General features: G+C 40.8%; 1 protein-coding gene across 5 annotated transcripts; it reads left to right on the top strand.

Annotated features, from left to right (window-relative positions):
• The first annotated feature begins 33,052 nt into the window (after positions 1-33,052).
• On the top strand, positions 33,053-99,295 carry Phf3 (PHD finger protein 3). Of its 5 annotated transcripts, none has more exons than XM_051204518.1 (16): positions 33,054-33,395; positions 43,861-44,129; positions 60,261-60,422; positions 66,360-68,082; positions 73,590-73,899; positions 76,508-76,691; positions 79,623-79,764; positions 79,844-80,000; positions 83,198-83,314; positions 86,758-86,889; positions 88,180-88,315; positions 89,311-89,506; positions 90,387-90,534; positions 92,622-92,711; positions 95,308-95,503; positions 95,710-99,295. In XM_051204518.1, the coding sequence occupies exons 2-16, from the start codon at positions 43,886-43,888 to the stop codon at positions 97,800-97,802; spliced, it is 6,030 nt and encodes a 2,009-aa protein (XP_051060475.1). In that variant the 5' UTR covers positions 33,054-33,395; positions 43,861-43,885; the 3' UTR covers positions 97,803-99,295. The 5 variants fall into 5 exon arrangements, with proteins under 5 accessions (XP_051060476.1, XP_051060475.1, XP_051060477.1 ...); XM_051204521.1 differs by lacking the exon at positions 33,054-33,395 and adding an exon at positions 59,241-59,435 and having other exon boundaries at positions 43,982-44,129; XM_051204519.1 differs by lacking the exon at positions 60,261-60,422 and having other exon boundaries at positions 33,053-33,395.
• Positions 99,296-125,390: the final 26,095 nt, after the last annotated feature.

Below are 125,390 nucleotides of genomic sequence, written 5' to 3'. Positions count from 1 at the left end.
TTCCAACGACAGGAAGAGAGTGGATAGTGGGGGGGGGGGGTAGGGAGGAGCTGGAGAAATGGAGGGAGGGGCCTACAATCAGGATATATTGTTTTCCAGAAAAGGAAGAAAGTGGAAAAAAAAATCTGCCAATCACAACCTACCTCATAATGTAGACTCTGTCTGGATATTTGTTATTGTCCTTCCTATTAATTAAACCATGTTTCATCCTCATTTTTGTAAACATTAGTGTATGAGTAAATAAGCAAACGAAGAACACATATTTGCCTTTTGTGCCTCACCCAAGCATTAATAGCTCCCACCCATCCTCTCTATTGTGGTCTGGAAACAACAGAATTCCTCGGCAGTAATAAGCTTTATTTGGGGAAAGAACCCTGCAAAACACAGCAGTCATCCTACAGTTTACATAGCTAATGTTTTTCAGATCATGGTATGCATTATAATCGAGCAAAGTGCAACGTGACTGCAACATCTTACAGTTAGCAAATGAATAGCAGACTATGGATGAATAGGCTAAATCTTCATCAGAAATGTTATTTTCCAGTGGCTTCTGGACATCCTTATTTCAAGAATATAAGCATTTCTGGGGAACTGTGTGACAGAGTGACTTCATTTGTATGCATGGTCTCGTGTTCTTTACATTTCCTATTATAAAGTGTTTATTACTTCTAAGCCATAGGGAGGAAAAGACATTATGATTTTATACAGAGAACAAAAGACATCCCCCCGTTTATTTGATTGCTGTCTAATGTAACAAAACATGCATTTAATCAAAATATGTTTATTATAAAGTTGATATTTGACATGGCTGATCTTATCTCTTCTTTAAAATTGTCCTGACTCTTTTTGACTCTATCCATTTGGATATTGAACAAGTCTACTAAGTTCCATGAAAACCCTTTTGGGATATAACAAGATGTGCAATAAAATCGTAAATAATTTTGGAAGGAGCCTCATCTCTTTGCTGAGATCTTGGAATTGGTTTGGACAGCTTCCTGTTCATTCTAGGGTATCTTTTATTGTGATATGTAATTAACACTTTAAGTTATGCTTTTGTCAGTAGCCATAAACTGTGCAAACCAAGAGTGAAACTACAAACTTCATTTCATAATAATAAGTTGATAGTGTTTCATTGAAGATTGCAAAGCACCACACCAATACAAGCCATTGCCGTGGCCCTGTGAATACAGAGACAAATGTTTCTGCTCTCAAATAATTAATAGTTTAGTGGGGGGAGGGGCAGAGTGCCAAACAAGTATGGCTATTGCGCTATGAAAAGGCAATGCCTGACCTTTAGTACATGTTTAGCTTCCTGGATTTCTTCTAGTCTCTAAATCAAAGATGTCTTCCTCCATGGTTTGCCCTACACAGCCACACTGGCCAAAGTTCAGTTCTTGTGGGACAGTGAGTGCCAGAATATTGGACCTATCACCATTAGCAATTGATATCTCAGGTTAATTGTCCGATTCCCTACCAAGAAAAAAAATGTACTAGCAGCAGAATTATGTCTCTCTTGAGAAAGCCACACCCTTGGCCACAACTCCCAGATGCTAAAGCTGTCCTGTGCCACTGTGTCTGCTTCCCTGACCAGACCATTTTTATAACACCTAAATGGTGCCACCAACACCAGCAGGATTGCCTACATCAACAATGGCTCCACCTTCCAGAGTCCTTGGGGTTTTCGTGAAGATTTACTTAACTATTTCTATTATGTGTATGCATATATGTGTGAATCAAATGCATGAAGCTGCCCATAGAGGCCAGAGGACATCGAAGCCTCTGGAGCTAGAATTACAAGTAGGTACGAGCTTCCTGATGTGAGCATTAGAACTGATTCTGGGTCTTACGCAAGACTAGCAAGTGCTCTTTGCTCCTGCGTCATCGCTTCAGCCCCAAGTCCACTTCCAAGGGACTTTTCACAGTGTCTATAATTCAGTTCTTTTTTTTTGTTTGTTTGTTTGTTTTTTAAGGTCTTTATCTATTTATACAGGGTTCTGCCTGCATGTATGCCTGCAGGCCAGAAGAGGGCGCCAGACTCACTACATTTGGTTGTGAGCCACCATGTGGTTGCTGGGAACTGAACTCAGGACCTCTGGAAGAGCAGCTAGTGCTATAACTCAGTTCTTGTTGTGTCCTGAACACTTTATTGATCTAGGGTTCAAAGAACTTCTGCTAATGACAGTGACTTCTGGGTCAGGCAAAGTATGGCCCAATACCAACAGATAAAACAATGTCTGCTTCAGGATTCCTGGTTCTCATTAACCCTCTTTCCTTTCTTCATGGATTTCATAGCTTTTGACTATTGGGACATGTAACAACTATTCGATAATGAAGGACTGATAGTTCCTACTCTAACCATACCCAAGAAGAAATTTAATTTTTGACTGAAGCCTTAAATCACACATTTCAACAAACTAAATGAAGCTTTTAGAGTTTAAACCTTAGCTTGAGAAGATTCTATCAGAGGCCTCTTCTGCCCTATACTAAAATGGTTAATGCTTTCTTTCAGCAGTTACTGGATTAATTTTTCTGTGCTGGATCAAACCCAGTGCTTTCTGGACAGTAGACATATACTCTACCAATACGCTACATTCCATGTCCTGGATATATTTTAAATTAGTGGGAAATGGTTATTTCCTAAAAGAGGCATTTTTGTTTTATTCATCTCACATTTGTAGTGACACTCAGAGCCTCTTACGCTGCAGACTATGTAAGTGTATCTTAAATTGATTTGACTTTTTGTCAAGAAATCACCCAGAATTACCGGAAACCTCCCTAGGAGGGTTCTGTGTTTTCTGGAACCAGCTAGATGTTGTTTTCTCTGATAGTGCTAACCTTAAAGGAGATCTTTATTTCACTGCATCAAACATACCATTTTCACTCATTTCTCCTGAAATGTGTGGACCATATATTATTTTCTATCAGTTTTTGAGACTATCAACTAACTTCTTAGCTTTGGGAAATTACTACTTTAGAGGCTTTGCTAGAGAGAGCACAAAACACAGCAGGAACTTTGAATATAAGATGCTTTCCACTTCAACCTCCTCTGCTTCTTGAACTCCTCACGTTGGACCGAGTTTGAAGCTGGTAGCACAGCATCAAGGGGCGGCCATCACTGTTCCCCTGCGCCCTCATATGGAGGCCACAAAGAGTTAGAATCCATACCAACTAAAATGCAACACCACACCCCTTCTTCTGCCACCTGGCAATCTGTGACAGCCTGATGACGAGGCTTCATCCGCCAGTGGGCATGGGACCACCCTCATTCCTCTGAAACCTATGAAAGGGGACACCCACTCTGTCACATGGCCTGAACACCCCTCAAAGCTCCCGCTGTGCTGTAGTTTGTCAGTTCACTGCATTATTGTCTTCTAATAAATGTCATACAGCTGGGGACGTAGCTCAGTATTAAGTGCTAACATGTGTAAAGCCCCAGCACTGTGAAAAAAAATTAACTTAATGAATTTCTTACCCAAAAGAATAATCTCATTGTCCCCCTTGATCTTCAAACATTTCAGAAAAATCTCTGTCTTTGGCAATGTGAAGAACTCTCTTTGGTATAAACAAAGTGTTGCTATAAATAAAGCAATTGGCTTTATTTATGTATTTATTAAATACGTGTGTGTATACAATATATACGTATATAGTACATTCAGATAATTATATATATAATATATATATTAGAAATGATATTGCTACCTTTTAGAAGGAATATCAGAAAATATTCTAGAAGTCATGAGTTAAGTCCCCAAGTATCTCCCCCTTTGCTGAGTTTCTGCTTTTGAGATGGTTAATGTGATTCCAAGAATTAGCAAACATTAAAAGTGTTTATTTATGCTGGTGTTGGTGGCACATGCCTTTAATGCCAGCCCCCAGGAGGCAGAGGCAGGCAGATCTCTGTGAGTTCCAGACCAACCTGGTCTACAGAGCTAGTTCCAGGACAGGCTCCAAAGCAATACAGAGAAACAAAAAAAAAAGCTTATTTATTTGGTATGTTTGGTATGTACAGTCTTGGTAGTAAAAAGACCATGGTCTGTTTGCTGTTGTGTCAACAAAACTTGAAATTCGGGTATGGCCATTTGAACTAACAATGCCACCCATAGGGTTGGATATATGAACACTTGGTAGCTAATAGTCTGGGTGCCCTTTGTGTTATTTGCATGGCTAGGCATTTCCCCAAGCTCCCACGGTCAGGACTGGGGTTGGCTAATAGCCCAAATGACATCTGTGCTATCTGTATGTCCAGAACACAGCAGATCCACCCCTAGGCCCTTAAGTTAATGCATGCAGCCTATCTCTAGAACCCATCTTCCCGGAAGAAGTGACATGTACCTCGAGTTGAGTTTCTATGTAATTATGCCTCCTGTGCACAGAGGATTGTATCACACACACCAGGAAGCTTTTTTCCAAATCGTACTGTGCTTAAATATGCCTGCAATGAACAGCTATGCCCGGCTAAGTTGTGTTGAAGCAGGCTTCCTTATGGCTCTCATGGATCGTCTCTCTGCTTGCCACATGCCACCGTGCCTGCCTGCTGGTATGTCTCCCCGACACGATGGACTCATCCTTCTTGGATCATAAGCAAAAATAAAGTCTGTCGTCCTTAAGCTTCCTTGGGTTATAATTTTCTTATCACAGCAACAGAAACACAGGTAATACAGAGAGGCAGGCCTGATGGCTCAGGAATGTAATCCTAACACATAGGAGTTAGAGGCAAACAGATTGGTATTTAGGTTATGCTTGGCTGCATAGAAAGTTTGAGGCTATCCTGAGCTATATGAGACACCGTCTCAAAACAAAAGGAATAAAACCCCAATAGCTGTGTACACAAATGCTGTTCTCACATTGCATTCGACAGGATTATTGAGATACTTGTTTGTTTAAGTGACAAACAAAATTGGGTGTGGTGGCATACAGCAGAAATTGCAGCACCTGGATGGAGAGGTCAAAGCCATTCTAGGCCACATAATGAGACTCTATCTCAAAAAGAAAGAAAGCAAAATCATCAATTAAATGTAAGTTTGCTGACAGAATGCTTTTTGTGAGTGTTAGGCTGTTTCCAGCCCCCCAGTACACTATATTTTCACATATGAATATCCAAAGCTAAGAATGCTAATTTATTTTGAAATAATAAAAGTTATCTGTCTAAAGTATATGAAGCATAAAATGACTTTATCTTGGAATATGCTTTATCTTATCACTTTGCAATTCATTATTTTCTTAAATTGCTCAATTTTCTCTATGCTATCATTAAATTGAAATTCTAGACTGATAAATGTAAGACTAAGATAAGAGACTTGCACCTCATTGGATTCTATGGGTTTTTTTTGAAACATTTATTAGTCATCCTACATTAACTTATATATTCTTTATCTTCCGAGCTCCTGGATAAAATGCAATTGGCACAAGTGAATGAAAGTCACAAAATGAAGGTCTGCATTTGATGAAGGGATTCTTCCCATTGTATTTCTTGGCATGTGGAGAACATTCATTGTTTTACATTCTCTAAAAGGAGAAGAAAGACAAGGAGTGACAACAGAAAGAAAAAGAAATTTGCCTGACAAAAAGTAAAACTGTTAGAAAATCGAGCCAGAGTCTAATCCTGCAGGAACTGGGCTTCTAATGAGAGAGCCCCTCAAGGTGTCACCATCAAGGGACAAATAAATGTGTGTTCCTAGTGAATGGGAACCATAGGCTTGAAAGGCAAACTTCAGGAAACATGCAAGAGAACACTTTTAATTTCTTATATTCCTATTTTGTAACCTGTGTTTTGGGTGAGAAAAGGAAGGGCATTAGGCTATGTTCTTGTTTTCTGAGATAAAACACCAACATTTTTATGTTCAGTTCAGCATTTAAAAGCATTTTTAAATTATGTGTATGTATATGTGAATATGATTGAGAGCAGCCCATGGAAGCTGGAGCAATTCCAGGCAGTTGTCAGCCACCTGACATAAGTTCTGGGAATCAAACTCGGGTCCTCTGCAAGAGCAGAACACTTTCCTAAACGATGAGCCATCTCTTCAGTGCAAGCATTTCTCAGTTAAATGCTCATGGACTAAAATCTTCTCAGGTCCTTTGTTCTGGTTGGGTTTTGTCAACTTGAAACAAACCTAGACATATTCAGGAAAAGAAGCCTCAATTGAAAAAAACAAACAAAACAAAAACCCTTTCAGAGTGTTGGCAAGCCTGCATGGCATTTTCTTAATTACTGACTAATGAGAGAGAGCTCAGTTCATTGTGCCATTTGGTGGCTCATTGGTTATATTAGAAAGCAGGCCGAGGGGAGCAATCACCTGTCCATGGCTTCTGCTTCTGTTCCTGCCTCCAGGCTCCTGCCCTGACTGCCCTCGGTGACAGACTATCACATGCGAGTCTAAGCCAAATAAACCCTTTCCTCCCCTAGCTGCCTTTGGTCATGGTGTTTCATCACAGCAATAGAAACGCTAAGATATCCTCCAAAATTATTACATCTGGATGTATTTTGTGTTTCTATTTGAAGAAAATTAATAAAGGCAAGTCTTCTCTTAAATATTTCCATTAATGGTCCACTCTTTTGATGTAACATCCCCAGTTGCAAAATAACCCCCAAATTTACAAATAACGAAACCTCAGGTAGAGTCTTTACCAAGCTAATGTGAATATGGTCACCAAATTTTTGGGAAAAAAAATATCCTTTGAGTTTATAATGTAATTGCATCATTTCTCCCTTCTCTCCAGACCATCTATCCTCCTTCTTGCTGTCTTTCAAACTTATGACTGTTACCTGCATATATGTATTCCAAATATGACCTGCTCATCCTATATAACGTTACTTGTATGTGTATTTTCAGTGCTGACCATTTGGTATTGGATAGCTAATTGTCGTGCACTCCCCTGGGAAAGAATATCTCGGTCTCAATGTTCCTTAGTTGCCTTTAGCTCTTCAAGGTGGGTTGAAGTTTCATAAGACTTCCTCCGTCCACTTGGGCATGTCTGCTCTTGTCCTTGTTCAGCTCATGTTTGTGCAGTCGTGTTGGTGAGGCTTTATGGGTATGGCTCCTGATACTCCTAGGAGATGCAGTCCTATAGTAAAATCCCTGGTCTTCTGGGCCTTGGGGGCTGCAGTTTTTTTGTATATATGTCCACTGGGACTGGGCTCCCCAACTCTGCAATTTGATTGGTTGTGATGTTCGGTAGTGGTCTCTGCAGTGGGTTAGGTTCCCAGGACTAGGTATAATTTCCCTCTCATTGCATGGGTCTTAAGTACAACTAGAAGGTGTACTGTCAAGGAATGTCTGCCCCTACTGAATCTTTGGTATCATTGTGTCATGCTGATTGTTTCGGTAGCCATGTTTTTTATTCTAGTTGCATGATATGTACATGCTAAAAGCATGGGATAGAGCCAGGAAGACTTGTGGTTGGAGTCTTACTGTACCAGAGCAGATCAGGGAAGGTGTTAGGCTCTGGGATACTCATTTTCTTGTCTGTAAGATAATAATGATGGTAACCACTGCCACTTCTTCCAGGACCTGGGACAGGGAGGAGCTCGGTAAATCACTATCCTTGAAGAAGACCACACGGTGTCTCAGCAATAGGGACTAACCTTCCATCTCTGAGAGCAATCAAGGGCCCAGGAATAGGCTGTATCTGGGGGAGTTTCTAACAGTCTTCGGGCCAACAACTCAAAAGACGGCTTCTCTTGTCTGGTATAGGGATTTCTGTTGGGTGTTCTTTGGCTCTTGAAGGGAGTACCGTCAGCACAGTTTTTTAAAAAGCTTATGAAGATTACATGTATGTAGTTATATATGGAATTACCTGTATTGTAGATTTTTAAGGTAAATAACTAATAGTATGATTTCTTGTGGCCTTTTCAGGTATCCTCATTGTTATTTGAGCCTCTCCCTCCTTCTCTTGTATTTCTCTTCCTCCTCCTCATCCTCCCTAAGAAGCCCCCCTCCCTCCATTTCCCTAGTAAGATCTCTTCTATTGCCCTCTCTATTATTTGTTGCAGCACAGTTGCTCACACTGTGTGAAGATGCGCCGCTATCCTTCCTTGCCTGCCTAAGGCAACTTCTCATTAGTTGAATAAAGAGCTGAACAGCATAGCTAGGTAGGAGAGGATAGGCAGGACTTGCAGGCAGAGATAGGAACTCTGGGAAGGATATGAGAGGCTGAAGAAGAGGGTTATGTGATACGGAGGAGGGGTAAGGCCATACGGCAGAACAGAGATTAACGTCAATGGGTTCATTTTAGCTATGAGATCTAACTGGGAACAGGCCTAAGCTAAGGCCAAGCTTTCATAATCAACAGTAAGTCTCCATGTCCTTATCCGGGTGCTGATGGTCCAAAGCAAGTCTGAGTACAATTACCCCTCAGGGCCCTGCCCTGGCAATAATCTCATTTTACCTTCCAGGGTTCTGTAGGTACCACAGGATGTGTACTCACATCTGAGGGTTTGGAGCTAGGAGCCTCTGATGGGAGAGAAGATATAACATTTGTCTTTCTGGGTCTGGGTGACCTCACTCACCACGGGCTTTCCTTGTTCCACCTGGGAGTTCATGATTTCATTTTCCTTCACAGCTGTATAGTATTCCTGGTGTATATGTTCCACGTGTTCATTATGACCACATCAACTGTAAGACATTTAGGGTTATTGTGAATAGAGCAGTGATGAGCAAGTGTCTAAGAAGTAGGGTGCTGAGGTCTTCGGGTATATGCCGTGTTATGGCTGTGTCACGTGACAGACTTGTATTTAGCTTCTTGTGAATCCTCCATACTGATATCCATAGTGGCCGGATCAGTTTGCCACCCCACTAACAATGAACTAGGGTTCTCTGCTCTCTGCATACTCCCGGCTCTTGTCAGTTGTTCTAGTTTTAAAACTGTGTGGTCTGAGTACCTGCCGGGACAGGCAGAGTCCTGTTTGTAATAGACAGTAACAACAATGAAAAGGACCTGGTTGTTTAAACAGATCAATGCTGAAAAGCAAACATATCCATAGTTATTGAGTTTGTCTTATTATTCTTAACACTCTTCAACAGTTCAAGCTGTGTGATTTAGAGCAGCGAATACAAAGAGTAATTGACTGAGTGCTATGTTTAACCTCAGAATCAATAGGGCTACTCTACTAATCAATTTCAGCTCTGTAAAGCTAATGAATCTTAACTCTGGAGTTTGGGGCTCACGCTATCCAACTTCATTCAATTCTCCCAAAGTCAATTTCGGTACCACCGGGCTAACGTCACCTGAACAAATTCTTTTGGCAACGGTCTCTTAACATGTTCTGATCAATTTCCATTCTGCCTTCTTTTCTTTCACAAAGTGCAAAGTGTTCAGGAAGCAGGACACGCTGCTTTATAATTGCTCATCCTGAATTTGTAGCAGATCTGCCCAAAAGCTCCCTTCCCTTGATGTCTGTCCCTCTTCCCTCTCTCACACCTAGGCTGCCAATAAACTCCTTTTGTGGCTCTCCTGCCGTCCCTACCATCTATCTACATTAGTTACTTTTCGCGTCCCTGTCAGCAGGTACCTGACAAGAGGGAGTTTAAAAGGAAAGGTTTAGTCTGGCTTACAGTTTGAGGATGCAGTTCATCATGGGTAAGAATGCACCATGACAAGAGTATGAGACCTCACGTCCGCAGTCAGGAAGCCGAGAGAGATGAAAGGTGGCACTCACGTCACGTTTCCCATTGTGTCCATTCTATAGTTCCAGTCTACGGAACGGTCCCTCCTATATTTAGTGTGCATTGTCCCACTTCAATTGATGCAATCCAGAAAGTTCCCCACATACATTGCCAGAGAGCTGTGTCCTAGGTGAGTCTAAATGCTTTCGAGTTGACAATGGCAATCAGTATTAACCATCACAAGTCAACAGCTGTCAGTCTGGCAGCCCAGTGTCACCTTCAAGTCACACTATCCATCCCTTATTCCCATAAGCTCATGGCTATCTCACTGTGTTAGGTGCATTCGGTCCAGTTTCAAAAGTTCCCATAGTTTGAGATTCCCAAAGTCAAAGTATCTTCTGATATTCCAGGCAAATGCCTTACCTGTGGGTACCTATAAAATTAAAAAAAAAAATTATAAACATCCAAGAGGCAATAACAGAGAATAAGCATTCCCATTCCAATAGGGAATAATAGAGGCATAGCTTGGGCCAAAACCCAGCAAGGCAAACACCAAATGCTGGATCTCTGTGCCCTGCTAGAATCCAGAACTCGGGGTGGACTCCTCTGGGTTGCAAACGGGTCAGGTAGAGCCATCCCTCTGAAGTTATGCTGCCTGCAGCATTATCAGCCCTTTTCTTGGGCTGGTTTCATCTTACATGTGGGTGTCCTCAGAGGACAGCCCATGGCTCTAGCATCCCCAGTATCATGATGTCTCCATTGTGATTTAGGCTTCAGCATCCCTGATAAAACACAGTGGCTTCATTGCAGGGTTCCAACTCTTTGTTACAGATAAGATCGGGGTCTCAAACTACCGCTTAAACTTAGGTGTCTGAGCAAGACAAACTTGACTCCCATACAGAAGGGTGCTTGGCTGCAAAGAGCTAGGAAGCAATTGCACAAGGTCATAATGGCCTCTACTTTTTAATCCCCAATGCAAGAGGGGACTTGGCAGCTCCTCAAAATCTGTACAATCTTGAGGACTGGCACAAAAGGATGATGAAGAAAGGACCCAGGGGGTCGTGACAAATATTCCAGGAATTGTGGCAATGAGTTTAGACATGCGGATCTTGTAAGGAATGAGTTAAATTTGTCTGAACACACACAAATTTTATAAGAAAGAAACCGGCTCAGTGTGAAGGCAAACATATGTATAGAAGTTAGATTTATTTGACAGAGATGACTAGGTTTATCCCAGCCCTGCCCTGCCCCCCCCCCCCCGTCTTCTTTATTTATACATTCCTCCCTTCCAGTCCCATTCAGGGGTGGTAGACCTCTTTTTCCATGCGTGTCTTAAAGAAAAAGGATGTGTGGGTATGTGCTGGAGGTTGTTCAACAGTAGCTGTTTGTTTAAGCCTATAATTCAGGGTATTAAACAACAGCCTATGAGAACCAAAGCTACCGTTATTGTAATTAAGAATGTTAAAGAGGAAGCAACTGTCCCTTTCTACTTCCCAAACCGCTGTTCCATTAAGTTAGTAGAAGGGTTGTCTCTTCCAGTGTTTTCTGCTAGTTCTCTAGAATAAGCACTAAAACCCCGGAGAGACCTGGTGATGGTCCCATCTGGAGCTCTGTTGATATGGGATGGAGCGCAACACTGTCCTCCAAGAATTACATAGACTCTACCTTTCTCAGCCAAAACCATGTCTAACATAAGTTTCTTTACCCAAATCATCTTGCTAGTGGGGCTCAATTGCTCAGATATCACCTTGATAACATTTGAGGTATGGTTAACAAGTCTTTGTTGGCTTGTAATAAATATAATCGAGCAATGATTTGATTGGTAACAAACCACCAGAACAAAGCTGACTTGAAACTGATTTTTGAGCTAGGAATTTGTTTAGGACTCCACAGGGCATTCTTACAGCCATCTCTTTGAGAAACTGGCTTTCACAGCCCCAGATACATTGCCCATTGGAACCACTAGCTCTCCCCACATAGAGAGAGGCATGAGTCTAATTACCTTTGGCAGAAGGGGCTTAATGGCTCCCAGAGGCAGATGATGCTTCCTGTCTTTAGCTGGAGGAAACAATGTCTGGCAGGAATCATTGCTCCAGGCCTCTTGGTTTAAGAGAGAGATGACGCAATGCACACCTTTTGGGTCAGAGGACCATGTGAATGGAAAGGTACCTATTTCAGCCTGTGGTCAGGTTGCTAACGGCAATGACCTATTTTGCTTTAGCTATTTTTTCCATGTCATTCTGTTATTCCAGGTGACAAAGTGAAGTCAGGCTTGTCAATAAGCAGTACAAGCAGTGGTTTAAGGAAATCACTAAATAAATCGGTATGTAGGACTGGTCTTCTCTACCATATCCTAGTTCTGCTGACAATACAGAAAAGCGAGCCACTTGAAGTACATGCTGTTAATAGTCGATCACTTAACTCCCTGAGTCTATGGGGTACCCTTCTTGGGACAATTGCTAATAACGACTTAAAATACTTACAGAATACAGAATCTTAGACCTGTGGATCTTTTAGAAATGTGGTTATACTCAGGTGAAAATGCATATTTTTGCCTGGCGGTGGTGGTGTATACGTTTAATCTCAGTAGTTGGGAGGCAGAGGCAGGCAGACATTTGTGAGCTCCTACAACCCTCTCAGTCTTGCGTGGTTCATGTACACGAAACCAGTACCACAGAGGCAGTGCTGCCAAGTTCTGCTGCTGACTTTAGATGGTTCTGTCTCCCTTGAACACAGTTGCATCCACCTCTGTGTGACTGACTAGTTTTACTTCAACTTGACACAAGCTAGAGTCACTGGAGAGGAGAGAGCCTCAGTTGAGAAAATGCATCAAGAATATTGGGCTATAGTGTAAGGATCAGGCATGACGCTGGCCTACCCCTGTCACCTGGCAGAATGCACTCAGGCAGTGCTCTGGTCAGCCCAGGGTTCCATGAGTCCTAGTCTGCAAGCAGGGGTAAAGGACCCCTTTAAAAGTCAGACCCCGCCCACTTACGGTATTTTTTTCTCTTGCTCCTCTCATCACCTCTCTCCTCTCCCTCCCTCCCTCCCTCTCTCTCTCTCCCCCCTCTTCTGTTCCGGTGTGCCTCTTTTCCCTTCCCCCTCATTTCCCCTTCTAAATAAACTTCTCACTTGAGCTCTGTCTGCCTGGATACCACGACAGCAGGAGGTAGACATGTGGCTGCAAGCTGAGTTCGGAGGGCTCACATCTCAAGCTACAAGCAAGAAGCAGAGAGACCATATTGGAAATGGATCATGGCTTTCGAAATCTTGAAGTCCATCTTCAATGATATACTTCTCCCAGCAAGACCACACCTCTCAAACATACCCAAACGGTGTCACTGACTGGGACCAAGTATTAAAATACCTGAGAATATGAGGGACATCTCATTCAAAACAGTCACAGTTTATCATCAAGGGAAGTCGGAACAGAAAGTCAAAGCAGGAACTTGAAGCGTAGGACATGGAGCAATACTGCCTCCTAGTGGATCACTCAACTTACATTTTACACAACCCAATACCACCTTAAGGGTAGTAGCCCCATCCACAATAGGCTGGACTCTCCCACATCAACCATTCATCAAACAAATGCCTTCATAGACTTGTCTACAGGCCAATATGATGGAGGTGTTTCCTCAATGGAGGCACCCTCTTCTCAGAGGACTCTAGCTTACACCAAGTTGATAAACGATAACCCGGGGAGCACTTTTGCCGAAAGTCAGGCGGCTGAGAGCTAGAGAGATAGCTCAGTGGTAAAGAGCACTTCTTAATCTTTAAGTAGGCTGGAGTTCAGTTCCCAGGACTCACGGTGGGTATCCCAGAACTTGTGACTTCAGTTACACACACACACACACACAATGTAGTTTTCTGAAAAAAAAAAAAAAGATAAAACAGATAGCTGTATCAACTTGACTCCTGGTCCTCTGTTCTATTTGATTGATGTACATGTCTGTTTTTGTGTGTCTGACATGCTCCTTTATTACTATGGCTTTACAGTATAGATTGAAATCAGGTATGGTAATGCATCTATTATACTTCTTTTTGCTAAATGTTGCTTTGATTATCTGGGATTTTTTGTTCTATGCTTACATGTTAATCTTAAGATTTTTTTTTCTATTTCTGTGAAGAATGGTACTGGAATTTTTGTTGGAATTGCATTGAATCTGTGGGATACTTTTGGTAGGGTGGCAGTTTTCACAATATTGATTCTTCTAATTCATGAGCATGCAAGGTCTTCTAGACTCTTCAATTTCTTTATCGTTTTTGAGATCTTTCTTTTCTTGGTTTGGTTTATTCCAATGTACTTGAGTTTTTTGTGAGTTTTTTTTTTTTTTCTGTGTAGCTTTGGAGGCTGTTCTGGAACTCGCTCTGTAGACCAGGCTGGCCTTGAACTCACAGAGATTCACCTGCCTCTGCCTCCCGAGTGCTGGAACTAAAGGTGTGCACCACCACCAACCAGCTTGAGTGAGATATTTTACCCTATTATCTTTTTTCAGTTTGTTTGTCCTTGATATATAAGAAGGCTACCAATTTTAATCTGTTAATTTAGTATTCTTTCACTTTGCTGAAAATATTTATGGTTAGGTGTGGAGGAAGCCCCCAGTGAATAAGTCCTGAGTGGATGCAGGTTGTCCTCATAAGCCAGCCATGTCAAGAAACCCAGATCCTCAGACCCACGGAGGAATGGAGACGCCTCCCTGCCTTATGGCGAGGGTCAGAGACATCGCAAAACCATCCTCTAGTCCAATGGGTGTTGACAATCTGTGAGAAAATTATTCATCAGAGTTTCCTCCCTGTGGATATTCATAGTGTGAAGACTGCTCCCCTCCAGACACTTGCTAACCCTCTTTGATCAAGGTGTACAACATACACCCTGCTCCTTGTTTGTCTGGGTGAAATAACCCTACCTCCTTATTCAGCTGTATGCAATAATCCCACCTTTCTGCTCAACTCTACATAATTGTGGTAGTTTGAATGTAATCAGCCCCCATAAGCACATAGGGAGAGGTCTTGTCTAAGGAAATGTGTCACTGTGGGGGCAGGCTTTGAGCTTTCTTTTGCTTAAGCCTCTCTCAGTGTCACAGTCCATTTCCTGTTTCCTTCTGATCTACCAGCACGCCACCATGCTCCCCACCATGATGATAATGTAAGCAAGACACCCCAACTGGATATTTTCCTTATAAGAGTCGCCATGGTCATGGTGTCACTTCACAGCAATAGAAACCCTGACTAACTAAGATAATAATAAATATGTTGAGCTTTGGAGATGCTGCCAGCCAGCCTTGATGGAAAGGATGTAATGTAATAACAACAACCATCGCAGCTTTCAAATGCTCAAAAGACTCATTCTCTGCACAATGTCCAGCTGTGGGTCTGGGTTTTAGTTATCTTCAAGAAGAAGCTTCTCTGATGAGGGGTGAACAATGAATGCACTGATTTGTGGATATAGCAATGTGTCATTGGAAGTTGTCTTATTGCTACATTTATTTAGCAGAATAATACTAGTAAGTTTTCCCCTGGGGCTTATGGCCTATCTAGACAAGCTTTTCCTGTGATTGAGACAGTGGATCCTCAGGGTTAGGGAGTACAACCCATTAAATTTCAAGGACATAAAACAACTTAAGGAGGCTGTCACTGGCTGCTTATGGGCCCTGTGCTCCTTTTACTCAGGCAATTTTTTTAGTCTCTCACAGTGTTTTGCACCCCTAGTGATTGGATGCAGCTCTGTAGAGCCACACTGAGTGGGAGCCAGGTGTTAGCCATTACCTTTTCTCGGAAGGTTCTCAGATGCTCACAGGTGTGGCCCTTTTTCCTGACCACTAATTATAGTTTGGGTAAAGCAGCTACAAAATTACACTTTGGTCCAAAGGATAAGAATTTCACCTTCATTTCAGGCACTTGTGTTCTGGCTCCCTTCTTTTTCGTGGTAACTAATGCTACTAATTTTGGAAGAAGTCTCAGTTGTTCTCAGCAGATCTGCCGAGGTTAGCTGCTGGATGTATGAAACATCAGCTGTCGTGGTTCATGTACCCGGGGTGGTGCCTAGGCCCGAGACCTCCTCTACAAATGACCAACTTGTGCGGCATAGAGGACAAAGAGATTTAGGGATCACGGCTGAGATTGTTACTGCCATTGCTGCCCCCCCCCACTACAGCAACAGTTTCAAGGATAGCCCTCTCCCAATCTGTAAATACTGCAAGCATGGTGGCTCAACTATCAGGTGAAGCCTTAGCCCCCCAAAACACACTGGATAATTTAGTACAAATTGGCATTTTAAAACTAAATCTACAAACTTGCCTCCTACAGGGAGAATTGGTGCATATGGCTTCTTGGTCTCTCTCTTTCACAGATATCTGTGTTACACGTGCTCAAGTTAAGAATGCATCAGTTGTAGTTAGGTTTCTTCAGGGATCCTGGAGTGATCAGTTTTTAAATTATACATGTGCTTTAGCCATGCAGATTATCAACATCCATGAACCCCGGGTACCACCTGCCAGTGCAGAAGGCCTTTTACAAGGACTTCAACTTGCAGGCAGATTTAGTTAGAGAATGGGCAAGCTCTCTCTCACCTTGCCCTTGATGGTATCTGCCTGATCTGCCAACGCCGCCACAGCATTAGACAGGCCCAGGCCAACTTTCAAAGAAGACAGATTCTACTGTCTTTAGCTCAAGAAAAGGCCTCTGCCCAAGTATGGCTGAACTTACAAACTAATCACCAGAGACAGGTAAAGCAGACAGGGGCAAATATCCAACCTAAGACGGGAAGGTTACAGGCCTGGGTGACCTCTCCAATGACAGGTAAGGAATTAAGCTGACATTCTCTGCCACCTAAGACAGGTGTTAATTTATATTTTAAAAGGGGGGGATATGTAGTGCCCTGCATAGACCCCTGAAGCACCTTGAGCAAGCCTGAAGCTGTTGGCTAGAACATTCTGCAGTTTTAGCTAGAACATCTTGCACCAGAATAGTTCTTGGTGCTCTTCTTGATTTGTTAACACACATCTGCTGGGGAGGAACTGAACCTGAGGACTTGCATTCTTGACGCTTGATTGTTTTCCATTATGCTGTGAGTCAGTATATAAGCCCACTCCTTCCTGTCAATAAAAGGCATTTGACATTCCAGCATTCCTGTTGCATGGATGACCCGCTGTATTGTCTTTTATTTAAATCTCTAAGCCTTCGTCTGATTAGTGGAACAGTGCGAGTGCTACACACACACACACACATATGTATGTATATACATATGTGTGTATGTATGTATATATGTATATATTTATTATATGTCCCTTGTATTCCTAATCTCTATATAAATTTTATCATGGAGGGGTGTTGTATTTTTGTCAAAGGCTTTTTATGTACCTAATGAAATGATCATGCCTTTTAATCTGTTTATGTGATGGGTTATGTTTATTAATGTATGCATACTGAACCATTCCTACACTTCTGGGATGAAGCCAACTTGATCATAGTGGATTTTTTTTTTTAGGTGTTCTTAAATTAGGTTTGAAAACATTTTGTTAAGATTTTTGCACGCATATTGATAAGATATATTGGTCTATAATTTTGTTGTTGTTGTGGAGTCTTTATATGGTTTTGGTATCAACAAAGTAGTGCTTTCATAGAAAAAATTTGGAGCTGGGCATTGGTGGTGCACACCTTTAATCCCAGCACTCAGGAGGCAAAGGCAGGCAGATCTCTGTGAGTTCAAGTCCAGCCTGATCTACAGAGCTAGTTCCACGACAGGCTCCAAAGAGAAACTATGTCTCGAAAACCAAACAAAAACCAACAACAACAAAAACGAAATTTGGAAACGTTCCTTCAGTTTCCCTTTTGTGGAATAATTTGTAGAATACTGACATTGGTTTTTCTTTGCAGGTCTGGGGGGGATTTGGGGCTTTCTCCTTCTTGGCTTTTTAACCTCAGTGTGAGGGTCAACCTTTTGGCTCACCAGCAGCAGAACCACTGCCGACCTTCTTGGCTGCAGATTTCTTCTTTCGCACCAGGCTTCCTAGCTTTTTTACCTGACACCTTGCAAGACGGGAAAGAGAACTAAGCTCCAAACTTCTAGTCTATAAGCAATCTCTGAGAGCTATTATTGAAGAGTTCATTAATTCCTGTTATTTTGTTGTTGCTTGAACCTTTTTGGGTAACTGTTCTGGGATTGTTTCCTTTACCTTCCTAGGTGTAGTTAATCTGTTTAGACTGGTTTCCCTTATAATGTCTTTTGTAAATTTGTGGAAGAAGTTGTTTAAATTTGTTCTTATATGTTTTTTTTTCTTTTTTTGTTGTTGTGATATAAAGTTTTGCTGGTACAGTAGTTGGGGATGGCATCTGTGGCCTTTCAGAGCTTGTTGAACATCTGTCCTGGTACTTCTGGCTCTCAAAGTCTCCATTGGCAGGTGCTATTCTAAGGGGGGGGTCTGCCTTTATATGTGACTTGGTCTTATTTCCTTTGTGATGGCTATTATTGGTTGTGAACTGGACTCCATCTGGAATGAACTTAAGGGCATACCTGTGAGGGATTTTGTTGCTTGGTTCAGAGCAACATTTGACATTTGAGGTAAGAAGACACATTTCTTCGTTCCAGATCTTAAGGTGGGAAGACACACTCCTTTAATTCAGACCTTGAGGCAGGAATGGAGAGACCTATGCTGCAGGATGCTCCCTCTGGACCTCCGACTAGGCACAAGCCACCACCAATTTCCAAGCATAAGCCAAACACATAGAGATCCTTTATTAAGCAAAGCGAGGAGACAAGGTGGCTGAATCTAGCTTTGTGTTAATATCAAAGGGAGGTCTGTGTTACAATGAGCTAGGAAATGTATCTGATTGGGCATTTAATTAGGTTAGTCAAATAATGAATTCCGATTGTTGGACTTTGATGCGTTGATAGTTGGACCTTAGTGATCTGTCTCCAGAATGAGTCAGGCATAACAGCCTCAAATATTTAGCTTACCTTTTTTTTTTAAGTTTTTCTCTTATGATCAATTTAATCTGGTATCTTCTTGGCATCGAATATGCCAAATAATCTACTGCTCATGTTGAGAGAAAGAGGGGTAACACCTGGAAAGAAAATATAAGATGATTGTAAACCACATATTCTCAGAATGTGGCCCTACCTTTAGCCTATACATAATGCCTCTGCCTCCTGTGTTTCATTTTCCTAGTGACTACTGCAGTATCTATATGGAGCTAAGTAACTCATAATTTATAGATTTATCAATTGGAGATATTAAATACTACACACTGATGCCCAATCGGAACTTGTTTTCCTATTTCCTACATTTCATTCCTGTATATTCTAAAAAAATAGCTGATTGAATTCTAAGCATTGGCCACCATTTCTAGGTACGGAAACAAAGTACTCACAAGTCCAATTAGTGCTGCCTGTGTGCCTGTGGGTAGGGGACCATTCACTGGCATGTGTGCAACCCACCATGGGCCCCACTAATTGATTTTCTCTAAGCATTGTTTGTGCAAGTGTGTGTGTGTGTGTGTTCGTTCAGATGTCTGTTGCATTTCAGATGGTTTATTTTGCAGTTACTAGTAGAATATCTAATGGTTTTATAGATAGAACATTGATTGTGTTGAACTCTTCAGAAAATAACATTTTATCCTTGTTGTAGGTTCTTTTCTATTTCTCAAGTTGGTCTTATTTCCACTTATTTTTGTTTTGCTCACCTTGGTCTTTTCCACTCTGATTATTCATTTTCTTCAAAATCATTGGTATGTGTGGTATCAGCTTATACCTACAAAACAGAAGATAGGATATTCAGAGTAGATGTGGGATCTCTTGGTAATTTTTTCCAAGTAATCTTTCCCCTCCAAAGAACCAGCAGTACTGTACATACAAACAAGTAAGGAGCATTGACTGCTAACCTTATTCAAGCTTTTCTGGCAAAGAGCAAGAAGACAATTTGGAAACCACAGAAACCTTTGCACTGGGCAGAATTCTTACAGTAGGAACCTTTGGCCCATTAGAATGTCTTTAAAAAACATTTCTTCTAACTCTCTGGAAATAGCCTCCATTCTAAGAATGGAGATATAGCAAGGCTACTTTTTTCTTCTTATTTCACATATGTAGGACTCATGACCTTGGGACCCAGCCTCTCATCACACCTATACTGGAGGGAAATTATACGGAGCAAAATGCCAGCCAGAAGCCAAACTCCTCTAAGGCTCTCTTCCTTCTCTTAATCTCCCTCTTTTTCCAGTTTGGTTTGCTACATACTTGTAAGAGCTGAGACTAGATGATAAAACATTAAGGAACTACTAGACCACACTTATAAGAATAGAAAGGGTCTAGAGAACCACTCTAATATGAGTATTGCTTTTGGCTAATGCCATGTTTCCATTGGTCAAGAATATTGTTGATTTTGGCTGGGTGTGGTGGTGCATGTCCTTAATCCCAGCACTTAGGAGGCAGATAGGCAGATCTCAGTGAGTTCAATGTCAACCTGGTCTACAAAGTGAGTTCCAGGACAGCCAGAGCTACACACAGAGAAACCCTGTCTTGAAAAACCAATAAATAAATAAATACATAAATAAATAAATAAGTCTGACTTTGATGAATTTATGAACTACAGAGGAGAAACATTAGCTCATCTCTTAAACAAGGGTTGTCAATACTTCCCACAATAAACTAAGGATGACTTGGAAATGAAATGACCTATGTAAAACTATAACCCTGCTGAGTCTTGAACTGCCCAGAGAAACCTAAAACTTGAACTTGGTCTTCCATGATCTAAGACTTCAGCAGCCCCAGACACTGGTGAGGATCCTTTCTGGGTATAAATATACAAGTGGCCCATGATTCACAACTTTTCCGTTTTTATGATGGTGTTAATGTGACACATATTCAGGGGAGACTCATCAAATTCTTATCTTTTCCTGTGCTAATGATCCATACTATGATACTCTTCCAAGGTGCTGGGCAGTGTCACGAGCTGCAGCCAGGCATGAGCTCATGAGGGTAAACAACAGATGTTCTACGGTGCCCCGGGGTAGCCAGATAATGTATGTGGAAGTCACTATTACTTGCTGTGATAAATGAGCACAAGAGAGAAACTTAAAATGACAAAAGTGTTGGTCACGCTGGCCGTACATGATTATGATGCTAGTACTTGAGAGGTTGAGCCAGGAGGATCACACACTTAGGGCCAGCCTGGGCTATGCAGTAGAACTCTGTCTCAGATAAATAACTAAATAGAAAGGATGCTTATTGGGCTGTATGGCTTTGGGAGGGTTCTAGGCCACAGTTGGCTGGCTCCAGTGTTCCTGGGCCTATTGTGAGGTAGAGCATCATCATGGGGGAAGGATGTGGTGCAACACAAATGCTTGCCTTTGAGCAGTAAGAAAGCAGAGATGGCCAAAGAGGGGCCCCAGAGAGTAGATAGCTCCCACCAACACATCCCCAGGGTTACAGTTCTTTCAACCTCAGATGCATTAACCTAGTGAAGATGTCAAAGTTCTCATGATCCAATCAGCTCTTCATGGTTCAATCCACCAGCCAGAAACCAAGCCTCCAATTCAACAAAGAGGTGGGGTGGGGATAACTTTATAGCCTAACTCTAACGGTATTTGATAAGTTACATGTATTTTGACTTGTGATGTTTTCCATTTGTGGTAGACTTTTGGGGGGGAGCATAATTCCATTATAAATTCTGGAGCTGCTCTATCTTCAAAGCATTTCATTTTAAAACACAATGGCTAGTAAACAGGTTATCAGTTCCTCCCTCAAATTGGTTTCCATGAGCAAAACCCAGACTCCTGGAGACATCAGAGAGTGAATTACCAAACGAAGGTCTAAAAACACTAGGCTGACCGCTTAAAATGAAAAGGACAAGCCTGAACATAGCTTCAGAAAACAGGGAACTATGAAAAGCAATGGCCGATGGAGTGCTAGGTGTAAAGGATGTAGCAGCTTTTTAATCTGGAGTGTCTAACGGGAGAGGTAACAGTCCCTTAGGGCTTGGAATATGATAGCGAATAAAGGCCCAATGGACTCTTGGCTTTTACTATATTCCAACTGTGTTATTCTTCCAAGGCTTCCCTTAAAAAGCACCACAGATTGGGTAGTATAATGTAAGAGATAAGAAGAAAGAACACATTATTTTCTTATTCTCACCTACCTGACAGAATACAGAAAATTCTGAGGTAGCATTTTCTTCACACACCAGATGCCAACTAGTTGCCCTACAACTCAGCTTAGCCACTACCTACCCAGAATAGAGCTGACTTCCACAGATTAAAAGCTCAGTTCTGTGAGACTGCCCGCACTCTAGGGATCAATCACAAGGCCCACACTACCCCCTGTGCTTCTGGACAAGTAGCTATAAATGTAGGTCCCCGTGACTTTCTCTTCAAGTTTGACTATTGGTTTGTGACTTTGTCCCTTGGAAGGTACAGACAAATGACTACTTTCACCAGATAGAGAAGCTGGGGGACTATTGGCAGTCAATGGTTGCTGAGTGTAATGGCTGGTGTTAATTGTCTACTTGACATAATCTAGAACCATGCCCTTTGGACATGCTTGTGAGGGATTATCTTAAATTCATTGATGAGGGAAGACCCATCTCAGCTTCTGGGGTGGGGGGCATTTCCTGAGCAGGAGTCCTAGACTATATAAGTTGGGAGAGAGAGAGAGAGAGAGAGAGAGAGAGAGAGAGAGAGAGGTACTTACCACTCTCTACTTTCCAGCTATGCATGCCGTGTGACCAGCTGCTCCAGCCCCTGCCATCTTGACTTCTTGCTGTAGTGGACTACACCTTGGAACTATGAGGCAGAAGAATCCCTTCCTCCCTCAATCTGATTTTGTCAGAGTATTTTATCACAGCAACAGGAACAGGAAACACTGGAACGGGAGGGGGGGGGAGTGGGGCTGGCGGCGGTCACTGAAAGGGGCCTATGCTCCAGTAAATAACCTCCCACCTGTGCTCACACAAGCATCTCTCTCTCTTCCCCCCCCCCCCCCCCGCCACACACACACAAAGAGGGAGGGGATTAGAGTAACGGGGGGTGAAAACTACTTAAATTCATTATATACTTGTATGAAACGGTAAAAGAATACAAAAATATCCTCAAAAACATAAAAAAAATTAAAAATGCTTGTGCAATGCTGGGTGTGGCTTGCACACCTAGAAATTCAGCAGTTGAGATGCTGAGGCAGGAGGATAGAGGTTGGGGCCCTGTAATTCCTAGTACGATCCAGTTTAAAAAAAATCCTATGTGTGTCACTAACTCTACATATATTGAAAAGAGATGTTTATGTAGAAAACAACAATCCTTTTAATGACTTTTTATCTTGGGAGCTTTTCAAATACACATAAGAGCAGAGATAGAATAGTATAATAAATTCTGTCTGTATCCATCCTCTGACAACTGTAATTACCATTTTAGTGTTATGGAGTTCGAGACCACTGGGAAAAGACCCTCAGATTCAGTTCAAATTATAATGAAGCAAATATATTAAAGCTGCTATCAGGGCCACGAGTTTAACACAAATCAGAGATCGTGCTGTGCAGAAGTGAGTGAAGGAAGGGCTTTTAAAGATGAAAGCCACAAGAGCTGTTCTGCTCTGCCAAGATTAGATGGTCCAGGTGACCTCAAATTGTCCTTGAATACCTTCACAAACTTGTTACAGAAGCCAAATCAGCTGTTAGTCATACTATAACAAGCAGGTGGTCATGGCTACACATTCCTGGGGACGGGAGGGGAGGGTCAAGGAGCTGGGATTATGGAGAAGTTTTCTTTCAGGAGCTTGAGTCAGAGACAAACAGCTATTGTGTACCAAAATGGATGCCTAGCACAAGATGACTCTGTGTGTGTGTGTGTGTGTGTGTGTGTGTGTGTGTGTGTGTAAGTAGGGAGGGGATTCTGGTGATGGGCAGACTGAATTATCATGTCTCTTAAAGCTAGCCAAACTGGCAACTCTTGAAGTTTTGGGCTTGTTTGTTTCATGTCAAAGGACTAGAGTCCTTTGGGGAAAGGCGCTCTCATTTGAGAAGATATCCCCATAAAGCTGGACTATAGGTAAGTCTGTAGTTCATTTTCTTAACTAGTGATTGATGTAGAGGGTTTATTGTATTGTGGTGGCGCTGTTCCTGGGCTGTTGGTCCTGGATGCTTCAAGAAAGGTTGGGCAAGCCATGAGTGAGCAAACCAGTAAGTAGCACTCCTCTGTGACCTCAACTTCAGTTCCTGACTTGAGGCTCCTGCTCTCAGTTCCTTCTCTGGCTTCTTTCAGCTCTGGATTGTGACCTGAGAGTTGTAAGCTGAAATAAATCTTTTTCTGTCCAAGTTGTTTCTGGCTATGGTGTTACATCAAAGCAATAGAAACCCTAAGACAGGTGCCAACAGAATACCACATTTTCTGAGACCTGGTAATTGCTACCACTGTCTATGTTCTACTGTAGAAACAGGAAATGCATCCTTTCTGTCTTAGGGTTTCTATTTCTGCCACAAAACACCATGACCAAAAGGCAAGTTGGGGAGGAAGCGTTTATTTGGCTTATACTTCAGCATTGCCAAGGAAGTCAGGGTTGCCAAGGAAGTCAGGGTAGGAACTCAAGCAGGGCAGAATCCCAGAGGCAGGGGCTGATGCAGAGGCCATGAGTGGGGTTGCCTATTGGTTTGCTCCCCATGGTTTGCTCAACCCACCTTCTTATAGAACCCAGGACCTGCAGTCCAGGGATGATACCAGCCACCATGGGCTGGGCCCACCCCCACTGAAGACTAATTGAGAAAATGACTTACAGCTGGATCTCATTGAGGCATCTCCTCTACCCAGGCTCCTTCCTCCCTGATGACTCTAGCTTGTGCCACGTTGACACACAAAATCATCCAGTACACTTCCCTTTCTATACTATTCTCAGGCCTCTGGGTACCAAAGGAACCATGTTTGCACACTCATGCTCAATGAGTCTTCAGTAAACATAAATCTAGGCTTGTGCCTATCAAATATGTTGGAACAAAATTACTTTAAACCAACATCTATGCTGTTCAGCTTCCATTCTTTGAAAACACAGTTAAAAAAAAAAATTCCTGGAGGCTTAATCCTTCTTGCAAATCCATCATTGGCAAATGTAGGTCATCAAGATGAGAAATGTTTATTGAATCTCTGTAGGACCATATATCATAATGGGACCATGGGATAAAAGCTTGAACAAAGTCTGTGGTCTGTGCTGTTTTAAAGCATATGAGCTTTATTGAATGATTGTGTTTGTGTGTGTTGGGGGGAGGTATGCTACAGCTTGTGTCTGTTCTTCTACCAGGCTTCCCCCCCCCTTTGGGACCACCAATCAGCTCCCAAATCATGACACAGAGACTTATTATTAGTTTTGAATGCTGGGTAGGCCTAGCTTAGGCATGTTTCTGGCTGGCTCTTTTAACTTAAACTGACCTGTTTCTCCTCATCTACCTTTTGCCTAGGGACTTATTCCCTTTATTCTGTATATCTTGCTGTCACTGCTTCTCTGTGTCTGGCTGGCTTCTTGTTCTGGGCATGTCTCTTGTACCCTCCTCCTTCTCTAGTTGTCCCTTCCTTGCCCTCAAGCAGAGACTTCTCCTTCTATTTATTTTCTCTGCCCACCAGTCCCATCTAACCCTCTCCTGCCTAGCTATGGATGGCTCCGTTTCTTTATTTATTTGATTTTTGATCTGGTACCCCAGGCAGGCAAACTGAATCAGATGCAACACATCTTTACATAATTAAGCACACATCCTTACATCGTTAAACAGATGCAGCATAAACAGATGTAACACACCTTTACACAGTTAAAGCAATACTCTGTGGCATAAACAAGCGTAACACATCTTTGTCCAGTTAAATAATATTCCACAACATATTCTCTCCTTCTACCATGTGAGTCCCAGGGATCAAACTCAGGTCATTAGGCCTGGCGAGAAATATCTTACCTGCTAAGCCAACTCACTGGCCATGAAGTTTACAAGCTTTAAGAGAATAAAATTATCAAATAATTAATTTATACCCAATTAGTTAAGTAATCACAAGTAGACAGAGCTAGAAAAAGGCTGAAGGTGCCCAAGAAAATCCAACCTGGATGTTGGTGATTTTTCTCAACACATGACAAAAGTTTACCTCGGCATAAGTTTTCAGGGGACTTTAGTCAGTAGGGCCCTGCATGGACCCCCTAAGCACCATGAGCAAGCCTGAAGCTGTTGCCTGGGACATCTTGCCCCAGAGTTGTTACTGGTACTCGGGCCTGATTTGCTAACACACATCTGCTGGGGAGGAACTAAGCCTGAGAACTTACATGCTTGAGGCTTGATTGTTTCCCATTGTGCTGTGAGTCAGTATATAAGCCTGCTCCTTCCAGTCAATAAAGGGCATTTGGTGTTCAGCATTCCTGTTGCATGAATGACCCCCTGTCTTGTCTTTTATTTAAATCCCTGAAACTTTGAAGCTCAGCCGCTACAATGGGGGAGAAAGCAGGACAGTGTGATCAACTCTGTGGTGCTGGCAGCATGGCGCCGCAGTTGGTTACAACCCATGTGTTGTGTGACAGGCTTCCTGAGGAGAAAACAAGAGGCCTACCCACCCTCAAAAAGGGAGCCTAGACATACCAAAGTAACCTTGTCCAAGTTGGTGGACCAGTGATTTTTATTCTCGGTGATACTAACAGGAGTATGGGTGAGAGTTTATATGCAAGTAGCAGGGAGTGGGGGTGGGGTCAGGGGGGCATAGGAGGGAGGGAGGGAATCGGGATTGATATGTAAAATAAGAAAAACTGTATGTATGTATGTATCAAGTAGCAGGAAGAAGTCAAAAGCAGCTGTATCACTGACTGTGCACCCTCCCACCCCACAACACAGCTCTCTATCTACTGGTTTATCCTCTGTTTATGCAGTTTGCCTAGTCAGAGATCTCTATCACCAGCAACTATTTATGAAGGGAGCCTTACACAGAGGGGCCTTCCTCCTGGACCCCTGATTAGGTACAAACCACACCTGTTTTCAGAGAGAGCGACCGGATTTTCAACCTTGCAGGTGTTCTTTTTGAGAAGAGAAAAGGAGGTCTGTTAGAATGGACTAGGGTGTGGAGGGATGCTTTGATTGGGCTTGTTAATTAGGTGAGCCAAAGGGGGCTTCTGACTGGGGGACTTCAATACTTTGATAGCTGGACGTTGGTAGGCAGCCTCGGGAGGAGGAAGTGGCCAAATAAGGGAATGGATTCCAGGAACATAATCTGGTTTTAGCAAGGTAGACAGAATGGGGGTGAAGGGCAAGGCCTGCCAGAACCATGTTGGCCATGCTCTAGCTTGCTAGGGTCCCTTCAGTTTATTCTGTTTTATGCTATAGGAAAAGGGACCTCCACCATATTTGTGGGGGGGTGGGGAATGCCTTTGATCCCAGAACTCGGGACACAGAGGCAGGAAGATCTCTGTGAGTTGAAGAGCCATTTGGTCTACATAGCGAGTTACAGGATGGCCAGAGACAGGGTAAGACCCTGTCTCAAAAGAACAAATTAAAAAAAAAAAAAGTGTTAAGTGTTTGTTCTCCTCACGTGTAACCTTTTGTTCACCTCCAGCAGCCCAGCCAGCCTCCTCTTTCCTCCGAAGTTGTTTCAATTTGGAGACAATGTTGCAATCAGGAGGAAAATGCCTTGCAACAATGTGGCAGACCAAAACAGTTCTATCCAGCCTGAGGGCAAGGCCTACCTGCAGTGGGTCACGTGTGCCAGCCCCCTTTATAGCAGAAAATTCCACAACCTCTCTAAACAGCACCACCCACTGCAACCCCTGACCTCATGGGGAATATTTCAGATGCTAGCTGTAACTCTCGGTACCGTGATGCATGCTTATAGTCTTGGGAAGCTGAGGCAGGAGGATCACAAGTTCAAGAGCAGCTCCCTCCGGGCTACACAGTGGGAATCTGTCTCAAAACGAACAACTCGACAAATCAGTTAGTATATAAAGGCAGCTGTTGATCTTTCTCTGAAATGCTATTCCAGGGACTGACTGGTGAGTAGACACTGACCTTATTTTTCAAGGTCCTGGTTTTTTTTTTTGTTTTTTTTTTTTGTACCATGTCCTAGAAGTAGTATCCTTTTAGATTCTCCTTTTCAAGATATATTCAGGAAGGGCTATCTTTCCTGGCATCACAGGCTTAATTATGTCCTGGACTCAATAGGGTAAGAAGCAAGCACTTGGGTCATCTTATGACACATCTTTTTTTCCTTTTTTGTACTTGTATAGACTTGTATAGTTTGAATCTCAGATACTCCCCAAAGCTCAAGTGGTGGGTCTTGGTTACTGGCTAATGGGTTTTGGGTAAATGATTGGGTTCTCACATATCTGACCTACATTGGTTAGATTTAATAGCTAATTGATAGATTTAAATATGATGACATTATTAGGTGATGGCCTAACTATCAGCTTCAGAGGTAGCCTTTGAAAGAACTATACATGGGCAACTTAGGTAATGTTTATCCCCTGAGAAGTTAATCTTCTAAGACTTACATTGGATCTGCCTTGCCTGGAAGGTGCATGTTCTCCTGCTGTACATTGACAAACTTCCTGTTAAATTACCTCTTTACTTCTGCAGTATCTTAGGAAATGGAAAGTTGAAGAATTGGGCACACTAAGTTTGGAGTCAGCTGTGATGGTGAATGCTTAGTTACAACCCCCTTGCCCTGGAGGCTTAGATAGTAGGACCTGGAGCTACACTGAGCTAGCTATCTCACAGTAGGATTCTGTCTCAAAAGCAAAACAAAGAGAAACAACATGAAGACATTTATTTTATTAGACTTTATGTTCTGTAAAACTATGGCAAGTTGAAGTAGGAGGACATATCATTGAGCTTGTCTTATTATAAAAACACTTTCTTTAAAAATTTAGTCATCTTTATGGTTGCTGTGATGGCTACTCTTGGTTGTCAACTTGACTACATCTGGAATTAACTGAAATCCAAGTTGCTGTTTTCACCTGTAAGGGATTTTTGAATTGAATTATTTGAAGTGAGAAGGCCTGCCCTAAATCTGGATCTTTTGAGGTAGTAATATTCCACCTTAAATCTGACCAGACCTTCCAGTGGAAGCCTCTATAAAACATGAGGAAGAAGGAAATGTTAGCCTGCTTGACCTCACTCTTTCTGGTCAGTCCATCCTTTCACTGGTATGAGAGTTTACTTCCTCACGATTCCAGCAGATACTCAAGACTAGCAGAGACATCCAGCCTGGTAGACCGAACAACTATAGGATTCTGGGACTTTTATGTGGTTACAGCCATTATTGGATGAGCTGGACCACAGCCTGTGAGCCATTCTGATAAATCCCTTAGCATATTTTTCTCTATGTTCATTCTATCAGTTCTGCTCCTCTAGAAAACCCTGACTAACGCAGTAGCAATGTGCACAATTTAGATAGCAAATCACTCACAATTACTGAAATACAGCAGCTTTTCTGCTAGTTTTCCATCTTTGAGGGTAGCCTCGAGATTGGCCCATGGGAATGTCCCAGAGATTATGCAGAATGCAGAAAAACGCTTGTCTTTTGTGCCCGCTGATGTCACACCATGCTGCATGTATCTTTCCCACTCTTGAGTTCCTTCAGGGCAGGAATAACTGTTCATTCCTGGTGTATATAATAGATAAACAAATGAGCAAATGAAACAAGCTGTGGGTAGGGTAGGAGACTAATTCGGAGGAGATGACCTTATGCCTGAAGTCTTTAAAAGGTTCCTATGTCTTACAAAGGCCTGGGGTAGATGGAGGCTTATTTTATTATTTGATCTAGCCTTCCCAGCTACTCTCTCCTGCCCTCTGGTATGTGATAGCAATTATTCATTCTTGACTAGGGAGGACACTTCCCTGTACCCACTAATTATGCTGAAGGCTCACATAGCTAGCCATGTTTAGGAGAAAAGTGAATGTGTGGATGGGAGTCTGTCAGTATAGGAGATACAGTGTTCTGGGGTAGGCTTAGATGCTCAGTGGTTATCTCACTAAAAAGAGTTCTGGATATTTTGACTCTGCTGTTTTCATCTCAAAGTGAAACATTAAAAAATACTTCAACCTTTTCTAAACCAACATGATGGTATGTATCTAGAACATAGTTCGTAGAGAAAATTCTACTACACAAAAGTCATATCTTATTTTTTAAAAAACACTATTACATTTACTTGTTTTGCAAGAAGAAGGCATGCATGCCATTGCATGTGTTTGGAGGTCAGGGGCCAACTTGCAGGAATTGGTCTTCTTTTATTAGTGATTCTCAACCTTTCTAATGCTGTGACGGTTTAATATTTTTCCTCATCTTGTGGTGACCCTCAGCCATAAAATTATTTTTGTTATTTCATAATGGTAATTTTGCTACTGTTATGAATTATAATTAAGTATTTTCAGAGGTAGAGGTTTCCCAAAGGGGTTGTGACCCACACGTTGAGAACTGCTGTTCTACTGTGTGGACCCCCAGGGTTTGAACTCTGCTGCTCAGACTTGGTGACAAGTGCCTATTGTGCTTTGCCATCTGTTGCCAGCCCCAAATGCCTAATTTTCTGTCTGCTCATAATGGGCTTTTACCACTTGCCTCAGCTGACACTCTAGAGGCCAATGTTTCATCGAAGACATTTTTCATATCAAACCTGCTTTACAGATTTTTTTATATGTGTGTGTCTGTGTATATGTGTGTGTACATGAGTACAGGTGCCCACAAAGCCAGAAGAGGGTGTTGGATACCTGGAACTGGAATTATGGATAGTCGTGGCTGCTTGCTATGGATGGTGCTAGGAACTGAATTCTAGTCCTCTTCTGGAAGACCCACAAATATGTTTCTCCAGCTCACAATGGAATTCTTAAGAGAGTTGGATCCTAATATTGGAGAAACTTGTGAGGGTATAAAGCCTGAACCTTCTCTGATCTGACCTTTTGGGTAGTCCTGAGGGATGGATGCCCCTGGGTGCAGGTAGACCTTGGAAAGTGACAGCTGCTGGCCCAGACTGAGTGTCCGAGTGGCATGAAGCCAGCAGAGACCACCCGGTCTGGCTCTTGGGACCTGATGCTTCTGTGTTTGGCACCAAGATACTGGAAAACTGACACCAGTTTCTTTCATCCTCTGCCTTGCCTGGATCCTTTGTGCACCATGAGCCCCCTGTCTCAAGTGTGCCTTGGGTGGAGGTCAACAACAGGAGGCTCACCCTAGAGTGAAGGCCTTAGTGGCAGGAGGACCAGCAAGGGTCACATCTACAACTGTGATGCAAGACTCCGGCCCCCAGAGGCCTCAGAGATCTCCAGGATTCAGGACAGGACACTAAACAGGACAGCCAACTGGGGCTTGCAGGAGCTTGTTCTATCTATGGCAACAATAGTGTTTCAGACAAACATAATCTCCTTTTGCCCAAGGCTGGGCAGGCCCATCCCCTGCCTGTAGCTTAACTGTTCAAAGGGTAGGTGATGAGCCCCAGAAGGCTGCTTAACTTGGCAATCAAACCCAGTTTTGACATACAATATATACCATCTTCTGAGGCTTTATTTTAGATGGGCTTTGGTTTTTCTTGGGTCCACTTTTTTTTTTTTTTTTTTTTTTTTTGCAAAATCCAAACTGTGTCATTTTTTTCCACCATAATTTTCAGTCAAATGGAAACACCCATTATTAGTTTTGTGTTGTTCTTCTAAATTTCCCCGTTAATTTGTACCCTTAAATGCTATCCAGTATTATTTAATTTTCTCATAAGTGTTTAAGCATTTTAGTTAAAAAGGACCTGTGGGCAATTATAACCATTCCCAGGGCTCTTTCTTTGTAACCAGTAACTTGGGTGAAAGACAAATACTCCTGTTTACCTTTAGAAGCAGCAAGCAAAGCTCAGGAATGGACAAATATGGATTTGGATGCTTGACTGAAATAACAGACTCAAGCTACCATGCTTTATGGCAAGGTTGCTGACTCTTTTCGGGTCAGAAACCTTTGTTGTATGAATGTGACAGTGCTATGATTCATATTTTCACCTTCATTTTGTGCTTTGTCCTAAATTTACTAAGATTTCTCTGAAGAGATAAGTTTTCCTCAACTCTTAATATTCCCACCCCACCCCCCACTTTTTTTTTTTTTTTTTTACATTGAGGTCAAGAAGAGTTAGGATAGTATTTATTTTTTGCAATTCCTTCCCAAACCACGGAAGTGAACGTTTCTAGTCATCCCTTTCTTTATTAAAAAAAAAAATTTTTTTAAGACTGTGAAACAAAGATTTGAGGGATTGACGTGTTACAGCAGGGGATGGCATCCTAGAACGCCACTGAGTTCGGACAATGGCAGCCTCCTTTGTAGAAGTGTTTGCTTTCAGCGGTGAAATTACCAGAAGACAGAGAAAGCAGGTCGCCACATGCCTGTGGCTTGTTCTACCTCCTGCTGACCTTACTAAGTCAAGTGTGTTTGGTGTGAGGTTTAACTAACAAAGGCTTTCAAAGGAAGCCTGCAGGCCTCATGGTTAGGTGCTCCGCAGGTCCGGACAACACTGCAATTGTCTTCTGCAGACTGAAAACACAATCGTGGTTAAGGGGCTCATTTTGATCACAGTGACTGACGGGTGACAGTTGGGTCATAGGACACTGGGATGAGGTAAACAAACTGTTGTGAAGACTCAGTGTTGGCTCTTTGGACTTCTACACACTGTCAAAAATTGAGGGACTCCTGGGGTTTTACTTTATAATGTATCTATTGACACCTTGGAAAGGGAACGCAAATACATAAATAAACGCCAAGTTTCTTTGCCTGTTCCAAACCTTATACGAGTCTGCAATAAAATGAAGAGCAAAAAAATTTTAAGTGTATTTAAACAGTCCTCTGAGAGGTGACAAGAACCTTAAGAGACATGGTATTGTCAGAGGAATGAAGTATCTCTGAAAGGTTGCAATGGAGTGTGGCATGCAAGAACTGAGGATCATATTTTGAAGACTGCTTACCGAGAATATAAACATTCCTGGAATATATATAAATATGTATATATAAGTATGTATATACATATTTATATATATTCCAGGAATGTTTCTTTTTCAGAGACAGGGTGTCTTCACTGGCTGGCCAGCAACTCGCTATGCACACCAGGCTGGCCTAAGTAATCATAAAAAACCCGACGGCCCGGGCTGCGAGCCCTGTGATAAGCCACGCCTAGCCCAGCCCCCAGGAACGTCTCTTGAAAGCGGCCACGGAGCTCGGGCGATGGTCCTAGCTTATGGCTAACCGGCCGCAGAGCGGGGGCAGCAGCGCCATCGGGCATATGCAGGCCTCATGGTTCCCTTTCCGAGTCTCTCCCGGGAGGTAAGCAGTAGGCTCTGCACTAACTGCCTTATAACTGCGTGGGCTCCCGCTTTTCCCGGTTGGCGGCCGGCCTTCGAGCCGCCCCCTCCGCCGCCGCCTGCTGGGCAGAGCCACCCGGGCGGCTGCGCGCAGGCCGTAGCGCGCAGGCGCGGCGCCCGCAGCCCCGGCCCCCCGGAACGGTAAACAGTAGCGTCACGTGACGCGGCCCCGCTCCTGCTCCCGCGCCGCACGCCGCACGCCGCACGCCGATGGCCGCGGGCTCTCGCGGCGCCGCACAGGCTCCACAAGGCGAGCGACCCCCGGGCCCAGGGAGGCAGCGGCTGCAGCGCGGCCGGCGAGGGCGCCACGCAGGCCAGCCGTAGTGTCGTCACCGCGGCGGCGCGGGCTCCGGAGCAGCCCCGAGCCCAGGCAGCGACGCCGACGCCCTGCGCGCACCCCCTCCCTCCCTCCGCGGCCCCCTCCGCCGCCGCCCCGCGGCCTCCATCTTCCTCTGGCTGCCGGCGGCAGCGCTCGTCTGCGGAGCGGGTGAGTGGCGGCGCCGGCCGCGGCGGGCACTCGCTCTCGGTGGCCTCCTTCCCCGTCCCCAGCCCCACGCGGGCGGCCCGCGTCCGCCGGCCCCTCGCGCGGCTCCCCCACCCCACCCCGGGCCGTGTGGTCGCCGGGGCCCGCCCCGCCCCGGCCTGCCCCACCGTTTGGCCCGCGGGCCCCGGGGCAGCGGTGGCGGCGCGGCCTGTGCGCGCCTGCCGAGCCTCGGGCTCTCGCCGGCGAGCGTGCCCGGCCTCCGCCGCCGCCGCCGCGCGGGCAAGCTGCGCGGGCCACGCCGGGTTCGAAGGCCCCGGGCCTGGCGCTGCGGACGCCGCCGACTCGCGGAGCCGGGGCTGCAGGCCGCGCCGAGGCCGAGGCCGGTCCCTGCCCCCGCAGCGGGCGAGTGCAGCGCTGGGGGCGGGGGGGGGGGCGACGCGCGCTTTTGTGCTGGGGGACCCAGGCAGCGGGGCTGCTGTTTGCCTAGTTTGAAACGGGAAGCCCAGAGCCCTGCCTGCAGACGGGACGTGTAATTTAATGAGCCGCTGGTCGATAAGTACGTGTTAATGGTGCTAAAGTAACTGATCATCTGACGCGGGGCGGGGGAAGGGGGCCCAGGGAGAGGGAGAGAGGGTTGTGGCACCATCCAGCCCGAGGACCTTTCCGTTCCCTCGGATGCCCCTTTCTTGTCTTTGGGTAGCTAAATGCCATTTCCTAGCCGTTATAATTCGAATGTGTGTTTTATTATTGCTAGTCGGCAACCATTAGTAGAGCGTGATTGTGGTTTGAGGGATTTGGCAACAATGCTAATTTAATGCCTACCTGATGTTAATCTTCATTCTCCGTACAGATAGATCTTTTAAAAAAGGACCGAACAATCGATGCTTTTCCCACATCGTGAATTTAGCTACCTTATTTAACGCTGAAATTTTAAGTTGATCACCGCAAATTTTATATTGCTCTGCTTAGTATTTGGGTCCAAACTTTGTCCTGTGTTTTCGGTTTGCAAACCTCAGTTCCTACCTTTTTTAAAATCCTTGAATGAAGTATTTGGTATTTTGAAAATGTGTGGATGATGTGAGTTACAGAAAAGAGACAGATGAAAGGAGCAAACGTTCTGTTGTAGCATCTTTATGTTTTAAGTTTATAGAGCTCTTCTAGAGCACAGAAGATGTTGAGAAAAATCAGTACTCTTTAGCATATACTTAGCCTCCCCCACCCCCACACACACACTGTTCTCTTTGCGGGTCATTTATGTTCTCAATAATTCTTCACTCCATCATCATCATCATTATCATCATTTATTTTAAAATGAATAGTCTGTTTTCCAGTGATAGTAACAATGTAAGCAGGAGGTTGAGGAGTCATCATAGCTCTGATGAAGCCACTCGTTCAGATAATTCTTTAGCAGCACAAAGACTTGTTGCATAGGTGAAATGGGCTATTTAACAAAAGAGTTAAGACCAGAAATGTTGAGCTTTGTCTTATAAGTTGTACTAGTGATATGCCAATGTGATAAATGAGTTAGTGGTGGGACCGAGGTTTTCTCCTGCCCCTTTTAGAGTTTATAGGTGTTCTTGACGAGCATGAGTGGTGTAATTTGTTTAGTGCTCTTGCTTCCTAGTGGAAGAATAGTGAGTTTATCCGTAGCACCCGATTAGTTATGTACGTTTAAGCTTATGTACACTTGTATGCTGGATAGTCTCATGTCATAAGAGAAAAATTGTCTATAAATATAGGTGGCAACTAGGTTAGATTAAACTAATAATTTTAGGATAGAGAAATCGAAACTTTTAATCACTTAAAGCCACATTAAAATTTAGCAGAGTCTGTTTTGGAATCAGCTAAGAAAAGTTTGATAGCTTTTGATGCATATTATTAGTGGTAAAACTTGGAAGGCTGTGAGTGACAGTTTGCTGTAAAATTATATTAAGAGTGAGATTTTGAAGAATTACACATACACATAGGAGGCATATACACAGAAAGAGACGCAGACACTCAACACTCAGACATGCACATACCACAAACAACACGGCCGATTGTGTCAGAAAGTTGGAAAGTACTACTTTGGAGGGCTCTGCTGTGTGTGATTCTTTATGGTCCCCAGGGGAGCAGCTCCCTTAGTCCCTGGGTGAAAGCAAACAAGCAAATAAGGAAAGGTAAGGCAGAAGCAGAGGGCTGCATTTTCCAGCAGGAAAATAACAGCGCACACCCTGGTAGATGTGTCCCCTCAGGCTGCATATGGCTGAGGACAGCTGCAGATGTGGTCCAACACAGAAACAAAAATAAAGAGTCGAGGTATTTGTTTAGTATGGGACGATCTTAGAAAAACTGCCGTGTGAACATGAGGCCTACAGTTTTTACATTTCAGGTGTCAAAATAGGTAATAACTTGATTCCTTGGCAAAGTAATATTTATTCAGTAATATGTATTCAGTGTTTGCATTTGGTTTTTTGAGAGAGTGTCTCTCAATATACTCCTGGCTGTTCTGGATGGAACTCACTATGTAGGCCAGGCTGGCCTTGAAAGCACAGAAATCTACCTGTCTCTGGGACTATAGGTGTGCACTACCACCGCCTGGCACATTTTGATTTCTTAAAAGTATGCTTTTTGCCAGGCAGTTGTGGTACATGCCTTTGATCCCAGCACTCGGGAGGCAGAGGCAGGTGGATCTTTGTGAGTTGAGGCTGGCCGGGTCTACAAAGTGAATTCCAGGACAGCCAGGACTGTTAAACAGAAACCCTGTCTTGAAAAAGTGGGGGCGGGGGGGGGGGGAGAGGAGAAAAAGAAAAAATATCCTTTTGAAGAAAATCCAGATTAAGTTCTATTCTTTTAAAGTACTTTGTTTATTTTAGTTTTTTTCTAGAGTGTCCTTTTTTTTTTAAAGGCACATGAATACTTCAGTTTCAAGGTGTTGGGATTTCTTAGAATGCTAAATATGTTCATTCACCTGCATTTGAAGAAATTCTTATTGACAAATGGCTGCTAGCTTTAAAAATATAAAATTGGAACAGAATATCTTGGGCTAAATCCCCTGACCCCTCCATGTATATGTGTTCATCCTCTGAGAAATCCTGAGATGCCTTAGAAGAAATGTAAGAGATCTTAATTTTTTAAACTATAAAAGTGATTTGTAAACTACTAAAGATTTAGGGTACTGTTGCAAGTTTTGAGAACAGGAAAGAAAAATACTCTTAATTGTTGCTGCTTGATTACATAGGAGATACCAGAACATTGATTGATTAAAGGTATATGAGCCCTGGGGACTCCAAGGGAAAGAGTTTTGACTAAAAAACAAAAGATAAAGGCGTTAGATAAGAAACCAGTGTATTAGAATCTAGAAAGGGATTCAATGTTAGGAAAGCATTGTTGGGATTGCCAAGTGTCATTTATTATGCTTAATTTTAGACATTTTTTGTCAGATAATTATTTGAAACAGGGTCTCACTACCTAGCTGAAGGGTGATTCTCCCTCCCCCCCCCCCCAACTCACAGAGCTCTCTCTGCCTGTGCTGGGGTTAAAGGAGGGTACCTCCACACCTGGCTCAGGAACTGAGTTTTTGACCATTTACACAGTGAAGGAGGGCTCTAAGAAAGTTGTTGAGACTTGAATATTATCCAGAAGTTGTTATTTGTTGGTATAAGTCTCAAGTATAGCAGACAGTTTTGAATAGCATGGTAGATACAGAAAGGCTAAGCATAATACTCCAATTCTCAGTTTGTGTGAGGTGAACATGTGAAACAAAACTAGGGTGTGGAATACATTTCAAGTTTTTAGCTGCTAAGTTTACTATTCCTCCAAATGATACCTCCATATACCTTGAGGATAGCCACTTTATTTTTTTATGCATGTAATGTGGCTAAGTACATATTCTCTGCTTTATTTTGAAAGAAAAGTGAGATACTTGTTCAGCATTTTTACAGGTTTTATTATTGTGACTTAAAGTTATAAAAATAATGCGCTAGTAAGTAGAGTGCATAAAATAAACTTTAGAAAGGCTGGCTCAGAAATCATACTGCCTGTATTGTGATTTGAGGACATTGGGTCTGTGACCTTTGGAAAATTAGATAACTATTTGAATTTTCATTTGTTCTTTTGTAGAAGAGAAATAATTGTACCTAGTTTACAAGGTCTGATAGTTAAGTGCTAAGTGTATGTTTGACTGTTAGTACCCATGCTATGATAATACTTCAGTTCAAAGTTCTACTGCAGTTTAATGCTATTTACAATACAAAATGACTACATTTTGAATTGAATTTTTTTCTTTTACCATCTTTGGCTAGAATAATTCTGCATTTGCATGTTTAGCTTCTACCCACTAGTTCTTTTTCTAAGTTCATAGATTTGCTTGAGTCTGGAGTCATTGTAGCTAGGCTGCCATTTATTCCTTTCATTGAATAAACTCAAGTCTTCATGATCCTTGTTTTCCTTTATGAGGTTTTGCTGGTAAATTCTAACTCATGAAACTAGAATAGAATTTGATAAGTGTGGACAGTCACTTGTAGGTTTGTACCTAAGGGTTTCATCATTTTCCTTCCTAGAAAGATAACCTAGGATTCTCCTGCAGTTTTTTAAATTTTAAAATAACTTAAAGTTGTATGGATATTTGTCTGTCTGTATGTTTATGCATGAATGCCTGGTTTCCACAGAGGCCAGAAAAGGGCCTTAGATCTCCTGGGACTTGAGTTACAGTTCTAAGTAAAGATGTGGGTGCTGGGAATTGAACCTAGGTCCCCTGGAAGAGCAGCCAATGTTCATAACCATCGAGCTATCTCTCTAGTCCTTATCTATAATGTTTTTATACCAGTCTTTTAAGAAATCACTTTGTTGCCACCCAAGTGAATTTAAGTGTTCTACTTCATATGCTGAACAAGAGGTGTAATTTGTAAGCTGTAGCACCTTTCTTATAAATTGTTAGTAACAGTAATACCATCCTAAAGGGTTGTGAGAATAAATGGCATAATACCAATGAGCTACTTACTTACTACAGTGTCCTGACTATTAAACATTCAGTGAATTTAATTTTATAAAACCAATATAGGGTAGTGTTAAGTGTATTGAATCTTTTTTTTTTTTTTTAAGTGTATTGAATCTTGAATGAGCTTTTTCTTTGGGTTCAGCTTTTTGCTCCATTGCTTACTTTAGTAAGCAGTTAGATCTTTGCTAATCAATTTTTAAAAATTGGGGTTATAATATAGAGTTGTTTTATTAAGTGAATATAGAGGAGCATTTCTTGGTCCACACTGTTGCCTCCCTCCCCCTGTGCAATGTGGACTTGTTTATTCAAACATTACTACATGCTTCTGGTAGCACTTCCAAATGTCATGACAGTGAAGGCATGGAAGCATAGCCAAATGTCCTTTGGATGGGTATAATTGCCTCCAACTAAGAGTAATTTGGTCCTGCTGACCCGTACCTGGAACCCCCGTATTGGGAGGCAGAGGCAGCATGATTAAAATGAGGTCAGCCTAGGCTACAGGAGACCTTATCTGATCCCCAGGGTATGGGGAAGTGGTGTGATTTCTGTGCAGCTTGACATTTACAATACAGCTGCCTGTTAGAAATTTGTTTTTGCTAAGTATGCTTGATCAAATTGCTCGATTTAAACTTTACATCAAGTTCAAATAGTTTATTATGTCAGGGCTGGAAGTCATCAAGTATGATCCAAGGTCTTTCTTTGCCAGGATTTCTCTTACACATAGTTGACCACTACGCCGCTGTAGGTTTTCATTAGCATGTAGTGAAACCTTCATAGCGTACATAAAATCTCCCTCCTAGGTAATACACTTTGTTTAAAATGTCATAGGTTTTATAATTTCCCTGTGTTTAGTTACTTTTCTATTGCTGTGACAAAACACCTTGACCAAGACAACTTCTAAAAGAAAGCATTTGATTGGCCTTATTCTGATGGCAGAAAAAAGACATGGCTGTAGGAACAGCTGAAGTCTTGATGTGAGAGCAGGAGGCAGGAAGGGGCCAGTGAGGGAGAGGGATAGGTAGCTGGGGATGGTATGAGCCTTTGAAACCTCAGAGCCCACCCCCAGTGATATCCCCTTCAGCCTCTCAAACAGCTGCACTAACAGAGGACCAAGTATTCAGGGGCGTGCACCTTGGATGTTGTTTTTGTTTCATGCCTGTTACAGGTGTGTCTGCACGTGTGTAGACTACATGAGACAGCTGAAGCTCATTATATAATCTCCCAGTCTTTTCAGCCTTGGTGTTTCCTTTCATTAGTGGGGGTCCTGTGTCCCAACTGTCCCAGGCTGGCTTGGGGCTTTATATTTAGCCAAAATTAGCATTGAACTCTCAGAATTGTCCCTTAGCGCTTGAATTACAAGCCTGTACCCACACCAGTGCTTGGTCTCTGACATAACTTTGATTCTGGTAGCAGTTTAGGTTTTGACAAAAGTAATATTTGACAAAATATATTTTGTGTATATTTGCTTTTGAGATTTTTGTTTGAGGCTTTTTTTTTTATGTGTATATATTGGGATAGAGCCCCATCATTCACCTATATCTCGATTTTTGGTGACAGAATCTCACTGAGTTTCCTGGGTTGGCCTTGAATGCAAATGTACTCTGTAGCCCAGGCAGGCTTTGAATTTGTAATTATTCTACCCCTGCCTGCCTCCCTGCCAGCCAGAGTAGTGAGATTATAGGCCTGTGTCACCAGGCCCAGCAAAAAGTCAGACATTTAAAATCTAAGCTTAAAAGTCAATTTTTAAAGTAATTTTTATGGCACTTTGTAATCCCCCCATTATGTTTATATGAGAAACAGAATGACCTATTTTGGGTTTATTTACTGTAATCTAAATTTAACTACAGTTTATTTCTCAAAGTTAAGTGTTTTAAAACTGAAAATATCTTTGGATATTTAATTTTGCTTATAGCATAAATTACGAGTAAATTTTACTTAAAACATTAATACTGATATTTTAAATGATGTTTTGAGTCTTTATAAATGGTTCAATAGAATGGAACATTACTGTTCATAGTTAGCACTGTTCCTTTCCTTGGTCTATCCTCTGACCCTTTAGGGTTCAGGTAACATATCTGCTTGACCTGAGTTTTCATTCCTGATCCCATTGGCAGCCCTCAAATATTGATAGTCTGTTGGAATTGATATTGTATTGTATTTATATGTGTGCTGTCTTGGATTGTGAATTTCTTAAATTTGAGACTGTAGTTGGTTTCCCTTTGTGGTAGATGTTTAGTAAATCTGTGAATGAACGAATGGTTTGAATTAAGAATATCCTATTCTGTGACAACTATGTATATTTTATTGTTTATAAATAATAGGTGTGACTCTGATCTCAGAAAATTTCAGATTTTAATATGTATAATGATAGTATGCATTTCATGAGCCATTGTAAATAGACAGTAGATAGTGTGGTTTGCTTACGATAACCAAATGTAAGGAAGTACTCAAGTAAAATTTAGTGGAAGAGACAGAAATTTGTTTTTTGTTTATATCAAGTAGCTATATAATTAACAAAGAGACTAAAAATGTCTTTTCATTTACATTATTGGTATCCCCAATGTTCCATTCTTTTTAAAGCTGTCTTATTTTGTAATACTTTAGATTAATTGAAGACTGCAGAGCGGGTTAAGAGTTCCTATGTACCCTGCATATATCCTCAACCCATTTCCCCTTATTATTGGCTCCTGATGTAATATTGGCACCTCTGTCAGGGTAAACAGAAGACTATAGCTGAATGAAGTACATACTTTATGCAGATTTTACCAGCTTTTCCAGTAATGTAGTATTCTTTCTGTTCTGCTGTCAAGCCACATTGCACTTAGAGACTCCTTTAAGTTAGTTATTTCTGTATTTAACTAACATTTGTTTTACTGTTTAGCATGGGTTCCTTTGTAAGCTGTAGTTTAAATTTTATGGCAGTCTTTGGCTGCTCATGGAGATTCCTGTCTTCCTGGTGCTTGTGGGACCTGGGTGCTGGAAAGCGAATTTTCGTCTCCTGTAAGAGCAGCCTAGGCTTTTAGCCAAGAGCCATCTTTTCAGCCCCAGCATGAAACCAGTTACTTAGATTTATTTTTTTTTTAATACTCGAGATTAATGTTACTTTCAACATAGTGCAAATGTTGGGTGGGTGGCTGTCCACTATTTTTGGTATTTTTTTCTTTATTGTGTACAAATCTAAATAGGACCCACCTTTAAAAAAAAAGTGACCTCATTAATTTATATTGGTTTCCTTTAAAATATGTTCCACAGAGTTCTGGTGTTGTGATATGTCCCATGGAAATGGTCTCTCTTCTTTTTTTTTTTTGAACCATAAATAGGGGACCTTTTTGTTCTCTGTCTTCAAAGATTTTCATCCTGTGGCCTGCCAAGGTGCCTTGTGTAGTGGTAGCTGCATAGTAAACATTTAAAGACTAAAGGGAAAAATACTGTTAAAGAAATACAACCTTACTATACCTAGTCTTCTCAACTTTTGATCATAGAATCTTCCTTCCTTGATAATGCTTCCTAAATCCATCGAAACATGAAGTCATACAGTTGCTCTACCTACCTTAAAGAGTTGGTATGCTTGATTGCTTGCTTTCTTCTTACATTGCTCATTTTTGGCTTTGGGGAAAATATGTTGAGTTTTATTGACTTAGGCTGGCTTCAAGCTTTTCTTTTGTAAGCCAGCCGGATCTGGCTTTGGATTCATGGGCTTCTTCCATTTGAAGAGTGATGGGATATTTCAGAAACTACTACAATAGTTAAGATTTAGGACATTTCTGAGGTCCCTTAAAGTTTCCATTTATTCTTCAGTCATGCTTTCTTATCTTCAGCCTCCAGTGAGTCAAGTCTTTTCCAGCCCTTAAGCTCAGTACTAAGGGTAAATAGCTATTAGGCATGGACTAAGAAGCCGCATGACTTTGAGGAAGACCTTTAAATTATTTAAATGCATTTTTCTTGTAAAAACAAGCATATTATCTGATCCTTCATTATTAATTTTCTTATTCCAATCTCAGTTCCCTCTCCTCCCTCCACCTTCCCCACACCCTGTCTACCATCTCCTCAGTGAGCTTAAGGCCTCTCCTAGGATGTCAATAATCTGTCTCATAACCTTGTTGCGGCAGGACCCTTCCCCCAAGGCTGAGCAAGGCATCATTCATAGAGAGCGGGCTCCATAAAGTCAGTTTATGCATTATAGTCCGATCTTGGTCTCATTGCCAGTGGCCTCAAACACTGCTCAAGTCACACTGTTGTCACCTGTATTCAGGGGGCCCAGTTGCCAGTGCGGAGTCAGTGATCTCTTACTGGCTTGCTTGGATCAGCTGATTCTGTGGATTCCCCTTCATTATCTGGTCCTTTTCTATCATTGAGAGTTAAGTTACACACATTCGGACAAAATGCTCACCAAAGTATTGCATATAATATATATCCAGTAGCTATATATGGGAAATCCACACTGTCTCCTTTTTAGATAGTATCTTAGCTTGTGGCCAGGTTGGCCTCAAACTCCTGATCCCCTTGAATTCTGGGGTTATAGGTGTGCAGCACCACACCCAGCTTTCCCTCTCATTTTTAAGGGGGAAGAGTTTAAGCCAGGTTAAGAATATTGTGGTAGATTTGGAGTTCATGTAAAATTTTGAAAATACAGAGCACAGGATAGTCTAGATGATCAGAGTGGTTTTTTGACTGGTTGATTCACTTTTATCTGAAACCATTCATAAAAATAGTTAAGTTTTTGATAACTATTGCACCTTGAAAACTTGAAATAATGTTTGGTTAACGGTAGCATATAGGTATAGTTTGGGTAGATGAATTCAGCATCTGTGTAAACCACACATAACTTGCTAAAGTAAATCTAAACGTGTGATGTGATTGTTTTCTTGTTATATATCTTGTTTTTTCCTGAAAGAAAACCCTAGGAAAATATGTGTATATGTACACAACTTTGTGTGCATGTGTAAACTTGTGATTTGTTGGGTTTAGTTAAGAGTTGGATTCCGCAGGGGGGGGAACATGTCTCTGTTATATAAATAATTAAAATGCTTTGTAAATAAAACAAGGCCATCTTTGGTTTCTAGTAGTTATGGGACCATAATTTAAATATTGGATTTTAGCTCTTTTGTATGGACTTACTGTAACACCATTGTTTGATTCTTTATGAAAATGTTATGGTTAAAAACATACAGCTTTATGGTTTAAACTATGTAATTCTTTCATATATGTCAAATTAATGGGCTATGTAATTATAATCTAACATAATGAATTGAGTAAACTAAACATTTTGGTAGGATTTCTGGTAAAATATTTTACATGCATGATAAAGAAAGGTCATTCAGTAAAGATTTGTTCCACATTTCCTAATGTATATTCTAAAAAACAGTGAAGGTTTTTTAAAACAAATTCAGAAGTGTGTTCTTAGATTCAAAACTATTAAAATAATTTGGTTTTAGGTGATTTTCAATTGATAGCTTTATTTCTTATGGTATTTTTTTTGTCTTTCTATAGGGTTGAAAGACACACAGAAGTCTTCATGGATATAGTTGATACATTTAATCATTTAATTCCTACTGAACACTTAGATGATGCCCTATTTCTAGGATCCAACCTGGAGAATGAAGTCTGTGAGGATTTTAGTACAAGTCAAAATGTCTTAGAGGACTCGCTGAAGAACATGCTCAGCGATAAGGATCCTATGCTAGGATCTGCAAGTAACCAGTTCTGTTTGCCTGTTTTGGATAGCAATGATCCCAATTTCCAGATGCCTTGTTCAACAGGTAATTCTTACTTTTTTTTTTTTTTTTAAGTCTGCAATTTAAAAATAAAGACTTTTCAGCAGCATCCTTTTTTCTTTTCTTTTTAAAAAAAAAAAACGAGTGTAGTGAATTTAGGGTTCTTTCTTTTAAATTTAGAGTCTCTTCCAGGCATCAGAATTAGAGAATTTCAACTGAGTTTTCTTCTAAGCAGTGTATAGAGTTATTTTCAAGGATGTTAAGGAACTAGGTAGAATGACCATGTAACTTGTCACATCAGATGAGATGTTTGTGAGGATTTAAAGGGTTGTTGTTAATATTTATGTCATTATAACATGTGAAAATTGGGACTCATTCTAAAAATAGAGTTTGCCTGGCAAATGAGACACCCTTATCACCCTTGGCCTGCTATAGTCAGGAACAAAGGCTGAATTGACATATGTCTTCAGCGCTCATAGTTTTCTTGGCTGGAATTACAGATATATTTTGTAAGTCTATTTCAAAACCAGACAAAGAGTTCTAGGTCTGTGTTATCTTATGCAGTAACCACTAGTCATACATAATTATTACCCCAAATTAACTTAGTTCCAGTTGAGATGTGCTGTAAAATGCACATTAAATTTTGGGTATTTGATAGGAAAGAAGATTGCAAAGTATTTCATTAACTTCTTGATTATGTGTCAAAGCAATATTTTGAGATATTTGGTTCAATAAATTATGAAAGTTAATTTTGACTGTTTTTTACAGCTATTTTTGTGAGTCTGGGTCTCAAGTGTTGCCTCCGGCTGGCCTCCGCCTCCTAGGCTCATGAAACCCTGAGTAGAGGGTTTTTGTGCCTGGCTTACTGTTTATGCTGGCATGTGTTTATTTATTTATTCATTCATTCATTCATTTACTTATTATTTACTTGTTTATTTCCTGAGATTGATCTCAGGGCCTTGCATATGCCATTAGTCAGATATAAGCTTATCCTGTTTATAAACAGGTGACTGGCTACTTGGACATTTGAAATCACGCATGTGCCTTGAACTGTTGGAAAGCACTGCTCTAGCTAGTGCTCATGGTTGAAGTAGCTGAAAGTAAGGAGAGTAACTTTCTGTCAGGCTACCGTATTCTGAATGAGAAGTATCTTTGAAATTGGGATAATGATGCATGCCTACAATCCCAGCATGTGGGAAGCTGACAGAGGAGGGTTTTATGGCCATGGCCAGTCTGGGCTGCATACCAAGACCCCGTCTCAAAGTCAAGGGGAAACAAAGATTGTTCCCCAGAGTAATTCATAGGTTTATGTGATGCTGGTTTGTTTGCTAGTGACTTTAGACCTCTCGTAAATACTGTTTTTAGTGTGTTATTTATTTTAATGTTTTTGTACAATATTAAATTTATATAGTAACTGAAGGTTTGGAATGTCTGCATTGCTGTTGACACAGATCATGCTGTCTGAAAAGCTCAACACTGATTGCTAAGATTGATTTCAATCACTCCTTAACCCTGAAGTATTGAATTGCTGTCAATGGTGTATCTCTGAACTAATTCCTATTGTGTTGTGTTGTCACATAGGTCCCTTCCTTACTCGTATTACCAAATGTTTCAAAACTTTACAATTGTCTTCTGTATGTGTTGTGCAGGTTTGTTGTTGTTGTTGTCTTTTGTTTTTGTATTTTCAGCTTTGGTGCCTGTGTTTGTGGGTAGTTGTACATAACTATTGTTAAGTACTTTTGTCCTCACTGGGTTAGTCCACATTCAGGAAAAATGTTTCATACCTGTGCACTTGTTGGAATTACAGTCTCCACTGATAATTGAAGGTTCTGGAATCAGCATCATTAGCATCCATCTTGACATTTCTTACTTAGAAAATTCTGGCTTGGGTTGGAGAGATGGCTCAGAAGTGAAGAGCACTGGCTGCTCTTCCAGAGGTTCTGAGTTCAATTCCAAGCACCACATGGTGGCTCACAAACATCCATAATGAGATCTGGTGCCCCTTTCTGGCATGCAGGCAGAACACTGTATAGATAACAAATAAATCCTTTAGGGGGAAAAAAATTCTGGCTCATTAGTAATCCTAATATTTCTACTGGCAATTAAAAAAAACTTTTTAAAAGATAATTTTTACTGATGTAAAAAGGCTTCAATCTTGGTGAACATTTCTAGTTAAATACTCACGATTCCTTTGTTGAAATACTTTAATATTTGTAATCATTCTGTTTTAAGTAGAAATGTTCTCATTAATTGTTGGCTGTAATTATCATAGGCCTTTAGTCAAACCTTTTTGTATCCATATTTGTATGGCATGTACACTTTTAAGATATGCAAAAGAATCTGTGAGGGACACTTAGAGTAATGTTAAAGCTCCTGTTTAGGATTGTGTAAATTTCATTATTTGCCAATCAGTCAGGGTTTGATTCACAGTTCTTTTTGTCTTTTGAGATAGTTAGATTGGTCAAAAGGTCACTGATGACTCCAAAATGGAAAATATTTTTTAAATTTTTATTTTGGAATAATACTAGATTAAGAGAGTTTCAAAGAAGTCTTATTGTAACTTAATGAAATTACTTTGTGGAGAGTAACTTTTCCACTATTCATAAATTAGGTTTACATCCAGATGTTTATACCTGGCTCTATAGGTTTTTACTGATGGTTTTGACTGGAGTTAAACAGAGAAATATTCCTGTGTATCTCTCAAGACAGTGAAGGCCATAGGCTGTGGTTATTTTATAACTCTGCTTTTTTTTTTTTTTTTTTAATCTGTAAACTTAGCAGATGAAGTGAGTCTTTTTCTCTGTTCTGCAGAACCGGGTTGTTCCTGTTCTGATTACAGGTATCTTTTGTTGGTGACACAGTTGGGTGGTTTGTATTATATTTTTGTTGACTGTAATCTCAGTGCTGGAGAGGGTGCGGCAGGAGGATGGTGAGTGCCAGGCCAGTTAGGGAAAGGGCAAGCCCCTGTCTCAGAGTCTCTGCTTGTGCTGCTGCTCCCTTCTGAGCACAGCGCTGTGTCCATGGTGACTGCTAGGTTCCGGTTTCGGCAGTAGTATACCTTAGTATCATTGTTGGCAGTTTGTTTTTGAAAATTAACATAATATGCATATTCACAGATTAGTGTGGTCATTCAATACTTGTACACAGTGTGTGATGATCTCACTTGTGTTGAGAGACCTCGCATCACTTTATTCCATATCACCATATTCTCTCTCTGTATTCCTCATCATCATTTTTGTTTACATTTTACATTTTTTCTGTTTTGTTTTTTTTAGAAACTTGTTTTAGAGTTTTGCTTTTGTGACATGGACTGCCATATTTTCTTTGTCTGAAAATTTAATTGTAGAAGTTGAGAACTCTTAGTGCATTCTGTATACACCATTTTGCGGTGACATTCTGTATCATAGGGACAAAGTAGTTTTTCTTTGCATTTATTTTTCCTGTCCAGTAGTGTTGTGAACATTCCCCCAAATGTTGGATTTTGTTGTTAATCTTTTGATGGTAGGTACGAATTTTAGTGGTGTTTTTATTGTGGAATAGATTGTTAGTCAGATAGTTTGCAGTTATTTGGGGAAATCTGTTTTATTCAAAGTTAATCTTCTCTTTAAAAAATACCTATACTCAGAATTGTTTAGCTGAATGTCTAGGTATCATATCCTAGATGGAAAATTAATCGTGAAGACATCAAACTTGGCCAACATAGTAACTTGCTCCTGAGTTACTGCTTTGTATTTGCTGTCCTGCAAGTTATTTCAGTGTCAGAAGTTTGGGACAGTGTTTTCAAAGTGAGCTCGCAGGCAGGCAGATGCAGCTTATGAAGAGAGCCCCTGGCTCTTTTTTTTCACAGAGGGTGCTGTGAAGGGACTTGATAAATGGTTATGCACCAGGTACAAGTGATGAACTGGCCTTACTGCATCCTCAGGACACTCAAGAGTTGTAGCTATGCACAGCCACTGTGTCAGTTACATTTCTATTGCTGTGGCAAGGTTCCAGGACCAGGAGCAATTTAAGGAAGAAAAGGGGTTTTTTTTTTTTTAAGTTTGATTTAGAGTTCCAGAGTGTCTGTGATGGAAGGGAAAACATGGCAGGCAGTTGAGGCCAGTGTAGGAAGGTGGCTTACCACATTTGACCCTCTACACAGGAAGCAGGACTGGGACTTTAAGCCCTCATAGCTCACCCAAGTGATGTACTTTCTCCAGCAAGGCTACAGTCTTAAAAGTTCTGCGTCTCCTGGGCCTAAACAGTGCTGCCAACTGCTGACTGAAGGTTTAAATACACGAGCCTCTAGTGGGCATTTCATGCAGACCACAGCAGTTATTAACAGGTATCTAGGTGGTTAATTTCCTAAGTTTATTAGTAAAAAAAAAAAGCCACAGTACTAAGATTAGAATAGTGTCTTGCATTTTCTGTTGCTTATGTAGTTGAATGCTCTTGCAATCAGGGCTCTAAAGCTTTTTCTCAGATTTCATTTAGTTTTATTTTTCAGTTAGGATAAAGTTTTAAAATCTGTTTTTAGAAGAATAAAGAGTCTGGATTTTTTTTTTTTTAAAGACTGGATTTAGGGGAGATTTATTAGGACCTAAACTGAGGGGTTTAGAAAGGGAGGGGGAGGAGTGCCATAAAACACTTGACTAAGTGATTCAGTTGATTGTGCAAATAGATTCTCTTAAATATATGCAGTCATAAATAAGTGCCAGTGGATAGAAGTATACTGCAAGCTGCCTTAAACATTTTGTGTCAGGCAAACTATTATTTCAGGGTAGAATTCAATTAGCTATAAGAAGGAAAAAACCCACCTCACCTTTGCCCACATATGTGTGTGTGTGTGTGTGTGTGTGTGTGTGTGTGTGTGTGTGTGTGTGTGTAAATATAACATTTTTGTAGTATACACACACACAGAGGGCATGGATATGTAGTTTTAAGGTGTGTGCGTGCATGCGTGTAGTTTTTATTTTGCTGTGTAGAGTTTGCCTAACCCTGTAATTACTATGTGACCCAGGTTGTCTCTGCAACTGTTACAGTCCTGCTTCAGCCTCCTAAACACAGAGTTTTTGTTTAAAATGAAGTATTTTGAGCTGTGTTTCTTACTGAATGCTTTGTGCTAGCCATGTGCCAGGCTACAAATATACAGAGGTGAATAAAACAAAATTTGCCTCAGTTACCATGGAGCTTAGCATTTACTATAGAAATAACAGGTTTTGACGAGTTGTCTGAGTATGTTTTGTGAGGCTAATTATGTGTTTATCATTCGTTGGAAGAGATAGTATAGCAGTGGCCTTGAATGTTCCTGAGCTGCATTGTTAGGGCCCAAGAATTCTTGGGCTATTTCTCAGAATTGTGATTTCAGCAAACAACCTTGAATTATGAAATAAAAGTACACTATCCCATCTTTTATGCCAAAGAGCAGACTTATTTGATGTTCACTACAAAAGCAGTAAATATTCTACATACTATATGTTAGTTCAGTTTCATATTGTAGTTCACTGAACATGCAGAATCTAGCTAGGCATACTTGTGTGTTACTCCTGTGAAACTGGAAGGGGTCAGAGGCACTGACTGACATCCTGATCCTTACTGTGCTACAAAGAAGACCTTTTTCCCCCCTGGTAATCTTGTGTATTTTGTCAGCAACATGAACCAGAGGATTAGGTTGGTTTACAAGTGGAGTTAAATCCTAGCTTTTTTACACTTCTTAACATTTCTGTGTTTAATCCCATATATAATGCATTCCATGGCTTCTTCAAGTACTTAATAAAGAGGACAAAAACTAAGTGAAATAATTTTGTTCCTATGAAACCAGGGTTATTTTATATGCTATTGATTATTCAGTAGAGAAGTAGATACTTAGTAATCTTGACATGGAAAAAATAAACCAAAGAAAGGACAGGGTGTGGGACCAGAGGCCAGAGAGTGAGCAAGGTATGCTGCCTCTGTCCTGCTGCAGATTGTAACCAAAGCGTAGAAACCTTCATTGTGAGGGGTGAAACCTGGTGCCTCAGGGAAAACTATTTCAGACACTAAACTAGAATTTTTGTCTGTAGTTCCACTTTAATGTTTAATAAATGGCAATCTTAAGAGTATACTTTCAGGGAACATAGGCCTTTATTATACTTTGAACATGGACCTTTTAAAGAATGTCTCTCAGTATATCCCCATACAAGCAGTACTTTGGGACTAATGAAGACTAGTATGGCCCAGTTACTGTTTGAGTGATGTTTTTCTTGTTTTCTTTTGTCAGCTAAGTACATGAGATGAAACTGTGACATTTAAAGGGGGTTGATAGGGAAGTTTGCTTAGGAGTTTGCTTTGCTGTCTTTGTAGAAGACAGGGCCAGGAAGCGATCTACGATTCTCTGTAATGTATTCAGTATGGGGAGGAGGGCTTGTTGTATTAGACATGCAATTTTATTGTGATTTTTGTTTTACAATCTAGTTTAAAGTGATAACTTACAGAGTAAACTCCTGTGTTTGATCATCTGTCCTTGAGGCATTACAGAGTCCCTGCTATCACTTTCTTCACAGTAAACTCCTGTGTTTGGTCATCTGTCCTTGAGGCATTACAGAGTCCCTGCTATCACTTTCTTCACAGCGCTGCCTGTCTGCTTTTGGGGCTCCTTATGCCTTCATCTTTCTCCCTTTCTTCCATCTTTTTATTGGTTTAGTTGGAGACTCTTAGAAGATTTGTCAGCTGAAGTTTCTACTGTGCTTTGCTATCCATTTCTCTCTCAGATACTACCTTCTGCTGGTTCTGCTGCAGACTTTTAATCTTTCCTGTAAGTGCATCATGGTGGTTATTAAATGCATGCTTAGAAGAGGAAAACTGTCATGCAGTCATTTGCATAGACATTTGTTAAAGTCTGAGGGTACTAAAATGATGAGATTGTTGAGTAATAATTGATGTAGACCCTCTTTTCCCAGTAAAGCCAATTTCCTGTAAGCACTCTTGAGATCTTACAGGATGAAGCCTTTTCCTGGTGTGGTTGCACCACATTCAGGGGGTCTGGGTCGGGCCTATGCTGGTTTCCTAGCTACCAGACTGGGGTGCATGTGCTCCCCCTTGTTCAGGTCAGCAGTTTCTGTGGGTTTCTCCAGCCTGGACTTGACCCCATTGCTCATCACCCCTCCCTCTCTGCAATAGGATTCTAGGAGTTTAGCTCAGTGTTTAACTGTGGGTAAAAAGAAATTTAAAATGTGTTTTAGAATAAAATGGACTGGAAATCAAGTATATACTATTTTGATTTTTTTAAAATAAGGTTTTTCAATATAAATTTAACTTGTATTTTGGAATTTTCATACATAGTGGTATGATAATACAGTGTGTTCATGAGTGCCTTTCATCAGGATTTAGCATTGTTAATATTTGGCTCTACTTGCTCTACTCATGAATGAAGCTTGCCAATTACCCATTCTAGCCATGTGCTATCTCCATAGAAAGGCTTAAGCACAATTCTATACCTAGGTAATCTAATTATCGATCCAGATTCAAGCTTACTATTTGTCCCTAAGTTACACTTTTCATCTGTTCTTTTAAAATCAAGGTGCAGGTATAACATTTCTGAAGTTTCTGTTGTTACTTTTTCTTATTTGTAACTTTTCCTTTGTGAGTAAGCCCTAGCCTAGGCTAGCCTCAAACTCCCTTTGTAGTTGAGGATGGCCTTGAACTTCTGATAATCCTCCACCTTCCAAACGCCAGGATCACAGGCATGATCCATGTGTCATGCCCCATTTATGTGGTGCTGGGAAACAAATCTAGGGTTTTGTGCATGCTAGGCAAGAACATACCTGAGCTACTACATTCATTCTTAGACATTAAACTGATACTTTTTGAAGAAATAAGATCACCTAGCCCAAGAATAGGCTACATCATAGGTATTTTTACATTGTTGGTGAGGTCCTGGCTTGTTCTTCTGTTCCTTTACATCTTCCAAATTGGAAGTGAGGATTAAAAGCTTGATTAGAGTTAAGGTTAAGCATATATACAAGAATTCTTCATGGGTGAAGCTTTGTAGGTAATCCGAAATCTTACTTTGTTTGATTGTGGAACTCTTTGTGTTAAGTTGGGTTACCAGGTTAACGTAATAAGAGATAAATCTCTTATGACTTAAGATAACATGCCATCATAGAACCATAACTTTGCCAACATGAAATACTCGGTTTCTCATCAGGTTTTCCTTTAGTAGATTTCGTGCATCCATTGGCAGTGCTCGTTGGCATCAATTGTAGCTATTGCTTATTTTCTAGTTATTTTAATTCATGTTTACTTGCTGGCATTTTTTAGTGAAATTAAATCTTTCCCCATTACCTACAAGGTAGTATACAATTCCTTTTGAGAAGACAGGGAAGAAAACTAGCATTTAGTTAAACAGTTTTGGAGTCTGTGTTGGTGAAATAGTTGTATCTGACATCATGAGGATGCTACTGTTAGCCATTTTGATTGTCACAAGGACTCTGTGGATCTGAAATATGTGTTAGCATGTCCTTTGCTCCACTTGGGTGCTTGTAATCGTCATACATGGTTTTGATGTGTTCTGTCATATATACAAATGATCTCACAGGTAGCCAGTACGATATATGTCACATTGTTTTTAGATGAAAGTCTAGTTGTATGTGTTACTGTTGTAGAGGCGGTGCCTTTTGATTATTGTAAAATCTGAGAATTTTTGTGTTCACTTTGGCTTCAGCCATTTTTTTTTTTTCTCTTTCATATATGGTTACTGTCAGTTTCACTATGAAAGATTCCTGACATGCCCTGTTTCCAAAATAAAGTTAAATACATAAAAAGAGGTTAGCTTGAAAATTAATTTGTTGGTAAGGTTTGCTCAAAATATTTTCTAGTGTTAGGCTTAATATTGAAAACAAATTTGATGCACAGTGGTGACAGAGACCTTGTTAAATGACCTGGATTGGTGAATAAATGATGTTCCTTGGCTTTGATAAGGATATGCTCTTCTGACAGTTTAGAAACTAGCTCTTTTAGAAACTAGATCTTGTAGACAAAGTTGGTCTCAAACTCACAGAGATCCACCTGTCTCTGCCTCCCAAGTGCTGGGATTAAAGGTGTGTGCTACCACCGCCCGGCGCTCTTCATTCCTTTATAAAGCAATATATTGAAATTTTGCTTTTAAATGTTAAGTTGTTTAGGAAATAAATTACTACCCCCTGACCCCCAAATTGGTACTGGGGACAGAACCCAGATCCTTAAACATGTGAAACAACTGCTCTACCTCCAAGCTGTATCCTCCATGCCTTTGCATCATTCCTTATCACCGATATTGTCAACTTCTATTCTAGTAGGTTGGGCTCCAGACAAATATACTTGGGGAAGAGAATAATTCCTGAATGATACAATTTTCATCTTTTTAATAATTTATTTTATAGTCCATCCATTTATCTAGTTGAGAGGTCAGGAGATGGACTAATAGAAGTATGTGGAATAAAAGTAAATTATGCATTTAGGACTGTAGACATGAGCATCTTTGTTGAAATGAATTAGACAAAGGATTGTTATTGTGGTACACATAAAAAGTAAGAGAAAGTACTAAATTTATCAGGAAATACTGACTTCTAAACCTATGTAATGGATGGTATAAGATGTATGTGTATAGTTGATTCACAACTAAATACATTGTATAATTTAACTTTTTTAATTTCATGAAACTATATCCCATACCCATGCATGTTGATCAGTATATTTATTGCAATTATCAGGATTTTGTTTTATACTTTTTAAAATGTTTCTTATATGCTCCAGCTTTATGCACAGTTGACTAATCTTCTGTAAAGGCTCCTGTCTTTAATCTTTTCAGTTGTAGTTTTAGAGAGGATTTAGTTTCTAGCCAGACATTCTTAAAAATAGTAATTGTGTGTGTGTGGTTTTTTTGGGGAGTGGGAGGGGAGCTTTTATTTATTTTTTACCCCTCATATGTCCATGCTTTCTAATCTGTGTTTCTAAACTTTTAGCATCCTAACTCTGAGCTCTGCAAAGGACTATTCAATGCTTGTAAATTAGTAAAGGGGTTTTTATTTCTATTAAGTTGACTAAGTCTAGTTGAACATGAAGGTTCTAAGTTTTTGAGGTAGATAATTGGAACCTGTAATATTTTGAGTCCATTAATCCTTAAGATTGGACAGTGCATGCTTCTGCAACTGTGTAGACATTGATACTATATCAGAAGCCATAAACACAAGTTTTAACCTTCGTGAAGTTTATATTGTATTTAGTTGCTTGTGTACAACCACCAAAGTTCTTTCCTGGGGTGGCGTCAGTGCTCAACTTCTACTTCTAGGGGAATAATCATTTCTTTAAGAAGTTGAAGCCTTTTTTGTTTGTCTCAGCATGTTGTGGTTAGAATGTGTGCTGTAACAAATGAGCTCACTTCACAGCTGGGAAGGAGCAGGGAGAGGAAGGGGCGGACCTTCATCCTCAAACACCTTTCAGGGACACACTCCCTGAATTACCTGAAGACCTTCCACCTCTTCGCATTTCTACTGCCTTCTATTAGAGCCTTCCTGGAGGCCAACCTCTGACACATGGACCATACCATCTATGATCCAGGTTACAGCACAGCAGAACAGAGTCTAATTGGGAACTGATTCATTGAAATAGAACACTCAATGAATAAAAAATGATTTACGTTTCAATAAGAGGGCTGAATTTTTTAATGATAACATGATTCTTATTAAACAACATTCCAAGCATTAGCAATATAATTCATGGTTGGAAATTCTTTGTAAGGAATTAAGGTTTACTTAGACTTAAAAGTGGTTGATACTGTACTGTTCACTGTTTTTGAAAATGCTATATACCTGTTGTGTACAGTATTGTTTAAAGTACTGGAGGGTGCAGTGATAGTACAGACAAGTTCCTGCTCATGTAGCTTACAAGTATAATTGTAAGATAATATGAGATTATATTATCTTCCCCCTCCCTTCCCTCCCTCCCTCCCTCCCTCCCTCTCCCTTAGATATTAATATCCCAACTGCAATTCCTGGCCTCTCAGAAAAGAGTAAAGAGCAGGCCTCCAGGGACATCAAACAAACACCATTAACAAGCTACTCATTAATAAGATCAGACACACACCATCACATCATGGCTGGATGAGGCATCCATTCAGTAAGAGCAAAAGGGTCCCACAAGTATGCAAAAGAGTCAGAAACAGCCCTGGCTTCCACTCTTAGGAATGCCACATGAACATCAAGCTACTCAGCTATAACACATATGTAGAGGACCTAGGTCAGACTCCTATGGGCTCCCTGATCTCTTCCGAACCCCCATGGGTCCTGGTCAGTTAGTTGAATCTGTGAGCTGAATTCTCATGATGTCCCTGGCCCATCTGGTTCCTCTGAGCTTTTTTCCCCCTGCAGGACTTCTTACCCATACTCTGCCTAATGTTTGCTGTAGGATTCTGCATCTGCTCCCATCAGTTGCTGGATGAAGTCTTTCTGGTCTCTTTGATAATGATTCTGCTAGGCTCCAGTCCCAGAACACTGCAGGCAGGACAAACTAGGTCAAAGGTTTTGTGGCTGGTATGGTGTTCTAAACCCTCTACTTGATGCCTTGCCTTGTTACCTTAGATGGCCAGTTCAGGACGTGTCCCCCATTATTAGGAGTCTTTTCTAGGGTTACTTTTATAGATTGCATGGAGTTTCCGTTATACCTACCTCATCCCCAAAATGCAACCCTCTCCAGTACTTTCAGTACTTTCGCCCTCCCCTCTCCCCACCTGGTCCCTCCTGTTTCCAACCCCATCTGTTCCCCCCCTCCCCCAGTCTACCTGCAGAAATCTATTGTATATCATTTCTTACATAGGGAAAGACACGGTTTATTTGAGTGTGTCTATTAAGAGCAGCATTTGGAAGTGATGGAAATGGGTCATTTGGTACTGTGCTTGATATGCAAGCATGAATACCTGACTGATCCAGTAATTTTGATCCTGTTATTTTTCTGTTGCTATGGTAAAATATGACGTAGGCAACTTACAGAAGAAAGAGTTTATTGGGGCTAATTGTTCCAGAGGGATAAAGATACTTCATGTTAGGGAATTGGCAGGCATGGTGGCAGGAACAGAAGTTCAGATTTCACACCTTCAAATAAATGTAAGCACAAAATAGAGCAAGATGGACATGGCCAGAGTCTAAGCCCTCAAACCTGCCTCTAGTGACAACAGCAAGGCCAGCCCCCCTCCAAAACAAAGAACAACAACAAAAACAAACAAACAAACACCTCCTAATAGCACAATCACCTGGGAAGCAAATCCTCACGCAAACCACCACAGACCACAGAATTTACATGAAAAGCTGGGTTTGGGCTGGTGACGTGGCTCAATGGTTAAAGATGCTTGCTGCCAGTGCTGACTGACTGAGTTTGATCCCTGGAACCCACAGAGCACTGCAAATTGTCTTCAGATCTCCACACGTGGGCCAGGCGGCACACATGGATCCCACCCCCATCACAGACTCTGATCAATAGATAGGTAGGCAGGCAGATAGCTTTTTAAAAAGCTGGGTACACTGGTAACACCAGTTCTGGGAAGACAGAGACAAGAGGATTCCTAGGGTTTGTGGTCCTGCTTCAGTGAGAGACTATCTCCATAATAAGGCAGGAAAGGCATAAAGGTAAGAACTGCTGACCTTTCCCTTGGCCTCTGAGTATAGGTGTGTGGATAGGTGTAAAGTACATATATAAAGACAAGAAGCAAAAAAGCAGTAACCATCATTGGGGAGACATGTAGTAGACAGCTTTTTGATGATCTAGGGCAAGTAAAGTACACTGTAAGAAAAGCCTATGAAAAAGCTCTTTTGTTAAAGTAATTTGTTGTAAATCAGTAATTTTTCAGTCATGCTAGAGTTATTTTTTTACATTTTCATAATCATTTACAGCTTTTCATTTATAACAGGCAGGCTGTGCAGGTGGATTAGAACATTGATCTCCCCGTGGTCTATCTTAGAAGAAAAGAACCTGGATAATAGAAATAAATAAAATGAAGCAGTCCTAAAGTACTCCCTCCCCTAAAGGCTGCCAATTATGACTGTAGCTCACTGTAGGCATTCTAGAATTGATGTGAATACACATGTCTCTTGCCGTCGTGTTTTCAGAAGCATAGGGCACGATACAAATTGAAATGGACAATTTCAACGTATATTTTTGTATATTCCCTAGTCCCGTAATGTCGGTTATTGGTTAAAGAATGCCCTCGGGCGCACTGTTTAGTCTTCCTTATGATGTCCTACATTTCATGAAGCTTGTTACAAGATGGTGTTTTGAAGTTTGATTTCTGTGTCTGTTTTTTATAGGTATGATTTGCAATTACTTGCTGTCTTTTCTTTTTCCTTTCTGTACTTGGAGAATTGAACTGTGAAAGTGAATTCTATTTTGTCCAGGCCTTAAGGCCTTGGCTGTTGAATTTCATTGTCAACACACACTGTTTTTTTTTTGTTTTTGTTTGTTTTCAGCATCTGTATTTCATTTTTCTGTTTCTTTACCAAAATATTCCTTCTTTGAGTCTAGATCACTATTTCCACTCCTTAAGGTCACACTAGTAGATATCATAATACCAGATCAAGGGCATTTTCTTTCACCCGTCAATGACGTTTAACTTGGCGTTTACTTGCTTTTTTGAATTATTTTTTTTTTCACTTATCTGGTTCATATGTTTCACTCAAATCTCTTTTATTTTTGTTTGTTTCTTTTTATGCTTTATTTATTGTCTTAAATACTGGAGAGTCAAAGCGTTCACATTTTAAACAGTTCTTCTATTTACACTGACTTTGTGGTGTGTCACTTGATTCCCTACTTTAAAAACCCTTAGGATTCAGTTGTCAGGTATGTTGTATGTTGTCTCTGTGTGTGAGGGCTGGTGCGTGTGTGTGGAGGCCTGAGGTCTGCCTCAGTGTTATCCTTCAGGAGCCATTAATCTAGTTTTTCAGACAGGGTTCTCTCTTAGTGAGACGTGTATGGACTTGCCAGTTTGGCTTTATCAAGTTGTATATTACATACATTAAATTAACCTTTTGGCGTGAACTTGGTGTTTAGGTATGATTATGTTCCTAAATATAAATAAGGATATAAGTAATGCTGCTAAATATACTTACCTTTGTATCCCCTTTTAGTTTCATCATTACATTTAACTGTAACTCAAAGATATGCTGAGTCAAGGAAAACATTGTATTAGTGTAGTGGGTAGGTCAGTAGGCAAGCAGGTAGCAAGGTAGGTGCCATTAATGGCTTTTCGAAAAGATTATATGCAACCTGTCTCAAAAAGCTTCAATTTAAGGCCAATGAGATATGGCAAATAAAGGTTCTTGCTGCCAAGCCTGATGACCTCACTTTAAAATTCCAGGGGCCTGCAAGTTGTCTTTGGACTTGCACACTTTTGTTCTATGGCATTTGTACATACTTAACAACATGTAAAATTCATTAATTGGCCTGTGGATTTGAGTTACTAAATCTCTCCAGACCAGTATTGGTTTTAGCTTTTTCTCTTGGACAGTTTTACTCTTTCACATTGTTCTGATTACATATAAGGTGTGTGCTTATAGTAGACACTTGCTGACAAAATACATATATATTTATTGCTTTTATATAGAATTAAAAAGAGTATTAATTTACTTTTTAAAATACTTAGTGTAAACTTTTTTCTTGTTTGAGTATGTATTATAGCATAAATATTTGGTCATGATAGAATAGCCTGACTGGGCTTGCCATCTCTCTCTCTCTACCCATATTCTATTGTAAGAGACTCCTGATTCATTTTCCTGAAGCATGTTGTGGTGCATAGTACAGTGGTGAGGATTGTGAACTCTGAAAGTAATGCATGCTTTGTATTTGTAAGATAGATGAAAGGTAAATCCTTACCTTTCATAGAGAAGAATTAATACTACCATTAATGCTCTATTTTCATCTGTACCCTGTCAGTCTTTTTCCCCTGTCTAAATATGCATTTCATTTGTATGACTTTTTAAGCAAAGATTAGAATGTTTTCCGGCCAACATTTTCTTTTCAATTCATTCTCTTCCTTTTTTTTTTTTTTTTGGTTTTGGGGACATGGTTTGAGCAGTTTTGTGAATCTATTCATTGCTGAATTGCTCTTCAAAAAAAAAAAGGATTGTGTTATTTCAAAGTATATTTATTAAGAATTTTGTTCTTTTTAAATTTTAGGATAGACCACTATCTTGTTGAGCTCTTTTAAATGAAGTTCTTCTCCTTGGATACAAAGATGGGGACTAGATAAGTTCTTGAGGTTCCTTCTAACCCTAGGATGAAGATAATAACTAACATTTGTATAGTACTCTAAAGTTTACAGAGTGAGTTTTCATGCATCATCCCACTTGACCCTCACAACAACTCTGTGAGGTAGGTAGGACAGGTACTGTTACTCTCCTTTCAGAGATAGAGGAAACTAGTAGACAGGTTAACTACCTTAGTCACATTTCATGTGTGTGTTCTGCCAGGGATTTGCATCCAAGTCATCTAATGAAAATAGTAGTGGTCTTTGTACAAGATTTCAGCAAGTGTGCTTTTAAGGTCATTTATTATACACATTGACTTGTTAAGGTATAAAAATAAACTTAGTAACAGTGTGATTACTCTTAATATTTTCTTCAGTGTCCCCCAGTCCTTTTCCATCTTCTCCTGAGTTAAATGACTTTGTCTTACTGGTTAGGGTTAATTTAATTGTTCAACTACAAATTCCCACAGTTTTCCTCACCACTGGGGGAAAAAGTACACCTTTCATTTTCTTTTCTGTCTGTTCTTCCTTATTTATTTGCCATCTCTTAGTTACCAGAATCATCCCCCACTTATGCAACGTAATGTTTCAAGACACAGAACACTTTTGTACTACTTCAATAGAATTGAGAATTGAGTATTCCAGGTATATATTGCCTGTGACAGTTTTCAGGGGCAATCGGATGATAATAGAGCAGTAGTTGAGGTCAAATCAGACAAGGTTATTACTAATTCTAAATAATTACCTCACAGGGTAGACATTTGTCAAATGGAATTGATGTGGGTGCTTACTAGTAACAATATTACATAGGTTACCAATAGACTTAATTTTCTATGACTATGCAGTATCACATTAAAACACTGATTTTTCTCCCCCATGTACTTACTACTTTTACATTTATAACACACCCAATATTTTTTAAAATAATTTTTGTTTTTGTTTCTTTCTAGTTGTTGGTCTTGACGATATTATGGATGAAGGAGTTGTTAAAGAAAGTGGTAATGATACCATTGATGAAGAAGAATTGATTTTACCTAACAGGAGTTTGAGGGACAGAGTAGAAGACAATTCAGTGAGATCACCAAGAAAGTCACCTCGTTTAATGGCACAAGGTAACCCTTCCCAAGAGGTTTAAGCTAGAAAATCAGATGCATAAAACATGGATGTTAGGTTGTGCACATGCTAAGCAGATTGTCTCTGTCCAACCACTCTCCTATCTACCCACCACAGCAGAGGATCAGTATGGTCTGTTTCAGCCCAGCCTGATTTCAGACACCCCGTGAAGCTAAGTCTGGCTTTGAACTCCTGATCTTATTAACTCCTCTTTCCTAGTACTCAGATTACACAGGAGTGTTCTAGTCATGTCTGGCTTGAAAGATTGTTTTTCAAAATGTGTTTGGGTTGTAAGCATTTTAAAATTACTGTTTGTTTGTTTGTTATAACATGATTACGTCATTTCTCCATGTCCAAACTCTTATATCCAGACTCTTATATCTCTTTCTTTGATCTCTTTTCAAATCCATGGCATCTTTTTCATTAATTGTTGGTGGTGTTTGTGTGTGTTCCTAAATACACAAATGCCGCCTGCTCAGTCTGCATATTTATTACTTGTGTCTTCAGGGCTGACTCTGGCATTGGATAACCAAATGGTGAGCTCTTTCTGCGGAAGACTGTTTCTCTTTCATTCTCTGCATTTCTCAGTTGTCTATCGTTCTTTGTGTAGGGTTGAGGCCGCCTGTGCTTTCCTCTGTCCATATTAGCATGTCTGTTGTTGCTGTCCTTGTTCAGCTCATTTTTCGGCAGTCATGTTTATGAGATTTTGTGGGTGTAGCTCGTGATATTACTAGGATTGCAGTCCTGGAGCAAACTCCCAGACCCTTTGCTCTGACAGTCTTTCCTCCTCTCCTCTGCGTTGACTCCTGGGCCTTGCGTGCTGCAGTTCTTCTGTGTTTGTACCCATTGGCACTGGGCTCCACAACTTTGCTCTGTAGTTGTCTCCATCTGTTACAGAGAGAAGTTTACTTGAGTGAGTGCCATACTTACCTGTGTCTATGAGGACACATGCTTAGAATGTAGTTAGGGATGTTAAGTGGTTGTAGGTTCTAGTGCAAGACCCATAACTTCACTCACTAGCCCTGGGTAGTTGGTTAGTATTTTAGTACCAGGTATAGTCACTCTGTTGTTAACAGGGTCTTAAGTCCCATTAGAGAACTGTTTGTTGCTGCTAAGTTATGTGTGCCAGTACTGCATCCTTAGGTTGCTGTGCTATGCTGTTCGCTGATGGGGTTCATAGCTCTCACAGCTGGGTAGGACTGTCAGTTGCTGCTTCCCTGCTTTGGAAGCTTGCATGGGTCCTTCTTGTACCATGGAAGCTGGTCTGCAGGGAGGAGGCTTTCAGGCCGGTTCTAGTTCAGGGGCCTCAGGGCCCAGTGTCTGATGTGCATGGTGTCTTCATCAATAGGCACCTCTGGCTGGCAACCTAAGATAGTAGCAATAGGTGATAGGCAGCCTAAGGTAGTAGCAATAGGTGACAATACTTTTGAAGAGAGTGCTCTCACAAAACAAGTAACACTCCATTCATAAACTCTGCCCATACACTTAGAAGTTTTCTGAAGCAGGAGCAAGAGTCAAGAGTCAAACATTCTCTGCTCCTCTGTACAGGCATCCCAAGCCCTCGTGGATCTCCTTTGAAATAGAAACTTTTGGCTTACTGATTCCTCCTCACAGCCTTCTTATCACTGTAATAGCAGGCACCTGCTCTACTGCTGACACTGAGTATGACAACAAAATGACTTCTGTCCTTTCAGGCTGGAGATCCCTGCCTGAATCCTTCCCTCACTAGCCTCCTGGACAACCCTGACTAACAACTCAAAAAAAAGGCTTCTCAGGCCTTGTGTTGTGGGGGATTTATTAGATTGTTTTTGGCTGTGGGAGAGAAACTTTTATTTAAACTATATATGTATATTTAAACATTTCCATAAAAACATATACACATAATATAGTATTAGTCATACCCCCCCCACTACTCTCTTATCCCCTTCCATTCCTGCTAGAAGTACTTCTGTTCTCTTGCCTAGTCTCTGTGTGTCCAAAGCATTTAATTAGGGTGGCTTGCATGGCATAGGTGTGGAATAATTTACTTTAGCAAGGACAAATAACTATAGGAACTGATTTGTAAGAATGACTTCATTCTCTGAATTATTAAGATGTTTTCTCTGGTTTTTGTTTTGTAATTGTGTGTTTTGGCATAGGGCAGGTGTTGAATTGCTGTATTTGGTAAGCTTGTAGAATCTCTTCCACTATTAAGAAAAGATTCATGCCATGAAAGCTTGGTGTTCGGTATATTTTATGTATTCATTAGATTCAGAGTCTGAAAACTTTTGCTCAATCTTGGAAGTTTTCTTACATTACTGTTACTAATTTTCATTAGTTTTTCAAGTCTTGCTTTCTGGAATTCATGTCTGGTAAAGATGCTAGCCTTTCATCACCTTTATTTTCTTCACACTTTCCTATAATATCTTTTTTTACTTAATCTTTTGAAATTGTTTTATTTTACTATGATTTTTCTGTCCTAATGCTCAAATACTTCTTCATTTTGTTTGGGGGATGATGCTTATGGAAATAATGCATTCTTTTTTTAATGTATATATTCTAGCTTTTGTCTTTAAGTTGCTGATATCTTTTGTATTTAGTAAGATACTCAAAATGTTTCATCTCCTTTTTAGTAGTTTGTTTGCTCCTTTTTGATTTTAAAAGAGAAAAGAAGCTTTAGTCTTTTTCATTTAGAAAGCTTCCTTATTTTGTAAATCTGTTTTATTTAGGAATTACAAGTAATCAAGGAGCTGAACAAACTTGCAATGTATAGAGATTTTATACATCACATGGCTTGTCACTGGCTGCTGCCAGAAAGATTCACAGCATTAGAAGATGGAGTTTTCTTGGGCTAGTGAGGGAAGGATTCAGGCAGGGATCTCCAGCCTGAAAGGACAGAAGTCATTTTGTTGTCATACTCAGTGTCAGCAGTAGAGCAGGTGCCTGCTATTACAGTGATAAGAAGGCTGTGAGGAGGAATCAGTAAGCCAAAAGTTTCTATTTCAAAGGAGATCCACGAGGGCTTGGGATGCCTGTACAGAGGAGCAGAGAATGTTTGACTCTTGACTCTTGCTCCTGCTTCAGAAAACTTCTAAGTGTATGGGCAGAGTTTATGAATGGAGTGTTACTTGTTTTGTGAGAACACGCTCTTCAAAATTCAGGTTATTTCTGTGGTCTCATTAGCATAGTTTGGTACCCTATGAAGGAAGATGATTGGAATATCTCAACCAAATATACATAAATTCTTTTTGTCTCACAACTATCATCAGTGTCTGCTATTTCTACTCTCTACTGTGAAAATCCTAGTCTTATTGGTCTGGAGGATAAGCTGCCAGATTTAGGCAGGGTGTCAATTGTGGATTTGCTGAACTTGCCAGCTTATTGTTTGTCTCAAGGATATTACTACATATATATATATATGGCCAGCCTCAATTTGCCTTCTCTCCTTCCATTCTGTTTCTCCAACTTCCCCTCTACTCCCCTTCTCCCCCCATCCCCAAATCCATTCCTTTTCTGTCTAGAAGGGGACAGGCCTCCTATGGGTATCAACGAAGCATGGCCTGTCAAGTTGTGCTAAGACTAAGCACATCCCCTTGTACTAAGGCTGGGCAAGACATACCAGTATGAGCAATAGGTTCCCAAGAGCCAGGCAAAGTGTTAGGGGCAGCACCTGGTCCCATTGTTAGGAGTTCACAAGTAGACCAAGCTACATAAACTGTCACATATATGTGAAGGCCTAGGTCAGTCCCATGTAGTGTCCTGGTTGTTGGTTCATACTCGGAGTTCCAATGAGCCAAGTTAAGGATACTGTTTCTTAAGTGTCCCTTGTTTGAATTTTGAAATTTGTCTTTGTTGCCTCTCTTGTTCTTCATTTCCTGTGTATTCAAAAGATCCTTTATTGAAGCTAAGGGAATAAGGTTATATTATCATAATTGCCCCCCCCCCGTCTTTCCTCTCTCTCTCTCTCACACACACACACTTAATAAGCTTTAAAAATTTGTTACTTGACACATGTGTACTTTACTTAATGTAGAAAAATTACTTTTTGCCTATAGAAAGGCAAAAAAGAGCAATTTCTATTAGTAGCTTTACTATTAGAAAATACTATTTCATCAGAATACCTTCCAGGTCAACTGGCTGCCACGCTTTTTAGCAGCCAATTCAAAGCTAAACTTTTTATTATTAATTTTAAGTGGTTTTGTTTCACGTATGTATAGAGTTCAGGACTTAAATGTCATGTAGATACAAAAATAAAACTTAGGGAATTATTTTAAAAACAACTGAGCATTAATGTCTTACTATTTTGTTTTTCTGTGTTGTATGTGCATGTGCACACCAGGTGTGTATATATGAAGACCAGAGGTCAATGTCTTTCTCCATCATCTTCCTCATTGTTTTGAGTCAGTATCTCTCTGTGAACCCGGAGCTCCTTTGTTGACCTAGATTGGTTGGTCAGTGAGTTCCAGGGTCCTGTGTCAGCCCCGTGTCCTACCTCCAGCACTGAGGTCACAGGTGCATGCTCCCATGCCTGTCTTTTATATGGGTGTTGGGAATCTAGACTCAGGTCCTCGTGCACACATGACACGCACTTTATTGACTGAGCCGTCTCTGCAGGCTGTGATTTTTTAAGTCTTAGAGTGTGTCCCAAATGTCCAGAGATTGTGAGGCCTGGGGGGAATAGAAAAGGTCCCAAAGCTGGGATAACTTTGTAGTTTATTTTCCTGTGGGAAACGGAATGGAGAGTGCTGTTATGTTATACCAGTACATGAAATACCACCTGGGATTGTCCCAGGTGTAAGAAGGACATTCTTTAATAGTCTCACTCCCTGATGAAAAGCGTTAAGTTGGGGGAAAGATTCAAAAGCAGTATCATAGTAGGATTTTATTTTGAATGGGTAAATTTTAAAAGAAATTGTATCATGTTAAGTTGATTTAGAGGAGCAAGATAGGTATCGCTTCATTCTTGTATTTTGAGTTGCTTTTCTTTTTAGTGAGTTTTTTTTTAAAGTTTTCTTTAATTTCAGTTCTTTTTACTGTTTTTCCTTTGTCTGGAAGATTTATCAGGCTTGGGGAAAAGAGGGAAAAAAGCTCTACGTAATAGACTGTGCTAGGAGCACTGTTAAAAGAAGGAAGCGCTTTCTTATTTTCATATTTTCCTTATGCATTTTTCTCAGCCTAAGTTACTGATCATTGGCAGTGTATATGTGCTACTCTTGGTGCAAACTTTATTTTTTTTCTATAGGAGTAGTGTAGGGACTGGAGAGGTGTGTAAGATGGTTGTTTTAGAATGCCTACTCACCAAGCATGCAGAAACGGGGCTGTGAAAAAGCGGAGGCAAGAGAGTCAGCTTCAGGGGTTTGAGGCTAGCCTAGGCTACACGAGACCTGTCTGACTTTAAAAACCAATAGCTTCCATGTAAAAGGAAAATGTATGAAAGTGGAGTTATATCTTGAAACAACAGATAATTGTTTAGGGCACATGGTTTCATTTGCATCTAAGACGTCATTGTCATTTGGACTTACAAGGCAAATTGGACTTAACGTGGTTTTAATAATTAGAATATTTGGTGTCTAGGAATGTGTGAAAATCTTTCTTTTAGACAGTTATTTGGTGGTAATGGATGCTTTGATTTCCATAGTTTTACTTCGTATAGGAAGGATACTTTGTAGAAAACATTCCTTGTAAATTAGATAAGCCTGAAATTTGTATTTCTATTCCTTTTGCTAGAATTCAAGAGACTCTAGTAAATGAAAATTAATATTAGATTACATATATATATTTTTTTATATATATGATCATCATGAGTAGCTCTTCAGTAAATTTTTACTGATATGATCAGGTAAGTTTCATAGTTCAGAATAAGGAAGCGATATATTCTAAACTTTACTGAAATAAAAGCACACAGCAAATAGCTAAGTTTTTATTTTTTTTTTATTTTATTTTTTCCCCTATGATAGAACAAGTAAGAAGTTTGCGACAAAGCACTATTGCCAAGCGTTCAAATGCAGCACCTCTAAGCACAAAAAAGCCACCGGGGAAGACTGTATCTACCCCTAAAGTAGGGGTGAAACCATCTGAAAGATGCCAGAGTAAAGAAGAACTTTATACAGCACTGAAATCCGAATACGCTAAAGAGAGCAGAAGGGGTGGCCGACATGCTGAGCCAATCGACGTGGTGCCAGAGGTCTCAGCATCTTGTGTCGACTCTTCAGCGTCACCCTGTGTGGAAATGAAGGATGAAACTGAATTAGATTCCAAGCATGCATGTAATAGCCAGGGTGAAGTAAATGTGCCGTCTCATGAGTTAAATTGTCCTCTTCTCTCAGAGACTTGTGCTAGTGTGGGAGAACAGAAAGGTGAAGCTCTGAAGGAATGTGGAGCTAAGAGTGATAGTAGCCCATTGTTTAAGTTTTCAGATAACGACGATGAGCAGAATGGTCTTGTTTCAGGGGGAGTGGACGACACTATGGAAGAAAGGAATGCAGTGGGAAAACTTGAACAGGAAGCAGAGGAGGTGCACTTACCCTGTGAAGGTGAGCAGGTGACTGAGGAACTTGGATCTTCTGATGCGTTTAGTGACTCTGCTTGTACAGATAAAAATAAGACAAAGAGTGAAGCCTCTGGGTGTCATCTGGGATCGAAGAGTACTGTAGATATTGTGGACAAAGCTGAGAACTCTCTTCAAAGAAATCAAATGGGAACATCGGGGTATTGTGAGGACATGGAGTCTAACGATGTTCAGTTACAGGGCACGGAGTTTCCTAAATCAGATTTGGAGGAGGTTGATACTTGTGCTTTTGAACCAGAAATTACTACTTTAGAAAATACTATTTGTGATGTTCCTGACCAAAATTCAAAGCAGTTGAATATTACTCAAAGTATTAAAATGGATTCTCATGAAACAGCTGATCTTCAGGATGACAGAAGCAGCTTAGAGCCCAAAAACATAAAATCTAAACACATAAAATCTGTAACTCATGCTAAACAAAGCATGACCACAGAGACTCCAAGAAAACCTGTTGCTGTGAAGCATGAAGTAGTTCACAGCAAAACCAAATCTAATGTCAAGACTGTGAAGCGAAATCCCGATGAACTAGAACCCCAGCACGATTTTCAGAGGCCAGTCAAAGTGAGAAAAGGACAGCTTGATAAGGATCTGAAGAATCTGAGTTGTAATTCTGGGGTCAAGTCTATGAAGAGCCAAGCTCATTCTGTATTGAAGAAAACCTCACAGGATCAAAATGTGATGCAAGTTTCCAAACTTTCGACCCATTCTCTTAGTGATAAGCTTCATGGTCACTCTGGCTGCCCTAAGGATTCTCATTCTGCTGCACAGACTGGACACTCACTGCACTCCAGCCAGAAACCGAGCCATAAGCCTCAGCAGCAGGCATCAGTGGCGAAGGTCACCAGCCATGGGAGGGATGAGCATGAGCATCCAGGCAGTGAGCATCTTAAGGAGGAGGACAGACTGAAACTAAAAAAACCCGAGAAGAACCTCCAGCCTCGCCAACGGAGAACCAGCAGAGGCTTTTCTCTGGATGAGCCTCCGTTGTTCATCCCAGACAACATAGCGACTGTGAAAAGAGAAGGGTCAGATCAGACCGCCTCAGTTGAAAGCAAACATATGTGGACTCCCAGCAAGCAATGTGGGTTTTGTAAAAAACCACATGGCAACAGGTGTGTGTGCGTGTGTCTGGGTTTATGGGTGTGTTCATTGAAAAACTTGTAGGATGAGGATTGAGATCATTGTGAAAACTTTCTAATATGAAAAGAAGTTATGTGATATACGAAGACTTCCAAAAGCCCCATACTAATCCTGGATAAATGAGAGAAACCTGGAGCCACTGAATTTACAACTAGATCATCCTAGGGTATTTTAAAAAGCTTAGTCTGACCAATAGCTGATAGACATGGACATGCTTTGTCATTGTAACCAGTTATAATTTAATGTAGTCATTGCATCTGATAAAAACCAAAACTCTTACGATAATCAGAATTGTTATGCTGCCTCAGGACTGGAGGCTATATGTCACTTTATTTGACTGCAGAACTAGTAATAAAGTGTGAAGGTCATAACGGAATTGCCAGTTTTCTTTTGAACCTGCTGGTTTTTTTTTTTTTTTTTTTTTGGTTTGTTTGTTTTTGTTTTTAAATGATGCAATTTAAACCCAACCACTGCCACTTCAAAACCAACAGATTTGATCTTGGAGCTAAATACAATAGCAAAAAAGCAACTGTTAGATTACCTAGATGGATTTTGTATGTATTAAGGGATAGACTGAAAATACCTTTTTGGAATGTTTTAGTAGTTTAAAGAATTTGTGAGTTCTAATCTTTGAGAATTTTATAGTTGACTTTACCACTGCTTTTATTATAGTGTTCCTTTGGTCTCCATTTTTAGTAGCTTATGACTCTGCCCCTATCCTGAGTCTATTTTCATTTGCTTTCTTTTTTGAGAAAGAACAAAGAAGAGATGAATTTGCTGCTGCAAATGGTGCTGATCACACTGCTGTTGGGATTTCTGTCAGTGATTATGCATTAAAAAGAAAAAAACACAGACAAATTAAATGACAGTTACCTTCCCCATCTCTATCAGATCACATACAAAAGGGACTAAATTTAGAGACTGGCAGTCAGTAAATGGTGCTGTGTACATCATTTTAATTGGGAGAGTAAGGGGAAGTTTGGGGGCTGCTAAACTAAGTTTTATGTGGTAGGGTTGGTTTTGTTTGTTTGTTTGTTTGTTTGATGCAGAGGCCATAGCAGAGCCTATTTTGAAGCTCAGTGTGTAACCCTTCGTGTGGTCCTCTTGCCTTGGGCTTTATAGTATGGAAATATTTACTGTTTATATCCTGTTTTAATGTCAGGAATTGGCTTTATTAAAAAAGTATATTCCTCTTTTTTAAACTTTGTAGTGTTTTAATATAATCCTGCCTTTATCCCAGTTACATACTTCTAATGGCTTTTATGATATGTTCACATGTTCTACAAATAGCTCACTCTTCAGATCTCTTCAGATCTCAGACTTAAGGACTAAATTGCGCTTTTAATTGTTCTTTTAATAAAAGCCAGCCCTTTGTCTCAGTATCTTCCAAAAATTTGTGCCACTGATGTGTTTAAGAGTCATGGACTAGGGACCTGGCATAAGAGTTAGAACTCATGTTCAGTATGTTACAATTAGCTTTTTAATAGATAAAATTTGTTCTAATGGTCTAGCCTTTAGGGGTTTACCCAAGATCTTTAGTGAGGCCAGTCACTTCATAATATCTGCAGTTATTTTTGTAAAGTGAAGATTACGTATTCTTCTTAACACTTTTTTAAAGCATACTTTTTGAGTCTGCTATATAAAATACGGACTTTTATTTGCTTCAGTCTGTACTACAGCTTAGAATGTTGGTTGTGGGGACTGGGGTGTTGACCCTGTGTAATTGGTCTTGATTATGTACTTTGGAAATAGTTTCTAAATTAGCTCTTCACGTACCTTCAGTAATTTTTTTTCAGTCTGTGAATAAAGAAGCCTACGTGATTGGTTGTTTTTTTTTTTTTTTTTTACATATTAACTTGACTACTGTATTGTTACATTGTTCTTGCATCTACTGAATACCTAAGAGCATGCTCTCCAGACAGTTTGTAACTTTCCACTTTTAATGTATATGTAAAGTACAGATTTATTAGGTAGAGATTATCTGAACTTATGTATTAGTCACATTGACAGCTCTTTGTTAATAGCATTTGTGAAAGTAATCAGTATTTTACGCAAATTGCAACTGGAGTTAGCTTTTCCTATATATCTCCAGTGGGTATTATGATTTATATTATAGTTCCTCATGATATAACATGTTAAGATTCTTAAATCATAGAGACAGTAGGTCTTTTAGTGTAGTATAGTTTTTCTTAAATTTATTTTCCCAATACAGACATGTATCAGAATTAGTCAACATACTTTTAAATTGAGACCTTTGTTTATTTTAAATGTGATTTTGAAACCTTTTCACCAGAATTTTCTTAGTCTTTTCATACTATCTACCTTGGGTTTCTTTTTTCTACTTTGTCAGGAAGATGTTAGTATCTTTAATTTGTAATGCATTTTCTTGACCCTAATTGTAGATTGGACAGCATTTCAAAAGTGAGCAAAAAGTCTCTTTAGCATCATCCATTCATAGTGTTATATTTAGAATAAATAATTCTGCTTTTCTCATTTTAAGTTTTATAGACTAGTTTTCTTTGCAGATTAGTTGACTAAGATTTAATGTTTATGTGAAATAAAATCTTTAGGAGAGTGAGTTCATATATAGTGAAATACATTCTGTGCTGTCACTTAAACTACCTAATAGAACTGTATATCTAGTAGAAATAATAAACTTGTAATACCTTCAGTGTTAATTGGTGACCCCCAATTTTTTTCCTTTTTTTTTTTTTTGTGGCCAAGCAGGTGTCCTTGGAATGAACTCTATATAGTTTAACAGCTACAAGTTTTCTAAGAATTTTTTTCTGACTCATACAAAAAAGAATTAAGATTAGAAAATACAAGTTGCTTTCTATTCTTTTTCATTAGACTAATTTTTGTTTCTGCTGTCAGTTTATATATGGACCTGGTAAGGAAAAGCATGAGTATGGCTGCCTCTTTCCACTTATGTAATTCATACTGACTAGTTTGAGTTAACTGATTGAGAAGCTCTACACTGCATTTATTTTTACACAAAGACTTTAATATTTTTCATAAAGAAATACCTCGTTAATTAGAAATTCAAGGATAGGGAAAGAAATGGAATAGTTGTTGGCTGTTTACTGCCATGCATTCTGTGCTCTGCTCCCTTACCGCGTCCTCCTTGTCCTTGTGTCTGTAAGGCAGTGTGATGACTGGGAAGAAGGCAGGGTCCTTCGTCGGTCCTTCCCTACCCCTTCCTTCCTCTATCCTTCCTTCCTTCCTGCCTGCCTGCCTTCCTTCCTTCCCTACCCCTTCCTTCCTCTATCCTTCCTTCCCTACCCCTTCCTTCCTCTATCCTTCCTTCCTCCCTTCCCTACCCCTTCCTTCCTCTATCCTTCCTTCCTTCCTTCCTGCCTGCCTTCCTTCCCTACCCCTTCCTTCCTCTATCCTTCCTTCCTTCCTTCCTGCCTTCCTTCCTTCCTCCCTACCCCTTCCTTCCTCTATCCTTCCTTCCTTCCTGCCTGCCTTCCTCCCTTCCCTACCCCTTCCTTCTTCCTCCCTCCTTCCTTCCCTACCCCTTCCTTCCTTTCTCCTTCCTTCCTCATGCATCCTTCTCCCCTTCCTTTTTGTTAAGTTCATGGTACTTAGAAATTCAGACTTGGTGGTAACAGTTATGAGTTAATGACCATATTAAAGAAGATTCCCCCATCCCAGACACTGGGGAGTTTTGTTTTGTAGAAAGTTTTTTTTTTTCTTTTAATAATCTAAATACATTGGTTTTAAAACCAAACCTAAACTACAAGAGATTTGTTTCTCAAAGTATGTCAGTGTTTGAGTGTAGGCATCTCCAAAGCAAACTTGAAATCAGGTATGATGAAATTACTTGATACATTTTATAGTCATAGATCAGTGAGGTGGCCTAGTTCCATCAAGCGAGAGGTAGAAAACACTTTACATTGTTCTATAATCTGACATTGCAGACTGGCTTTGAAGTCAGTGCAGCTGTAGTTATAGACGAGACCAGTTTTCCTTCAGAATCTCAGAGCTGTTTATACTAGCCAGTTGGTTTCAGGGAATAGCAATGTGTATACCTTGTATGCAGCAAGGAAAGACCATTAAGGTATTAAACATGAATTCTTCAAAATCCCTACCCTGTGGAACATGTCATTTGTAACGAAAAACCACTAATAATCTCAGAGAAACTTTACATTGTTTAAATGCTCTCAAGACTTGTGAATAAAAGAAAAACAAAAAAACAAAACAAAAAAAAACCCTACTCATCCTTTTTCAAACCAAGAGCATCATAGGAAAGGTGAAGACTGACAGCCCCGAGCAGCACTGAGGATAAACGGCCAATTATATTAGTTTCTTTAAGAGTTCACAGTAGTAGCTGAACAGACAGAAATGTACACGGGATAAAGAGAATGGAGAGCTGCTGTAGAGGAATGGTGGATTTGGCACCTCTTTAAAAACACCTCCTAAATTTACTAATTTTGATACTTCAGACATGAAAATAGCAAGTTGAGTATTTAGAGTTGGGCCATGTCACCTAGGCTAATATTTTCAACATTCCATGTGTTAGACCACACGTTTTAAAAGGAGTAGAACTTGTTTGGTGGTGCCACTGTTAACAATGCTGCAAGGTGCTTACGTGATGAAAGGGTCTGGCTAAGCTCCCATGAACTGCCAAACTGAAAGGGTTACCCAAGTAAGCCGAGCGGTCATGTGATCAGGTCTGCCGCCACTGTATTCCTAGGTAGTTGCAAATAGTCTTTAGGTGAATGACAGTTTTCCTTTTTCCTCTTTGGTTTTAACTTAAACTTTATACTGGACTTGACTACTGATTCATGAAGTGATAATTATAGGTAGAATGCAGTAAAGGAAAAACTTTCAAAGGGATATTAGAAATAAAACCTAAATGTGAATGCATTCATGTTAAGATAGAATATTGTTTTTTAAGGAAGTGAGCTGATAAAATACAGGGACATTAACTAAGACAGCCCACACCCAAAGTAAACAAATTCTTCTGTTGAACCCAGTATGACACCTTGGACCAGATGAGTAATTCAGGTTACATGCTAGTAAGAGTGAAAGGTCCTTTTTTTTTTTTAAAAAAAAAAAAAAAAAAAAAAAACTATATTTTTTCCTTTTTAAACATTTAATTCAATACCCCATTTTTCTGTATGACCTCAGCTCTAGGATGGATTGTATTTAAGAACTGGCATATTACCCTTCTCATTGTTTTTGTCCTGTGCTTTGATTTATGTTTTTGGTTTGGTTTGGTTTTACCATGGGAGACCAGTTTTCACCTGAAACTGCCTTGTGTCCTCATTCCTAGTGTCTTCTATCAGTTCTAGAGAAGAGTCTTTTGATTTAAAAGTTACATTTTCATGGAATATTCCTTGGGAACTTGCTCCATGTTTAACTATTGCATAAATGGAAAATACAGGCAGTATCTGAACATTAAATACTGTTTTCACATAAGAATGCCGTTTTTAAAGAAATCACTTTTCCCGCCCCTACCCTCCCTTTCCAGGTTTATGGTTGGCTGTGGGAGATGTGATGACTGGTTTCATGGTGACTGTGTTGGGTTAAGCCTTTCCCAAGCACAGCAAATGGGAGAGGAAGACAAAGAATACGTCTGTGTAAGATGCTGTGCTGAAGAAGACAAAAAGACTGACATATCAGACACAGATATTTTGGAAGATCCAACTACAGTTGAAGCCCACAGCGAAGAGAAAACAATGGAGTGTGAAAAGCTTGGGTCATCGAAGCACATGGTAGCCAACGATAAAAACAAATACGTGGATGATACTGCAAAGCACAAGGTCAAGATTTTAAAACGGGTAAGATTTCCAAAGCAGTAGTACATTTGTTGTTTCAAGAGCTTTACATGGACGTAAGTGTGATTCAAACATTTCTCTTTCATATTTATTACAGTGCACATTCTTATTTTCTCCTGAGGTGAATTTTTACTTTTCTGGTGGCAATTTTGCTGAAAATAGGGACTTTTCATTTGCAGCTTTTTTATGCTATGTAAGCTGTAGTTTTATATTTGATTTTTTTTGTTTTTTTGTTTTTTGTTTTTTTTTTTTTTGGTTTACAGTGTTTATGGGGCTGTGTGACCTAACAAATTTTGTTTACTGAGTTTTAAAAACAGTTTTCAATCTAAGTATCTACTAATTCCCACCACTAGGGAGGCTGAGGCAGGCGAATCTCTGAGTTGGAGGCCAGCCTGGTATGCAGAGGAAGTTTCAGGACAGGCTCCAAAGCTACAGAGAAACCCTAGCTCAAAAAACCAAGAAAAGAAAAAAAAAATTGTAACCTTTGCTCTCGTTTGTATGGAAGTTACTCCTCCCATTTCTGCTGTTTAAAAGTTCATTTTCCCTGATCTGACATTTTAAACCATTTTCTAAAAGTATTTTCTAAGCCAATTTTAAAATATTTGATCTTTAAAAAAAGAAAAATAGAAATGGAAGTTTTCTTCCATTGCCAGTGACTTTTCTCATTCTTGATTTGTAGTAGAGTCCTACAGAGGAAAACAAAACAAACTGCAGTGGCAATAAGTATAGAAGAATAAGTAAATATGCCATCTTAAAAGCAAAGAAAACACTGACTTTAGAAAGAAACTCTGGAAGCCTTTGGTTCAGCCATTGGGATTTGTTAGTGAACCCACATGTTGCTGGAGGAGAAGCTGTAGCTTCTGTTTTATTAGGATGGTGAGGGAGCATCTGGTAGCTCTGATAGCAGGCTGTCAATCGTGCTGGGGTTGAACCTCTATAGATCCCAGGCACAGCCAGGCTTCCTCTGCAGGGAAGGTAACTAACTCCCTAGAACCTGAGCATTTTGTGATTGACTCAGCCTTCTCACACACTCCTTTTGTGCTTAATCATGGTTGAGTTTCATTTACTCAAATCTTTGTGACATTGAACATTTCTGTCTGAGATGATGTTTGGAGAGTTAGCTTTTCTTGGTTAACAAAGTTAATTGACAATATGGCTGAATGCTATCTTATCATTTTACAGTATGTTCTCTGAAAGCTGTGTCGTTAACTGTTGTTATAGTTTGTATGCAGTTTCTTGTCTGTTTGGAAATTACTACATTGCCATATAGCTGTGTTGTGTCTGTCTTACCTAAAAAGACTTTATGAAACGTTAGCATTGTTAATGCTTCCAGAAATCTAAAAGTTGGTCAGGATTTATAGATGCCACAGTGTTCAGCGCGTCATTGCTTGGTTCTTTTGATGGTGAACTCTCTTCTCCCCCTGCCCCCCTTTTGTTTTATTTTTATCTTTCTGAAACATGGTCTCTGTTGTTCTGGCCATCCTGGAACTCCTATGTAAACCAGGCTGGCCTCCAACTCTCCATCTTATTGCCTCTGCTCCCCCCAAGTTCTGTCATTAAAGGCATTGCTCTGCTACACCTGGCTGGTGCAGAACTCATGAGCCTTTGGATCAATCTGGTGGTGATTTACAGTGTCTACTCTTCACATACCACTTCCTGTCACCAGATTTCTATGCTGAATCATTTATTGCACTTTTGTTGTGTGCTAGGAATGACACTACCGTGCCTGTGACAGTAAAACATGTTGTTGGGGCTAGAGAGATGCCTTAGCAGTTATGATGAGCTTTGGCTGCTTTTCTTTTTTCAGAGGAGCCAGGTGTAATTCTTAGTGTCCACATGGTAGCTCACAGTGTCTGTAACTCCAGAGCTGAGGGATCTGACAACCTCTCAGGCCTCTATAGGCACTTAACATACATGACAAAGCATTCAAACATAGAAAACAAAAGTAAGTCTTAAAAACTAAATAAAATCCCCACCACGTTCCTACTCTGAGTGTTAAGTCTAGTTAGAAAACTAAAATAAATGAGAAATTAGAGGATTACTACATTAAAGAAAATATCATGTTTCCTCATTTGATAACTTGTCTTATCTGTACATGGTTATTCTCCCTATTTTTCAAGATTGGTGTAATATGATTAATTTCTTTCATCTGAGAAGGCTACTTTCACCAGTAATTCTTCATAGGTTTCAATTTGGGAACTAAGTAACAAGTATATTAATGGTACCTTGGGAGTTAAAATGGACTATTGCCGTAGTGTGAACTTAATTCATCCCTGTGCTCAAGTTAATGTGGCTCGGGTGGGGTGTTCTTTAGAAGTATTGACAAATGCAGATACTCAGTTCTCCACATTCCCCGCCTTCTTCATTTCACAGCCGGTTGAGGACCTTAGGACCTGATCTCTGTCTTTTTTCTTCCTTCATGGAATGTTATGTGTTCTGTCTGTGCAAAATAAGTGCTTAACAAAGTAGATTTTAATGAAAGAGTGAATCTTCTGTATTTTAGTAATCATAGTTTATTTTTGTATATTTTTGTAATGTTAATTAGACTTACATATTGAAGTTTATCTTATATAGTAGTTTTCATTTTAATGAAATGAATTCTATTTTCCAGGAGTCTGGTGAAGGAAAACCTTCATCTGACAGTAGAGATAATGAAATTAAAAAATGGCAGCTAGCTCCTCTTCGGAAGTTGGGACAACCAGTTTTACCTCGGAGATCATCAGAAGAAAAAAGTGAAAAAATACACAAAGAATCTACAACTGTTACTTGCACAGTAGAAAAACCATCAAAATCAGGTACTGAGCTTACTGAGAATTATGTACTATATATTTAGTTTATTTCACAGAAGTTGGTGTATTGAAACATTTTTCAAAACGAACCTTTTAATGACAGTATTGACCATATTTGTAATAATAGAAAACATTGCTCTAAATTTAGGGGATACCAGTGAAGCTGGTTAGTGAAGTTAGAAGAACTTAACGCCATCTTCTTGCCACTTAAGTAGTAGTAGAAGATGATAAACAATAAGCCGAGGAGTAAGGAAACAGATGGGGAGAACTGTACCATGGTGCTGCAAAGCCAGAAGGGACACAATAAACTGTCGGTGTCACCTGGGTATCGCAGCAGCTGATACAGTAAGAAACCTCTTAGCTTTCAGGGAGCAGTCAGATAGAAGCAATGGTAGTAGCTCATGGCAGAATGTGATGAAGGAACCAGAAGGATTCATTACAGGTAACTTTCAGTGTGTCTGCTGATTGGGGCTGGGGGGACAAAGTGGTGGGTATAGAGACGTAGGTGGGGTTAAGGAATTTTATTTGAGGTGACAAGGTGTGTTTAGTTTTCTAAGTTCTTGATGCCTTGTTGAAAATCAGTTGTAAACATGTCAATTTATTCTGTGTTCTGTGTTTTGTGCATTTTTTTTCTTCAATGCTAGTAGTGTGCTGTTTAGGCAAATAAATATTGTAATGATTCCAACTTTTTAGCTCAGGATTGCTTTGGCTGTAGAAGATCTTTTGCCATTGTGGTGAGAATGTCTTTGCTGTTTTGATAGGAATTACATTGACTGTAGATTGCTTTAGGTAGGATGAACATTTTAATGGTATTTTCAGTTTGTAAACCTTAGGTAAATTTATTACTAGGTATTTTATTTTGTTGTGGCTGTTAGCTATGAAGTTAATTTCCGGGTTTCTTAGGAATTTTACTGTTAATCTATATTTTTAAAATTTCTGGGTTTGAGATATTGGTTTTATTTGTTTGGTTGGATGGTTGGTTTTTCAAGACAGTGTTTCTGCCTGTCCTGGAACTCACTCTGTGAACCAGGCTGGCCTCGAACTCACAGAGACCCATCTGCCTGCCTCTGCCTCCCCAGTGTGTGTTGAGTCTACTCTATCATAGAGGCTGAGAGTAGATGGGAAGTTATTTCAGCTGGTGGTTACCAGATGTTGGAAAGAGTTGGGTAGGGAAACTTTATGAAAGGATAAGTTACAAGTAAGAGATTCTGGAATTATTATTACCTAGCAAGGTGGTTGCAGATAGTAATAATGTGTGTTTCAGATATTTAGAAGGAGTTTTTCCATTTATAGAAGTGATAAATGAGATAAATTTAAGGTGATTTATGCATTGTGTGGTATTTATCTGTATCATAATAATATACTCCATTGGTAGGTACAGTTTTTAATGTAGCAAATTTATTCTTTTTTAATAAAAATTTTCATTTATTTTACATCCTAGACGAAGCGTCCCCTCCTTTCTCTCCTGTTCCCTTCTCTCCGTTCAGAAAGGGGCAGGCCTCCCATAGATATCAACAAAGTATGGCATACCAAGTTGAGGCAGGACCAAGCCCCTCCCCTTGCATCAAGGCTGGCTAAGGCAACCCAGCATGGGGAATAGGTTCCCAAAAACCAGCTCAAGAGCAGAGGACAAGTCTAGATACCACTGCTAGGAGCCTACAAACAGACCAAGCTACATAACTGTCACTCCATTGTAGAGGGCCTAGATCGGTCCCACACAGGTCTAGAGTCCCTGAGATCATGCTAGCTCAGGTCAGCTGTCTCTGTGGGTTCCTATGTCATGACCTTGACTCCCTGGCCTGTACAGTTCTCTTCTTCCTCTCTTCAGCAGAACTGCTGGAGCTCAGCCCAGTGCTTGGCTGTGAATCTCTGCCTCTGCTTCCATTAGTTACTGGATAAAGGCTCTCTAATGACAATTAGGGTAGTCACCAATCTGATTACAGGAGATGGCCAGTTCAGACACCTCTCCACTAAGATTCCACTCCTGATAGGAGTCTTAGCAGGGGTCATCCTTGTGGATTCCTGGGAGTTTCCCTGGCAGCAAGTTTCTCCCTAAAATCCCCACCCCCTATCAAGACCTCTCTTTTATTACTCTGCCTCTGTCCCACCCCCAACCCACTCAACCTGATTCCTCATCTTCCCATAGCCCCCACCCTATCAGTTTCATTCTTAAAGATTTGCTTTTATTATTTCTAATGGTGTGTGTGTGTGTGTGTGTGTGTGTGTGTGTGTACGCGCAAGCATATAACTGTAAGTGCATGTGGAGGCCAGAGGTGTCGGGTCCCCCAGAGCTAGAATTACAGGTGGCTGTGAGTAGCCTGACATTGGTGTTGTGAGCTGGGTTATGGCTTAGAAGAGCAGTATATGCCATTAACTAGTGATCCATCTTTCAATCCACCTGGGATATATATATATATGTATTTTTTTTTTAATGCCAACAGAGACAAGATTCTAGAATAAATGAGCTGATGTCAAAGTAGTAGGTTGTTTGACACTGAGATTTTGAAAATATGTGAGAATTAGTAATGGAAGAAATAAAAACCAGTGGAGTAGGTTAGTATTCAGCTAACCTACTCCAAATACAAAGAGGAAGCTCAGTGCATTCTGTAACTCATTATTAGCTTACCTAGTACATTTGGATCAGATTTCCTATGTAGCCTTTTAAAAGTCAGATAGCACATGAAGAGGAGCTATTTCTCAAACCCTTACTGAAATGAGGAAAGCATTGCATACAGTTATGGCCTTAGGACTGACTGCTCTTTGATCACTGGACAGTTAAATTAACACATTAGTGCCTGGACATTTGAATAACAGACTGTGGGCTCTGAATTCTTTCTGAGTAGTGACTTAGTCTGCTTTGATTTAAACTTAATCATTCTTTATAAAAGAAAGTGTCTTTAAGCCCATTTAATGAGGTTAGATACTTTTTAAAATTAGGCACTCATGAGAAGCAAGAGACGAAAAGGAAGAAAGTTGAAAAAGGAGGACCTTATGTGCACCCCCCTGCTGCTTCCAAACCTTCTGCCGATCAAATCAGACAGAGCGTCCGGCATTCTCTTAAAGACATTCTGATGAGAAGGTAACATGTTGTCAGCACTACAGGTTGAATGGCGTTTGCTCCATGTATTTGAAAGTAATTGAATTGTTTTCATTTTAAGACTTACAGACTCAAATTTGAAGGTCCCAGAGGAAAAGGCAGCAAAGGTCGCCACAAAAATTGAAAAAGAGCTTTTCTCTTTCTTTCGAGACACGGACTCTAAGTATAAGAATAAATATAGAAGCTTGATGTTTAATCTGAAGGACCCTAAAAACAATGTAAGTAACTTGTTCTGTCTGAGTTCTCTTAAATTTTATTCAGTTTTGTAAGTGTGCGTGTGTGCGGGGGCTCGTGTATACTTTGATTCTTTTGCCTCAGTGTAGCTTTCAGAAGTCAGTTTTCTCTCCAGTGTGAGTTCAGAGAATTGAACTTAGGTCATCAAGCTTGGCAGTAAGCACTGAGCCATTTCACCGGTCATATAAATGTTTATACTTTCCAGAATAGGAATCCAAGACTGCAGTAATAATAGCTCTTCAACTTACTAATTGGAGTGAGAGTATCTCAGATACATCCTGTAAGAGGCCCATAGCCTGGTACATCCCTGAATAGCTGTCAGTGTGATCCAACATATTTGTAAACAACATCATGTCACATTGTGAAAATGTTGAACACCCCTGGGCAGCTCACAGAACATTGTGTGTCATTTGATTTATTTGCTTGTGGTGTTGGGGATTGAACTTGGCCTGGTGTTATAAAGTTATTCTCTACAGCTTCCCTGCCCTTTTCACTGTCTTGGTGACACCATGACACAGCAACTCTTACACAGGAAAACATTTAAGGGGGTGGCTTACAGTTCAGAGGTTCAGTCCATTATCATGGAGGAACATGGCAGCATGCAGGCAGACATGGTCCTAGGGAAGGATCCACAGGCAACAGGAAGGAAACTGAGACACTGGGTGTGGCTTGAGCATTTGAGACCTCAAAGCCCACCCCCATAGTAACACACTTCCTGCAACAAGGCCACACCCACTCCAACAAAGTCTCGCCTTCTAAGGTGCCACTCCCTATGAGCTTATGGGGGCCAATTACATTCAAACTACTATACTCACTAAGAACATGGAAGTTTTCACTGTCAGGGAAGAGACAGGGTCTTGAACGTAGATGTAGCTGAGGATGACTTTAAACTTCTGTTCCTTCTGTCTCCAACTCTGGAGTGATAGGATTGCAGGCTTGAGCCACATTGCTCACCTGCGTGTTCTTGGGGCTCAAACCCAGAGCTCCTCCCACGGAGGGCAAGCACCTTTGCCACCTGAGCTGCATTTGCAGCTCAAGAATACAACATTATAAGGGCTTTTGCTATTAATTTATGAATCCTGTACATTAGTGAGTACTGTTGAGAGTGTGTTGAACCACATGTCTGGATTTAGTGCATTTTTTTTCCTTCACTCTCTTGCATAACCCAATTAAATAAAAAAATTCGTTCTTCAGTATTCTTCAAAATCTGCTAAGCCTAAGAATTTTAATCTAAATCAGCAAGTGGAACTGTGCTCACTAAAACCCTAAGTCACATTTAGTTATAAAGTTAAAACAAAAATCCATGTATGACATCATAGCTACCTAGGGAATCTGAGGCAGAAAGTTTACTTTAAACCAAGAATTCCTGGTCAGCTTGCAGCATAGTGAGAATTTGTCTTTAACCCAAGAAAATATTTTAAATAATTTTACCAAATTAAATAGAACTTTATTTAAAATATGTTTTAAATGTGGAGGAAATGTTACTGATTTCTTAATTATCTCTTGGGATTTCTTGTTTGAGACTTGGCAAGGATTTTAAAGTTGTGTGTTTGTTTCATTTGTGTACATGTAGGTGTATTTATATTTGTGTGTGTTTATAATCAAAAAGTTCTGTGATGTGTACACTAAGCAAAAGTTAGGTAGTGAACACCTTTAAAACTCCAAATGTTAATAAGACTTTTGTTTGGTAGATTTACTTAAGTCCACTGAGAATTTTTGGCAAAAGATGACTCTAGGTTATAGAATTAAATTAAATCTTCTTGTGTGAAAGCTTTCACACTGGTGATGTAAGTTCACGTTGTAATATTTGCTACAACATAGTCATCCCTCAGTTCTCATGCATTTCTGCATCTGGTTTTCCACAAGCAGTAGATCAGAACTACTAGGGGAAAAATTGCATATGTACCGAACATGTACAGACTTACTTTTTAGTTGTCATTCCCTGTATAAAATGTGTAATGACTGTGTACACAGCTCTTAACGTTGTATTAGGTATTATAAGTAAATATAAAGGTAGTCTAAACTATAGTCATGTGACACTTAACAGTGCTGATACAGTATAAAAAGGTCATCACTGTGTTGTGTTCACATAAGACTACATAGACTAAGGCATCTAAGCCATCTTCTCTATTACAAGCAGTTTGGATAGACTATTGTAGACTTAAATGTTACATCACACACAACTATTTATGGGATCATGTATATAGGTTATATGCAAATAGTACATCATTTTTATTTCGTGTGCATTTGTGTTTTGCCTGCTTGTATGTCTGCATCAAATTGTCAGATCCCTGGGAACTGGAGTTACAGACAGTTATGTGCTGCCATATCGGTGCTGGGAATAGAACCCAGGTCCTCTAGTAGAGTAGTAGTCAGTGTTCTTAAGTGCTGAGACATCTTTCCAGCCTATTCCAGCCACTATTCTTATTGGCAGTTTAAACATCCAAGATTTGGTATTTAGGGTGGTTCCTGGGTGCTTATGGGCAAATGTGTTTGATTAAAGTATATTTAAGTTACTAAAAGCTGCTGAAGAAAAATTTACATTGTACAGTGTGTCATGGTCCAAGAGCTTTTTGAAATACAGAATCTAGAAACTTTGTCAATAATCAAATGAAGATTGCTTTTTACAATTAGTTCTTTGCTATGGTTTTCATTCAAACCTACCAGGATTCAAATGTAAGAATCTTAAAAACAGGCATTACTTTGATAAAAGCTGTTTTTATTCAGAGCCTTACCATACAGTGAGGTGATTATTATACTCTGTCCTGGGCTAGACTTGATATGTGATGGATTAATTGCACTTGCTTTTTCATGTTGATTTTTACGTGGATGTTCCTTTGGGGGAGGGCAGAGTGGAGCAGAAACCTTAACAGAATGTAGGCTGTGTAGCCTAAGGGAGTGTAGCCCCAGGCTGTCCTTGAACATTCCACCCTACTGCCTCAGTCTCCTGAGTGTGGGATTACAGGTGTGGCCACCATATTGTTATTAAGTTGAATTTTATGTAAGAAGTGTTTTACTCTTCCAGAATACAAAGCTTAATGTTAGGCTGCATGTGCTGGGTTTTATATAAATTATGAATGTTTATAAATCAGGCTTGAAAGTTGATTTATTAGTTCACATATGACAGCTGTCTTTTGCTTCTAAATGTTTTTGTGTCTCTTCTCATTTTAAAATCCTGTAGATACTGTTTAAAAAAGTACTTAAAGGAGAAGTAACCCCTGATCATCTTATAAGAATGAGTCCAGAAGAACTAGCGTCTAAAGAGTTAGCTGCGTGGAGACGAAGGGAAAACAGACACGTAAGGACATCCGTACTCTGTACTCTGAGTTTGGCTTGGCTATCAAAGTCTTTGTTTTTTAACCACGGGTGAACTGTGCAAAGATCATTCAATACAGAGTGCAAGTAGGACAGCTTTGTATTCTTTTCGCATAATTCTCTACCATCACCCTGCCCACTTTCCTCTCTGTTCCTGCCTCCTCTCTGTCCTAAGGGGGGATCTTGTCATATTTCCCATTTTCCAAGGTGACCCTGCACTTCTGCCTGAGTTCTTGTGATCTTCTTGCTTCTTTCTGCATTTTAAGTTGTTCGAGATAACTAATGAGCACCATTGTGCCCAGCTTCCTTTGTTTCTTAACTCTTTGTTTTAAGAGTTATTTTTATTTTATGCATGTATGTTTTGCCTGTATGTAAGTGTTTCACATGCACGCAGTGTCTGAAGAGGACATCTGTGTTAGGGTTTCTCTTGCTGTGATGAAACACCAGGACCAGAGCAGCTTGGGAAGGAAAGTGTTTGTCTGGCTTACATACCCGAATCACAGTTCACTGACAGAAACGTAGGCAGGAACCCGGAGGCAGGGGCTGATGCAGAGGCCATGGAAGGTGCTGCTTACTGGCTTGCTCTCCATATCTTACTCAGCCTGCTTTCTTACAGAACCCAGGACCCAACCTAGTGCTGTCCCCAGATTGTGTTCTTACAATGGCACGGGCCCTCTCCCATTGACCACTAATTAAGAAAATGCCCTTCAGGCTTGTTTGCCTACAGAATGATCTCCTGGAAGCATTTCTCATTTGGAGTCCTCTGCCCTCAGATGACTGTGGCTTGCGTCCGGTTGATACAGAATCAGTCAGCACAGTTCTGAGTCCCAGAGATACAAACAGTTGTGAGCCTGCCTCCATGTAGGTCTGGATAGGACAAGTGCCCTTCACTACTGAGCCCTTGTAAGGAGCTATCTTTGTGGGGCTGCAGTCAGAACCAGCATAGTGTCCCCAAGTTCATACCTGAGTGGGGGTGTGTGGATGAGGGAAAGGCTAGGTATAGACATAGATGATAAAGAAAAGACAGAGACAAAATAAAAGTCAGGAGGGCAGATCAGTCAATACTGAAATTCCAGAAGTCTACTATACCTTAACCAGAAAGGGGAGCACAGCATCATGTATATGGATCAAACAGACTTTTCTTCCTCACTTATTCTAAGGGTTCAGTAACCACACCTTAGCTCCAGCTTCTCATTCCCTAGCCTTGAGGTCAGGAGTAGCCACACCTCAGATTCAGGTCTGTTATTTAGACTAAGACAGCCGAAACATCCTTCTGAAGCCACACCTTTGACCTTTAGGTCTTGTGACTTGCTGAGGACAGTTTTGAACTCTGTCCTTGTGCCACGATGGAGGGCACCCACAACACAAGCCCTCCTATTTCTTCCTTTTTTTTTTTTTTTTTTTTTTTTTTAAAGATTTATTTTTGTGTATACAGTGTTCTGCCTGCATGCATGCCTGCAGGCCAGAAGAGAGCACCAGATCTCGTTATAGATGGTTGTGAGCCACCAGGTGGTTGCCTAGAATTGAACTCAGGACCTTAGAAGAGCAGGCAGTGCTTTTAACTGCTGAGCCACCTCTCCAGCCCTGTTTCTTAAATTTTTACATCCTATTATCTGTCTTCATCTCTGCAGAGCTTTTTTTCTTTTTCATTTTGCTGGTCACCAGATTATAGAATTCTTTATGTTTTATTACTTGCAAATTATAATAATTTATAACAATTGGAAAATGTTTAACAAATCTGTGCTCTCTGTAATCAATTTGAATGCATCTTGAACATTAAAATTTTAATGAATCAGATGATTTAATTCTAAAACTTGGTACAAGTTTAGAATCTTTTACTATCAAGTGTCATGGCCACAAAGTTTCTGAAGAAAGTCAAGAATTTTTAGAACTAATTTGTTGAGATGATATAAATTGAAAAGCCATGTGAAAATATGCATAGAAATAGTGTTATGTTTATGTGTTAATGTCTTAGCTTGAACTGGAATGTTGTAATTTGAGTACCTTGCCACGTTTTAAAAATAAAAATTTCTCAAAGTTATAGGTGCCAAGAATTTTCAGTTGCAATTTAAACTTGCAGTGTCTTTACAGTCAGTCTTTATAAAAAGATGAACTAGAAAGTTCTTTTATTCTTTTCAGGAAAGATCTCATTGTGTAGCCCAGGCTGGCCTTGGATTTTTAGTCTCCTTCCCCCGACCCTATCTGGGTGCTAGGTATATGGCCATCTGTACCACCGTCCCTAGCAAGGTTGAGGGCATGGATGACTTTGAGCTTTTGTTAGCAGATATAGCCATATTGCCCAGTATTAGTTCCCCGTTTTAGGAAGTAATGATTGTATATGATTTGCATTGCTCCGCATAACTTACCAGATTATTTTGCCCATGAGGCTTGCTTGCATCTTAGGCATTAATCCTCCTTGATCTGTGTCAGAGGCCTTCATGTAATGTATCATATCTATTTTTACTTATTGTTTTGCTTTGATCTTATGTAATTTTGCCTCTTTATTTTGAAAATAATGTTACTCATCTTTCTCTCCACACCCTAAATATACACTTGACAAACTTAAGTTTTAAAATTGGCTACTAGTATCATTTTGTATTGGAGACCATGTTTTCTTTTCTTACACTTTCTGCTTGGTCTTTTTAAACATTATTTACCTGCTATTATTGTCTGTATGATAATGGGGAGAGGCAGTATGCCATTGCCATGACACTTTTATTTGAACTTCAGAAGACAAGTTTGTGAGCAGCTAGATCTACCTGCCTTTCCATGAGTTCTGAGGTTCAAACTCAGATTTGCAGGTTTGTGTGGTTAGAGCCTTTGCCTGCTGAGCCATCTCACTGGCCCTGCCTGACTTTTTAGTGGCTATTTTGCAAGAGCTAACAAGGGACAAATGGACAGACCTTTACAGTTCTTCCTCCTCCTTGCTCTGTTTGACATCACCGCCCCCTGTACTATCTTGTAGTCTTGTTATACTTGCTAACTTTGCTATGTCGTTGCTGGATTTCTTTATGGTAGCTGTTAATTACTAGTGTCAGCAGGCCAGGAGACAGTGGTAGTGCCTACTAGGTTTTTTTGTTTTTTGGGTTTTCTTTAATCATTTAATAAGCTGGTATTGCAGGGATGTACAGTAACACCAAATGAGTTAAGTTAGTTCTTGGTTGATTTTGGCACTTACAGATTTGCAAGCAGATTTCAAGTATAAATACTGTAATTGCCTTTCTCTTGCCTCCCTGCAGAATGTTAATGTGAGCCGCTCGAGGTGAGGCATAGAGTTGAATTCTTAAGACTTGCCAACACTTGACAGAGTTTGTGTTTTTATGAGAGAAAAGCTAAAAATTAATTATGTATAATAATTTATTAGTTAAGTAAGTCTTCATTAATTAAAGCACGGACTTAATATTTTCTTGAAATGATTTCTGATAGACAATAGAGATGATTGAGAAAGAACAAAGAGAAGTGGAAAGACGACCAATCACAAAAATAACTCACAAAGGCGAGATCGAGATAGAGAGTGACGCCCCAATGAAAGAGCAGGAGGCAGCCATGGAGACACAGGTAAGGAGCAGGGTGCCCTGCTCTGGAGCGCGGGGGGGGGGGGGAGCTTCAGACACAGGTAAGGAGCAGGGTGCCCTGCTCTGTAGCCTGGAGCGCGGGCGGGGGGGGGGGGCTTCAGACACAGGTAAGGAGCAGGGTGCCCTGCCCTGTAGCCTGGAGCAGGGGGGGGGTGGGTGGGTGGGTGGGTGGGTGGGTGGAGCTTCAGACACAGGTAAGGAGCAGGGTGCCCTGCTCTGTAGCCTGGAGCACGCGGGGGGGGGAGGGGGGGAGCTTCAGACACAGGTAAGGAGCAGGGTGCCCTGCTCTGTAGCCTGGAGCACGCGGGGGGGGGGGGAGCTTCAGACACAGGTAAGGAGCAGGGTGCCCTGCTCTGTAGCCTGGAGTGGGGGGGGGAGCTTCAGACACAGGTAAGGAGCAGGGTGCTGGAGTGGTGGGGGGGGAGAGCTTCCTTCCTGTTCCTAAAGCAGGGGGCTTAGTTTTAAATTATGTGATAGTGTTCTGCCATAATGTGTCCCTGCAAGCCAAAGGAGGGCACCGGATCTCATTACAGATGGTTGTGAGCCACCATGTGATTGCTGGGAATTGAACTCAGGATCTCTGGAAGAACAGCCTGTGTTCTTAACCACTGAGCCATCTCTCCGTCCCCCATAAAGTGTGTGTTTTCAAGTACACTGTTTTACTGGATTGACTGTTAATAGCTTGTTTCTCTCAGTGTGCAGAAAATTGCATTATAGGCTCCTTTTAAAGACTTATTAAAATCCTGAGGACATTTGATACAGCAATGCTTGGTGCTTTGTAAATAGTGTAATTTGAGTAGGATTGCAACTTTTCTTTAGCTAATAGGAAAATGAGAAATAAGTAGATCAAGGTGGAGACAGTCTATTTCAAGTGTCCTTGTTTTCAAATACCAGTTAAAAAAATAATTTGAAAACAAGCTTTGATGAGTTGTTTTGAGTGTTTGCTCTGAATAATAAATGCTAATTGTATTTTCACTTTTTTTTTTTTTTAAAGAGAGTTTTTCTGTATTAGCCTTGGCTGTTCGAGAACTCACTTTGTAGACCAGGCTGACCTGGAACTCACAGAGACTTGTCTGCCTTTGCCTCCCAGGTAGTGAGTGAGATTAAAGGCATGTGCCACCAAGCCTGGTTGTTACTTTTCTTTAAAGAAAGTAAAAACGTTACGAATATAATGGCTTCATTTTGGGAAATATGTTTATGAAACAAGTTGATTTTTAAAGTTAAATGCCAGATTTTATTGGCTAAAACTTACTTTTATTCTCACTTTTGGTAGGAACCTTCAGCCAATAAGTCATTGGAAAAGACCGAAGGCTCTGAAAAAAAAAAAGAAGAGGTTGACTCCACATCTAAAGATACTACTAGTCAACACAGGCAGCATCTTTTTGATCTGAACTGCAAAATATGCATAGGTTGGGAGTTTTGCTTGCTCGGGGTTGTGGTCATTTGTTGAATGGTATTTCTGTACGAGCTTTTGTAATTTGGGGAGGAGGTTTTATTTTCCCAATTTGGATGATGCAGCACCTACCTGCTCCTGTTTTATGGAATTAGATCGATCATTTTACAAATGCAAAGCGGGTATAGCTATGCTTTTCCATGTGCATAGGGATGTAAATTTAACAGTAGCACAGGAAGTCCATTTATTAAAGACTGCTAGAGTTGCCTGTTTTCAGAATGTTTGAGTTTTTTAATTGTTTGGATGTTATAGTTCCAAATTAGTGTCATTTTCTAAACTTTACAGTGTCATTAAACTTTACAGTGTCCCTGTGTAGTGACTTAACAGAACACTATGCATTTACAGAGAAACACGATTACCTTAGTGTTTGTGTTTTAGTTTAAGTCTTTTTTGTTTGTTTGTTTGTTTTGTTTTGAGACAGGGTTTTCTTGGTGACAGTCCTGACAGCCCTAGCTGTTCTGGAACTTGGCTTTGTTGTAGACCAAGTTGGCCTCAAACTCAGATCCACCTGCCTCTATCTCCCCAATGATGGGATTAAAGGCGTATGTCACCATGCCTGGTTAGTTAACATTCTTTTCCTGTTTTTTTTTTCATAACTGTAAGTGAGAACAGACACCGTCAACTCATTTTACTTGTGATGTTTTCTATGTAAATATTAGTAATGATTATAAAATGGTCAAGGAAGATGTTAAGTTAGTACGGGTAGAAAGAGCCTTGCACAATGTGTTGGCAAATTTCAGTTAGCTTAGGTCTCTATGGGACAGTTCCTTGTTGGTTCTTGGAATTGGTGTAACAGCATGCTGAGAGAAAACGTTTACAGGTGTGTATTGCTCCAGGAAATGTTTACTCAATAATTGAACCAGAGAGACTAAATCACTTAAGAAAGTAAAAGTGAATGAAAATTTTTACAGTCGCAGGAAACAAGCTTACTTTGGTGTCTTCTGGCTTTAGGTCGAATGGCACCACCTGCAGATGATCTTTCTCCAAAAAACGTGAAAGTTGTTGTGGGAGGGGCTCGCAAACATTCAGACAACGAAGCAGAAAGCATAGCAGATGCATTGTCTTCAACCACAAACATTCTGGCTTCTGAATTCTTTGAGGAGGAGAAACAAGAGTCTCCCAAATCAACATTCTCTCCTGCGCCACGGTAGCTTTCTCGCAGTCACAGTGCTATAACCACTGCTTACTTGTACTTACCAATGTGCAAACGCAGAAAAGATTCTTTCAGGGACTTTTGAGAAAGTAGCTATGTATGCTCCAGGCCAATTGAGATGAGTGAATAGGACTCTGAAAGTTAATCTGTCATTTTGGATGGATTTTAGAGTTAAGAGATTTGAGAGTGTGATTATGGGCTGGGGATATGGCTCAGCATTTAAGAGCACTGGCTGCTCTTCCAGAGGACAACCCCTTTCTATTCCCAGCATCCACAAGGCAGCTCATATCCATCTGTAACTCTGGTTCCAAGGGTCTGACACCTTCTTCTGGCCTCCATGGACAGGCACATGGTACACAAACATATCCAGGCAAAACTCCATACATATAAACACAAGTAAATCTTTATTAATCAAACCAGAAACAAATGTTTTAAATATGCTGGTCCCAAGAAGTGGGGATACAGACAGCCCTTGCTGTGTGCTTGAGGTCTTTGGACCTCAGTCTACTTCAAGCCAGCCCAGAAAAATGAATTTGTAAATCTTTACTGTGTGGCTGTGATTACAGGTTTATAAATTGAAAATTGATCACTATTCTTTTTATTGACCTTTATCGATACTTATTTTTACTTGATATTCTTGACATAAAATACTTTTAATGACTACATTGATGTATGTGTGTGTGTGTGTGTGTGTGTGTGTGTGTGTGCTGTAACACGGGGAGTTTAGAGGACAACAGCATTGTTTTGTTGATTCTCTGTTTCTACCTTCATGTGGGTTCAAGGGATTGAACCTAGGTCCTGAGGATTGGTGGCAAGTAGCTACCCACTGAGCCATCGGGCTGGCCTTGTTGCTAACTTCAATATCCTTTTCTAGTCCAGAGATGCCTGGAACTGTTGAAGTTGAGTCTACCTTCCTGGCTCGATTGAACTTCATCTGGAAAGGTTTTATCAATATGCCATCTGTTGCAAAGTTTGTTACCAAAGCCTACCCTGTATCTGGGTCCCCCGAGTACTTGACAGAGGTACTGTGAACGCTTCTGCCTTTCCTTGCTTGGGTTCATGTGTTTCGGAAGGTAGTAGGCAGGGGGACATACAGGTAATAATAATTTTAAAAGATTTTTTTTAAATCCAGTTATTAATGATCCATAAAACAGTTCAGTTAGTGAAATTATTAGTTTACAAATGAATTTGCAGACTAGTAGAAAACTACTCTGGGAGTTTTAAACTTAGATATCATGATTTTTCTAAAATGTACTTCAATGAGACAGAATTAAAAACCAATGTGTTGCCATGATTGTCCAAGTTTGTTTTTATGTAGAGATTTATATGTAAAAGACTGCCATGTTAATGGCAAAGTTAGCCTATCAAAAAGGTTTCTAATTGTTAAAGAAATGGAATTCCTACAGTGTTGATGTTTCGGGACCACAGTACCTTCCTGTCTCTGTCAGTGTTTAGACTGGCAGTCTCGGGAGATCACTGGCCAATCACTGCAGTGGTACCTGTTGTTGGTTGTACATCCTAAGGAAGAAAATGTTAAATACTAGAAAATAAACACCAGCAGCATAATACTATAATTAGTGACCAAGTATGGCATTCAAACAACTACATCAAAGGAAACAAAGCCAGTGTACATGTATTATATACATTATTTTTGGTGGTTTGTTAGATTAGCCTTTTCATTTATTCTTAGTCTTCCAATCATAAAAACAAAAGTTATTTAAATAATTCATTTCTGATTTCATCAAGCCTGAATTGTATGATCATTCTCTGTAATATGAGTCCGTCTCCCTCTTCCCACCCCTCCTTGTGTCCTTGTGGTCCTAGGTACCCAGCCCAGGCCCCTGTGTGCATGGCAAGCCTTCTGCCCTTTACATTGCCATTGTTTTTAATTACTACACAGTGCTGTGGTTATACAATTGACTTGAACTTGACTAATAATATTTTAGGAATGTGAATTTTGTTAGAGAAAAGTAAAGTAAGTGGGCCAGTGATGGTGTTTTTGAGGGGAAGAAGTCTTGAGAATTTTTAGTTTTTCTTTACATCACTTTGAAGGTAATGGAAAATGAGGACCTGGACTCCCAGACACTTCTAACTTTGAATAAAGTTATTTTTCTCAGAGCCATAGTTTTCTATGTAATTACTTTCTAGAACTCATCTCTGCTTTGTAGTTATTTATCTTTACTGGGGCTAAAGTCTTGAAATATTGAAAGCAACTAGTGAGTTAAATAAACTTAAATCTACGTTTATGATTTTTCTTGGTCTTCAGAGGAAAAGGGAAAACTCTGAATAAAGTTTTAAATGTCTGATTAATTATACTTATCAATATACATATAGAGTGTATGTATATGCACTTTTAAATGTATTGCATTGTTAGTTTTCTCTTTGCAAAAATATACTTTGCAATTACAGTACATAAAATCTGAACTTGACCTATTAATAATTAAGAATGTTTTTTAAAAAAGCACTGGGGGTGTAGCATACACTTTTAGTTCTAGCACTCAGAAGTCAGAGGCAGAGAGATTTCTGAGTTCCCTGCCAGCCTGGTCTACAGAGTGAGTTCCAGGACATCCTGAGCTATATTGTGAGACCCTGTTTCAGAAAAAAAAAAAAAACAAAAAAAAAAAAAAAAAAAAAAACAAAAAACAAAAGACTGCCCTTGCCTACTACCGCACACGATTGAAGAGCAGAGGGCCTGCCTCTGAGTGCCACTGGTTCTTTTTCTTGTGCTTTTCTATTCTGACCTAGCCTCAGATAGTTTTGTTAGTATTGGGATGTATTTATGTTTGTTTGTATTTTGCATTGCCCTCCTTAGTAAACTACATTTTCAGTATTATTTATTTGAAGTTGGCATTTGAGATAAGTGCAGTTGCTATCTCTCTACTGTGTTTTATTTTTGTTGCAATTTGTTTATTCTTTGTGTTCTGGAGATTGATTGAACCCTGAGTCTTATACATGCCAATCACATATTCTGCCACCAGTTTCTTAACCCTGCTTACTTGTTTTAGTTATTATTAAAATTATTCTCAAAGTTAAGTATGTATGAATCATGAATATTATCATGAAGAAACTCTATACTTGTTGATTTTTTTTTTTTTTTTTTTGGCCATAGGATCTACCAGATAGTATTCAAGTAGGTGGCAGGATATCGCCCCAGACAGTTTGGGATTACGTGGAAAAAATAAAAGCATCAGGAACCAAGGTGAGTAAACTTTTAACAATGCCACTTTGGAAATGTTAATCAGACTACTTAAAGTCTTAATACAAGGGTCCAGTGACTCTCGGGGGAAGGGAGCTAATACAAGATTGAAATATATATACTCTGTCTTACAAAATGTAGGTAAAGTGCTGGGAGGTGATAGCCAACTTACTTGATAATACTGTGCAAGTGTGAGGACCTATGTTTGATTCCCAGCACACGTAACAATCCAGTGTGTGGAGGCACACATGTTTATCTCCGCCCTGGAGAGACAGAGATGTGGAACTTTGAATACTTGGCCCAATTAAAGCCCAGGTCCTAGGCAGAGACGTTTCTTAGAACAATATGGACAGCTACTCTGGAATGACACTTTGGTTGAACTGTGGACTACATGAGTACATGAACTGAAGTGAAGCCATTTGCTAAAAGCAGTACAACACTCCCTTTTATTCTCTGCCTTCTGGTATGTTTTCCATAGCAGTGTCAGCACTGGAAGGGACGGGTTAGAGTAGGTGTTGAGATTGAGCTTGTTTTGGTCTGGTCACAGTGGAGCTCTATACTCTTGAGTCCAGTGGTTCAGATGCTGCAGAAGCCTGTCCTCCATCACAGTTAGGATGCTTGGGAGGCTTTGGGCTCTGGTCTCCAGGGTTCATTTGGGAAACAGGCTGCTTCTGTCACTTCGTTGTTTGAAAGAGGGACCACCCTCATCAGGCAGTCATGTTTAGAGCTCACCCCAGAAGTTAAGTCATCCCGTAATTTTCTTTAATTTAATTGGCAAGAACATAGCCAGACAGCTATAGGTAACTTGGAAGGAAACTGGCAAATGTGGTTTATGGTTTATACTGCAGGGTCTTGTGCTAGCCAAAAGTTAGGGTTCATCAGTAACAGGAAGAGGAGGCTATAAGCTGGGAATAATCAATAGCCTTCAGCATGCTAATGTCTCTCTTCTTCCATGTTCTCTCTATAATTTCTGTAGGTCCCCCCCCATAGGGAATGGTACTGAATAGGAATAATTTAAATCATTTCTTTGTAGAAGTTTAGAGTGGCCCACAATGGAGAGTCTTAAACCCTGAAGGATTCCTCCCCCCATAAAGATTTTTAAATTAAAATGAGGCAGTTGAAAGGTTACTAAGCTTGGGAGGTAGAGACAGACACATCTCTTGAGGCCAGCCTGATCTACAAAGCAAAACAAAAACAGTTATTGCCTTGTTTTCTGTTACTTTCATATATACATGGAAATGTGTGCACATATGGATATGTGTGTGTGTGTGTGTGTGTGTGTTATTGCCCAGTACTTTATAGTATGCCTTCAGATTGAACTGATTTAAACACAAGAATAGTTAGCTCATATGTAACATGATGTCACTGAGACACTTTAGATAGCCCTTATCCAAAAAGCTTATGATCACAAATGCTTCAGATTTTGAACTTTGCTGAATTTTGGATGTTAGCATATGCATAGGATGATACCTTGGGAATGGAGATTCAAGCATGAATGTGAAATGCATTTATGTGTTACATAAACTTCATAAACATAGACTAAAGGTAATTTCGTACCATATTTTTAGGGTACCTGTGTTTTGATTGTATCTTTTACATGTAGATAAGTATAGAATTATGATAAAACCAAGAACCCCAGAGACAGGCAACAAAATTCTTGAGTTAGGCAACCACCTTAAGAACTTACGATCTGTTGTATATTTGTTTTTGGAGTCTTGTCAAAACCAAGTCCTCTTTATTCCTGTTGTGTGTAGCATGAATAATTAAAAACGCAGAGACAGGTACTGAATTCAAGCTGAAGATCAGAAGAGCAAAGCAGCCAATCACTAGAGAGTTCTTACCTCTACCAAGACTGGGGCGATCTGTCCTCAGCGTGGCTGGAGACTGAATGCCACAAGAGCCTGAGCTCTAGTGCTGAGATTAAAGGTGTGCACCACCACTGCCTGGCCTCTGGCTGTGACCAACTTTGCATTCTGAACTTCAGGCCAGCTTTATTAGATCATAAACAATATATCGCCACAATTGTGCAGATACCAAATGGCCTAGGTTTCAGCATTGTCTGACACTGATAATTTGTGTGACCTTGAACGATTTCATTATATTCAGATGCCTTGGGCCTTTCCTTCTCTCTCCCTTGCCTGCGCCCCTACCTTACCCATAATAGGCAAATGTTCTTTCTACTGATGAACTATTTCCACAGACCATTTTTTATTATGAGACAGCATCTCCTAAATTGCCCAGACTCACTTTGAACTCACTATGTAGCCCAGACAGGCAATAAATTTGTGATCCTTCTGCCTTTCAGTCTCCCAAGAGGCTGGGAGTACAGGTGTGTAAGTATATGCCACTACCCCTGACATGTGTCAATTCGTTATGGAAAGCTTTCAAATAGTACAGATTCCTAGGTGAACCAGGAACGGTATTTTCTTAGAAGTTGTTTCTTTTAGTATTCTAGTTTCTGTTTAAGTTGGGAACTGCTATTTGAATAACTTTCATAAAACTCAAAATTACTAAGTACTAAGATTAATAAGCTATGTTTAAAATCCAGCTACATTGTAGGTTACTGTTTTAAGCTATTGTTTGTTACTCTCTTGAATAGGAAATCTGTGTGGTTCGCTTCACACCGGTAACTGAAGAAGATCAAATTTCTTACACTTTGCTGTTTGCATACTTCAGTAGTAGAAAGCGTTACGGCGTAGCTGCTAACAACATGAAGCAGGTTAAAGATATGTACCTTATTCCTTTGGGTGCTGCAGATAAAATTCCACACCCTCTTGTGCCTTTTGATGGACCTGGTAGGTATATGTTTTGGTAATAGAGTAAGATTGAAATAAAGTGGGAGGGGTCAGTCCAGAGTGGAAGGAATGGCTGCTTTCTGTCTTAGGCTCCAGACCAGGCTAGCCACCATTCAGTAGCTTGGGATGGAATGGACTGCTGTTATGTGAAATGTACCCTGTTAGGAAATGATTGAAAATGCCTGTTGCCGTCTGTCTTTCTCCAGGACTTGAGCTGCACAGACCTAATCTGTTGTTGGGCCTCATTATTCGTCAGAAGTTGAAGCGGCCTCATAGTGCTAGCGCCGGTCCTAGTCACACTGACACTCCAGACGCTGTCCCAGTAGCCCTGCCACCTGACAAAAAAGGGAAGATGGAGTCCTCTATGGAGGACACCGCCGAGGAAGAGAGTGACTTTTTCAATTCCTTCACAACTGTGTTGCACAAGCAGAGAAACAAGCCCCTGCAGTCTCTTCAGGAAGACCTGCTCACAACAGCCGAACCTCTGATGGAAGTCAGTAGACAGGAGCCACCAAAACCCTTACGGTTCCTTCCTGGGGTCCTAATAGGCTGGGAAAATCAACCTTCCACTCTGGAATTAGCAAATAAGCCTCTTCCTGTGGATGATATACTCCAAAGTCTTTTGGGCACTACTGGTCAGGTGTATGAGCAGGCTCAGCCCGTTGGAGAACAGAGCACTCTTAAAGAAATTCCTTTTATAAGTGATCAGACCAGCCCAAAAGTAGAGCAAACAGATAAAGTGGAGGTAACTGAGGTTGAAGCCAAGGAGATAAAAGGTAAAGTCGATAATGTCTCAGAATCTACAGGTAAAAATTCAGGAGGAGAAGAAACGTCATTGGTGGGATCCCCATCCGTTCCTCCAGGGCCTTTGACGAGTCTTAGTCTGAGAGGGAAACCACCAGATGTTTCTACAGAAGCTTTCTTGACAAATTTATCAATCCCATCAAAACAAGAGGAAACTCTGGAAAACAAGGAGAGAACATTAAAAAGGCAGCTGCTCCAAGAGCAAGAGGGAACTTCGCCAGAAAATCGGACTTCCACTCATTCTCCATGCAGGCCTGGTACAGGAAAGGGGAACATAGATGGGAGTGTGGGTTGCAGTGAACATCTTGTGGCCAACACAAGATCTCCACAATTTATCAATCTGAAAAGGGATCCTAGGCAAGCTGCAGGACGGAGTCAGCAGACAACCTCAGAAAGCAAAGAAGCAGAGAGCTGCCGAAATGGAGAGAAGCATGCTCTGCCTGGCCCGTCACACAGCAAAGAGCCCTTAGCAGAGCCAGTCAGTGGGGAGGGGAAGCCGCCTTCTATAGAGAAGAACTCGGGTGCAGAGCAGAGTGATGGTTCCGAGACTCTGCAAAACACATCCTCCGTAGAAAACTTAAATTCTTCACAGACGGAACAAGCCAGCCCTTTACAGGAGGATATTTTAACACAAAATATTGAAACTGTCCACCCGTTTAGAAGAGGGTCGGCTACAGCATCATCTCACTTTGAAGCTGGAAGTACATGCCAGTCAGAATTTCCTTCTAAGAGCATCAACTTTACTTCTAGGAGTACCAGCCCCAGAGCAAGTGCAAGCTTTTCACCTATGAGGCCACAGCAGCCCAGCCTCCAGCATCTCAAGTCTAGCCCTCCTGGATTCCCATTTCCTGGACCTCCAAACTTCCCTCCCCAAAATGTGTTTGGATTTCCACCACATTTGCCACCTCCTTTACTCCCCCCGCCAGGCTTTGGTGGCTTTCCTCAAAATCCCATGGTTCCTTGGCCACCTGCTCATCTCCCAGGCCAACCACAACGTATGGCAGGGCCCCTTTCACAAGCGTCTTCAAGGTATATGGGCCCGCAAAATTTTTATCAGGTCAAAGACATTCGGAGACCAGAAAGGCGCCATAGTGACCCTTGGGGTAGGCAAGACCAACAGCAGCTAGACAGGCCATTTAATAGGGTTAAAGGGGACCGGCAGAGATTTTACAGTGATTCGCATCACTTACAAAGGGAGCGCCATGACAAGGAATGGGAGCAAGAATCTGAAAGGCACAGACACAGAGACAGAAGCCAAGACAGAGACAGGAAAAGCAAAGAGGAAGGACACAAAGATAAGGAGAGGGCACGGATGTCACACAGTGACCGAGCAGCAGATGGGAGAGCAGGCAGGGAGGGCAAGAATGCAGACAAGAAGCCGGACCATGGAAAGGAGAAGGAACGAGAGAAGAGTAAACACAGGGAAGGGGACAAGGACAGAGAGAGGTACCACAAAGACAGGGACCACACTGACAGAGCAAAAAGCAAAAGGTGAAATTTGCAGGCCGCTTCAGTGTCGCCTTTAAAGAACTGTTACATGTTGTGTACCTTTATAAGATTGCCTGCTAGGACTGTGCCACCTTTTAAATCTTCCCTGCTGGTGGCTTGCAGAGCAGGAAGCTGCTGGAGCAGAGTGCCCTGTCTGCACCAGCGCCCACCATCCCTTCATACACACTGTCCTACTTACAGGAATTTAATATTTTTAAAAGTTTTACAATGCTGTATATTCAAAGATTGTTTTATTAATATGCAATAAAGGCTTAGAAATTTAGTTTTATTCCTTAATTAGTAAATATGGTTAACTATGGAATATATTTACTGCCTCTAGTGAATGTCCTTTATATAATGACTGATTTGAAAGTAATCTGTGCTCTGTACATTTGTTTTCAATTGCACTGTTTTTAAAGAAAATGTAGAGGAGCAACAAAAAAGTCAAGCGAGCTCATAATCAGACCATACTAGTCACCTAGTAGGGCGGTTTCTGCCCGTGAGTCAGAAGTCCAAGAAGTCCATTTATCGCTTTAATCTGCACACATTAAGGGCATTCTTACCATGTACTGCAGTTTGGGGTAGGCCGTATCCCTTTCCTTCCTTGCTCTTCAGAAACTTGAATACTTAAGCTTGTACATGATCTTGTGTTTTGCTATCCTTTTTACTGTAAAATGTAAATATTTTAAGGGATATTTTGATTCTAAATATGATAAAAGAATTTCTCACCTACTTTGTGTGTGTGATTTGAAATTCAGTAGTAAAAGAGGTTCTTCAAAGCTTCTTTTCCTTGAGACATTATTCTTTTACTCAGCAAGAGTATGTAGACATTACCTAAGAGAGGAACGGCTGTTTTTCAATCTTAGATGCGCCACTTCTAAAGAGGCTAGTGTTTAGAACTGCCAGCAGGGAGCTTCATGGTTACCTACTTAGTTGCTCTTACGACTCTGAACACTTATATATGATTAAACTTTGTTATACGGACTCAGTAATCATTGTGAAACTGCAGAACTTTTAAGTGAAATGTATTTTGAATTTTTTTGTAAAATGATTTGTTTGTAGGGCAACTGTAAAACTGAATATGCCAGTTTGACTTGAAATAGGAAATACAGGAGACTGTTGTTCTTTCAGATATAAACTTTACCTACACCCTGAAATACATCCTCTGCTGATGTTTAAAACATAAAGCGGTAGCTGCCAGATGATGGTAACACTTGAGACCCAATCAAGAGCGATCAGTGTTCTTACCTTCTTGTGCCCATGAAGAAGAATGCCAGTAACTCCACAAAATTAAGAAAATTGTTCCTAATGGAGCGTTACCAGGTTTTTGAAACTGAATCAACCTTGCTGTTCTCACTAGAGAAAATAGCAGTCAAACGTTTTTGTCTGAATTGCAAGGATTACAATATACTTCTTTCATCTTTGCTTCTGAAGTCTTATCATCATTATGAAAGTTCTAAAATGAAGGGTTTCCATTTAAATAAAGTATTTTTAACTTTGGTCTACTTTTATTTTGGAAGTTAACTTGCTAGGGAAAAGAAAGTCCTTTACACGAGGCCAATCCAAAGGTTAGTCAGTGTTTACATGATGGTGAAGAAATGGGCTACGTATCCACATGTTAGGAAATCTGCCTCAACTGATGTATGTGGTTTGTGGGTTCACCTGACACCTGACTTGTTTTCTAGGGTGCAAGTAAAAAATAGTGGGGGTTTTGAATGGAGAAAGGCAGCTGCCACGAGGCCTGGATGCTAGATCTTGTATTGAGCATTCGTGTCTCGTGTGACCTTTGTCCATCCTTGATAGGTGAATAGTTGACATACCTGGGGAATTGCCCAAGTTTAGACTGCTGTACTCAAGAGTTGGATTCCCAGTTACACTTTGCTTTCCTCCACAGTCACGTGTGATCGGTGGTTGTCCTCTGAAAATTGAGAATGAGAGGGAAGCAAAAAGCATTTATAGTCCTACTCATTCCATCAGCATTCCTGAGCCCCTTCTCGACGGCCTAACTCAAATAGGAATAGAAAGGCAGCTATATCCCAACACATCTGTTGATATTGGTCAACTAGTGTAATGCATGTTAACCACATGTCCAAACCCCCACATATCAGTTGATACAGGTAGGCTAGTGTATGTTAACCACACGTCTATACTCTCCTGCACTCGTCCATTCCTTCTGGGATGAGGCCACAGCAGCTCATTGCAGTTCTGCAGATGCAAATGTGATACACATCTAAGAGAGGTAGCCACAGGGTGTGCTCTTTTTGGGGAATCCAGATGTATTAGGGTCCTCTAGGGGGACAGAACTTAAAGGATATTATGTATTACAATGGCTTATAGGCTTCGATCCAACTAGTCCAACCAATGAAAGGTACAAGAATCTAGCAGTTGTTGAGTCCACAAGATTAGGCAGTTGGTCTAAAGTGATGTCAGGATTGCCAGAGAAGTAGGCTCTAGTGCTTAATGAAGGAATGGACCTTGCAGAGAGCAAGCAAAGGGAGCTATAAAAGGCTGCCAGCAGAGTGTGGCACAGATTAAAGATGCTTAAATGGGTCTTCCCGCTTCAAATCACTTAAACTATCACAGGCGTACCCAGACATTTTAATTTCAGATATAGTCAAGTTGACAACCAAGGGTAGGTATCACACTAGAGTATCCATCCACTTAACCTTTTCTACTCCCCCTCTCTCTCTCCCCCCCCCCGTTCCTAGTCACTTCCCCTATTTAAAGGCAGAGAAGAGGCCCAGTTACCATCTCTGACCTTCTGGTGCCTTTACTTATATGTGTGTGTGGTTTCATTTGCCCACCTAAGTAATCCCCAAGACAGTCTTCCTCTCTGAAAGCCAGCTGAATGGGTGTCATCTGTGACCTCATTTCTCTGCTGTGCAACCTGATACAGGTCTTGCAAGGTAGATGTAGGTAGATGTTTTTGAGGTTGGGGAACCGTTCTAGTTAGTCTTACAAATCGTAAAATAGTTGTTGAATGGGTAGCCTGGAAATACAGAATAAAGTCACTGTAAATAGCAACAATGTAGAATGAAATGGAGTGATGTTGAGTTCTTGTAAGCTATTTTTGCCTTATGTTTTGGAAGCATACTCACATAGGATCTGTTTAGCATCACGTGGTAGCAGAAGCAGACATGTTCATGGTCTGTGACTATGAAGTGTACAAAGTTTTAAAGTGAAAGTGCTTTTACCAAGCCACATGCTGGGCCATTTCTAGGAAGCATTAAGTTTCTCGGTATTTGCAATGTACCTGTTCTGCAGACATTTGCATGGCACTTGGAATTCATTACTGAGTGTCTTTGGAAGTCCCCAGGGTGGCAGAGCTTGTCACATGACGGGCAGCAGTGGCACTTGAGTATGAGATTGCAGCCATGGGGAGCTTGTTGAGGTCACCAAAACTTAGTGACAAACACTTTTTCTCTTTTCCCAATGTGGATTGAACCTGCGGCCTTGTCCTTCCATGCTTTGCAAGGTCTTGGTTACATTGGTTACACTGAGCTATATCTCTAGCATTCTTTAGTAATTATTTTAGTGGTAGTGCATTTATTAATACAGCATTTGTGTGAGGCTGTAGCTCAGTTGTTAGTTTGTTTGTTTTGTATTTGTTTTACCCTAATTCGAAGAAACTTGGAGTTCAATCCCCAGTATCATATAAACCAGACAAGGGATGTAGGCCCGCTGGGGTACATGAGACTTTGTCTCACATATTTAAAAGTGGAATGAAAGTAGCTTCCACACTGTGTCAATTGGTTTTGTAAAAATATTTTTCTTCAAACCATGCAATATGTTTATGTCCATCCTTCCTCCCAACTCCCCCATAGCTCCTCCAGCATCCATGTTCTCAAAGCAGAGTACCTCCCTGGTTCATCAGATGTCAGTTGCTTACCGATTCTCTGCCAAGGATGGGGCCGTCTATGCTGGAATATTGGCTGGTTTGATTTTGTGCAGGTAATCATAGCTGCTGTCCATGGATGGGTGCATCAGCTATGACATGCACTGAATTCAATATTCCATACTTCTCCCTATTGGCCAGCTTTTCCTTCCTAGCCATTTCTGCAATGTTCCTTTAACCTTGAGAGCAACACAAGCCCATGAGTATAAACATTATTGAGAAGGCAGTTTACAGTGTGGCTGTTTAACAAAAGTTACGGTTCCTAGGGCCAGCGAGCTTTCTTGGCTCTTGACTAGGTTTACAGTACAGGGCACAAATTCCATCATTTAAAGTAAGCTTCATAACTAGCTAGAATATGGTTGGTTACCCTCATAACCAGCATGCCTTTACTGAGCCAGTGAGCATATCTTGCTAGGGAGTTCAATATGGTACCATGCAAATTCCCATTCAGGTTTGACCACCAATAGCTTTTCTTGCCCAGCAGCTTGCATAGCACCATCTGATGCTCTATACGCTAGCCAGCAGTTTCCTAGGCAGTTGAAGCTGGTTTTTTGATTCTGCATCCAAAGATGTCTTCAATGTGGGGGTCTTGCCATCTTGTTTTCTTAATCTCCCAAATTTTGTATTATTTTTTTCTGCAAAAGAAAAAATGTCTGAAACACATCTAGAGGTAGATATGGTAGCACATACCTATAATTCCAGGATTTGGTGGACAAAGGATTTTTAGTTTGAGGTCAACCCGGTCTACATAGTGAACTCTATGCCAACTCAAGTCTGCATGAGATCTTGTCTCAAAAGGGAAAGGGGTGGGGAATCTATTTTCATGGACTGTTTAAGAAGGGCAGTGTTCTTGATCCCCGGAAAAGATTCAGTGAGTCCTGGGTGACCTCTCAGCATCCTGGGAAGTGTTACTTCAAGGAAAGGATGTGCTGGACTGGGGAAGAACATGCATGCAGTCTAACACGGAAGCGCAGTTTTCTTGAACCTTAGCTCCCAAGGAACAGATCTAGTGACTTAAGGGAATATGTTTAGGTTCGGTTCAGCTGTCAAAAGCATTATCTACACCCACCCCCTTGCTGTGCTGAACCAGCTCCCCAATTCCTGAAACACATGACATTTATCTGTATCTCAGATTCTGCACAATGACCGTAGCTTTTCAGCAAACAATGGACTTGTTTTGAGTGGTTTCTGTGGAAAAGCAAACATTTGGTAAATTTGCAGACATCCTGCAATCTTACTATGTGTTGCAGTCCATCCGAGCGATTTGTGCCTCACAGAGCAGTTTCATTTTAAATACTTTCAAGAAAATCTAAAGTGTCCTCTTTGGGCTGCAGTGATTAAAATGCCAGGACCCAAAGAAACAAAACAAAATGCAGCAATAATAAAATTACCAAAACTCTAGTATTAAAACGCTGTCCCTCCCTTTAACTGGTTGGTTTCCACAGGCTGACGTCTAGATTTGGCATGTGTTCACTTTTCCTCTCTCCGTCATTTGTTCTCCATTTGCTTGGTTCACAGTTACCTCCTTTTTATTTTAAACTTTACAAGCTCTATCTTACCTTGACTTCCTCCCTGTGACCTATTTTACCCATCAGTGCTCCAGGTCAGTGACAGGTTCTCACCAGCATTTGGTTGTCCTCTGACCTGTATAAGCTTGTCTGTACACACACACACATACACACACACACACACACACACACACACACACACACACACACACACTGGGTTTATAGGTGGGTGGGAGGGAAGAAAAGAGAGATATACTCAACAGTCTTTAGAAAGGTGTTTTTGCAAAGTACAGCCAGCTTAGGCTTGTTTAGCATGTGGTTCAATCCCCAGGAACAGAATACAACTAAGGGCCAGAGCCTCTCAGTTTAGTACTAGGTCCTCTGTATATGCCTGATGCTTGATGTTCTGGACTCCCAAAAACGGCATGGGATTAGGGGGGGGGGTGTCTCTGACTCTGATACCTGTGCTTGGGACCCTTTTCCTACCAAGTTGCCACATCCAGCTGTAGTATGAGGGTTTGTATCAGCCTTACTGTATTTTGCTAGGCCATCTGGTAGATATTCCTGAGAAATCTCTATTTCTTTGTCTTTCTGTCTCTGTCTCTCCTAGGAAACAGGAGGAGTTGATGTGTGGGAGAGGGGAGGTGGGGGAACGGACTGGGAAGAGTGGCGGGGGGGGGGGGAGGGGAGCCTACGGTTGGTATATAATGTATGAGAGAAGAAATAAAAGTTAAGTGAAAAAAGCATGTGTTCTTAAAAGTTAAGTCTATAAGAACAAGTAAATGTCTTACACAAAACCAAGCAAACAAAACAGTGCTTCTGTTTGCTGGCAGTAGTGTATTCCTGTGTGTGGCAAAGTCTCATATATTTCACCCTGAACTTGAACTTGCTACTTAGCTAGAGTTGACCTTGAACTCCCGATTCTCTTGCATCCACCTCCCAAGTGCTCCACTTCCACTCCTGGACGTTTCTTTGTTTTTTGAGATAGCCTTACTAGATAACCTCAAAAAAAAAAAAAAAAAAAAAAAAAAAAAAAAACAAGGTTTACAGCCCCTGCCTCCACTCCTGGATGACCTACCTTCCTTGGCTAGGAGCATAAATGGGAATCCCAGCAGGAGAGTGCCACCTCATTCTGCTAAGTCCATGGCTGAGCTTCCTCCCACACACCAGCCTGGAGCCTTGCTCTAATTCTTGAAGTCCCAAACAAGAGTTCTCTGTCCTTTCCTTCGCACTGCCCTAATCCCTAGAACTAAGTGGATCTTTAATAAAGAAGGCTTATTAAGCATTTCATCTCAATGAGAACATTCTCAACTCCAGCACTAGTCTCCCGCCACTTTAGGTAAATCAGCTATCACACCTACTAGGTCTATTGCAAAGCCCCATCCACAGTTTCCCCTTCCCATTTAATTTTCTAATCTAAGCTAGAACTATTGTGATCTTTTCAAACGAAAGCCTGATCCTTCGGCTGCCATTTAATGGCTTGACGTTGAGGTCGATACCTAAACTCTTGGCATTATAAAGACTCCTCTCTCTCTGTCCTTTTCTGTTGTGCCCAAACATGAGGAATTCATGGGAATATTAAGACAACTTTACATGTGTGGGAGAGAATGATGTTCTCTAATATAACAGGGAGCACAACATTTTATTTCACACAAAGAACCATACAGAAACCCGTTCCCGATGTTCCCCCTCCTAACGATTCCCGCTTGTCTACTCCAGGAGTCTTTGACAGCGGGCTAAGCTTTGCAAAGTTTACTCTCTGGAGTGCTGTAGTTCCCCACTCTCTTCCAAAATTTCCTTAATTTATTCTGTCTCAGAAGCTCTTCACAGACCATTCTGGGGTAGTTGGGGGACTTGGCAATTCCACAGTTGCATCCCTGTGATACAGAGATCACTTCCCATTTTCCTCACAGAAGACATTTAGAGATGCTAATTTTTTTGAGAGTCTAATTCTTGATGTATATGATATCATTTAATTAAGAGCCATGTGTCTCATTACTGAATTAGGAGCTACTTCCTCTCCTGTTTGTGGGCTTTGTAAGTGTACCAGGGCCACAGACCACAACATAACTAACTCCATTATGGAGTTTTAATGCTGTAAAACTCAACACATACTATCACCTGCCAAAACAAAAACAAAGACCTACTTCATCAAAGTCTATTGTTCAAGGGAACTCTCTAAATGGACTAACTTTGCTTTTTGGAATCTTTAGTTCTGCTTCTGGCTAACTGTTCTTGTTAACTGAAGTATGTCAACCCAGAGCATGGTTTTGCACTTGAAAGCTCACCCTGAGAAAGGCTCAGGGCTGCACTGGGATCCCAAACCCCGATGGTAGTTGCCATCAGCTAATAAAGACTTTCTATTGGCCTAAACCCATGGCCCAGCAGTCTCCTCAACCCCACAACAGTAAGAACAGGCAGGGGCTGTGCCTGATTTGTACCAGCGCCTCATCCTTAGGACCTAATGGTACCTGGCATGTAAGTTGATGCTCAGTAAATAATTGATAAAGAAGTATCTTTATAGAGTTGTGCTTTGAGATAGTTCGGACTATTTCTCCATTATTAATTCTTTTGCTGGAAAGCAAGATGTCTTTTTCCTATAAGTTAAAAACAAAATTTGTTTTCCCCTAACCTTCCTAACTCAGTGTTTGATAGAGCCCCATGTGTTCCTGGTTGATCATACACTTGCTATGTACCCCAGGAGGATCTTAAACATCTGGTCCTTCTCTCACCTCTGGTGCTGGGACTACAGGCATGCACCACTGTTCCTCTCTTTTGCATCTCAATTTCTTACTTGAACAGCATGATAACTATAGGGAAAGAGAAGCAGCATATTCAGCTTAGGGCTCGGTAAGAAAAGGGGATTATAGACTGGATTATTTACAACCTTAGACGGCAGGAATGAAGAAACACAGTTGCTAACAACACAGCAGCATCCCTACAGCACTCCCCAATTGCTCTTTTCCATGATGATGGACAAAGTTTCTTTTTCACTTGTGGTGTAGAAGGTCCCTGTAGAACCCAATGTTACAGTTGCAGCTGGAAACAGCTCTCCAAACCACAGGCAGAAGAAAAGGAGACTAAATTCTCATTTCAACTCAGCTCTGTGTTGTTTTCTGGACTTCTGAAAAACTGACCAAATACAGTTTTTATTTTGTTGTGGAAGCTTAAACTGTTCTTTGTTTGTTTTGTTTTCTCCAGACAGGGTTTCTCAGTAACAGCCCTGGATGTTCTGGAACTTTGTAGAACAGAGGAAAAGGGAAAGAAGTAAGGAAAAAAGAAAGAAAAGAAAATGGCAAGGACATTTGAATGACAAAAAAAAAAAAAAAAAAAAAAAAAAAAAGCCATGGCCCAGCTTCTTCTTAGGTACCCTTTGTTACATTCAGTCTGCTGCTTGCTGAGCCCTGGGTTCTCTCATGCTCCTAGTGCTGGTCCATACCCACCCGAGGTGGCTAATGGTCTAGCCAGGGACTGTCTTCTAATTGTTTTGAAAGTAGGGTAAGACACTGCAACCTGCAGGTCTGCTTATGAGACAGGGTTTCTCTGTTTTGTTTTGGAACCTGTCCTGGAACTAGCTCTGTAGACCAAGCTGGCCTTGAACTCACAGAGATCTGCTTGCCTCTGTCTCCCAAGTGCTGGGATTAAAGGTGTGTGCCACCAACCAGTCTATACTTTCTAACCCTGCTTAGCACTGAACATCTTGAGGTAGGGATGAGGCCATGTATGTCTTGTACTTTGCTTGAGCTTCAGAGCACTCAGTCCTCTGGTGGAGCATATGATGGTAGATGGCTTTAAAGGTTGGGCCCCTGTGATCTCAGGCCCAGGGCTATCAGACTACACAGCTATCCTCTGTTGCTAGACAGGGTTCTCTTAAGAAACAGAACTAACTAACTGTGTGTGTGTGTGTGTGTGTGTGTGTGTGTGTGTGTTACAGGGATTTACAGGCTCTGGTCTAGGTAGTTCAGCAATGACTGTCTACCATTGTAGAAAGATCAAGAATCTGGTAGTTGTTCAGTCTACAAGACTGGCTGTCTCAGGAGTCCCAATCTGATGACAGGGTCCAAGACAATTCTTAGAGAGGGGCTCATTTTCTATCTATGTTCAATCCCAAAGCAGTAGGCTCTAATCCCAGCTCAGGAGTGCCTCTGGTTAGATGAGCTTACCAGCAAGAGTGAGAACAAGTGCACCTGTGGTGAGGGGCGAGGCCATTTTTCAGGAGTGCAGAGGTGGGGGCATCTCTCCCCTGAGGGGTGGGACCAGCCCTCCTGCTACAGTATCCAGAAGGGACAGAGCCACTATCCTAAGGCCACTGAAGGATGCGGCTGGCTCAGGACAACATGGTTCCAACGACCCTCTGTACTAACATGGGCCACTGATATCATCACAGATCCCAGCTGCAGTAGAATTGTGGTCTCAGACATAGCCTTCAGCAGCAACTCAAGCCGGGACCTCAGGCCTAGTGCAGCATAGGGCACCTGGATCAGTATAGCCCTGGTGGCTCTCAGGCACCAACATGGTCCCAGATGGTTGACCAGACAGTGGGCATCTGCAGAGCCTTCAGTGGTAATAGGAGACATGGACATCAACTCAGACCCTGGTTGCTACAAGGCCATGGACTCAGATCTGACCCTCAGCAGTAGTCCTGGGCCAGATGATGCGTGGTTCTTGGATACCCTCATAGCCACAGGTTGCAACCCACCCCCAGGGTATTTGTGTGATTTTGGTAGCAACATGGGCCATGGACATCAATAGAGATACCCGCTGTGCTAGGACCATGGACCCAGCCAAGGTCTTAGGCAGCAGTCTGAGCCCAGATGTCACCATAGGTGGCAGCACAGGTCACTCAGAACCGCATGGCCCCATATCAGTATGCCCCTGGCATTGACACAACCTTCTGTGGTCTCAGGAGCTATGAAAATCAACACATACCCTGGCTGCCGTAGGGCCATGGACCCAGACATGGCCCTTAGCAATAGTCCTGGTCCTGATGCTACCATGGCCCCAGCTGACAGCATTGTCCACACAAATCAGCTTGGTCCTGGAGGCAGCACAGCCCTTGGACTCCAACACGGTCACAGGTTGCAGCCTAGACCCTGGACATCTGTATAGCCCTTGATGGCATCACAGGTCAGGGTCATCCAATCAGGTACATTGTAGGCTCAAGTTATAGTAGAATCCTCATTGGGATTCCTTTTCCAGAGTATTTTTATAACGGCCACAGGAAGGAATCCAAGACATTGCATAGCGGGCTTTTGATTCTAACCACAAAGGGACACTTGTGATCCAGGATGTAGGTATGAGTCAAAATATTTCCTCCGAAGCTGATTTTCTGTTTTTATTTTTTTATTTTTCAAGGAATCAGTCAGAAAGCTGACTAAGCAGGAGTGTTTACAGCCTGGTGGGACAGTGAGAGCTCTGATGCCCTTTGAATGTGAGCGGGTCTGCCAGAAGAGGCTACAATAGGACTTGATAGGGCCCAGATTCAGTAAGCAATGTCTATCATCTTGAAATAAACTGCCAAGTGTTTCCTGTTACTCACTGAAACAAACTCTGGAAAGGTCCCGGTTTCCTCGTAACTCATGTGACATCACACTTACAGAGGCTCATCTTTGAAGAGCTTGCTCATTAAGACAGGTTGGTTTAAGAATTCAGCAAACTGCCTTTCTTGGATAAATAGTCTTACTGGGCTCTGATGACCAATTTCTATTCTGGTCAGTGCAAAGGGTTATTTCACAAAGGAAGTCTCCAGAGAGGATTAATAGGTAATAATTCAAGTGTTACTGGAATTATGTCCACTCTATGACCTTGATATTAGAAACAGAACACCCACCCTTCCTCCAGATAAAAAAAGTTACTTTTCCCATTTGTGCAGCATTGCCTGGCACCAGCCCAGTGTGATCTGGTGAAAAGCCTAAGGAGACTGGACTAATTGGTGACAACAGAAGGGCTACATTGTAACACTGCAACCCCAGGAGAACGACCACATTGTAACACTGCAAGGACAAGAGGACGGCTACATTGTAACACCGCAATGACGGGAGAATGGCTACATTGTAACACCGCAACCATGGGAGAACGGCTACATTGTAACACCGCAAGGACCGGAGAACAGCTACATTGTAACACCGCAAGGACCGGAGAACAGCTACATTGTAACACCGCAACGACCGGAGAACAGCTACAATGTAACACCGCAACGACCGGAGAACAGCTACATTGTAACACCGCAACGACCGGAGAATGGCTACATTGTAACACTGCAACGCCGGCCTCACTGAACCATTCTGAAACAAGAAACCCTTTGAAGTGAGAGCTATCCCTCAGAACACATGGGACCAGGCAATGCGATGCTTTTTTCAGGAACCAGATATCACTCCGGGGATCTGAGGAAAGCTTCAAGGCCTTGGGCTTCATTGCAAGGACCCAGTCATTTTTTTTTTCTTGATGATGACTTGGGCAAATCCTTTTACTCTTTGATCATTTTCAGGTTTTAGTGAAATGTTTCAGGTTTAAAAACCCCATTCAATCTGAATCAAATTCCCCATCGTTTACCTAATTCTAACTTGAGTTGTATTTGACTCAAGTTTGGAAAGTTTGTGGGAAAGTGGGGCCAGCTCACACTGGCCATTTTGCATTTTGTTACTTATTCTGCCCATTGCTCCACTTGGCTGCATTGGGCTTTTTCTAAGAACTCTTTGAGCGTCAGTGATGAGAAAAATAGGGCATATCTTCCTTGTATACTGCTGCCTGGCTTAGCCACTGGATGTATTGTCTCTGCAATCACATTGTTGCTATTTAGATGCCCTCCAGGCTCCCTTTGGGACCGCCTTCACCAGGCTCCCTTTGGGACCGCCTTCACCAGAAGTTACTGACAAGACTCACACCCCTCTGCTCTTGTGAGTGCCACCTTCTGCTTGAGACAGTTCACATTCTTGGTCGTTGCTACTCTTAGCCATGCCCAGGGGGCTCCTGCTGTGTCCTTTGTGGAAGGGCACATCTGCACTCCAAATGTCCTGCTCCTGGCCTGCCATCAGGAAAACCTTGGGTTAGATTCTTGCCTCAAGGACACTTTTCATGTGATTCAGGTGCTCTTGAGTCTTCACTCCAGGGATCACATGTCTGGTCCTGAGACATTTCTCTCCTGCTCTGCTCTGGTTCAGCAAAGTGGGTCAGTGAAGATTGGCAGATACTGTCAATAGGGAAGGAATCATGAAACTTCTCTCTGGCATGGGCCTTTGCTTCCTGTTGAGTACTTTTAACATCCTTTCATTTATTTTCTTATGTACATTCTAACCCTTCCTCTTACTGCTCATAATCTTCTTTCAAAAGTTAGTGTTATTTGAAAGTTTCAATTCTTCCCATACCCCTTCTTTTACAGAGTCTGGAGACAGATGAATGGATCAATCCAGTTTCTGTGTCCATCCGAATGGACTCCCGTCTCTTCCCACTTATTGCCAACTTGACACATTCTAGAATCACTTGGAAAGAAAAGTCTCAGTGAAGGATTGTCTAGATTGGGTTATTTTTATAGGTTTCTCTATAGGATATGTAGGGGGGTGTCTTATTAATTCATGCGGTAAGACCCTGCCCACCATGGGTGGCACCATTACCTAGCAGGGAATCCTGGATTGTACAAATGTAGCAAACAAACTGAGTGCCGATAAGCCTGTGTAGGTTTTCATTTTCTCTGTATTTGAGTGTGGCTGTGATGTGAATAGTTGTTTTAAGATTCTCTTGTTTCAGATTCCCCCAAAGCATGAACTGTAATCTACGGTTGTGAGAAAAAAAATAATAAACCCTTCTCTAAGCTGCATTTTGTTAGGATAGTTTATCACAGTAACAGAAATGAAACGAAGACACTGCCAACATTATTTTCTAGACAGGCACAACTTCTCCAGGGTCACACCAGCATGTGGAATTATCATGCTTTGTTTTTGTCATTTCAGTAGATATGGCATGCTATCTAATAATCCATAAACCGTATTTTAGACTTGTGAGTTTGGGTGAGTCTAGTTCATCTCAGCTTTGAGGCATCAAGTGATGCTTAGAGACACAGGAAAATTATATTCAAATCTTGCTGTACATTGGTTCAGTCAGTGACTGAGTATAGTCTAAGATTTTCCAGGAAGGCATTAGTATCAGTCAAATGTAAGTTGGCAGGAGCAGCTTGCATCTAACCTGTCTATTCTCATGTGTCCTGTGTCTCTTGGGTAGATCTGACAGAATGATAGGGTGTCTGCCAGAAATATATTTGCATATGAGACTTAGACATTTTCTAGGAGACTAACAACTCATTTCAAAGAAAGAGCCAGCCAGACAGGTTTTCCTACCAATAAAAACTCCTCCACATTTACAGCAGAAAGATCAGGCAGATTTCATGGCCAGTTGGATTGGTTTTAAAAATTTTATACCAAATTTGTTTCTCAAGCTGAGCATGAGAAAGTAGAGGAAGCTTCAAATAAAAATAGAAATGTCATTCTTACAGAATTTTATTTTAGGTTAAAGAAGGGCCAATAGAGGACTCTAGAAGATGAGCATAATTTTAAAAAAAGCCTTACTTCTTCAGAGAAACACTGTTGAGCTCTGACCCTTGACATCACCAGTAGTGAAGAGGTAGGTGCTCGATAGAAGGATTTTCTGAAGCTATGGAACATCACACTTGGAGGCAGAGACTGTGAGAAAAGCAGTCTGCAAAGATTTGTGGGTAGGCCAAGGAGATGGCTCCCTGGGTGTAAATACATGGCCTGCAAGCATGGGGACCTGAGTTTGAATCCTCAGCCAGCCGTGGGCGTATATACTAGTCTGTGCCCAGCAGAGTTAGGCAGAGGCAAGTGGATGCCTAGCCAAAATGGCAAACATCCATGTCAGTGGGAGATTCTCTCTCAAGGTAACAGGTGGAGCGTGACAAAGGAGGACAGTCAACAAGATGTGGCCACCATTTACATAGCCACACAGAGGTGTGTACATTCTCATGCACGTAAAACACACACACACACACACACACACATTTTGTAGGTGTTGGGAAGAAGTATCTTTCATAAACAAATCAGAATTCCCTAATTTAAAATTTTATGAATAATGAAGTCCTCCAAAATGACACACACTAATGAGACATGAAATGCAGCCCATCTATAGAAATAGATATTTCAGCAATTCTGTCCTGCCTGTTCATTTCCTCACCGGAAGTGCAGTGCCAGAGTGTCAACCCAGGACCTTGTGCAAGCTAACCAAGCATTCTGCCACTAAGGTAAGTTTTTGTCCTCTTTTCTTTTTTATTCTAATAGTTTTGCATTTGTATAATCTATACCTTAGGTTTAAGCATATTTTTTTTTTCTTTTTCTTTGTCCCTGGTAACCAAACCCAGGACTAACTTTACCACTGTGGTAAATCCCCAGATGCTTAAGTACTTATTTGTTTAGTCAATCTCTCATGTATCTTAGGCTAGCCTTGAACTTGCTATGTAGCTGAGAATGACTTTGAGCTCCCTGTCTTTGGCCTCACCTTCCCAGCGCTGGGACAGCAGACCTTGCCTCTGTGGTTGGTTGTAGGTTTTGTGCACAGCAGGAAAGTATTCTACCACTAAGCTAGCTTCCAGGCCTCAAATGCAGTTTTAGGAGAGAAAAGAACCAGTGTTTCTCCATCTTAAATGAGGACACGGGGCAGGTGGGCCACAGTCGGACTCATTAATGGTTCTGCTGTACAAAGGCCATTTCCTTTACACTGTCATTTTTCTTTGGGCACCTGCTTCTAGCTGCCTGGGGGACCAGCCTCCAGCAGCGCAGGACTCAAAGGACATCCACTGGGTCGGTGGAGTCAGCATACTACGACTTATTTATCTGAGGCGGTAAGGGAAAAGACACCCACTCTCTTGATGGTTTCCTTCTGCTGTATTCTTTAATCTGTGTTCTATATCTATACTCTCTTTTCTTATCTCTATCCAGAAATGTCCCCTCTGTCTCTCTTTATGTTTTTCTTCTAACTCTATCTTCATTTGTCCTTATTTTCTCATTTTTTCCCTTTATTTTGGTTTTTCGAGACAGGGTTTCTCTGTATTGCTTTGCAGCCTGTCCTGGAACTAGCTCTGTCAGGCTGGCCTTGAACTCACAGAGATTGCCTGCCTCTGCCTCCAGAGTGCTGGGATTAAAGGTGTGAACCACCACCGCCCGGTTTATTTCCTCATTCTTGATGTTTTACTTACAATTCCATTTTCTCTCTTACAGCTTATATACCCCAGCAAAGCCTTTCAAGCAATATAAAGATTGCAGCTGGCATGCCTCTGGAGCAGTAGCTGACAGTTTACATCTGATCCACATGTTGTAGGGGGAGATGGAAATAGACAGAGACTGACCTACTTTATGCATTAACTAATATACTTTCACTTCTTTTTTGTGTCCAGAACACCTAGCAATTCTCAACATGGTAACTTTAGTCTCTGCAATCTACAATAAAGCCCCTGAACTTTTTCTTCTTGTTTTTCTGGAATTTTGTGTCCTTTGGGTAACATCTCCCTAATCCTTGCATGTTCCAGCCTCAGGTAATAAACAGTCCATCCTTTCTTACTGTGAGTTTGAATTTTCAATATTCTTCATATCTGTTCTTGTGTCTGGTTTATTTTATGTAACATATGCCATCCGGGGTCATCCATGATGTCTTAGAATTCCCTATTTTTTTTTTTTTTGAGACTGAACACTATTACAGAGTATGCATGCGTATTTTCCTCAATGTGCTTGGTGGACAATTACATCCTTACATTTTTTTTTTTTAGTCAACCACCTAATAATGTTAACTTTATTCACATTTCTTTTTTTAATGAAACAGATCTCCCAAATATTTTAATCTCCCAATCTTTAAATTCTATGCCTGTTAAACAAGTACTTTCCCTTTCCTAGAGGGAGGTAGGGCCGATGGGTCATATAATTCTATTTTGAATGTGTTGAGGAGCAGCCATAATGAGGATTCCAAACTGGGTGCATAGTTTGCGTTGTTAGCAACACTAAATAAGGAGGTCAATGCCTCTTCAACTTGCCAAAACTCCCTCCCTCCTTCCCTCCTTTTCTTCCTTGTTGATAATAGCCACGATGTAAACAAGCCAATACATTGTTCTTCTTTTGATTTCCATTCTTCCCTGACAATTGGTGATTTTGGTTATTCATTTCATATGCTGCTTGCAGGTTGTTAAATCATTGGATCCTCCAAACCGTCTCTGATAGCTTGCGCCCCCTGGTGTCTTCATGTAGAACTTCAGTTCTGGTATTAAACACTTGTTCACCTTGGATTTTTGTTTTGTATTGGAACAAGGTCTCTCCTTGTAACGTTGGCTGGCCTAGAAATTGCTGTGTAGCTCAGGCTGTCTTCACACCCACAGAGACCCACATGAGAGATCTCTACCACATCCGGCTCAGTTTCCAGTGGCTTTTTAATTCTGGAGGCAGCCTTGTCCCCTCTGTGGGAGTTGGGACAAAACGGGCAGCGAACCCCAGACCTTCTTCCCTTTCCTTCCTGAGGAAGGAGAACCGGTGCGAGTGTGTTCTCCAGCTGCCCTGCCGTGGTTTATGGGGCAGAGGCAAGGATGACCGAATCTAACCGCTCTTTTACAGGACTCTCGCTTTGTTTGGTAGTAGACTGAGCACTTCAGCTTCTGAGCTGGCGCTTCAGACCTCTCGGAGATATGGTCGGAATAGTTTTTGCGTTGCTTTTTCTTTCTTTGTCCTACGTAGTCCTGGCTGTCCCGGAGCTTGCCATGTAGACCAGGCTGGCCTCCAACTCACATGCATCTTCCCGTTTCTGCCTCCCAAGTGCTGGGAATGAAGACAGACTACCACAGCTCGCTCTGAACGTTGTTAATCTGGTGTCTTTGTGAGGTAGGAGAGCCGGAGCTTCCTGGTGTGACCCCCCTCCCCATGGCCCCATAGCTTTTAAAGCAGTTCTCTACCCCGGCAGCAGCCATTCTGCTTTTCATACATTTATTTATTTAATCGCGTTAATTGGGATATAATCTCGTGTTCTCTGTGGTGGCCACAGCCTTCTAACATAGATAATGAAAAGTAATTTCTATTTATACAAAGGCACGACGGTGTGCCATCTGTGCAATGCCAGTGGCAGCTAGAAGTGTCTAATCCTTTGGACCTGGGGTTACAAGCAGGTGTGGGCTGCCTGGTTGATGGGAGGGCTGGGGACCGAACTATTCCAGTCCTTTGCAAGAAGCGCAAGCCTTTTCAGTGCGGAGCCAGCTCTGCGGCCCCTAGACTAGATGAATTCCAGATCATTGCTCTTCAAAATGAACTTAAAATAAATCGATAGCTCTCTACCTCCACCTCGCACGGCCCGCAGGTTCAATGGGTAGCCCTCGTGGATGCTCACGCCTTTGTTCTTAGGAAACTGTAGAGTTCTGCTTTTTCTATACTTAGTTTTATCACATTTAATGAAGAACAGTTTGAGTTCAGCACACGCTAGCTGTGCTCCTGACGCCATAGCTATGTACTGTCCACTTAACCATAGAAAAAGAAATGAGAGCAATTTAATGCTCTTTGTAGCAGGTATTAGCCTACTATTTACCTTCAGCCTCTGCATAAATGCATACCATTTCACCACACCCTCTGCGAAGCCTCAGTTTAGTAAGAATCTAATAGGCATAAAAGAACTTTAACCATTCAGAGCAGCGTCAGCTTTTAGTACTTTGTGTCTTCACTCCAGCCTAGGCAACTTGCACACATTTGGTGATTGTAGAACAAATGGAAGCTTGGCATCTTCTGTCCCACCTGGAAGTATGGATTATTGTCAGAGTCTCCTGGGAGTTGTATGAATGAATGAACGAACCTGCTTGGCTAATTGCTAACAGAAGGAATGGCTGAGTGTCAACTATTGAAAGAATAAATTTGTCCCTCAGGCAGATTTTCTTCAACACCCAGATGGGCAATGTTGAACAATTGCAGTTAACAGTTTAACACACTTACTTATTTGGGTGGCTCGTTTATTCTAAATGATCTTTGGAGGACTATCAAGATAGCATGTTGCTTAAGAATTAAGTGTTCTGCACAATCACATTACTCTTTTATGGCTGTCAGACGTCTGGTAAATCCTGCCATTTGCACCTTCTGGAAGGGAATGCTGAACTCCCAAGTTTTGTGAAGAATTTGAGGATTTGAACAGGTGCTAAGTTAAACTTCCCAATTTTTATAGTAACTCAGCAACTTTGTCTTCCATATGCCTGGGAAACAGAACGTTTGTGATCTTTTCAATAATTGGGACACTTGGACTTCTAGAGATTTTGTTTTATTTCTTTGCAAACACTTGGCTGACACAGTTGACATTCATTCAAGAATAGCATTCTAAGAAAAATGTTAAATAATGATTTTCCTAGAGAACTATTACTCTAATGATCCTTCAGGTAATTATAAAGCCACTTTACCAATTGCCTTAGATATAGTTACAGAATTGTGACTTCCTATATGCCCTAAGTCTTTATTATATAACCAATATAAAAATGTCCAGATATGTGCTATGTCACTTATAGAACATTGTCCTCAAAGGTAACACATATTGTTAGATTTCTTCTTTTGAAATGAAAGCTTGCTTAATGCATTTTAGTTAAAGCTCAGAGTCAGGCTTAAATTTTGTCTTTGGTGTGAGGATGAGTACATTTTCTTTTTATTAGAGGATAACTGTGTAAGAACTCTGACCATTTGTTTTTCTTGGACTTCCCAAAAGGTCAAAGATACTGTTTACATTCCATGCATGCCACATTTCATACTAGCATCACTGTACGATGGCCCAGGCTGTCTTGGAAATTTTCTGTCTCATTCGCTTAGGTGCTGGGCTTAAAGCAGAGTGTTACCATGGCCAGCTCCCGGTTCCTGCATTTCCCCCTTCTCTTTTCTTCCTTGGTAAGAAGGTAGTATATTTTCCTACAACTGCCTTGGTTACTTTTAGAACATATTCATCTTTTACTCTGCTTTCTCTCAGAATGTTTGGAAGTTCAATCCATAACAGCTTAAGCCACTGAGTAAGTAATTCAAGTGAGTGAATTTCGATGCACAGGGACATCACTGATTATGCATAGGAGTCACCTAAGCTTCAGACCATGAAGAATCACCAATCACAAGTGCTAATTGAGTAGTATTCACTTGAAATGGACATAAGCCAGTCCACCAGGCTAAGCTGGGTTAGTTTAAATATTCATCTATGTGTATGTGTGAGTCTGTATGTGGGTACGTCCAGTGTATGTGGTTATCGGATGAGGCCAGAAGAAAGCGTTTGGCTCCCTGGCACTGGAATTATAGACTGTTGTCAACAGGGCTAGGAATCAAACTTGGCTCCTCAGCAGAAACAGTAAGAGCTCTTAATTCTCCAGTTATCACTCTAGTCCCGGAATCCACATTGTCTTTATTGTTCTTCATATCATCTCTCCTGTTCTCACACATACTCTAGTAATTTAGTTATTACCTGGAATAGGCTTTTTCTTGAATCAAAAGACTGGGTGTTGGATAGGGGTCTGGGGTATTGGTATAGGGGAATGTGGTGTTGGTGTAGTCTCCATAGACTGAAGAAAGATGGTGGCTGTGATGGCTAACCTTGGTTGTCAACTTGACTGCTTCTGGACTCAACTAAAGCCCAAGCAGTGGGCGTGGCCTGGGAGGGATTGTCTTCGTTGGATAGTTACAAGTACAAAGAAGTTCAAGGTCTTCACAGCTTCAGCAGACAGCATTAGGGCAGAACCACTTCCGTGCTGGCCCTTCAGAAGCTTGCTCAGTGTTCTGTCTCTGACACGTATTTGTTTTAACTTTAGGTAAAGATGCCCCGGAAATATATACCTCAAGAGGTATTCAGGTTTGAATAAGCTTTCAGGGTACCAAATTTCCTCTATGTCCTGCAAATGGAACTCCCTGTCAAAGAACAAAACAAACAAACAAACCTTTACACAGGCTGGGGAGATGGCCCAGTGAGTATAAGCACCCAGTGAGTCTAAGCACTTGCTGCACTCATGGAGGACCTTGCTTTGCTCCCCAGCACCCACAAGGTGGCTGACAACCATCCATAACTCCTCTTCAGCAGATGGATCACCCTCTGCTGGCCTCCGAGGGCTCTGTGTGCACAAGGCGCACAGACATGGACACCTGCACACAGAACAGCCAAAACCTTGCAGTGTTTGCAAACATCATCCCATGTCCTTTTCCTTCTCTTCCACAGTCCCACATTTAATAGTTGGATATGGTGACACTAATTGATGAAATATCACACACTAAAAGCTCCACACTTTTATATAAACAACACTGTGATACAACTTGTAGCCCGGTATTTATATTTATAATTATCTGCTTAGGATAAAGTCAAGTGCCACTATGGCTTCTAGCGTTTTAAATTCACATTTTAATCTCCCCTCCATAATAATATTACCAACTTATGTTCTTTTTCTTCCATGTGTGAGAATGACTCCAAAACAATAGATAAGAGTATAGTTGAAAAAAAAAATGATACATTTTATAGGTTCCCTGTACTTTATTTTTTGCTCTAATAATTCTTTATTGAAATAAAAATGATCGTTCACCTATATGTATTTATGAAGGATATGCTTGTGATTGATGATTAGTCTCAGTTGTAGCGTGATGAACTCTAGAACGACCTGGGAGATAGGCCAGTGGGCATTTCTGTGGGGGAAATTATCTTAGTAAATTGAAATGGAAAGATGTCGTACCATTCCCTGGGCTGGAATCCTGACTGAATGAAGAAGAGGAAGTGAGCTGAGCATCGGCAGTCACATTCTCTCTACTTCCTGACTTGAGATGCCTCAAGGTCCTGCCACCCTGACTATCACACCCTGATGAGCTGTGACCCTAAATGAACCGTGTCTTCCGTTCCGTTGGTAAGGGTATTTTATCACAGTAGCAAGAAAAGTAACCAAGATAATACTTGTTTAAAATTTCTGTTTAATCCCTTCTTATTACCTTGTCCTGGCTGGTTTTGTGTGTCAACTTGTCACAGAAGCTAGAGTCATTAGGGAAGGAGCCTCAGCTGAGGAAATGCCTCCATGAGCTCCAGCTGTAAGGCATTTCTCAATTAGTGATCAAAGGGGCAGGGCCCAGTCCACGGTGGGTGGTACCATCCCTGGGATGATGGTCCTGGGTTCTATCAGCTGAGCAAACGAAAGCAAGCCAGTAAGCAGCTCCTCTCCACGGCTTTTGCATGAATTCCTGCCTCCAGGATCTTGCCCTGTTTGAGTTCTTGCCCTGACTTCCTTCAGTGATGAACAGCAACACTGAAGTGTAAGCCCACTAATCCCTTTCCTCCCAAATTTGCTTTTTTGGTCATGGTGTTTCGTCACAGCTATAGAAAAACCTAAGACACACCTCAAAGAATTCATTTTCCTAGTATGTGTATTTCTGGTCGGATTTATGGACAAGGTTTTCTGTTAGATCAAGCTGAGGTGTGAGAAGCAAGCTCTGGCTTCTGGAGAAGTGTGATATGCTGGGACGTAGTGTCAGATGCATTTACTGAGGACAGGACACCAGTGTGTGGTGTGGCAAGATTCTGCTGGAATTCAGAAACAGGTAGATGAGAACATACTTAACCTGACAAATCCATGCTCACGAGTGCTCACTAGACTCAGGTAAAAGGAGAAATTTAAAGTGAAAATTATCTTATGTTTAGAAAGAACTTAAAGGAAGAGGCGTAAGTAAGGCCATGAGCACATAAACCACTCTCACACACACCAAATGCATTTCTGGGAATATTTCCACTGCATATACATATACATGTAGGATATCTATATGTATACACACATTCATATATAATATTATACTATATTAAAATAGGAAGCTATGTGCTTGTTGTGTCTAAGTTAATAAATTTGAATTATATAATAGTCTTTAGAATGAAGATCAACAAAACGAAGAATTAATCTCTTACAAAGTCACATACAACTTTGATTTTTGCTTGGAGATAACAGAGCACGAAATAGACCATTTATAGAAGTTGATCTAGTTACTAATCTTACAAAAGAAGTAAAACTAGTAAAAACTTATTAAAAAGCTTTAAGAGGGCCAATGTATTTACATTTTTTTCAATGATGGCTGTGCCATCTAGTGGCCCATTCATGTACCTGCAAGAAGATAACCCTCTAAGTCTCATGTTTACACACCCTCATCTCTGAGGTCCTGTTGATTAGATTGCGCTTACCATCTCTGACACGCATACTAGCTCCCGACTTGTTTGTCAAGTTTGGTTTTCTGAAGAGCTCTACCTCTTTGCCTTCTCCTTCCCTTTGAGTGGTGCTGGAGACCAAGCTCTGGGCATCATACATGCTAGGCAGGTGTCCTATAACACCCAGGCGCCCCCCAGACTCGAGGTGCTTTTCTGATGCTTTGTAAGGGTTACATCTGGGTGTCGTCCCCATTCACAGGATACGTATGTTCAACATGGTTCAACAGCGTCTACATTTTGGGAACCAAGAACGGGATGTGTTTTCATTCTACAATGGTGACATATTTAAAATATGACATACATAGTATCATATTTTATCAAAAAAGAAAAGCACGTTAGCGGAATGAAACTTGCTTAAAAATACATACAAAGCACATGACCACATGTGGTTAAGTTACAATAGTTTTATTATTTATATTGCATTTATTTATTTCTTTAGTGTGTGTGTGTGTACGTGTGCAGCATGAGTCGAGGTTAGAGGACAGCTTGCAGGAATTGGTTTGTTTCTTTCCAATATTTGGGGATCAAACTCAGGTCTTTAGGCATAGTGACAAGTACATTCACCTGCTGAGTCAGCTCACTGCCCCTAGAAGTGTTAAACAAAACAAAAAACCAAAACAAACACAAAAGACTTTTCTACTCACTAACAACATAGTTTTCCGTTTCTTTGTTGCACCAGGAGCGTACAAAGCTCTGATATAAACTCGCACCAGGAGCGTACAAAGCTCTGATATAAACTCTGCTTATAGCACAGTCCCAGGAGCGCTAGCCTTAGAACTAGCACTGTCCCACGAGAGCTAGCCTTAGAACGCAGCTATGTGCTGATGGACCCATAACAGAGGGGCATGGTTCCCTGCACTGCACCAGGGCTCCACACACAGCTGCCTCTCCTCTCTTAGAAAGACTTTTCTTCATGCACTAAAGCAAAGTTTCCTTCCCTAGCTTTGAGGAATGGATCAAAAGGAGCACATTACACACATTTACATGCTTTGAAGCTGTGGATGGCCATGCATACCTGAACCCCAGTACTCCGGAGGCTGAAGCAGGAGGATAAGCCTTGATCTGCTTTAAGATTTTGTTTTTTATAATTGATTTCAAATACCATGAAATTTATGCTTCTGGCTTAGGACTTGCTTCTTGGGAATTTAGAAAAATGTTTTAGTATACTTGTTTTTTTTTTTTTCAGAAAAGATTGAATTTTAGCCCTTATTTAGAAACTCAATATTGTTCTGCTTCAGGTAAGAAACAGAAGTGTAGAGACATAAAAGTAAAAGCCGAGGATTCGGGCAAGCACAGAAGAAAGCTTCTTAGGCATTACTGAAAAGTATATCATAAAACACACATTTTCTTTTCCCTTAAAGGGGGGGATTGTTGTTATTGAGCTGGGATCTGAGTTACAAAAACTTCCAAAAGGGGAAAAAATCCTTTGAACTCTGCTGCAGTGAGAGGGGAATGTCAGTCTTGATATCTTTAAACCTCTTCTTTGAAGCATTATTTACGCAACAGATAATTCAGCTTTCAAGTTTGAAAGACTGTTATTTTAATGATAGTCACAAGAACTAGCTGTGCCTCAGCTAAGAATTTAGTAAATATTTTTGGGTTATATCAATCAGAGGAGCCAAGAGTGGTCACAACAGTTCCATTCATGTATGTATGAGTATGTGTGCCACCACCAAGACTTAGCCCCAGCCTGTGATAATTTCTATATGAAAGGCTCTTAGTGCCTGTAAGGAAACTTCTAAGATGTGTTATTATTGCTCCTGTCTACTTATTGTGTAAAGTAAGGCTTTCCTCATTGGCTGAGAGATACAGCCTTCTACCTACACAGTGATTGATGAAAACCCAGGGTTTATGCTACCACACAAGTTATTTCTAATTTGAAGAAAATGTAAAATGTATAAGTTGACTATTGTCTTTCAAAATTATCAAAATACATGTAGTAGTCAAACAGCTCAGAAGGTTAACAATTCGATAACTACAATGGATAAGCCCAGGTAAAATGATTCCCATCCCCTAAAGATGTCTATTTACCTCTTAATCCTTGTAAAAACCTGTATCAGGTTGCACATCAGAGAAACGAGGTCACAGATGATACCTATTCAGCTGGCTTTCAGAGAGGAAGACCGTCTTGGAATATTTGGGCAGGCAAATGAAACCACACACACCTTTATGTGTCTAGGCTGATAGAGTATCTGTGTATGTGGAATGGGCTCCCAAAGTCCATTCTTATACTAGGGATAAATGCTGTTCCACTACCAGAGGCCCCATAGATTACATTACTAACACCCATGTTCAGGGGATCTGCGTTGGTCCTATGCTGGTTTCTCAGCTATCAGAGTCAGGGGAAGAATAGAGGAGGACAAGAAATGCAATAATAGAGGGAGCCATTTACAGGTTTAAAGAAAAATCTGGCACTAGGAAAATATTCAAACATTTACAAGGATGACCACAACTAACAATCTAAGCAATAGTGGAGAGGCTACCTTAAATGCCGTTCCCCGATAAACTCATCCTAGAGCCTTCATCCAGTAGCTGATGGAAGCAGAAGCAGACACCCACAGCTAAACACTGAGTTGAACTCCTGGAATCCAGTTTCAGAGAGAGAGAGAGGAGTAATGAGCAAAGGGGTCAAGACCAGGCTGGGGAAACCCACAGAAACTGCTGACCCGAACAAGGAGAAGCTCATGCATCTGTTTTTTTTTTTTTTAAGGAAACTTGGTTTGTGATTCTCTTTATTTGTTGGGTCTTTATGTGGTTTGGGTATCATATAACCCTGGCCTTATAAAATGAACTGGAATATGTTCCTGCATTTCCTATTTTGTGGAATAATTTGTGGAGTATTGGCATTAACTCTTCTTTGTGCTAAAATCACCTGGCCATGGGCTTTTTTTTTTTTTTTTAAATTGGTAAACCTTTAACTACTGTCTCTACTTCACTAGTTCACTAGGTATTATAGTTCTATTCAAATTTCTTATTGCTTATCTGATGTTGATTTAACTTTGTCAAGTGCTATATATTGAGAAAAAAATTTCCATTCTTTTAAATTTTATAATTTGGTGGAGTATGTAGTTTTAAAAACGTGTCCTTATGATCCTCTGCATTTCCTTGGTGTCTACTGTTTTGTCCCATCTCTGACTTTGTTAGTTTGGGTATTCTCTCTCTGCCTTTTATTTGGTTTGGATAAGGGTTTGTGTATTTTGTTTATTTTGTCAAAGAACCGACTGCGTTTTATTTTTTTTCTTTGCATTGTTCTCTTTGTTTCTATTTTATTGATTTTAGCTGAGTTGAGGTGTGTTTCTTGGCTGCAGCTGAAAGATGGATGGTGTCTTAGCATGCATTCTGTTAGTGTGTGGTTTTAGTGGGGAATTGAGGCCAGTGATGTTGGGAGAGGGTCAATGAGCAGTGTTTGCTCACTCCTATTATTTTGTTGTTGTCTTGTATATGTGTGTGTGTGTTTCCTGGTTTCCCCTCTTAATTTGCTGGTCACAGATTATGTATTCCTTGTGTTTTCCTAGGTGTAGTTAACCTCTTTAGGTTGGAGTTTTCCTTCTAGTGCTTTCTGTAGGACTGGATTAATAGATAGATATTTTTTAAAGTTGGTTTTACCATGGAATGCCATGGAATGTCTTATTTTCTCGGTCTATTGTAATTGAAAGTTTTGCTGGGTATGGAATTCTGGGTTGGCATCTGTGATCTCTTCGTCTGTAGAACCTCTGTCTAGGCCCTTCTTACTTTCAGAGTCTTAATTGAGAATTGTGTTAGTTTAATAGTTCTGCCTTATATGTTACTTGGTCTTTTCTGTTGTAGATTTTAATATTCTTTCTTTGTTTTGTACATTAGGTGTTGTGATTATGTGCTGGGGGAACTTTCTTTTCTGGCCTAGTTGATTTGGTGTTCTGTATTCTTCTTGTGCCATGATAGGCATCTCCCCCTTTAGGTTACTAAGTAATTTAGTAAATAATTTAATTTTAATAAAAATCAATTTATATTTCAGGTGAACTCTACTGTGATAGTCGTGGTGATCCAGGGGTCATACTGGAAGAGTTATCATCCAAAGGCTTCTACCAATTCCTGGCACAATAGGAGAAGAAATTAACAACTGTGTTGAGAAAAGACCTTGGTAGTGACTAAGATGTTTGTTGCCTGTCAGATGCTCTGTTTGCACAGCAGCTTCCAGGCTGGATTTTCTGTAAACAGAGGGAGTTCTGCTGAAAGGCACGGGCTGACTCTCGCTGGGGACTTTGATATTTGACTTTTTCTTCCCTTCCTGCTTCATCTATCTTCTTCTATTCCTTTATTCTATTGCTAACTCTAAGACCACTACCCATAAGCCCCAGCCTGAGCAATTGTAGCTTTGTAAACTGATGCTTTTATGAGGAGCAGGGAGGATTTACTGGTCAGTTAGAACCCGACACCCTGTTGGCTGCTTGGGTGATAGTGTGGCCACCCTCAGTAGCCTCTAGAACCTTAAACATTGTAGGAGAAATAATACAATTCACAGAACAAAGACAAGTACACTTTATGTGTAGTAAGGATGTGTACGTTACATTACAGACATTTGGGTTGGTACTATTTGTTAAAAGTGTTTATAGAAATGTGAAAGACTAAACCAGATGATCTTTTGCTGTGTGTTTTGACTGCAATGCTAAAGATAAATCCCATAACTTTACCCCAAATGTTAAATTCCTCCACTAGGCTCTGTCTGCTTTGCTATGATTAATTATAGTCACGTCTAACCATGGGGAGTCTTGTTAAATAACACTTACTTTTTTTTTTTTTAGCTGTTACTTTGAAGATTCCAATTAAGTACTTCTTGGTTGGACCCAGATGCCTGCTCTTCAGAAATTATCCTATTTCATATTTTAGAGACAAGATCCATGAGCTTTTGGGAACCATGGGTTGCAGCGACAGATGCGGTTTGGTTGTTGTGCGAAGTTGGTAATAGTTATCAATGCTTTGCATCAAATACTAAATGCTAGTGTACAGGGGGGCACAG

The sequence above is a fragment of the Phodopus roborovskii genome, unplaced genomic scaffold, assembly GCF_943737965.1.
Source record: "Phodopus roborovskii unplaced genomic scaffold, PHOROB, whole genome shotgun sequence".
NCBI classification, from domain to species: domain Eukaryota; kingdom Metazoa; phylum Chordata; class Mammalia; order Rodentia; family Cricetidae; genus Phodopus; species Phodopus roborovskii.
This window is presented reverse-complemented; position numbering and strand designations above follow the sequence as displayed.

Bases quoted from the DNA above. Each gene is read 5' to 3' on its own strand.
- Phf3 (XM_051204518.1), top strand. From the start codon at position 43,886: ATGGATATAGTTGATACATTTAATCATTTAATTCCTACTGAACACTTA. The intron at 90,535-92,621 runs GTACTGTGAACG...TTTTGGCCATAG, and splicing joins CCCCCGAGTACTTGACAGAG to GATCTACCAGATAGTATTCA. The intron at 92,712-95,307 runs GTGAGTAAACTT...TCTCTTGAATAG, and splicing joins TAAAAGCATCAGGAACCAAG to GAAATCTGTGTGGTTCGCTT.